The sequence below is a fragment of the Periplaneta americana genome, chromosome 7 (genome assembly GCF_040183065.1).
Source record: "Periplaneta americana isolate PAMFEO1 chromosome 7, P.americana_PAMFEO1_priV1, whole genome shotgun sequence".
Taxonomy (NCBI): Eukaryota; Metazoa; Arthropoda; class Insecta; order Blattodea; family Blattidae; genus Periplaneta; species Periplaneta americana.
The window spans coordinates 9,409,389-9,525,351 of NC_091123.1; the positions used below are offsets into that span (position 1 = coordinate 9,409,389).

General features: G+C 34.8%; 6 protein-coding genes and 1 long non-coding RNA gene across 15 annotated transcripts; 3 read left to right on the forward strand and 4 right to left on the reverse strand.

The window, feature by feature from the left end:
- Positions 1–5,093: 5,093 nt before the first annotated feature.
- Positions 5,094–18,444, reverse strand: LOC138702887 (ATP-dependent DNA helicase Q1-like). Its single transcript, XM_069830264.1, has 12 exons — positions 18,263–18,444; positions 17,973–18,146; positions 17,580–17,759; positions 17,163–17,293; positions 14,803–14,977; positions 12,592–12,758; positions 11,716–11,946; positions 11,527–11,628; positions 10,259–10,413; positions 6,613–6,791; positions 6,020–6,202; positions 5,094–5,870 (listed from the first exon to the last, which is right to left on the reverse strand). The coding sequence occupies exons 1-12, from the start codon at positions 18,297–18,299 to the stop codon at positions 5,281–5,283; spliced, it is 2,304 nt and encodes a 767-aa protein (XP_069686365.1). The 5' UTR covers positions 18,300–18,444; the 3' UTR covers positions 5,094–5,280.
- A 294-nt stretch (positions 18,445–18,738) lies between these two features.
- On the forward strand, positions 18,739–23,814 carry Zfrp8 (Zinc finger protein RP-8). The gene is made up of 4 exons (XM_069830272.1): positions 18,739–19,372; positions 19,679–19,870; positions 22,091–22,305; positions 23,063–23,814. Exons 1-4 carry the CDS (start codon positions 18,856–18,858, stop codon positions 23,213–23,215), a joined length of 1,077 nt encoding a protein of 358 aa, XP_069686373.1. The 5' UTR covers positions 18,739–18,855; the 3' UTR covers positions 23,216–23,814.
- Positions 23,686–48,208, reverse strand: LOC138702888 (uncharacterized). 4 transcript variants are annotated; one of them, XM_069830267.1, is made up of 8 exons: positions 48,116–48,208; positions 40,956–43,118; positions 37,550–37,661; positions 36,473–36,561; positions 35,855–36,109; positions 32,330–32,549; positions 29,779–29,990; positions 23,686–27,435 (listed from the first exon to the last, which is right to left on the reverse strand). In XM_069830267.1, exons 2-8 carry the CDS (start codon positions 42,952–42,954, stop codon positions 27,047–27,049), a joined length of 3,276 nt encoding a protein of 1,091 aa, XP_069686368.1. In that variant the 5' UTR covers positions 42,955–43,118; positions 48,116–48,208; the 3' UTR covers positions 23,686–27,046. The 4 variants fall into 4 exon arrangements, with proteins under 4 accessions (XP_069686368.1, XP_069686367.1, XP_069686366.1 ...); XM_069830266.1 differs by having other exon boundaries at positions 48,112–48,208; XM_069830265.1 differs by having other exon boundaries at positions 47,851–48,197.
- A 115-nt stretch (positions 48,209–48,323) lies between these two features.
- LOC138702889 (uncharacterized) lies at positions 48,324–71,605 on the forward strand. 2 transcript variants are annotated; one of them, XM_069830271.1, is made up of 7 exons: positions 48,324–48,438; positions 48,572–48,738; positions 51,373–52,017; positions 58,215–58,454; positions 60,834–60,925; positions 63,812–63,984; positions 65,532–71,605. In XM_069830271.1, the coding sequence occupies exons 2-7, from the start codon at positions 48,635–48,637 to the stop codon at positions 65,613–65,615; spliced, it is 1,338 nt and encodes a 445-aa protein (XP_069686372.1). In that variant the 5' UTR covers positions 48,324–48,438; positions 48,572–48,634; the 3' UTR covers positions 65,616–71,605. The 2 variants fall into 2 exon arrangements, with proteins under 2 accessions (XP_069686372.1, XP_069686371.1); XM_069830270.1 differs by lacking the exon at positions 48,324–48,438 and having other exon boundaries at positions 48,446–48,738.
- A 3,217-nt stretch (positions 71,606–74,822) lies between these two features.
- Positions 74,823–87,967, reverse strand: LOC138702894 (BTB/POZ domain-containing protein 6-like). Of its 2 annotated transcripts, none has more exons than XM_069830278.1 (5): positions 87,846–87,926; positions 84,453–84,589; positions 83,581–83,782; positions 80,055–80,220; positions 74,823–75,176 (listed from the first exon to the last, which is right to left on the reverse strand). In XM_069830278.1, exons 1-5 carry the CDS (start codon positions 87,924–87,926, stop codon positions 74,947–74,949), a joined length of 816 nt encoding a protein of 271 aa, XP_069686379.1. In that variant the 3' UTR covers positions 74,823–74,946. The 2 variants fall into 2 exon arrangements, with proteins under 2 accessions (XP_069686379.1, XP_069686380.1); XM_069830279.1 differs by having other exon boundaries at positions 75,043–75,181; positions 87,846–87,967.
- On the forward strand, positions 75,057–90,783 carry LOC138702895 (uncharacterized). The gene is made up of 4 exons (XR_011332917.1): positions 75,057–75,193; positions 79,592–79,684; positions 81,349–81,436; positions 90,583–90,783. It is a non-coding gene; the product is annotated as an uncharacterized lncRNA (long non-coding RNA).
- Positions 90,784–97,832: 7,049 nt separating this feature from the next.
- LOC138702892 (PI-PLC X domain-containing protein 1-like) lies at positions 97,833–115,756 on the reverse strand. Of its 4 annotated transcripts, none has more exons than XM_069830274.1 (6): positions 115,660–115,756; positions 109,102–109,264; positions 103,854–104,341; positions 103,336–103,540; positions 101,039–101,300; positions 97,833–99,735 (listed from the first exon to the last, which is right to left on the reverse strand). In XM_069830274.1, exons 2-6 carry the CDS (start codon positions 109,181–109,183, stop codon positions 99,486–99,488), a joined length of 1,287 nt encoding a protein of 428 aa, XP_069686375.1. In that variant the 5' UTR covers positions 109,184–109,264; positions 115,660–115,756; the 3' UTR covers positions 97,833–99,485. The 4 variants fall into 4 exon arrangements, with proteins under 4 accessions (XP_069686375.1, XP_069686376.1, XP_069686378.1 ...); XM_069830275.1 differs by having other exon boundaries at positions 109,102–109,257; positions 115,660–115,738; XM_069830277.1 differs by lacking the exon at positions 115,660–115,756 and adding an exon at positions 104,588–104,829 and having other exon boundaries at positions 109,102–109,240.
- Positions 115,757–115,963: the final 207 nt, after the last annotated feature.

Sequence of the window (115,963 nt, forward strand, 5' to 3'; positions counted from 1 at the left end):
TCCATCAGATGTCATTGCAGTGATTTCAATAAAGGCCATGTTAATAACAAAATGTCATTTCAAAAATGTCTTGCATGGACTTCTATAGTTTCCTGAAGCAAAGGTCACAGGTTCTAATCCCAGCAAGTCCACGTGGAATTGTGGTGCTAATTGTTGGCTTTTGCTGGGTACTCCCATTTCCCCTACTATAATTCCACCATTGCTCCATTCAACCATCAACATGTGGTGTTATAAGTTCACTTCTCAGGGTGCACTGAGGGCAATACCTATGCCAGCAAAAGGAACTAGAGATTTGCGGCATGGCTCATAGATGGGGATACTTGGGTGAACGAAAAATTAAGTAGCAACCCGCAATTGAATAAAAAGAAATATTATAATTATCATATTAGAATTATCAATAGTTCAAATTTTATGTGCACCAACAATTTTATACCATGATAATAATGACACACACACACACACACACACACACACACACACACACACACACACACACACACACACACACACACACACACACACACACACACACACACACACACACACACACACACACACACACACACACACACACACACACACACACACACACACACACACACACACACACACACACACACACACACACACACACACACACACACACACACACACACACACACACACACACACACACACACACACACACACACACACACACACACACACACACACACACACACACACACACACACACACACACACACACACACACACACACACACACACACACACACACACACACACACACACACACACACACACACACACACACACACACACACACACACACACACACACACACACACACACACACACACACACACACACACACACACACACACACACACACACACACACACACACACACACACACACACACACACACACACACACACACACACACACACACACACACACACACACACACACACACACACACACACACACACACACACACACACACACACACACACACACACACACACACACACACACACACACACACACACACACACACACACACACACACACACACACACACACACACACACACACACACACACACACACACACACACACACACACACACACACACACACACACACACACACACACACACACACACACACACACACACACACACACACACACACACACACACACACACACACACACACACACACACACACACACACACACACACACACACACACACACACACACACACACACACACACACACACACACACACACACACACACACACACACACACACACACACACACACACACACACACACACACACACACACACACACACACACACACACACACACACACACACACACACACACACACACACACACACACACACACACACACACACACACACACACACACACACACACACACACACACACACACACACACACACACACACACACACACACACACACACACACACACACACACACACACACACACACACACACACACACACACACACACACACACACACACACACACACACACACACACACACACACACACACACACACACACACACACACACACACACACACACACACACACACACACACACACACACACACACACACACACACACACACACACACACACACACACACACACACACACACACACACACACACACACACACACACACACACACACACACACACACACACACACACACACACACACACACACACACACACACACACACACACACACACACACACACACACACACACACACACACACACACACACACACACACACACACACACACACACACACACACACACACACACACACACACACACACACACACACACACACACACACACACACACACACACACACCCCCCCCCACACACACACACACACACAGTGAGTCTCTGTGAATGTTCCAAGTGTTGTGGTCAGCTGACCAAAGCCAGGTCCTGCCTACTACCACCACTGTTTACATCTACAAACTCACGGGACTTTGCTGAATTAAAACTTACATATACGATGTTACATTAATGACTACATAATTTTTAGCAGGTTGTTATGGCCTGCTCATTCTAACATCATGTGACTTTTATGTCTGGAGAACGCTGAAAAATAAACTGATGTGTGTGAATAACAGTTTCTTACGATGATGTGAATTATGTTTACACAAGATAGGTAACACTTTCAGCAGTTACTGTGAGGAGGGTGAGTACCGAATGCTATAAAAAAAAAAAAAAACATCACCAATGGCAAAACATATATTTCAGGTGCAGCAAAATACTACAAAATTTCGCTACTTGCAACTTGTGACAACTTTTAATGCATGTGAAAAGGAAAAAATTTATAATAGAGAACTGAATTCATTTGGTAATAAGTGCTTTAGAATTAGACTATATTAAATTACCTATTTCTGTCTTTATATTCCCCGCATTTATTAATCACCCCCATTTATGTACGGATAGTAATATTTCATTATATTAAAATTAAGTTAAATATTTCGTTTGACCTATGCTTTTACATTTACGTTGAAAATTAATTCATTATATCACATTCATTTGTTTTCCCTTTATGTTTTATAATGGCTGGCTGGATTCGAAACAATAATTGTATTTTAAACATATCATAATTTTATTCATCCAAGACTTAATGTAATTAATGACGTCATTGTATTAACAGAAAGTATGATGAGATTTATTGAATGTCAAGTACATAAACACTTTATGTTAAAAAATAAAATGCTCTTGGTGTACTGCAAAATGGCCAGAAACAGAGTAGAATTGTTATTTCTTAAAAGATGCTCTAATAACACGAAGCTATAACCTAACAATATCAATGTCAGAAACAATGGCACTGTGACGCGACATAAAAGATACAAAACAATTATACACAAATATATAAAAGAGGTGGAGAAGAGTTTGAATTATTTTGGGATCGTAGCTAACGAAAAAGACATGCTACGGCACGAATCAGAGTCACATGATTATCTCAGTCTAGTCATGGCCATCATGGAAATCGCTTAATATAAATACATGTTCAATGTTCTAAAAAACAAAGCAATTGCTATATTAAACTGATGTTATATGTTATATATAAATAAACTTGTTCAATGTTGGCCATGTTATGACTAAGTATGTGACGTAGCACCGTAGCATCTCTTTCTCATTAGTCACGTTTGGGATGCATGATAGCATGTGTGGGAAATCCTAATACGGAATATAAATTAAAATAATTCCAACAAAAAAATATGTGGAATTATAAGAAAACGCTTGAAGAAGTCAGAGTCGGAGTAGGCACACAATTAAAATTCTATAAAAACGATTGGCTGTTCCAGTTTAGAGCACAGCTCTGAATCATGAACATTAATACAAATAAATAAGAGGAAAAGAGAATCTCCAAGAATTCGATTCCTGAGGACAATGAAAGAGAAGTGAAGATAATAGGAAATGACTCGGATCCTTGATAGACGTAATTATTAAAGATAGTAATTAAGATGTTTTATTATGAACCAAATGGAAAAAGAAATACCGTCGAACTTGGTTATAGCGTCATCAAAGGGACTAATAAAGTGATGTCGCAATAAACAAGTGTCACTATAACAAAAAATAAATAAATAAAGTAAATAAAATTCAAAGGCGAAATACATTAACAATGTTACATATTTTGTCTGCCTGTACACAGATATTATTTAATTTATAATTTTTATAGGCCTACAGCAGTACAACTTTTTAAATACCTCAATACCATTCTTCTTTTTATTACTTTTAAAATAATAAAATACTGTACTGGACTGTAGAAAAAAATTAAATATGGAGTGAAATACTAGTATATGTACAGTTCATTAAAATACTACAGTGGGTACTCAGAATTAAGAATGTACAGTCACCCAAAAAAGGAATGAGATGACTCTTTGTCGTCGAAAGTTAAAGTTCTACAGCACGGTTCACGTGATATCGACGTAGCAGGAAGACATCTGGCTGTGCATGCGTAGGCCTATTTTCATCCTACTCCAAAGTACACACCAGTAAAAAATGTTATCAGTTGTCTATTTCTGGTATAGGTCTCTTTTTACGTCCTTGATCGTTTACTTTTTATGAAAGTTTGAAATATACCATGTAACACGAAAGTCATTCGCCAAAGTGGAAGAACAATATGAATTTTGAAATGACAAATGTAGACTCAGGACTCTGTAAAACTCTATTTCAACATTATTGAGACAAAAAAAATTTGTTGATATAGACTAAAAATTAAACCCACTCTCTTCTGCACAATACAGAAAAGACTTAGCGGCTGAGCTATTGAGAACAACACGGAAACTTTTATTTCTGTATGGAGTGTCGATCTCGTCATGAAGGTTCAAATATCAATTTAACTACACAATTTATGTATACATTTATATATTATCTAAGTCATATTACTATATTTTTTACAGGTTTTGAAGTGAATTTCGAAACGATCCTAGCAACAAACCAAATAGCTTGAATTTAAGTAACTCAATATTCGTTATCTTGTGTATCAGTGCTCTGGTCTCCGATCATGCGCAGTGTCTTACATCTGAGACTTAGGAATATTCCATCGTCTCATTCCTTTTTTGGGGAACTATGTATTGAAGAAATCAGTTATTTTTTTCTGTTTCTGTTTTGCAAAATACTGCATCTATAAGTTACTCTCAATTTTTCATTATCCAAACCAAATTCAAGGCACACATCAGCATTCCTTTTACCAATTTGGTTTCATAACATCAACTTTATCTTCCACACTTAAAACTTTTCCTTCCTTTCCTCCTTGCTCCATGATACTGTCACACCTGTTTGGAAACTGAACGTCTTTCTCTCGTGGAAATAGTTAATTTAATTCACAAAATTGAAAACAAATCCAAATGTGAAGATATCCGAAATAGCAAAAAGAAGACTTGATTGGCACCCAGCTTCCCATTAAAGCTTTCCAGTTTTTTGTACAGTATCATTAATAATTTAATTATTGTAACTTTTTTGAAAGTAAGTTGAATTTTTCCGAAAGTATTCAAAATTGTTAAACAAAAATAGCAAACCCCTATTTAGTGTAAACCCCCATTTAAGGTTAATTATTCTTTGTCCCCAGAAAAACGTTAACTAGGGATTCTACTGTATATTTGAATCTTCATTTGTCTGCAGAAAGAACATAATTTCTGACAAATTAAGAACTAGAACAATCTTTAAATTGTCTTCACTGCACACGCAAAAGTTCAGTCTGAATCACTATCAAGTACAATGGCTTTCCTTTTTTGTGAGGCACTATTCCTTGCATCACCACTAACTTGGAAGTCATCATCGGATCCTGAACTCAGATCTACTACCGCAGGCTTCTTTTCTTCACCTACACACATTTTAGAGTCCTTTCTCTTATCACTGTCTCTGCTAGGTACACAATTGGAACTGAAATGTTTGTGAACAGCACCTTTGGAATTACTACTTCTATCAGTCTTTTTGTCTATTGATCCCTTTGCATTTTCACCTTTTGAAATTAATTTTCCAGAATCAGATACCTTCTTTACTTTCTCAGTATTTGAATTTTTAGTAACTTCAACTTTTGAAGTTGAATTCTTGTCACTATGTGTTGTCATTTCGGACTTCGAAGATGGGGTTGAACTCTTGTTCTTATGCGTTGATGAAGTCCCATCAACTTTTAAAGATGGAGTAGATTCTTTGTTGCTATGTCCTGATGAAGGTTTCTCTGTTGTTTTGTTGTTCTGTACAGATGAAGGAGTCAAACTTTTCCCACTAAAATACATTATAATTTTATGATTATCAGACATGGCTGCAGATGCTTTGGGACCTGAAATGAACGTAAAGTTATAATATTTAATTATTTTGTGTTTAATTGATAACTAATTACCATTCAGAAATATTTTTTTTTTATCCAATGCCACCAGGTTGTCTTTTCGACACCATTCAGAAATATAAATAATATCTTTTAATGCTTACCTCTCTTTAAGTAACTGATTGTGCTATATGGAGTGAAGTGAAAGTCCTCTTGCAAGTATCCCTTTATCAGCAGATAACCAACAATGGATTCTCCAGTCTCTCGAGAAAATTTCGGCACTGGGATAGACTGGACACGTAAATTTGATGCGCCTTTACTATACCAAGCATCAAGCAATTTCTGTGCTGTAATCACAAAACACCACCAAAATCAATGAAAATCATTTCACATTTCAATCAATGTTTTGTTTCTTTGTTTTTTCCAGGACCTGTCTGCTATTCAGTTCCAGGGACATTGCCGTCTATTGGCTTACTGAGTATGTTCTCATATTTTTTTATTTTTTGCACCTGCTTTGTCCACCAGAGGCTAGTGCCATGCATTTCAAGCGCTACGTTCAGTTCAAATATGTTATAACTGGAACTTGGAAAATTCAAGTGGCCGAAATTTTGTTTCTGGATCTGCACAAGTTATTAGAAATATTATAAATTGAAAAACACAAGAATAAAAAAAAAACACGTTATGTCTTGTTTTAGTTTCATAAACCAGTCAAAAACATTCAGAATTTATGACAAAGTTCATAAAGTAATAAACTGACCTGTAAGTTTGGTATCACTTCCAGCAGCATTTGAAATCAATCTATACATTGCTCGACAATATGAGGTTATGTCCACTTCTTTTCTTTCCTTTGGTTTCCGACAATGGTCACACATTGCACTGCAATCTTTGTTATCCCATGCTTCGTCAAAATGTGATGCTATGATGTCACGTCTGCACCTGCACAAATAAAGATATATTATGCATATAACAAGATACCAAGATTAGTTAAAGTTACATAATATTTTATAACTATACTGTGCAACATACAAAATTAGCTTTTTTTTTTTTTTTTTGCTGCTAAAATCGAAGGAAAATATTTTATGAATGTATTTTTGTAAATTATATGATTATATCTTCTGATCAGAACATAGTACGAAATGGAAATGTAACAATTGAAAATTTATCCTTTGAAGAGGTGGAAAAATTCAAATATCTTGGAACAACAGTAACAAAAATATAAATGACACTCGAGAGGAAATTAAATGCAGAATAAATATGGGAAATGTCTGCTATTATTCGGTAAGAAGCTTTTGTCATCTAGTCTGCTTTCAAAAAAACTGAAAGTTAGAATTTATAAAACAGTTACATTACCAGTTGTTCTATATGGTTGTGAAACTTGGACTCTCACTTTGAGAGAGGAACATAGGTTAAATGTATTCGAGAATAAGGTGCTTAGGAAAATATTTGAGGCTAAGAGGGATGAAGTTACAGGAGAATGAAGAAAGTTACACAACACAGAACTGCAAGCTTGTATTTTTCACCTGACACAATTAGGAACATTAAATCCAGATGTTTGAGATGGGCAGGGCATGTAGCATGTATGGATGAATGCACAAATACGTATAGTGTTAGTTGGGAGACCTGAGGGAAAAAGACCTTTGGGAAGGCCGAGACGTAGATATGTATGTATTTATTTACACTGCAAGTGGGCAAGCACCCAGTGGCAGTGGTATATACAATATTAACAATACACAATAAAATGATAACCAATACATAATAAAATTTACAATATACAATACAATTTTACACACAATACAATAATAATACATAATACAATTTAACACAATAATAATAAAACATAAAATAAAATACCTCATTTTACAATACAACCTACATAATTATCTATAGGTCCTACATAAGTTTCAATAGTCTTTCACTTTACTCTCATCTCATTCCCTGTAGTGGCACTATGACGCATTTCACTGACACTTTAGCACACATTTCACTGACACTATAGAACACATTTCATTGACGCTATAAATTATCACTGATCGGAACTGTTCACTGCACTGTAAAACCATAACTTCACTGACTCACCTCGCTTCACTGATACAACAGTTCAAATAAGTCAAATAATTACACCCTTATGCATACTTATAAACAGAACTACATTTAAACTAAACATTTCTAGTCTAAGGCCCTCTTACACGCTAGTTTTAAATAATTTACAATTCAAACCAAGGAAGTAAACTCGTCAGCCTAGATAAATACATGTCACCTTAAAAAAATTAAATGTTGAATGTCACCTTAATTTTAATTTTCACTTTATATACAACTTTTTAAATTATTCTTGAATCTCCTTAAGGAAGGACAGCCCTCAAAGACCGCTGCAGGTAGGTCATTCCAATCATTTATAGTTCTATTTAAAAATGAGAATTTACCTACATCCGTTTTCTGTTTCCTACATTTGATTTTAAAATCATGATCGTTCCTACCATAGTACGTTGGCTTTTCTAACCGAGCCGTTATGTCTACCCATGCTTTCTGACCTAGATGTGCTCTATACAATGATGTTATTCTAGTTTTCCTACGTCTGTTTTCCAAAGTTTCCCATTTAAGTTCTTTTATCGTATCGTTTCCATCTTCTCTTTTACCTTTAACAAATTTAGCTGCCCTATACTGGATTCTTTCTAAGGAATTTATCTGGTATATTCTATAGGGATCCCAACATGTAGTTCCGTATTCCATTAACGGTCGCACTAATGTTAGATATGCTATTTCCCTCGATTTGGGGCTAGCCTTTCTCAAGATTCTCATAATAAAGTGAAGTGCCCTCCACGCTTTACCCGTAACATTATCAACATGCTCTCCCCAAGAAAGTTTGGAGTTTAAATACACTCCTAGGTATTTACAACATTGTTCTTGCGGAATTACAACACCACTGAATTCGTAATTAAGACTAGTTTCCTCTCGGGTTTTACAAAATGTTATAGATTTACTTTTAGAACCATTTATTTTCATCCTTTGCATTAACGCCCAGTTATAAATTTTATTCAAGTCTGTTTGAATAGCATCTACATCTGAATTATTTCTAATCTTTCTATAGATAATGCAGTCGTCTGCAAATAGCCTCATATTTGATGTAATATTCTGGCATAGGTCATTTACGTATATTATAAAGAGTAATGGACCCAGAACGCTGCCCTGTGGCACCCCTGAACTTATATTTCCAATTTCCGATATTTCATGACCTACTCTAACTCTCTGGGTTCTACCGTTTAAGAATTCTTGGATCCATAGCACCACTCTTTTATCTATTCCTAGCCTACTTAACTTATCTATTAATATGTCATGTAGTACCAAATCAAATGCTTTCGAAAAATCAATCACAACTGCATCAATTCTTCCGCCTCTATCTACCTCTTCAGCTAGATCCTGAACCAGCGACGTAATTTGACTATCACATGAGAAGCCTTCCCTAAAACCATGCTGGCGGTTGTAAAACCAGTCTTTCGCATTTAGAACATGACGAATATAATCCGATATCAAATGCTCCATGACTTTACATACGACAGATGTAAGGCTAATCGGTCTGTAGTTTCCGACATCTAATTTATTTCCACCTTTATGTATGGGTACCACTATAGCTGATTTCCAGTCACATGGAATAGCTGCATTGTTTATGGAAACATGAAATATACGCATTAAGTATGGAATTATGGCCTCGGAACCTAATTTAAGAGGATAACATTACAATGGATATGAGGGAGTTGGGATATGATGGTAGGGACTGAATTAATCTTGCTCAGACAGTGCTGACGGGCTTAAGTGAGGGTGGCAATGAACCTTTGGGTTCTCTAAAAGCCATTTGTAAGTATTTTTGTAAACAAATAAACTAATTCATCACACATGATGCATTTTTAGTCATATTATTAGGGATTTATAAGTGTAGCTTTCTTTGAAGTCTATTGCATGACATTTTTTAACTCTGTTTACTGTTTTGTCTATCATAAGGTCTTTTTGTTCTCATAAAACAATGCTCTACTCCTGTTCCCCTGTGGGAATGCTGCACCATAGGCTTTAGTACGACCATATGGAAATGCCTTTTTTATTTTGCATCCCTTACTACACTGTACCATAGGAGTAACTCAGGCACGTTTGCCTGCTGATCTGAAGTTGCACTCAGACATGTGTTTGGGCTGATTATCTGATTTGTATTTTCCGAGGTTTTCTCGATTGTAAAGCGAATTTCAGGTAATCTCATAGCGAATCCTCGGCCTCAGCTCGTCAAATACCATCGCACTATCACCCATTCCATTGATGCTAAATAACCTAGTAGTTGATACAGCATCATTAAATAACAGACTAAAAAAAAAGTACTACACCCTTGCATCTTACTACAAATGCCATAAATATCAACGAACCTGTTTGTATCCAAGCAATAGTCAACCATACTGTATAAATTCTGAAGACCAGTTTGCTGTGTGAATACCATGGAGCTTAGCTTGAAAACATCTGCCAATCGATACAACAAGATGCATTCAGCACGTTTGTTATCTCGACCTGCACGTCCACTTTCCTGCAAATGAAAATAATGATAAAATAACAGAATAATCTAGATGTATCAGATTGGGTTGTATTATTGTTAACCCAGTTCGCAAAGCAGGCAACATATTTGCAACAAAGACCTCTTCAAGTGATATCTCTATCCAGTGCCTTTGCTTTAGGAAACTCTCATTTTACAAACCTATGGATCAACAGTTGGCTCTCTTCTGACAAAGGAAAAATTTTACAGTCTGATCAAAAGAAACCAAATGACCTGGAAATGTACAAAAACTTGCCCAGACATGTTCAAACATTTTTAACAAGAGCCAGAACAGTCACATTGTCACAGAAGTGTATCTACACCGATTTCACATTTCTGATAATCCTACTTGTCTGTGGTGTAATAATCATGATGAAGATCTGGAACACATTCTTCTATACTGTCCATCCATAAACCACAAAAGAAGTAAATTAAAATCATCAGTACCAGTTGCAGAAGACACAGCCCTGCAGTATATATTGACTACACCCCAACTCTGGCTACTAGCAACAGGCATCTATGATGAACACCGATCAAAATACCCCTCATTTCTCATGAAAAACAAAAACTGAATAGACTACAGTGGACTATAGTGGACCTTATGTTGTCAGCAAACAGCTGCTTATATTAAGAAGTTTGATTGATGACACTAATCCCCAAAGAGGGCTTTATAAGAGCAGGTATAATTTAAAGAACATTTTATTCACCATATTTCTGCATATTTTGACATTTTCTACATAACTTTATATTTGAACATTTTTATTTAATATAGTTTCCACAATTCGTGGTTATCAAATTCTTGTCATATAATAATTTCATTTGCTGTATCTTGAGCTCTTCAATCAGCCTTCAGCAATTGAAGTCTTGTAACATTATTAGCCAGTGGCTTCCATAGCTTTGTTACCAGTTTTCATTTCCCATGTCGAATGATAGGACGAGAGAGTGAGTGCACTTTTTTTTAATTGTAAGGTTGGCACCTTGTATATCTACTTAGAGTGGTATGAATGGTATGAAGTACTGACCAAGACAAACTATGGTTCAGTAATCCATTCACATAGGCTACCTGTCACTGGAGGCAAAGAAATATTCATTAAACTTTAGCATTACCTGATAGAAATTCTCCATTGATTTGGACAAGGAATGATGAATCACAAATCGGACATCTGGTTTATCAATGCCCAAACCGAATGCAATTGTTGCAACCACAGCCTACAGAAGAATAAAATGTAATATCAATGGCAGAACATCTCATACTCGCTAAACACATTCATGTCTCAACAGTCATGAGAGCCTCACTTGATATTCCCCACTCATCCACTTCGAGTGCACCTTGCTCCGAAGTTCAGCTTCCAGGTTTGCATGGTAGCATCCCACTCTTAAATTCTTTTTCCTTAAATCGTACATAAGCTGTTCACAGTCTTTGATGGAAGTGGTGTAAATAATTCCAGATTGTCCCTGATATCGGGTCTTCAAGAGATCTGCTAGTTCCTGCAGACACTCTTCTTGGTTTGAAGCTTTGACTCGTACCTATAAAATAAAAATATACACATTATTAGAGATGATAGAGGGTAGGAACTTAAAATAAAAAAATAGCACTTCAAAAATCAAATTTAGCAATTTATAGCACTTATATTACTTGATTTAGCATTTTATAGAAAGTTCGATGTCATCAATCTGTCAACAGGTGAATTTTTTAGATCTTCCAGTTAAAATTCTTGAATATACTAAAGTAAAGGAAAATATTTGTTTTCTATTGCCAGGCGTTTAACAATAAAGTCATTTGACCTCTTGCACTCCGATATTTTTCAAAGAGTGCTGACATAGCCCATTTTGAAGACCATTAGAAAATAAGCTAGTAAAATTCATGTTCTAGGAATAATAAGTTAATTAAGTAGTAAAATATCGCTGCAATCGAAAAGTATTGGGAATGAATTTGAATAAGGAACAAAAAAAAAAAGTTTCCTTCCCAGGCACGATTCGAACCACGAAAGTCTTAGTTACCAGTCTATAGTTGCTCTGGAGTGAACAAGGCTCTGAAATCAGCTCCAAGGGTCGGTCCAGTTTTTTTTTTTTTCCACTACTGTACATTCGTGAAGTTTATAACTACAAAATACGAAAGAAAAAAATATATATTTTAACAACCACAATATTATTTCAATAAGTGCCACGTACCTCATAATAAAGATTAGGTCTGTTGAAAGAGGCTTTAAGCACTAGGCAACCCTGGATGCACAGCATCTTCTGGACATCTACTGTGATTTTGGATGTAGATGTAGCAGTGAGTCCAATAAGAGGAACGTCAGGAAACATTCCCTTTAGGACACCAAGGAACTTGTAATCTATAACAGGACAATGATGACAATCAATCATGGACCAATATGACTGTTTCCTCTAGCAATTACAATGTACATTGCTATTGCACACATTCAACTCTAATAACAAATTTGCCAACAAATGTCATAAAATGGATAATTAAAGAAGGCCGTCATGAATCATAATCATCATCAAAGAACTATAAACTTTCAAACTTAAGAATCTTAACTATTTTAAAAGAAACTCTGAAACTCATAACCATAACACAAGAACAAGATACCCGGGGATATTAAACATTTAAATTATGAAGGTTTCAAAACCAGGGTAAAAACTATTCTGCTCCAGTCCATGCCGTTCAAAATCACTGATTTCTTACATTAAAGCTATAAAGCAAAATACCTACCTTCATTACTGTTGCACATAATTTTTTCTCCAAACAATATTGATAATAATGTAGGACTATCTTGTTCTTACCTAATCTATGTTAATTTATTTATTTAATGTCTTGCAAACGGAAAATATATTATATATCTTGTTATTTATTGTGTCTTTTGGCAGTTTTACTATTCTTTGGAAAACTTAAGAGTGTTAAAATTAAATTCATACTAGAAATCTTATTTTGTGTGTGTGTGTGTGTTTTTTGAGTTTGTATTTTGTGTTTGTATCTAATGACGAACCTATAATCTGTAATAGATTGTACAGGGAATGAATAAATACAATACAATACAAACTACAGATAATTGAAGAGGTAAACGAAAAATGAGGCATCTCTCAGAACCATCTTTCTCAGATATGTGCAAATACATAAGGTATTTTTCATCATCAGCATTGTTATTGTTATCAACTTATTATAATTATTGTCATTGTCATCATAATCATTATTGTCATTATTATCACATGTCCACCGCTGTGGAGCAACGATTAACATATCTGACCATAAAACGAGCAGGTCCAGGTTCAAATCCTGGTTGGAATAAGCTACCTGGATGAGGTTTTTCTGGGTCTTCCCTCATCCCATTTAGAACAAATGCTGGGTAACTTTCGGTGCTGGACCCTGGACTCATTTCACTGACATTATCACCTTCATCTCACTCACATGCTAGATAACCATCACAGTTGATAGAGTGTCATAAAATAAACCGATTAGAAAATAATTATCAAAATCTTCATCATCATTATCATTACTAATAATATTTTAATTGATTTATTTTATGACGCTCTATCAACTGCGATGGTTATCTAGTGTAAGTGAAATGAAGGTGAGGGAAAACCCTGAAAAAACCTCAGCCAGGTAACTTGTCCCAACCAGTATTTGAACCCAGACCCGCTAATTTCACAGTCAGACATGCTAACAGTTACTCCATAGCAGTGGACTATTATTATTATTATTATTACAACTACTACTACTAATACTGTCCCGTGTCGTTGCATCATGGTCTAAGGCATCCTACCTAGGACTCGCATTATATAATGTGTGCTGGTTGGAGTCCTCATAAGGGAAGAAATTTTCTCATGAAATTTTGGCCAGTGTATAGGACCAGTGCCCACCCAGCATCGTAATGCACTTGGGGAGCTACGATAGGTAGCGAAATCCGGTTACAAAAGCCAGCTATAACAGCTGGGGGGATCATCGTGCTAACCACACCGATATCTTCATTCTGGTTGGATGATCGTCCACCTCTGCTTCAGCATGTGACGTGAGGCCAGCAGCCGGCTCGTCAGTCTTGGTCCTTCATGGGCTGTCGTGCCTCGGATTATTATTATTATTATTATTATTATTATTATTATTATTATTATTATTATTATTATTTCGCTTTTGGAAGTCCGATATGAAAATAATTTTAGTTATTATTAAGGCTAGTGAAAAAGGAAGAAACGTTTTATGGTTGTCCACAGTTCCAACCTAAGGGCGTAAATTTCCTATACAATCCCAAATTTAAGTTGATTATTATGGTGTAAATTAAAAAAAAAAATGATAAAAATAATAATAATAATAATAACAACAACAACAACAACTAAATTTAAATTAAAAATGCAGTAACTCAATAATCACTCGATCAAACTACCAACCTGGGCGAAAATCATGACCCCATTGGGAACAACAATGAACTTCATCAATTGCAATAAGGGACAAACGACCCAATCCATACATTTTCTGCAGCTTTGTCATGAAACGTTTGCTCTTCGCCAGCTTTTCAGGTGTTACATATAGCAACTTAAGCTTTCCATTTTTGTTTAACATTGCCTGTAAAGACAAACTTTAATTAATTTTTCACTTATTACATAAAGTAAAAAATAATATGGTAATCCTTCCTTACAGAAAGAGTTATTTTACAGAATTTTTAGCAAAATTTATAATTTTACTATAAACCAGCTTAAATACATAAAATAATATTTTAAATTATGTACCAATCAACTGTCAACAAAATGCTGTCACTAATACAATACCGTACCTTTCATATGAAAGAGTGATTTCATAATAAATGCAAACTTAAATGGAGGTTGTTTAAATTCAAAATCTCCTTTCTGTTAACTAATAATTTGAATTACTCGAATATTAATAATCACTTTTCTTACATAAAAAAGAATAAAAATTAACAAGCTTCACTGTTATAAAATCAGAAGATAAGTCTATTATAATAACTGACGAACAAGAATTTAAATTTAATTTCCTGAAATAAATGATCATGTTCATGTTACTGAAAACCTAGTTACATGAGAATTAAATTAAGAAATTACTATCTCAACATGGTTTTTGTTCTACTACAATTATAAGCATAAATTTTTACATTCTCAAGTAGGCTACAAATAGATGCAGAAAAAGTGCCTGTTAAACGCTTTGGAATGATATGAGGGATCAAAATAAGCATATTTTATTATGTAAGTATGGGTAAGAAGTGCTTCGTCACAAAGTTACATGCTTCCAGCTACACCGTCGACTTAATCTCTGAACTGAAGCCACTGATTCTGATACTGTTGGATTTCTGTTCATGGGGATACAAGAAAAACATAATTTATGATACTTCAGTTCAGGGGCGGACGCAGGATTTTTTTTCGGGGAGGGATTTGAGGAGATAGTAAAAATGGAGTAATGAGAAATAAGTTTATATACTCACAATTTGTTTCCGAGTCACAAACATTTACAAGTTGGCCTGAGTAGCGTAGTCGGTATAGCCTTCTTTGCTCGAAGTTGCGGGTTCTACCCCAACCCAGCTCGATGGCATTCAAGTGTGTTTAAATGCGACAGGCCTCATATCAATCGATTTACTGGCATGTAAAAGAAGTCCTGAGGGAAAAAATTCTGGCACACCGGCGACGCTGATATAACCTCGGCAATTGCGAGAGTTGTTAAATAAACCATAATTTTTTAATTTTAACATTTACAATGACTGCAATACAAAAACAATGACAGAATGACATTTACAGAAAAAAGCGACGAGGCTTCTTAGACATTTCATCCAGTACTTCATGAGCTTTTACTTCTACATTTTGATGTATATACATCAAGGCCAGTCCACTTAATCTATCTCCTCCCATCGTGCTCCTCAAGTAAGTCTTCAAATACCGAAATGTTGAGAACGACCGTTCTAGTGTTGCTGTAGTTACAGGCAACGTGCAGAAAAGTTTCAGTGCCTTGCGAGTGCATTGCATCTGTTCAAAATGATATAAAATCAGTAGGTATTAGGTGAAGATTTTTCTGATCAAGAAGATTTCTTCTCCATATCTTCAATTCATTGAAGAAAGACTCTGGTGACGCATCAACATCATTGGGCCACTGATTTACTATAGCCTAAACAGCAGTTTCTAAATCTTCATCTGATGCTCGCACTATGTTTTTAGGCAGAAAAGTTTGTATGGACTTTAGGATTCCCTTATGATTTAAAAACCTGTCCTTGAGCTGACTAATGAAATAGTCTAAGAAGAGAAGGAAAATTAAAAGCCTTAAAATACTCTTCATGACTCTCTGTCTTGAAGTAAGAACGCTGTGTTCGTCTTCCTGCAGTTCTTGGAATTTAACACTTTAGCAAAGAGAATTTACGTGGAAAACTTTCTAATTCCTATGTACATTCACGAATTAAAATTAATATTATTTTTGTTTCTTGTTTCGTATTGTTCTCAAAATTTCGGGAGGGGCTATATCCCCTTAATCCTCCCCCCTTGCATCCGCCCCTGCTTCAGTTATAAGATGACAGAATCGTAAAAGCAGCAGCAGTCGTCAGGTAATGAACTCTTTGTTGTACTCTTCTGCATGTAACATCAACTTACGACATTATGACTTGACTAATAAATCAAAGAAACTTCTAACAATTTTTTTTGTCCAATAGTAGGCCCTTAACTTGTCATTATTCGCCCTGACTGTATGAACTGCACATACTAGTGTCACTGGTTTCAACCAGTCTTTGGACTGCTCACTAAACATATATACATACATCTTGAATAGAGTTTACTTCTTCCTTTGTACTGGTGGCACTAAACATAGCAGCTGGTACATTAAGTCCCCTGAGACCCATCAGTTGGTCCTCCATCAGGGAAACTAATGGGGATATAACCAGAGTGATACCTGTGCACAAAGAAATAACATCTTATGTTTGTAACATTCAATAAGTATAGACTGAAAAACATTATAAAATGTACCTTTGCTTTTTGACTCAAAACATACTGAAATTTCATGGTACTGTTCTTCGTTTCATTCCATTTAATTTCACAATAAGTAGGCCTCTATACTTGAAAATTGTTCTTGATTAGAAAGAAAGCATAAAACAACTTGGCCTATCAATAATAAAAGCATCAAGATCCTAGTGGAAGAGAAAAACAGTAGTTTACTTGTAAATGTCTTTTCATATTACCACTCTTAACAAGCGCTGGAAGCTGATAGCAGAGACTCTTTCCTCCTCCTGTGGGCATAATGAGAATAACATCCTCATTGGACAAAACTGCATTAATCGTTTCCTGTTGCAGTGGACGAAATCCACTCAACTTAAAGACGGACTTCAGTATTTCTTTCACTTTATTCGACCATGGAAAATCTGAAACAGCATAATAACTTATTAACTTATCGTTACCTTAAGCATGCACAAGTAGCCTATAACTTAAACTTTTTTTTATTATGATCAATTGAACTCGTCGTCCCAAAGCTATTCATGCAAACGTATCTATTCATGTATTGCTACTCCTTGTCAATTAGTAGGCATACTAAAAAAACAGCAGCCTAGTATAACAATAAAACTATACGATCATACCAGTACTGGCCCAGTTCCGGCTAGTGAGAAGGTGGTTCTTTTTCAATAAAATTGTATCCTTTATCTTTTCGATTCGTTGTAACAATAATTGTTTCCTATCGCTAAGGTTTAGCAATTGAGCTTCAACTTCACTCAATTCATATTCAGCTGCAGCCAGTTCTTCCTCTTCTGTCACTATAAGCAAATCAATGTTTTCTCGTTATGACTACAAACAATTTCAATATAGATGATTTATGAGATGTTAATAACATACTTCAATCGTAACCTAAAACTTTGACGATTCAGGCTACCTTTAGAATTATCTGTTTCCCATTCCATTTCCTCCATTTTGTATTTTTATACTATTCATTTACCACAGGGAGATAATTTGGAATAGTGGAAAGCGAATGCTATTAAATTAAAACCTAAAAAATCACAATTATATTAATACAACTACTTTCAAACGTCCTCCACAAAAGAGCCTTTTCCGGCTGCCTAGGGTTGGCAGGTCGGAAGATCTTCCCTCAAATTGGGTAAATTTCTACTGTTTGGAGAAGTTTTGGATGTTGGAGAAATTTGGTGAAGCATTCTGGAAATTCGAGAAGAAAGATAAAAATCGCTTTATAGTTAAAATAATGTATGCGATTTTACTTCATATTCTTTCGCACTGACTGACCTATCTAACGTTATTTTCTAGGAAAACTAACAAGCTTTGCTGAAATTTTTCAAAATCATGATAGCGGTGGGAGAATTTCGGTAATCCTTCGGGTCACTTCCATATTCTAAACGTGGCAACCCTGTTTCACGAAATATAGTGGTAAATGTATAAGCTTGCTCGTATAGGTTATATTATAAGTGATTGTGAAGAACACATTATATACACATTAGTTATTGTACTATAATTATGGCAGAAGAGCAAAGTAGAGTAATTGACCTGGGATACATAGAGGATTGTGCTTCATGGAAATTAGAAAGTCGATTTTTCCCTAGTAAAGCAGGTGGTACACCAGCATGGTTGGATCCCTTTAATCTTCCAGATGTTATACTTTGTGATAAATGCAAGAAACCATGCATTTTCTTATGTCAGGTATATGCTCCAATTGAAGAACTAGTTTCATGTTTTCACAGAACAATATTTGTATTCTTATGCAAAGACACACAATGCTGCGAATATAACAACAGTGCTAACTTCAAAGTGTTTAGATGCCAGCTACCCAGGAAAAACAACTTCTATTCATTTGATCCTCCTATTGAAGAAGAGGACTGGAAACCAAATGTGACCCCAGAACTATGTCGACTATGTTGTGTTTGTGGAGCAAGGGGTGGAAGCCGCTGCAGTAAATGTAAAACAGCTTCGTATTGCAGCAAAGAACATCAAATTATTGACTGGAAAGCTGGTCATAAACAAAGATGTTCGGCAGGTTAGTTGAGGACTCTGAAATTCTTATAAAAATTATTACATTTTTCCCATATTAAAAATCACTACTAATTGCATTCAAAACAGACTCTTTATATATAATGGAGAAGTAATTTTTTTGTGGTATCATAATTGCATTTAATTTGTATCCCCGAAGCTGTATTGTGAGTACGGTACAGAAAAAGTAATGCTATGTTCTATCGAATTCGTCACGTTTCAGTATAAATGTATGTAGGGGTGGGCTGCTTAATTTATGATAGGTAATAGAAAGTGTAGAATGATAACCATATTGTATATGTTGCAACAACAGGAGTTGTACTCGAAGAAAATGAAGCCAGAAAAGAAATGGGATTTCTTCTACCCCAGTTCGAGATAGTAACAGAATCTGAGGATTGCGTACTTGTGGATGAGACTGAGACAAATAGCGACTTGAAAACAGAAGAAGAAAGGTTACGAGAGTTTCAGAAAATGGTTCAGCAAGGGAAAGCTGGAACATTACAAGGTTTGTTTATAATTTTACTTTCTCATCTAGCTAATTTTTAATATCTTAATTCTTTAATAAAAAAAACCGCCCTAAATAAGGGTTCGAATAGATCGGCCTACTAATCAATTCATAAAGAATAATCATGAAAACCAATTGTGTGACAATTTGAAAGGAAAAAGAAAACATTAAGATAAATAATATGAAGACATAGGAACATTTACAATAGCCTAAAAGTTTGTTGGGTACATTGTTAAATTATTTGCAAAGAATAAGCATTTGAAAATAGTTATTTACGGTACAAGTGTTAAAAATAATTTTATTTTGTTCACTCTGCCTACAGCCTCGTTTCGTAAACATTGCTTAAAATATGCCGAGTTGTTGGCAGAGAAAGTTGTAGTCTGTTTTCTTTTACTGGATATTCTAAACTACCTAAACTACAAATAATGCCCATGGCTTGTCAGTATATCTTTTCATTAATAGTCTTCCTCGTACGTAATCGTGAAAACTTTGTAACTAATTCAACAGTTCATAGCATAAATACACGTCAAAAAATGACTTTCATACTCCATCGGCAAGTCTATCGTGCTATCAAAAAGGAGTGCGTTATATGGCAGTAAAAATTTTTAATAGCCTCCCTATCGATATAAAAAATGAAACTCAAAACATAAAATTATTTAGGGCCAAATTAAAGAAGTACCTAATTTCTCACGCCTTCTATTCTGTAGGTGAATTCATGACATTCAATAACACTTCATGAAATTGATACTAAAACTATGTGTTGTACTAGTAGACTATATTGTAAATCTCGTCTGTATATATTTCATCTAGACTGTGACTATAAATTAAGATTTTATAATAGTATTAAGTTTTTTGACTTGTTCCATATTCTAGCTGTAAGCATGTATGAATACCATGGAATGTTAATAAATACAATACAATACCTTCCAGATTCATTTGATAGGATAATGCATAGACATGAGATTGGTAATGAAAGGGTGCCCAATTCCGTTTAATTTAACATTTTATTCTTCTTTATTCCTTTGTATAATATTATTCTACATGTCATCACTATGCGATCAAAATCCACTATGTGTTTTTAAAGGATTTTGCAGGAGAAAGAAAAAACACTGTCACTTTTAATTCCCTTGATTTTCAAAGTTACTTTCGTTATATTTTTAATAATTACAAGAAAAATAATGAAATTATACGGAAAGCAGCTTTGAAAATCAAGGGAATTAAAAGCACTGAAAGAGTAATATTTTATAAATATCATGCTACTAAAACCTCATGCCTTTTAGGCAAATTTTTCGTCCAAAAGCATCATGTGCCCATCTTGTACATAATCCCTCATGTCCATGGAATACAACATGTAACAAAAAGGTGGGGGGGGGGGGAGAAGGGAAAGAAAAATAATTACTCGGATCTTGAATTCAGAGCGACCAGTATCACATGTAGACAGTGAGCTACTACCTACCACACCTACTTGATCTGACAGAAGGGAAGGTAGATACTAACCTAAAACAGCAGCAGATCATGACTTTTGCTGTTTGTGACTCGACAGATTTTGTTTATTGTATGAACTGTCTTCTAACCACCATCATGACTTACTGCTAGAGTCCTGGGCTTATAAACTTGGGGGGGGGGGGCATTCAAATCCCACTGTATCCTGAATTTATAACTTGTGCCTGACAAGCCCATAAGTTAGTCCAGACAACATAGTTATTTTTTCGATTACTCTAATTCCTCTGCGACATCCCAGCAATTCTCCATTACGAATGATAATGTGGATCCACGACTGTGATGCACTCTGGATAGTCTCTGATGAACTAAGTAGTCTATGCTTCTAGGCACCAGTGACATTTATTAGCCCCTTATAGAGTTGGGGTGAATAAGACAAGTTATTGGATAAAAATAATTATTTATTTATTTATTTACTTATATTTAATGTGCTGTACAACAGCCAGAGGCCAATTACAGTTCAGCACAAACAATATAACAAAAACATAATAATAATAATAATAATAATAATAATAATAATCATCTGATGTTGCTATAGTTAATTTTACTAGACTTCGATTTGAAACATATCAAAATCAGTAGTTCCAATGAAGTATTCCCTCCTTCTTAGCATATAATACGAAATCATGAATATGTTTCCTTCTATCATGTTTAAATATCTACTAAGAAAATAGACTCTAACCTAACTTCAAGTTTAATTTTAAGTAATTGATTTTGTAGGAGATGACTCAGTTGATGATGAATTGCAGAAGATAACATCCTGTGAAGACAAACAGTTTCTCAAGTTCAGTGAGAGAATAAAGAAAAGTCCTGAGCAAATCTTGCGGTATGAAAGAAGTGGTGAGCCCATGTGGATATCTTCAAACAATATACCGAAGGAGGGTGACATTCCTTGCTGCGAATACTGTGGTGGACAGCGCCAGTTTGAATTTCAAGTTAGTATAGAATTTCTTCTCAGAAAAAAATGCTCTGTCGGATACTGTGTCACTTTTAAAGGCATATTCTCAGTGATCAAGTGGGTGGTTTACAGTTTGGAATCTGAATGAGACTGATGGATTTTTAAGGGTGGTAAAAATGACTTGCATGGCTTTTTTCAGAACAAAAGTAAGGTCAGGAAGCCCTCCAGGCAAAATTTACTTACAGTTTATCCTCAATGATAAAATGTAACTTTATTATGGTGAAGGGAGAAAAAGGAGAAAGAAAGACTATACGGGGGGGGGATTAGGTATTACTCTTCGTATTACCCCTATTCACACTTTATCTCTCAATTGCTTCTATAAATAATCGATTAAATCCCACAACAATAGTAAATACGGTAATATAATACCAAACATTACCATTTTTAATTTTGTTTACTATTTTCTGCGAAAAGGGGCCATGTCAGCAGTTTTCAAACTTATTTTTCTATATGTTCTGTTTTTCTAAAAAAAATTAACCCCATGTGGGACAAGTAGATATGGCGAAGTGGAAGATGATAATGCCAAAAACAAGGGGTCGAAGCAAGTATAATGCAGTTTGTGAAGTTTTTTTGTTTTTCTAAGCTCAATTATTTATTTATGTTTATATGAAAAACTGAATCATTGGAAACAACAAGAAGGGTACCATACTTCACAATCCAGTATTCACAGCCATCTAGAATGATTGGCACTGCCAGTACTTTATAACATTTTTTGTGTTTTACAATGATTTCAGATACTGCCACAAATGTTAAACTACTTGGATCTGGACAACACTGAAAAGAGTGTGGATTGGGGAATATTAGCAGTGTATACATGTTCAAAGAGCTGTGATGGCATTCCAGCATACAAGCAAGAGTTTCTGTGGAAACAGGATGTTTCAAGTTGAAGTTATACAAGCTGGAAGAGTCTGCTGATATCTAAACCAGTGATCGACATTTTTGTACCTTCAGCCATTTTACAGTGATTGCAGCAAACCTGCTAGCTCATTCATCTCATATGCTAGATATTTAACCAACCCTGCCAGCAGAGGTGAACTAGATGATGGAGGTTGAAAAGTCGCGTTCTACAAGTACTAAATGTACTACATTTGCCAACCGCTGATCTAGACCATAAAAGCTGAAGTATGGCGCTCAAAGTATTGTTTTTACTAAACTTCATCTGCTTCTTTTTGCATACTATATTTATGTGTGGATTACAGGAATATTTTTACATATTTTAGTCCAATAAAATAAAAGTCTCCATGAGAAATGCAGTAAAAATAGTAAATTTTTTATCAATTGAAAATATTTTAAGAAATAAAATACAGAATTGACAATGGAATGAAAAGTGTGTTTCAGAAATAGCTTAAAAAATAAATAACTTAAAGATGAATGTTTATTTAAATAAAGTTATCTACAAAGAAACATTTTTATGTCTAAAAATAATACATTTGTAAGACATTGGTGTGTCTACCACAGATACTTGATTACACTTAACTTAAAAGAATAGTGATATACCGGTACAAAATGTTACTGAAAAATTGTTTTAAGTTTTGGCACATGTGGACTAGTTGTAAATGTTGGTTTCATATATAACTTGGAACTTTTGCATCTCCCTCAGTTGAGAAGAAATTTGTCATTACACATAACTGTATTTGTTATATTTTACATATGGAATACACATGCTGTAATCACAAGGGCAACTAAAATAATGGAATTTCACGTATATGGTTAATATCCTAACTTTTTGAGACATCTCCAAGATCATATCCAGTTTTTAGTATGTGTATATGTAGAATGTGATAAAATGGATTGAAAGTAATAAAACTCCAAGAAACAAATTACACAACTTTTTGTTTCTGCATGCTTTATTAATTTTATCTTTGTGCACAATTATTTATAAAATTGCACAAGCATTTCGCAATCTGCACAAATATAATTTTTCATTTGACAATTTGACACAACTGAAGAGATCCAGGGAAATACAGGAGAGTGTTTTTAACACCCTAAAGAATAATTTCTAGAAATGTTTGCAGAAGTGGAAACACCGTTGGATTTGGTGTGTTCAGTCAGGAGATCCATCACAATAACCTGTACATACTGTCATTTGGATATTACAAATGCAGTCTTAAGAAATTTTCAGTTACACCTCGTATGTTCGTAAATCTAGGACATGGGACCGAAAACTTTACTTCTCTCCCAGAGGAAGCCATGTTAAGGTTTTTTTTTTCTTTAAAATCCAAGCTGGGTTTGAATACATGAAACTTGGGTCCATCGTTCAGTAAGGACAAAAGAGAAAACTAAAGAAGGAAAGGAAGAAAGACAAAAAATAAATAAAGAATGATCACCAAACTGAATGAACATTAGATGCTTTGGTATACACAAAATAAGATTGTCCATAGTAAAACCCAGAGTAGCTAAAATAATAGCTTTAATCACAGACATTTCTGTTATGAACAGAATGTGAATAATGTAAAACTTTCCAATTAAAAGAAACACAGCTATCTACTTTTTCATATTTGGAACAATAATCAGAATTCAAAAATACGTTTCTTGCTATGCACATGATACATTTGGAGACGTACTATGGTCATAAATACTATACAGTATCAAATACATAACCTTTACAGTAAATAACCATGTTATTGGAAATGTCTTCAAATCAGTCATCACTATTTATGCAGAGTGATCCAGTAAAAGCGCGCAAAAATTAAACAGGATATAGGGAGTGCTCCACAGAACATTTCGAGATTGGGAACTTTGGCTCTGGAAAGTCAGATTAAGGAGATGTGAGCTTAAACATGTCTATCGCTGTCGCTTACTGCTTTTCATATATTATCTACATTTATTACTATGGAATAGCAACATTTTGGCTAATACAAAGAAAATAATCTATTAAACAATAGTGGAGAGTATAATGCTCTATGGAGAAGACACTTGGACAGTAAATAGGGTACAAGAAGGTAAATTAAGAGTCACTGAAATGGAATTCTGGAGAAGATCAGCTAGGAGGTCAGGAAGAGAAAAGATAATACAACAATGAGGCAGATAATGAATGTAGAGAAAGATATGTTATAATTAAATGAAAAAAAGATTACAATGGTATGGGCATGTTAAAAGGATGTAAGATGGAAGAATACTGGAAGAAATCATGCGATGTATAGTTTGACAACTTCAAGTGAAACCCCGTAAAACACGCCAACTTCTGGAATCTCTCTCTTTCTTTCTTCTCTCTCCCTCGCTCCTCGTCATTCAGTCACCAATCACCACGTAAATATCTGAGAGGGTGTGTGTGGGCATCGCAACCAATAGAAGAACCACTCTCCAGTATTACCACAATAACGGATTCTTCATTTTTGCCTCAACTGTCGGCTAGGAAGGTTCCATTATGCTAGCATTGCAGGCAACTAGATAACCTTTTAATGCTTTTGTTAGCAGGTGTGACAAACTGTGAGTGGACTTGCAAGTGCATAATGCTAGTGCTCTCTCCCTTCCCTCCGTGCTTTCTCACTTGCTCCTCCCCAAGGCAGCCAGCGCTCACGTAGTAACTCGGTCAGAATTTCAGTTCGATTTGTCAATCTATAAACCAGAAGAAAGAATTAGTAAAGGAAGACCTAATGAAAATTATATGGACGGAGTATGAAGAAAAATTAGAGGACTGCAAGATCCAGATATATTAAATAGGGAGCAATGGAGGAAAAAAACTTAAATGAACAACATGATACTTTGTTTGGTTGAGGAAAAACTACAGCACTGCAGAAAGCCCTATAATAGAGAGAGAGAGAGATCTAAATTTGATATTATATTTATTTACACATAATTTACATGTATTTACAATTACTATTTACATTTTAAAATTATATAATTTATAATCTTGAGTTTAGCAATGTACTGCACTCATATCCTGTTTTGTAATGTTGTTATTTTCTAATGCCGGGTGTTTGACAATAAAGTCATTTGACCTCTTGCACTCCAATATTTTTCAAAGATATTATCATGGTCATAGTTTTTTTTTTAATGTGACAATGTAAATAAAATAGAATGATAGGTCAACAAACAACACAATAGATTGTGTACATGTAAACATTAAATGTGAATACTAAATGTTGGTCACCATCATTTCGAGCACCTGTTATGAGGTACAAAAAGTAATTACGATTTGTAAATGATACGAAATAATTTAAAAATGTAAGTAACAATTATAAATAAATGTAGATAATATGGAAAATAGTAAGCAATAACAATAGACATGTTCAGTGCTTTTCTTCTGGAGAAATAGGTGGTTGAACTCTCTGTAGAATATGTTATAATAGACAGGGAGATGATTACGGGAATTTTGTCGTTTTTAACCTCCTTTTCGTCCAACTTTAAGACTTTCAAGTTCTGAGCTGAGTTCAAAGAAAAATTATGTTAAAAACATGTTTAAGTTCATATCTCCTTAATTTGAATTCGCTGTTCCCAAGTTCCTTATCTCAAACTGTTCTGTAAAGCATCCCCTATCTGTTTAATTTTGCACACTTTTACTGGGTCACTCTGTATGTGTATTTAAACATGTAAATTAAGAGTATTTTATATACAGCGAAATTTAATAAATATCAATTATCACTGTGTGCAAGAAAAAGAATACACTGAAATCTTAATAGCTACTCTAATACTGCCAAAAATTAAGGTAACATTCCACTATCTCTTACCACTAGTTATGTACATTGTTAATACAATGCTGAAAGCTTTCTAGTAAATCAGTTCAACATTTTATGACAAATATCTGCTGAAAGTCCACAGAGAATTTTAAACTTCTTTAGAATGGCAGATGGGGTGCCTTTAGTGAGGTTATGACTCAAGTCAAACGGATCCTGAACACACATGGAACACTGTGTGCGAAATCGTTCAGCATGCTTGTTTCTTGACACCCTGTACACGTAGGAATCCATGGACCGTGGAAGACTGTGTATATCTCCTACAAAAAAGCTCTTACTTATGGGAATTCCAATTAACGGACATACAACATTTTTTGAAAAGTCGAAGTCTTGATAGTGTCTGAAGAAGCCACGAAGAAGTTGAAATACAGTCTGTTGACTCCTAATGGGTGGTAGAAGTGATTTATTTGTACAAAAGCTGCGATCCCAACCTGTAAAAAAAAAACATAGCCATTAAAATACGATTACAAATGAGTATGTTGGAAACTACAACTGCTAATCAAAAATTGCAGCTACAAGGCAAACCATATCAAGATATAAAGGACCTAGCAGATCTCCTACAGCAATAGCATTCTTCTGTATGATCATACAGCATGATTACCTCCTGAAACACCTCTTCAGGTTCAACATTACCAGAATGTAGCATATGCCAAGGACCAGGATCAATACTCGGTCATCATCACCACCATCGTGTGGCACAACAGTGCTCTTTGGGCCATAACCTTCCTTCGAAGTTCCTAACTCTATTCTGTGCTAATGCTCACCAATTCATATCTCAAACGAGTCTAGTACTGGTATCCTTAATCATCCCATCTTTCCATCTGAATTTGGGAGTCTGTTGGCCCTTTACCTTCAGCTGTTGAGGTAAGTATTCTTTTGCTGTGTGACTGGTCACTGAATCCTATAACATGACCAGCCCATTTTAGTCTTTATACAAGTTATGTCCATATCTTTATATAGGTCATACAATTCGCTTTTGTACCATATTCACCACTCCCCATTTATATTTACTGGCCTAAATATGATTCAGTATTTTCCTTTCACAGATACTGATTTGTTATGTTTCTGATCCATATGTATGGATAGGTCTAACTAATGTTTTGTATAATTTAATTTAATTTTAATTGTTAACAAATATAATTTTAGTTGCTTTCAGGAGTCTGTTGACCTGAAACATATGAAGAGTACAGGGAAAAATCAATCAAAATCGCAGTTCTCTTAAGGGTGATATCTACTTCAGTATATTACTGAAAAATTTATGTTTTTCCTACCAAAACTGGTAAAGGAGAATTATCACCTCAGATAGAGTGTCATCTTTCCCTACTTTTTCATTAGGAACAGCAATAAATTTTGCAGTAATATACTGAATTAGAAGGTGACACCACCCTTAAGATAATTGTGACTTTGACTGTTTTTCTCCTGTACTTTTCATATCTTTCTTAATTTCTTCTGAGCAGTCATTATTATGTTTACTTGTGAGCCTAAATAAATAAAACTGTCTACAGCTTTAAATTTATAATCTCCTATAAAGATAAAATAATAATAATAATCTTCTACTTCACTATCAGGGATTAGGCTTGAAGCATGTTCTGTCTTCACTCCAGCCATCATTTTCTGGGTCTTCCCACTTCTCATCTTCCATCTAGTTTATATTTTAGTATTAAATTAGTTTCATTATTGTAATTTTTCACTATTTTAATATGTTATATCCATTCTTGCTTGTTTTCTTCTATATGATCGCTAATGGAAAATATGTTCAGTTCTGTTCTTATATCTTCATTTCGTATTTCATCCAGTAATGTGCAAACTTTTACCTTTCTTAAAAAACAGAGGTAGTCCTACTAACAGAGTTAAGCAGCCCTTCCCTCTCGAGCTCCAGGTTACACTGCCCCATTGTATAGTAATTGGACAGAGGGTACCGATAATGTGTTAAGTCCCAACAGCAAACCAGCAGAGAAGAATGATTTCAGAATGGCATATTTGATGGAAAACGCAACCCTATTATTGGGGATAATACAATAGAGCATACAGGGTACATCAGGTTCTAAGCTGAAAAGCTGAAGAGGAAGCAACTGATCTAGGGGAGCTTATCCTAAACAAAAGCATGCAAGCTGGGAGGCTGTAAGGTTGCAGCTCCACCACCCAAATATATCGCACAGCCCTCGTAAGGCAGACAGACGAAATTTTCAATAATAATAATAAAAATGTAAAGGTATCCCCGTAATAATAATAATAATAATAATAATAATAATAATAAAAATGTAAAGGTATCCCTGTAACATGCCATGAGGGCACTTGGGGGGCATGGAGGTAGAGCCCCATGCTTTCCATGACCTCGGCACTAGAATGAGGTGGTGTGGTTGGCACCACGCTCTGACCGCCTTTCACCCCCCCGGGAAAGACCCGGTACTCAATTTTATAGGAGGCTGAGTGAACCTCGGGGCCGTTCTGAAAGTTTCGCAACGAGAAAAAATCCTGTCACCACCTGGGATCGAACCCCGGATTTTCCAGTCCGTAGCCAGCTGCTCTACCAACTGAGCTATCTGGCCACCCCAATAATAATAATAATAATAATAATATTATTATTATTATTATTATTATTATTATGCATTTCTTTGTATGTAAGCAATAACAATGACGAGCTTCTTAAATTGAACAAATCTACAGTGAAAAAGTCACTAGAAAAATACGAAATCCTGGAGTTTCCTTTTTGCCATTTTGTGTATGTCACTGAAACAACCACCATTAATTCTATTCAGACAGTCCTCATGTACCTGCAATTGTTTTCATTGTTCCATTATGAAGCTTCATCAGATATTCAACTGGAGGAAGACCAAAGCCTGAAGCTTGCTGTAGGTAGAAAATGACAAGCCACGTGAGAGCGTAGTTTGTAATGTTGCATGGCCCAATCAACCCATGAACGTTCGCCCACTGCTTCAGGAATATTATCAGCGACTTCACACGAGGGTCAAGTGATAAGTAAAACCTACAAGCACAAAAATTAATATTTAACAACTACTGTAATTATTTTATAAAACAAAAATTCACAAACACTCCTCTTCTTCATCCTCCTGTGCAATGCATCATAAAAAATAATAATTTTCAATAAATACAAAAATACTCAAATATGCTTAGCTGAGTACCAATTTCAATTTCCACATATGATAATCTAGGAACTTCCTTTAACTCCACTAATCTGGCATGGATGAATCCTATTTAAGTGCAGATATCATTAAGGCAGAATTCGCAACCCTGATTACATGACAGGCAAAGATGATGACCAGAAAAGGAATTTACACATCATTATCGCTTCTAGATATCAGAACCACGAGGCACAAAGTTGTGTTTCTATGGTACCACAAGTGACGTCAAGAGTAAACTTTTCATGTCACAATGTTACAATTTTCATTTCTTGTATCTCGAATATAAATGTTTCATGTAAATAAAAAAAAAGTGAAAACAAAGTACAGTAGAGCTTTAATTATCGTCTATAATTCGTTCCACAAAACTGCGAAAAAAAAAAACGGAACAATCATAATCATACAACGACAAGAAACAGCATTCCTTTACATTATCACATTGACTTAACTTAGTGGTTCATCCATTAAGGCCAGGGCACACCGGATCTTATACTATATAGTGCTATGCTGTTGTGTGATATTATAGCTAGCGATAAGATATGAACATGCGCACACTAGATGCTATAATAATGCTTTATCAGAGACATTTTCTGCAAGATGGCCAAGAGGATAGATCCAGAAGGATTGTTATTATTTACATTGGCTTTAAAACAGAAGCGGAAGAAATGAAATTAATAATCATAATTCATAGGGAGGAATTTGAGGAATTCCATAATTTACATCACGACTTAGAAAATGATGAGGAAAAGCTTCAACAACACTTTCTTTTAACAAAATCATTTCCTCATTTCTTGAAAACGTGGGTTCAGAACGATCTGAGTCTCAAGTTCTATATACCTAAAAAGTGAGGTTGAATCGTATTCAATACAGATTGAGTTGCATGAAAACTGGTATCGTATTCAAAACGATTTCCAACAGTAATTTCAATTACAGATTCAAAGGAAGAAATTGATGGAATGTAGGTAATAAGTTTTGTACAGCAGTTCATATTGCTCTTGCTTGTATTAGTATATCAGCACTGTAAACCTATTATTTATCTATAATAATGCCTATTTATCCATCCTTATTTCACTATGGTAACAATATTCATTACCACACTGAGTGCAGTACAGCTGGCGCCAGCGTTTTCGGCGTGTGTCCTAGATATATAGTGCCTAGTTTGTGAACATGTTGCTAGTGCAGTAAGAGAATGGTACCACTTCCTATACACGGCACATCAGCCATTTGCCAAACACAGTTATCAGACTGACTGCGGCAAATGTAAAACACTAGCACTTAACATTCCCATTACTTATTTCACATGCCAAAAACGGTGACGCAGACTGTAACAACTATTAGTTTTCTGAAAAAAAAAATCACATATTAGTACATAACCAATTTCAGATTTTTTCCTCTATATTCATCATCTTTTAATTTTAGGAAAGCAATTAAATTAGCGTGTTTACTGATACTAACATTTGTTTACTCCGCAACATAGAATAATATGCCCACAGAAATCAGAGTTTATAAGATTTAAATAAATATGAACTGTGTGCTCATTTTCCACAGACAAGGAAGCTGTTTCACCTCCTGTATTAAATTTTCGATTCTGACAGCAATGCAAATATGACGCTAGAATGTTGCCTAAACCTATATTCTGGACTTCGTAGTTGCATTCACATTCTGTGTATGTGCCAACCTTCGCTATGTTTTGTAAAAACAGCCAGGAGTCAAATGCGCGCTGTACAGCAGTTTTATAGCTTATAGCAGGCTATAGTTTTCTTTTGGTGTGCGGGTTAACATATAATCGCATGCTGCACAAATTTTAGCTATATATCTTTATAGTATAATGTCCAGTGTGCAGTGGCCTTTATACAACTTACTGAACTGTAACAGAAAAGCTTAGTAAATACTGAACAATGAATCACGTATTTTGATGACACATCGTTGAAATAAACGGCTGAAACAATCTAAGATGCATGTGTCACAAGAATAGTGGGTCTTTATAACGAAAATACTTGCGTGCATGACCAGTTGCTTAAGACTGTGCAAATGTTAGTCATCCAGGAGATCTGGTAAAAATAACAATTAGTATAATTCCAACGATAATGCAATCAATGGTATTAAATAGCTAACTACAGTTAGTAGAAATGACAGTAACTAATAGTGCTGATAATGAAAGCTCCACTGTATCAGATTTAGTTACCTGATGAGCTTTGTGTTTTCACATCCCAATCCATGTCGAAAAGCCAAATCACACTGCATCCTACTGGGCTTGTGATAAAACCGTACTATGGGAGTGCGAGCCTTAGGAACTGCTTCAATATTTTCACAATCTGGAAGGTCTTTCAATGCATTTTCTATTACTTGAACAATCAGTTCTTGTACAACCGCTTCTTGTCTCTGTCTTCCATCATACATTCCCCCTGAAATGATGAACTACGTTGTAATGCAACGTGTTTATTACTCAACTTATCCCAATCAAAACTATTAATTTGATCAATGATAATAAATAAATCACTGCACTATTATTACAAATATATATATATATATATATTTTCTGCTTTCTGTTGTGACTCTGGTGATAGCATTTCAGACACTCCAGAGGACGTCTGTTCGATTACTAGTGGAGAAAAAAAATTCTGATTTCTCCCTATGGCATCAGTGGTGGTATTTCTGACTACGAATTCAGAGGACCTCTGTTCAATTACTGGTGGAGAAAAAAAAAATTAATATCTTTGTTTCGCCCTATGACACCAGTGGTGGAATTTCTGACGACTAATTCAGAAGACCTATGTTTGATTACTGGTGGAGAAAAAACTAATAATATCTGGTAACTAGTAACTGGTGAACTACTAAACTAGTATTTTTGAGAAACAACCCCCTGATGGAGAAAAAACTAGTAAGTACTGTTGCTCGCATCCAGCATTATACACATATAAAGAATTGGTATTCCTTGGAAGTATCATAAGATTTCAGGAAGAAATGTAAAATTCCCATGCCACTGATGAGGAATTCCATGATGAATGAAGAGACAACCAACAGAAGTTAACTGACCAGTAGATGCATTTATATTAAATTATGTAACTCAAAAATGAACAGTTATGAACATTAGTAAATAATTCGAGATTAATTTCTACATAATGCTGTATAAAATTAAACTAAGTTTAGTACTAACTGATATCTGCGGTTGATTTTCAACTGTTTAATCAATGAGAGAGAAAGCACAATCATCATGTTCTCCTGGATATGTGTTTTAATACTTGATATGTGTGAGGAGGATCATGAACATTGGATTCAGAGCACGATTTCATTTTGTTTGTGGTTGTAACTGAGGATGTAACTTCGTTCAAGCTCTTCCACTACAAATTTGGTAACCGAAATCTAATTTTAAATTGTCATCAAACTCAATGAACAGATTTCCTCGCTTGAGGAAAACACGAGGAGCATGGCAAAATTCAGTATCATCATCACATGAGATATCAGAATGATCAAAAACCTGGAAATAAATGTATTACTGTAATTTGATAATTTAACTTAACCCAGAAAAAAATTGAAAGTGTGTGTAACATCATTTCACCATATTCAGAACTTAAAAATTAACAAAAGTCTGTCGAAATCCAATGAAAAAAAACTTCACTCACCATTTTACTTACAAGGAGAAATTTTTCTCTTTTTTTCTTTTGGCAATATTTTTTTGTGAACTTCAATTGATATGATTAGCACGACAAGATTCAAATAATTTAAAGGGAAAACTTGTTCTGAGGCTGGGTATCGAACCCAGGATCTTTGGCTGAGCATGCCAACACTCTACCGACTGAGCTACTCAGGAACTCTACCAGACCCAGGTCCAATTTTCAGCCAAATTTGTATAATATACATCACTATTAGTTAACAGGAAATCACAAATTTAAGTCACACAGAGCTTGGTGTGCACTCAATGCTGGGTTTCTGACATCTTGTCAACCCATTTGAGGTATGTGGATATAAAGGGAATAATTGGACCTCGGTCTGGTAGAGTTCCTGGGTAGCTCAGTCGGTAGAGAGTTGGCCCGCTCAGCCGAAGGTCCCAGATTTGATACCTGGCCCTGGAACAATTTTTTCCCTGAAATTATTTAAGTCAGCTTCACAGGGAGCTATACCTGAAAGCCAGATTTGAATAAGATGATTTGTCAGAACTTTATATTTAACTTGAAGATGAAATAACCTAAAGCTAGTATTTATAAAGCCAAAAATTCGCAGTTAAGTATAACTGAAAATTAATTTGATATATGAACTTGAGGTTAATTGTTTATTTTTTTTTAATCCAATGCCACCAGGTTGTCTTTTCGACATTTCTGGTCTTCTCTTCTGGCCGTGGCTTAATTGTAACCCACTTCTGAGGTTGGGGTGCCTGGAAGGCGGAGTTACATTACCCCGACGATGTGATAGGATGAGGTTAATTGTTTATACAACTGTCCTTAAAGACAAAATAACCGACAGTATTTATATAACCAAAAATTCGAAGTTAAGTGTAACTAAAAACTAAGTTAACTGAGGTTAATTGTTTATACAACTGGTCCTAAATGTAGCCTATTTATATTGGAGTACTAAACCGTTAAATTTAAACAATGCAATTTTTGGGTCACATTTACCCATTCAAAATTATTTCTATAACAATAGAATTGGGTATTATGTTATGTTATCTCATGAACATAAAAAAATTATACATACACCTGTTAAAAGAAATAAAATTTTAAAATAGCCTCAATTTCATACCTAATAAGTGGCCCCTTTTCACATGCATACACATAATTTTTAGTGGTGGGATGTGATTTGAAGACCTGTGATTTTGTAGATATGACAGGTTTGTCACTGGTTCCAAATGTGACTGTAGTTCCAAAATTACAGCTCCAAGAAATTGCCATCTCTGACCAATAAGTGATTCATAGCATTGGCGACTGATGTAAGTATATGTCACAGCCCCAGAGTCCAAACAACTACAAATCAGAAGATTAACTTGAAGGACAACATATCTGGGATCTATGTCTCACTCTAGAGTTTAACATTGCCAACTCTTTCATACTCAAGCTACAATGCACTTGCTATATTCTTCTACATATGAGTCACCTAAGTAATTGAAAACATTCTTGAACAAATATATTTTAATTTATTGGGTTATTTTACGACGCTGTATCAACATCTAGGTTATTTAGCGTCTGAATTATGCGAAGGTGATAATGCCGGTGAAATGAGTCCGGGGTCCAGCACCGAAAGTTACCCAGCATTTGCTGGTATTGGGTTGAGGGAAAACCCCGGAAAAAACCTCAACCAGGTAACTTGCCCCGACCAGGATCCGAACCCGGGCCACCTGGTTTCGCAGCCAGACGCGCTGACCGTTACTCCACAGGTGTGGACGAACAAATATATGCGCTCACACATTACAGTGTTTTTTTTTTTGCTTCTAGTACACTTGCAGCGCTAATCGCTATTGTTGATATAAGACATGGCACTAGTATATCAATTCAATTTGCAGAAAAGTGATAAACATTATCATCTGTAGGCTCGTCATGAGAAACATTCACAATTGCCACGAATCATCCGGACACAAAAGTCACACTGTCACAGCGATTTTTCAGGAGTTGTCACAGCTCCCAACTGTGACGGCAAAACATTGTCACACCCCACCTCTAATAATTGTTAAAATGTCACCTTCACACATGTTCTAGAATGATATAATGCACATGCATACCTGTATCAAGAAAAATGTCCATATCACTGTCAGGAAAAGCCAGGCCTGACACACGGGATCCAAAAGGAAGAGCCTTACAGCCTGGGAAGAGTGACGCAAATGTTGCTTCTAGGAACTGACACACCTTCCTACTCTGAGCGGGGTTTGATACAGAACTTGTCATCTTGTTCAAAGCATTTAGCTCCTTATCAAAGTTTTCCATTGAAGCAAAGACTGAAGTTATGCTCTCATGTAGAACAATTGATGGCTCAGGCACTACAAAAATAAAGAAATATAATAATAATAATAATAATAATAATAATAATAATAATAATAATAATAATAATAATAATATACTAGATATTAGGTTTGGAACATATAAAATACAAACATAATAAAAAAAATTATCAAAATTGTATGACAATAAGCTTAGTTAAGATCAAAATGGTTTCAGAAAAGACAGAGATCTTGCTGCTATAGTTATTTTACAATAAACTTTCTAATTGAATTTCATATTGGAGGTCATTTAGTATTTACAAATTTTAAAACGCATTTGATAAATTAAACACAAGATATTACAGATTGTAGTCCACAATAAGTTGTCCAACACAATAAGTTTAAGATTGTTAATGACATTACCCATGTGATCAAAATGTGTTAATGGCTTCACAGTCAGTGTAGTTGATCCAAGAACTAATGGGTTTTCCTGCGTCTTTCTCACAGCATCTCTGTGAAAATAAAACCAATTTCTGAGATATTAGTAATTCAAAGAGTCTGATAATTGCCATGAGAATATCACAATACAGGTAAATATGAGTATAACGATATCCTAGGCACCTCTGAAATTACTTCGTTATAGTGAAATTTTGTTACCTATATCGAAATACAGTACGTTATTTTTCTAAAGGAAAAGGCAAGCTTGCTCATTTACCTTTATTTATGCCGTAAATACCGTATTTGCATGTAGGTATGAAAAATATCCTTAAATAAAGTAAAAGCTAATCTTGCATTGCATTTAAAAAGAAAAAGTTTACACAAAGACATAGTAAAAGTATAATGTTCATGTTTTATAAAGGACTTTGTTGGACAAGAGGTTTGGGAAGCCATTTTGTGAGATTAGTGAGGTGTGATTGGAGGCACAATGTTGCGACATTAGTGGGCTGTGATTTGTAGAAGGAGATAATGCGGAGAACAAGGGAATAATCGCATAAAAAACTAACACAAAATTCAGAGACATCTGCATCATAGTAAACATACCACATAGCTAGATATTTAATGACCACATAGTCACTATGCAATTATAATATTATTATAATATAAAATATTTCCCTAACTGCTAACGAGCCACACCCTATATTTTAATATTTTTAATTAAAAAAGTAAATGTTTTTATTTCATAACAGTATTGATTTTTTGCAAAAAACGAAATTCAATTGAAATATTTTAACAATAAATTAATTATATGGGAAAAAGGAGGGGACAGAAAATAACTTCGTAATACTGAATATTTCGTTATACTAGCGTTTGTTATAAAGACATTTTAGTGTACAAATTTAACATAATTATAATTTGCGACTTAGGTAGGCGAAAACCTGTAATATTCAGGAGCCAGCACATTTCCCTCTCTCTCACACAAACATGCAGGATGAAAATTTATGAATGTGATAACAACTGGACACTTTGGGTTTTTCTACCCCTACATTATAAAGCACATACCTTTCAATAAATTCTATCACAGCAGAGTCCCCAGTCACAGCAATAAATGACACCGTACCAAACTCTTTAAAAAAACTATACAATGGTTCCATTCCAACTCCTTTTGCAAAACCTGCGGAGCATAAACATACAAATATATTGTAAATGCTTCACAAGGATTACAGATATGGTGAACTTTCTTGATACTGTAAACAATTCCACATACAAGGCTGAACCCTTGTGATATGATGAAAACAGTAGAGTTAAATTTTGATGTGGATGAAAAATGTTCATTCAATTTTGCTTAAACAATGGATTAAACGAGCGTTGAGCGACTTCCGCCGATTTTGGAATAGACACCGACGCACTTAGGTTAGGTTAGTTTAGGCTTTTATTATCCCATCAAGATGAAGGTGAAAGCGATTGAGTGTGATTTTTTGTTTTCTATGTTGGCAGTTCAAGTGCGTCGGTGTCTATTCCAAAATCGGCGGAAGTCGCTCAACGCTCGTTTCACCAAACAATGTTTCATGTGGGAAACTACTTGATCTTGATGAACTTCTGCGGACAGTGCCATACCACAATCATGCTGTAAATAAGTGTTATTGTGAAGATGAGATAATATAAATGTAAATAGTGCCGGACAGGACTTTATTTTATATGAATTAGCTGATAAGGAAAAATAGTAATATCCTGAACATGTACTTTCAAACCACATTTTCTAGCTTCCATAATTTCATTATATAGACCAGCCTTATTTAACATGCAACTAACTACAGTGAGTCCCAGCGAACACTCCTGGTGTTTCTGTCGGCAGCCATGTGGCAGATCTACCCTGCTACCAACACTGCTTGCACCTGTGAACTCACAGTGTTTCACCAGATTAAAACTTACGTACTATGTTATATTAATAACATTCAGGGATGCTAACCGTTTCTCCACAGGAATGGACCACAGCATGCCTTTATAGCTGCTTGTCTAGAGACAAACTTACACAGCTAATTTCGGGGGACAGGGATTCACCAACCATGCAGCTTTCACTCTATCTCTATTCCCCTCATTTCCTCTCTCTTGGCACAGACACAAAAAAGCTGAGATCCGAAGGATAATACAAGTACCAGTCAGGGGTGATGAAAGAAGCTAAGCATTTAGATAAGGGGAGATGTACTCATGAGAATAGTCGAATTGGTATCTTTTGTGGTTAGTCATGAAACATGGATGTCCAATTTTGGAAACTTGTTAAATTTATTAATATGTTGTTGTTGTTTTCTAATGCCAGGCGTTTGACAATAAAGTCATTTGACCTCTTGCACTCCAATATTTTTCAAAGCTATTATGGAGTGAAAAGGCAAGTTGTAGCCGATTTAAGTGAACACCATATTTTAACGTTTTGGTGGCTACTTCATTCACACACGACCCCCAGAATGTCTGGAGGACCACACCTGCTGTTAGTCGACGGGAGATCTTGTTGATCACCAGCTTTCCCTCCTTAAGCCACTGGAGGACGATTTTAGTGCCATAGCAGGTCAGCACTAGGAATAGAAAAGTAGAAAGAGGAGGAAGGAAAGTGAAATGAACCCCTAGGCCTCGAATGCTCTAATGCCGTCGGGGTCGAAGAAAGTAAAAGTTCAGTCAGAAGACTGGATAGGAAAAGGTAAAGAGGGAATTAGGTATTGAATAGAGGAAAATTATACCAAATTCAGTCATTAACTCATCAAGCTGACCAGTGCTAATGGATGAGTAGCCCCTCCCTTTAGTTCAGCTCGTAAAATTATGCTTACTAACAGCTGCACCATGGGAAGGTAGGGATGGGACATTGGGTATTTGTCCAGGTTGGTTCCTTAAGGCCTTCAATGGGAAGGATTAATGGCTCTCCCCCTGTAACCGACAGATACCCTTTTGCAGCCAATTTATTAATATAACATAGTACATAAGTTTTAATCTGGCGAACTGTGACTTCGTGGATGCAAGCAGCAGTGATAGCAGGGAAGGGGGATGATCTGTTGCTGTTGCTCAACAGAGACACCAGGAACGTTTGTTGGGACTCACTGTAGTACTGTATATTCATATCATAATGAATCAGGCAACACTGTTCGGCCTTCAACTACATAATTATTTGTATAAATCATACTTCAGTTTATCAATGGACTGACTCAATGCGACTCAACACAACAAAGTAATAAAGAAGTGGTCTGCCAGCACATATTTCAACAATGAGAAACAAATGGAAAGAACTAATGACTACAGAATGTGACATAAGCTTTAATTATGATAAAAAAGATTAAGATCAAGGTAAACGAATTTCAAATAAAATGTGAATCACTTTCAAGAACACAAAAAAAGAACAAGACTATATATGAAGTAATAACAATACAGTATAACCAGTACTGTCATAGGGGCCATAGGGTGTATGGGAACCAACTGAAGGCCTAAGAATGAAATAAATACAGAACAGATAAAGAATATTACAACACCAAAAAATCTCAATCACTATCATATATAAGAAGAAGTACTGAATTACTGGTTGAAGGAAGAAGAGAAAGTGGAAGACTAGAAAACAATGGAGGGATCTGTGCAGATAGAAAGAGTGAAGGCCCACTCCCACTTAGTAGAATCAAATCAAAACGAAGTGTCTGCTGGCACTCACATCTAGTGGAATCGAACCGAAGCGTGTACAGATTAAAATGGATTGCATAATGGCTTTAGCACAGTTATGTGAAGAGGGAGAAAGAGAAGAAATAAATATTTAAAACAAGAAATGGAAATACTGGATACATGGAGAATTTTCATATTATTTGACTGTATTCTCAGAGGTAAGCAAAATTCCGTTCTTTAGCGCTGTTTTGGATTTTAACTTTTACTTAATGTTTCCATTACCGGTAATTTACTTATTTCGCCTCAAGCATTATCACGGGAATAATTATTATGGTAGTATTTCTATGTTTTGTCATACAATAGTGGATAATTCTGAATAAGATTTATTTTTTTCTTTGTTCATATTATTTAATTGTAATTTTATGTAGACATATACTATTTCAACAATAACTTTCAATAAAGAAATTGCACTAACAAAAATGGATATGACTCATTTGTTTTTCCATGAAGGCTTCACAAGAACATACGATCATAACCGAAACAAGAAATTCTGTTCCGTCAGTGGAATAAATATTCTAGCTCATGAATTCTATTAGATTCGATTTGACACGCCACTTTCTGCTATCTTCCATTTAAATACATTGTGAAGATAAATTCTGTTCGATTCAATTCCGCTAAGTGGGAGAGGGCCTCAAGCATGCCTAGTCTCTGGACTGGAGAAAAAGAGAAACAGAAAGGAAAGAAAAAAAGTCGAAAAAAAAAGAAAGGGAAGCTCAAAAGGAAACGAAAAAGAACATTTAAATGTAGAAAGTTAATAAAAATTAACTCTACTTACCAGTCACTGTAATTCTTGGCACAGAATCCATTTGTTCCTCCTGCTGAGGATTCTCACTCGGTGTCTGCAGAGTATTTTTAGAAACATGTTCAGATTTTCTTGTAATTTGTTTCTTTGGACAGTTATGCTTTTCTTTATCCGATGCAATGCAAAATAACGCAGTGTTACAGAATGGGCATTTATATGAAATCAATCTTTTTCCTTGTGGTAGTTTGGCAACATTTGTATAGTGATTACTACTACTTGTGTGTTCATACCAAACATCCTCTGACTCGACTTCAAAGTCACAAATTAAACAATGGAAAACATATTCCTCCTCTTCTGGAGTTTCTCTCTCCTTTGGAATCAAAGCTTTCACAAGAGCTTCCTGTGCATTTCCTGAATGCATATTTGATTGCATAGATTCCGATCTCATTGTCTCACAATCATCCTTGTTCTGACTTGGAGATGACATCATAATTTTGACGGAGGTATTCATGTGGGCTTTCCCACGAATATGATCCAGGACATTTTGAGCTACGAAGGCCAATACAACTCCACAACAAGTACAATATAGAGTTTTACTAGTGTCAAGCTTGAAGAATACCTCGTGTGTACGAGCAGAAGCATGCAAATTCTGCCATATATCATTTGCAACTCTCATTAATGATTCATTCATTTCTTTGGTTTCTGTTGCCATTATTGCTGTCTGATGGGATTCCCCTATAACATGGCTCAACACATCACTTTCTGCCATCTGCGTACCGCAAGGACGACAGTGAAATATTTTCCCACTGGAGAGATAAATATTAGACAATCTGCCCCCTTCAGCTTTGAATATTTCTTCCCATATGCTTTGAATGTTGGGTGGTGTTTGTGCCTGTTTCCTATTGGCATTCTTCTTTTGGTTTGTCAGTCCTAATTTCATCTGATGGATACTTCCCTGTACATGAGACACCACACTTGCTACATCAATCTTTTTAAGGCAGAGTGTACATCTGAAATTGTTCAAAGAAATCATGTGTATATTGTTCTTCTTTCCACCTTCTAGTTCTCTGACTTTCTTCCATAAAAGTTCAATATTGACTGCTGTTATCGATAAATTTTTTATGTGCTTCTTTCCTATAACATGTCGTTCAACAGATACACTACCAATCAATAATGCCTGGCACACAGTACAGCGAAATTTATTGTTTCCAAGGCTTACTATGTTTTGGAATTCCGTATTTTGCTCATCTGAATCTTGCCCTCCTTCTTTTATTTCATCCAAATCGTATGATTCTTCCAGTTCTTGCATGTCATTTCCACAAGCTACGTCATATCCTTCATCACAAATGTTATCAACAGACCCAACAGAATTGGTGTCTTGAAGACAATCAGAATTTTCCTGACTCCTTTCCTTTTCAGTCTGTGCCTCTCCATTGTTTTGTACTAATGATGAAATCTCTTTGGAAAACGAGGGATTAGCCTTTTTTATTTTGCCTGTATGCAAAGCTCTCTGTAAAGCTGCCAGTGCTTTCTGATGTCTACTTCCCTTTATATGCTCGTCTATATTTTTAACATTAGGCAAGTCTTTGTTGCAAAGATGACATTTGGCTTTAGAGTTCTTTATAACTACATGGTCTACATGGTTATATTTCTTATATTGCTTAGTTAACTCATAACTTTTATCATTTTTATTTTCTGTATGTTCCTCTTCTTCAGATTCTGAACTTTCTTGCAATATATTATCATTCTGCCCATTTCTATGACAATAAGAAGACATTTCCCAGTCACAATTTAATGTAGATGTGGGATTGTGAGACACTGGATGTAAAGAAGAAACATCTTCTGAAGCTTTATGTCTGAAGAATTTATCGTCTGTACAAAAAGAATTATTGGTTTTCGAGTCATTAGTTACCATGTTAAGCGTCTGGCTAGAATCAGAACTTGAAACATTTGATTTTACTTCAGTGTCTTCACATGCATCTTCCACTCTCGATATCATCAGATTTTGCAACTCTGTTTGAATTACATCCATCTTCCCTTGTTTAGATATACAGTAGCATCAATTTGCACTCTATTGCCGTTATTTGAAGGAACTATAGATATCCAATGCATAACAACATTTTATATACATCACTGACTGCTTATGTTTACAGTAAAAGGCATTCTTGTGCTTCAAACCAAGTTAAATGTTACACCCTATAACAAAAAAGTCTATGATAATATAAATGTTTTAAATTATTTTCAATATCAGAAAGTAGAACTCATAAATATTTTAAAAAGTTATTTCTTATATTGAAATTTATAATATATAGACCTACCAGGAACAATTAACTGAAGTTTAAGACAAAATATCATGCACTTAAATCTTTTTATCTTGATCTGACTACAGATATAAGGCCTAGTCACTGCTCTATTGCATCAATATCACGAGAATTATTAAATTATATATCAGTAATAAGCTATTATATCAAAGGATATTCATTTTTGATATGTACAAACTTATACGACATGTAACACTATTTACTACTGACACACAACTGCAACAAAATCAGTTTTCAATTTATGTACCAGTATGTTCTTATATAGACAACTTTCGAGCACAGTTTAACATAATTCCAAATTATTACGCAAAGTGTCCAAATTCTTCACGTACATGAAACAATCTATTAGTGAGCATTAATTTATATTATCAAATACCGATATTTCAGTTTGTGTTATATATATTTTTACAAAAATCTAGAATATAATTTTACAAACTAAGAAGGTAATACAGTAACTATATCTCACCCAGTTAATGCTTAAAAGTTTCTACTTTGATAGAAAAATTATTACTCTGTAACCCAGTTCACATATAACAGATTGCTCAGTCTTATACAGTAGATTGCAAATTAATCCAAACACGACATATTTTTACATTTTCTGTCATTGTTGGCCTCACAGCTGCTCATACTGCTTTAATTGACATCTGTAGTAAGTGTAATTCCATTGTTGAATGTCTGTCATTATTTTTTTTATTATATGTGACATTTTGCCTGTCGTTTTGTAGGCCTACTTATAAACATTTCAGTTGTGTTGAAGACTTAATACTGCAATCCTGTGTACATTCTGTCATCTTCACAAATGGATACAACTCCACGAAAATGGTCTAAAATTATAACATTAGCAGAGCATTCTTCTATGATACAGAGGCAAATTGCTGCAGAATGTCACATCGGTTTGGATACTGTTAATTCGATCATAAAACGATACGGGGAGACTGGATCCATCACACCCCAGAAAAAAGGAAACTGTGGCCAGAAAAGGAAGACTTCACCTGCAGATGATCGTTTAATTGTCAGGAAAAGTAAATTAAATCCTAGACTAACTGCTGTCGACTTAACCCGCGAGTTATTGGCTGCCACTGGGGCGAATATTCACGTCACAACAGTGTGGCGTAGGCTTTTGGAAGCTGGACGAAGGGCTCATAAGCCTATTAAGAAGCAACTGCTAACCCCTGTTATGTGCAAAAAACGCTTAATGTGGGCAAAATTACATCAACACTGGACAGTGAATGACTGGAAGAATGTACTTTTTTCCGATGAGTCTCATTTCGAGGTCCATGGCCACCGTGTTTCTAGTAACAGCAGCTCATCTCCAACAAGTACCCAAATACCCCCCTAAAGTAATGTTTTGGGGTTGTTTTACACATGAAGGGCCTGGAGCATTAATACCTATGAAGGGAATGATGAATTCTGACAAATATATTCACTTATTGGAAACCAGAATCGTACCCCAGCTGCAAAAATCATTTCCGGATGGCAGAGGTGTGTTCCAACAAGACCTGGCACCATGCCATACGTCTCGAAAAACTACAGAATTCTTCAACAAGAAGAATATTCAGGTACTCCCCTGGCCAGGCAACTCACCCGACATCAACCCCATTGAGAACTTGTGGTCAATTTGCAAAAGAAGAATGCAAAAAATGGATTGTTCTACAAAGGAGAAGATGATTTCTGCCCTCATTGGTGTATGGTTTCGCAATGAAGAAATGAAGAATATTTGTGGGAAATTAGTGGAATCCATGCCAAATCGTCTCACAGCTGTTATTAGGAACAAGGGAGGCCACATAGATTACTGAGGTATGTCTTAGATCCTTTTTTTTTATCCCGTTCGAGTGTTTTTGCATAAGTAATTACATTGTTCGGATTAATTTGCACGCTATTGTAGGCTTTGACGGCAACAACTTTTATCAATTTCACTATGCTGCCATCTAGCTATGCATAAGAAGTCACGTTATAACTCTCATTTGAATTGCGTGAAGCAACTGTACTTTCATCTAGCAGTTGTTCCCAATCGACGGTGGCGATCCTGGTGGTTGTTCTCTTCCACATATTACCGTTTTTAACATGGGGATGGCTATCTGTTATATATGTGATTAGGGTCTATAGAAACGAAATAAGAAATAGTTACTGGTATGCGGTATATCAATTAGATAACATTATCACACTGGTATATCTTTTGAAAGGAAAATAATCATTATGGTACAACAGAATAGACATAAGTTACTTCTTAAGAGCTAAGAAAATTGATATTGTCAGGAAATTCCATTTCTTTTCTTTTTCTTTTTTTTTTTTTTTGCGCTATGCAAATTTCAAATGTTAAATTTTTGTAATATTGCATTCCTGACAGATTTTAATGCTCCTTTAAGTATAGCCCCACAAAGATCTTTAACATATTAAGTATCCTAACCTTTCATTGTACCCATCTTGATCTATCTAATTTTTAATACGATATAATTAAATGTACTATCTTTACTGGCAGCACTAGTGAAACAAGTAATTTTAATACTAGCCTGTAGTCTCAATAAGATACAGTTGACCTATTAAAAACACATACAATTCTGAAACGGTAATTTTATAAAATTTGTTGTTTAACTTTCGATTTTTTTTGTACTTATGTAGCCTTACATCGTATCTTCACAATAGCCTGCATTAGGCCTGCAATCTACAGAACATCCTTTTGGGTAATTTCATAGAAGTGGTATACTGCATACAAAGGCAAACCACGAAGTACATTTCAATGGCATCATGCTTAAGATGCTACGGTCTATGCTGAAGAATACAAAAAACCACTTTAAATTAGTTTTCAAAATGTTGTTCATAATTTATGTAGTTGGTAGTTTCCAAATGTTGTTAATAATTTAGGTAGTTGGGTAGAAAAGGCCTACTATTATTATTAAGTGCCAGTGGTGATTTGGGAGCGACCGGTACAAGTGGGAGGGGGTGGTAACCTCCCCCCCCCCCCAACAAACACAAAATTACATTCCGAATTAGATTGAGATATGGTTAATACAAACATTACTTTGCTAGATAGAACACAGAACTGAAGTTGGTTCGAATCTCGGCTAAGTCAAAGATAAATGTGAAGTGTAAATTGAAATAAGTGTGTGTCTAATGCCTACTCACTTCACTTGCGTGATTCGAGTTCCGCATACTGCAGATAGATGGCAGGACTGTGACCCTTTTCAAGTTTCACACCACTTCGGCAGGCCAAGTTATGTATGATGTGTATCTGTGAAGAATTATGTCGTGTACTAGGGTGAGTGTATGTGTAAGTAGTGTCGGGAATGGGTGATGATGATGATGAAGGCGAGGAAGGAAGAAGGGGAAACATGGTAACAGCATGTAGCCTACTCCTGTTGAATAGCACCAAGGGGGCCGCCAGACTTGATGTCCCCATCCGAAGGACGAATCACTATCAACGTTAACATATAAAAGTTATACTTAAGAGAAACTAGCGTACGGGAATCTCAAATGATTTTACATAACTTGTATTGTATTTCTGGTTCGGAGAAAATAGCTACTCGTCTTTTATGAATATAGTACTATGGCTCTCTTAAGTATTACCGCCTTACTGCCAGGTTAAATAAATCATTATTATTATTATTATTATTATTATTATTATTATTATTAAATATTAAAGTTCATCTCCACAAAAAAAAAAAGATCCCCCCCTACAAATTCCACTGTTTTCACCTTCAAAATCACCTCAACTTCCCGTGCGCTAGTTTCGCCTATTCTTAGCCCAAGATATGAAAAAAAAAAAAAAAAAAGAAAAAAAAATATATATATATATATATTTGTATTTCTATTAGCTATACATTATTTTGACCGACATTACTAAAGACATATCGTCCCACACAAAACAATTCGTTTATATGCACATCCACAGCAATTGGAATTTAGTAGTCTACACCATTTCTATGAAATTACCAATTGTTCAAATATATCCTGTACACGTATTTTTTAAGTTCGAATATGACACAGTTTCGTAATTTGCCGCTGTATTGGTAAATCCAGCATCAAAGTGTTCACACTGACAATATGCCTCAGCCTACATTCAGATTTGGTTAGGTTGGTTAGATTAGGTTAGGAATGACAAAAGTCGCATTATAAAATGAATAATTATTTCTTTCCTTGATTAGTAGCTTCTAATTTCCATGTGCATTAGCAACAACACTGATTTACAAAGGTTTGCACTCTATTTATAAATCGACGTTGTATGTCAATTTGTTCAGCAACAAATATACTCAAGATGCATAAAATACTTGTAATGGGTGACTGGACGAAAGAAAAATCACTAAATGATCGAAGTTCTCCGCACACATTAATTCTATCAAATTTACTGAAAATCATCAATACAACCGATATAACACATCTTGATCATGTACGGGGAATTACCGAGATAATTTCTTAGTCTCTTGAAAACTGTAATATACGAATATAATAATTTATTTTTTAAATGTATCATTGTTGAAATTAACAACTTGCATTCAAATCGCGTTTTGTTCACTTTGTGTTGACATTTGGAAGTGTTTTGATAAATGCAAACAAGAAACGAAACAAAAGATCCGAAATGGTTTGTCATCAGTATAGAGGTTATTATTCACCTGAATATTAAAGTTGAACCATCTTTCGAAATATAAAATAATTTCATCACCAGTAATGGAAAAAATTTCATCCTAGTAATGGGAAAAGTCCAAATTACACATCTTCCAAATAATCCACCATTGCTCTCTCATTTATAGAACGATACAAAGTGTACTGCGTAAAATGTCTTTTATGACATTAAGTCTGAATTCCACTATTAAATAATAACTAGGAATTTATGTATTATTCAAATAAACACTTCGAAATCAAGTATCTAGTACCTACTAACAATGGGATTCTGTCACATAAACTTTTTAATAGTTTGCATTCAATACATCGATATGTTGGCAATGCTTGTCATTCTGCCAAGAAGCACCTGAATAAAAACAATGTTGGTACTACCACAGTCTAGTATATACAGTCACGAAGCTTGAGTTGTTGAGGGTACTAGGAACAATATACTGTGCCGGTAATATTTGGAATTGTCTGTGATGAGGCGATAGTAGCGACCCTAGTGGTTAGTAACTATCTATGGATGCATATTCTCTACGTATTGAGCTTCGTGATTGTATGTAAGCCAATAAGTGCTGTGATGTTGGTATACAAGAGTATGTCTATTAATGCTAATTTTGTTTTGTTATTAAGCAGTGGATAGGACGTTTGTAAATAAATAAGCAACAATTGTGATTAAATTCTTGCTTCTGTATATAATTTGTGGATGTAAACATGTTTGATTTCTAGACAGACCTGCACAGGTGAACAAATTGGGAAGCTGAGCCCAGATCAATTTAACAAAATTCGTGTATGAGAGTACAAGTACTTTGGTTTAAGTTTTCACAGATTTGTATGAAAGAAATGCCGTATTATGCTGTAGCCAAGGGCAAAAATCCTGGAATTTACAAAACATGGTATGTAATCAGAATTTGAATAAAGTATAGTTCTCAATTAATTACTTTTCATTTCGATATCTAGTGTTAGGTTTCCAATAAATTATTGTAATTAACACAATTAATTATAGTATTATGTGTACGAGACTTTTGAAATTGTGTGTTTATATTCTTAATAATTATAGGGTACAGTAATGCTAAATCTGAAAGAACAGATCACCAGTAGGATAAACTATTTCCACCCTCGCTCAAGGCAGCCACAATTTCTTAAAAAAAAAAAAAAAAAAAAAAAAAAAAAAAAAAAAAAAAAAACTTAATTATCCAAAGCCAGAAAATCAAAGCTTATGGCTCAGATAACTGTTCAAGAAATCAATAATCTACTTTCTGATCGAATACTTGCACCAGATAGCTGGGCAAAGTCTATAATAAAAATGATATATGAGGGAAAGGGAGTGCTGAACACTTTTAAAGACCGTGACAACGCTAGTGTGCAAGAGACTCACAAAATTCATAGAGGACAAACTTCCGATTCCCAATTTGGTTTCAGGAGAGGAAGATCCACTGACGCTTTTAGATTTGACATCAAGATTCAGTATGGTGTGTCAAACTAAGTTCTTCCATGAACCATGTCCTGATTGCAGGTGCAAGAGATGTGGCTACCTCTGTGAGAGATACCACATACTAAAGTGCAACTTGCAGATTGAATCACTAAAGAAATCTTGTACTGACGAATGACAGAAATCACCTTTCTCTACCCACATTGTGCATAGTTGAGCTACCATAAGAGCTGAGGATGTACTCTACTGTGGTTCAAGTGGAAGTTTTCCTAATTTTAAGTTCAAGCCGCATCTGTGACTAGGTTGCTGGTCTTCATGCGGCCTGGGTACGATCCTCAGACAGGTCGTGATGGAATTTGTGATGGACAAGGCAGGCGTTGCAGAGAGTTTTTCTTAGGGTATTCCCTTTTCCTCTGTATCATTCCACCAACACTCTCCATCTTCCTCTCATTTCATCTATTATCTATAATAGTAAAAATAGGCGGGGTGAAGTCTTGGGAGTAGTACAGGTTTCCGATGCTGAGGCAGGATGGTACAGCTGTCAGCATTGGCCGATCAGAAAGGTCTCAGGGCATATCAGGCTACTCGTCCACGGTATTAACAGCTGATGGACCACCTGTTAGCATGAGATTCATGACACACGCAGACCACCTGCCAGATTGGACAATCATCGCGTATATAGGACGCACAATGAACCAAAGCATGTCAAAGTGTACGGATTTGTCCTAGGTCCAGTTCTCAAAAGAAAAATAAAACCAAGCAAGCCAAAAGCCAAACTGTGAATTCAACAGATTGGGAACTGATTGTGGCACCCTCGTCTTGTGTTCTAAGACCATTGATAATGTGCTATGCTGACCACTTGACCAATGAGTCTGATATACTTTATATATACTAGGTGCTAGTTACTGCAGACAAACTCTTGAGGGTGGAGGCATGAGTGTATTTCTCAAATCTGACCTTAATTAAAAAAATATTGATCTTTCACATTTTTGCAAAGACAGGGATTTAGAAATTTGTGCTGTTGAATTATAAAATGGAACATGTTGTTGTTGTTTGTTGTTTTCTAATGCCAGGCATTTGACAATAAAGTCTTTGGCCTCTTGCACTCCAATATTTTTCAAAGATATTATGGAGTGAAAATGGCAAATTGTAGCCGATTTAAGTGAACACCATATTTTAATGTTTTGGTGGCTACTTCATTCACACACGACCCCCAGAATGTCTGGAGGACCACACCAGCTGTTGGTCGATGGGTCCACTGGACCTAGTTGGGAGATCTTGTTGATCACCAACTTTCCCTCCTTAAGCCACTGGAGGACGATTTTAGTGTCATAGCAGGTCAGCACTAGGAACAGAAAAGTAGTAAGGGTAGGAAGGAAAGTGAAATGAACCCCTAGGCCTCGAATGCTCTGATACTGTCGGGGTCGAAGAAAGTAAGAGTTCAGTCAGAGGACTGGATAGGAAAGGGTAAAGAGAGAATTAGGTATTGAATAGAGGAAAATTATACCAAATTCGGTCATTAACTCATCAAGCTGACCAGTGCTAATTGATGAGTAGCCCCTCCTTTTGGTTCAGCTTGTAAAATTATGCTTACTAACAGCTGCACCACAGGAAGGTAGGGATGTGACATTGGGTATTTGTCCAGGTTGGTTCCTTAAAGCCTTCAATGGGAAGGATTAATGGCTCTCCCCTCTGTATTCGACAAATACCGTTTTGCAGCCGGAAAATGAAACATATAATTTCATTATAATATGTCTATATAGAGCACCATCTGGAGACTACGAAAATTTTATTCATTTATTGGAAAAAACACTAGAATACAGGATGAAAGGGAACCTATAACATTAATTCACAGAAGTAATGTATGAAGTCAATGCAAACAGGTTTTGTCAAAAGATTTTTTTGATACGTCCAATAGTTTTGATAATACGAAATGTTTGATATGAGAGCTATTACTTTACAGAATAGTCCATTATCACCTCCTGAAATATTTATTATTCCACTGAATGACCCTGTATTTATGGGTCCAGAGGACGTGAAGTTTTCATAGTTGTCTAATTACATCTTAACTTTTACAAAATGTCTTATTTTTTTGCAGGCCAGAATGCCAGGCACAAGTCAATAGCTACAGTGGCGCCAAGTATCGGAAGTTCGACACAGAAGAAGCAGCCATCGAATTTATTAGGAATCACCAGAACAAGGCGCTTGCAAAAGAGTCACTACAGAAGCACGTGAAACAATATGAAGACAAAGTGTTCATTCCATTGGGGGCATCGCCAAAGGCCAGAATAGATTTAACTTCAACACAAATCACAAAAACAATGAATCCCTCATCGCCAATACTGAAAATAGGGTCACTGAAACAGAGGTTGGAACTACTAGAAAAAAAGTTTGATTTATCTATGACAGAAATACGTTTAGAGATAGACACATTGAAAGATAAAATTGGGATATTTAGTGATAAGGCTACCTCTTCGGACAGTAGTGAAACAAAAGTGACTGAAGATTTTAAATCATTACGTGAAGATCTTTCAAATCTTGCAAAACTTTACACAAATTCTGTATCGGTACTTACATGTGAAATAAATAACTTGAAAGAAGCAGTTAAGTCACTTGGAAATGAAAGGGAGCAAAACAAGGTTGAAGTTCCAGCAGAGGCACGAACCACTAATAATGCTTTGTCTTTCAAAAGGAATCTGACATCACTGTTAGAGGCAGTTCCAGTGTCTACCACCACTGAAAGGTGAGAGGGTAATAATTGTCTATTGCAATTTTTTGCAATACTAAGATTTAAAATCTGGAGTGTTTTGGAGAAATGATAAGAGGGAAACGGGAGTACCTCGAGAGAAGCCCTCTGCAACATCTGCTTTGTCCATCACGACCTGGCTGGGGATCGAACCTGGGCTGCCTGGATGGAAGGTCAGTGTGCTATCATTTGAGACACAGAAGTAGCCAGGATGTGTAAATATTCTGGTTTTCAGTCAACAAGTAAAAAATAAAATAAGTGTTTCCTTTATTTTACATAGTTTCATTCTTTTCAATTTATGGGCATGGCAACTTGGCAAATATATGTACAACACCAGGTTCATATTGAATGAAACATGTTTTATTGGTATGTCAGGGACAAAGCATTTTACTGAAGTCTGGGTATTGTTATTGTTGTCAGTATTACTCTTTGTTTTCATCTGCATCTTGCTTTCAGAGTTTGATATCTGAAGTTCGTTTTATGTAATAATATTGCCTTCCTTTGAATTCCTTGGCAGTTACAACTGTCCCCAACAATGGCGAGAAGAAAGTTATAATTCTTGTTGACAAGCCTTCTAATTGGTTGCCATTTAATCAGATATGCAACAACGGCAAATATTTAAGAATATTGAAGAACTCGAAAATTATAAGATGGAAATGTTTTTCGATTTATCTTGGGTATAGTTTTACCAGTCCTGGACATAGGGACCAGGATCCCTAGGCAGTTAACAGAATTGGGTCTTCTTTTTGGTAATTTCCAGAGTTTTTCAAGACTTTCGAGAACATTCTGTTTGCACACAATGTCAAAATATCTAGATAGAATCTTCGAGAATGTTCCTGTAACTGCTGTACTATCATTCACTAAACATTTCAGGAATATTCTATTTTACGGAATTATTCTATAGAATTTTAAGACACTATATACTAGAAAATGTTATAGAACAAACTCAGGTGCGATGCGAAACAATCAAAGAAATAAAGAACATGAACACAATGTTTTGTCAAAAAATTAACTGTGTTTAATTATTTTCTAATTCATTTGAAAAAACTGACATTATGTTTCGTGTCCTCTGTCCTCAATGTGTACTATTTCGTTCGCGCGCACACACACACACAAACACACACGACTGAAATAACCTTGTACATTGAAAGGAACGATAGAGTATGCTTAAACACTTAAATGAATAGACAACCTATGTAACATTTTGTGATTAAATGCATGGTTAATTAGAAAATTAAGTTTCAAGTTTCAGCAGTCCAGCAACATCGCCGCTAACACGCACTCTCGTGATACAGATGTAAGAGGTCAATTAACTCGGTGTTTTTTTTCTCAATTGTTTAACTACCTCTTATGTTATATACAACATGAGTTATTCATTCTGAAAATCTGCAAGGCTATTTCACTTCCACCATAAATACCACTATTATTATTATTATTATTATTATTATTATTATTATTATTATTATTATTATTATTATTATTATTCTAGTCGTCATGAAGAGCAGTCGACTTTTTGTGTAGCTCTGCTGTTTTCACAGTGTTCAGTTATTACTACATTCGTCTGTGTCCTCATTTAAGGCGCTTAGCTAACTCCGTAAAATGCCGGCTAGCAAAGATACGTGTTCAAAATGTAACGCTGCTTTCTTCGGCAGACAAAAATTCCTGAAGTGTGCTGGGCCTTGTGGCCTAAGATTTCATCTGGACTGTTTAAATTTGAGTGAAGTTGAATACGATTTTTTCATGAAGGGAGGCATTTCTTCCTTTAAATGTGCTAAGTGTATCAGTGCTGCGAAGGCAATTCATGGTGATAACACTCCTGTGAAACCCACCAATAAGGCTGAAAAGAAGATCATCTCGCCTACTAGAGAACTGGATCTACCTAATCTACAAAGTGCGGAATCTCTTTCTGTTCAAGTTGAGACGGTGAGGCTCAACAGTGTGTCTATTCTAGATACTTTAACAGTTATTCTTGAACATGTGAAAAATCTGGAAAAAGAAATGGGTGAGTTAAAGAGTGAGAATACTGCCCTCAAATTACAAATGGCTGAGATTATGGTAAAAAATTCCTGTCCTTGTAAGCCTGATCAGATTGTCTCTAAATTGGGTCAACAGTCGACTGTTAACCCTGTTACGAAATCCTTCAGCAGTGTAAAATCTCGCAATCGTGCGAAGTCAGCACCAAGTACTTCATTTCCTCTTACTCAACATAACAGTAATGAGGTAACCTCTGCTGTCGTACGCTCAGATGATAGCACTGTTGTGTTATCAAATAACGTTGACTCTGATGGTTTTCAAACGGTAACCTGTAAAAAATTTAAGAAACGAGATCCTAAAGTTGGCACTCTAACTAATAGCAACTTAGAAATGACTCCAGAGAGAATCAGAACCAAATCCCTTTTTGTTTCTAGATTTAGTCCTAATGTGAACGAGAATAATATTAAGGATTCACTCTTTAATCAACTTAAATTAAGGTCCCTCTTAATAACCAAATTGAAAACTAAATACCAATCGTATTCCTCTTTTCACATCTCAGTTGATGAGAGGGATTTCGAGTTAATTAATAATTCTGATATTTGGCCTGCTGGATGCCTCATTGCATCCTTTTTTGATAAACTTAAACCTGAGCAGCATTTTGCTCCACCAGGTACTTCTGTTCATTCTAGGGTTAATGCCTCTTAATATTATTCTCTAATTCTCAATGCACAGTTCTAATAATCATCTTGAGATATTTTACCAAAATGTTCGTGGTCTTAATACAAAAATTGATGAAATTTTTCAAAATGTAGTAAGTAATAATGATATCATTATCTGTCTTACTGAAACATGGTTATCTGAATCAGTATTAAATACAAATTTATTCCCTAACAATTATACTGTGTTTCGTGCAGACAGAACCTACGAGGACACCAATAAAAAAAGAGGTGGGGGTGTCCTAACAGCGATTAACAACCAGTTACCTTTTACGTGTCGGCAATATGATTTAGAAATTATTAATGAATGTGTTTGGATTGAAATTAAAATGGCTGACGGTATTAATTTATTAATTGGAAATCATTACTTCCCACCTGATTTCGGTTATAATCACTTAAAATCTTACCTCAATTTTCTTGAAAAAAACCTTGATACTCATAATTTTAGAATAGTAATTATTGGTGATTTCAATTGTCCTGGCATGGATTGGTCAACTGGTTTTAATCGTAATGATACTCATTACTACTCTAAAATTAAATCCGGTGATTTATATTCCTCGTCTTGCCTTCTGGGATTAAACCAAATTAATTTTACTGTTTCAAGTAAAAATCTACTTGATCTTGTCTTTACTAATATCATTAACAGTACAGTTGAACTAGCCAATCATTCTCTAGTTTTGGAGGACTTTTATCATCCATCTATCTCCATTAATCTTGAAGTGTATTTGCCGCTACCTGATCACTGCCCATCTAGTACCTTCATGAATTATTCTCAAGGTGATTACTTGAAACTCTACTCCACTCTATACAATCATGATTGGAATTCCATATAATAGACTACTGATGTTAACGTTGCTACTAACTCGTTATCTCAAATTATGAACAATGCTATATCTCTAGCTGTTCCTGTCACCTTCGTAAAAAAATCGCACTATCCTAAATGGTTTTCAAATAGCTTGCGTATACTTACAGTATTAAGAAAAAGAACAAAGCACATAGAAATTTTAAGAAATTCAAAACTGATCATCATTATCAAATTTTTTCCAATTACAGAAAACAAGTTAAAGCTATGATTAAATATGATAAATTTAAATGGTTACAATCCATTGATGAAAATTTGAAGAATGAACCCAAGAAATTTTGGAAATATGTAGAATCTTTTCGAAAATCCAATAATTACCCCACCGAATTATTAATAAATGGGGTTCACATTACTGATCAGAAAGAAATTGCTAATGCATTTGCTAACCAATTTAAATCGATTCAAAAATAGCCTAATTCTAATCTCTGTTTGTTGGATTATAATTCTACTGACTTCTTATCCTTACCTAAAATTACAGTTGATGACGTTTCATTAGCCATAAAAAAGCTTAAACCTAATAAATCCAAGGGCACTGATGTCATTCCTGATTTTATTATTAAGGGATGTTCTAATATTCTAATACCTGTTTTAACTTTTATATTTAATTTAAGTTTATTAACCGGTACATACCCTATGCTTTGGAAAGAAGCATCCATTATTCCTATCTTTAAGAATGGTAAAAAAAATGTTGTTTCCAATTTCAATATTTCAATATTAAACAATTTCTCAAAAATTTTTGAAAAAATAATCCACAAACATGTTTCATTTTATGTTAAGAATAAAATTAATTCAGCCCAACATGGTTTTACTAAAGGTAAATCAACAACTACAAACTTAGTATCCTACCTTAATCTTGTTATGCCTGTTGTTGAAACGCAAGGTCAAATTGATTCAATTTATATCGATTTTAGCAAAGCGTTTGATGTTGTACCTCATAATATTTTGATAAATAAATTAGAAAACTTTGGTCTCTCTTCTAACTACATGAGCTGGTTTGAAAACTATTTAACTAATAGACAATGTTGCGTTCGTCTAGGTGATTCTCTCTCGTACCCATTTCATTGTTTATGTGGAGTTCCACAAGGATCTACATTGGGCCCTCTATTATTTTTATTATTTATAGATGACATATGTAAAAGAATAAGTTCAAACTACCTGTTATTTGCTGATGATCTCAAAATCTTTCGCTCAATAAATAGTCCTGCCGATTGCCAAACTCTTCAAAATGATATTAACTCTATTGAACTTTGGTCTGACAATAATGGAATGAAAATTAATGAAACAAAAACTTTTGTCATTTCGTACTCACGAAAAGCTACTTCCATAAAATTTAACTATTCTCTTAACAACGTCTGTATTATTAGGAAAAATTCTATTAAAGATCTTGGTGTATTACTCGATTCTAAATTATTCTTTCACGATCATGTTCAATATATTTATAATCATTCAATAAGGATGCTTGGTTTAATAAGGTCTATAACTTATTCTTTTTCTACTCCAGAGTCACTATTAATTCTATACTTTACTTTGGTTCGATCTAAACTTGAATATGCATCTGTAGCCTGGAATTCCATTACTTCAACTGATTCGGTTAAATTGGAAAATATTCAAAGAAAATTTATTTCCTTATGTGCTTTTCGATTTATACCCAATTCCTCTGACTTTAACTATGAGATTACCTGTAAATATTTTAACTGCTGTAGCCTTTATTCTAGACGTCACAACCTTGATTATCAATTTCTTTGCAAAGTTATCAAGGGTGATATTGATTGTGAGTCTATCATAAACAACATCAGCCTTCGTATTCCTACAAAAGGTTTAAGATTTAAAAAAATTTTTATAACAGAAATCCAAAATCACTTTCTCCAGTCTGTAGATGCACAAAATATGCCAATTTGCATGGGCACAATTTAGATCCTTTTAAGGTATAGTTTCGTTTTGATTATTAGTATTTACTGTTCTTGTTATCAATTTTATTTATGTATGTTTTTGTTTATTAAAGATATTATTTATTTGTTTTTACACCTTTGTATCTTCTGTTTGTGTATTGTGCTGAACTATAATTGGCCTCTGGCTGTTGTTCAGCACACAAATATTAATAATAAATAAATAAATTATTATTATTATTATTATTATTATTATTATTATTATTATTATTATTATTATTATATTCCCTGTCCGAGACCCCCTCCAAGGTTGGGACCCTAGGCAGCAGTTCGCCATTGCATAAGACAAAAAAATTACTTCACAAATCCATGATTGGAGGCAGTACTACTTCTCAGAGTGGATCCAGGCGATGAAAATGTAGCAAGGACATCTCAATAATGTCAGTTTTTGTTTATTTATAACAATATAACCTATGTGAAACCTCTTTTATTTTGGTACTTTGTTTTAGAGTGTTAAATTATTTTATATTTACTACACCATCTAAAGCAAGCAAGTTAATATATTTTTGCGTCTTTTTAATCTTGCATAGTGTAAAGATGAAATTAAAGTGTCGCAGATTTTTACTTTTTAAATGTGGTAACCCTAGACTAATCTCTTGTTTAGAATTATGTATGTATACTTTTGCTGCCATAAATAAGAATCCCTCTGCTTGCTGTGTAAGACATAATTTAATTAAATAACTTTCTGCTCATTAGATCATACAGCACCAGCTCAAATGAGAACAGAGCTAAGAAGAGGAAACTGAATGATGCCAAAGGAACAGACTCACAGAATCTTGTGAATGTAACAAATTCATATGAAGAGAAATTTTCTCCAGGCTTTACAGTCGATAAAGATGGATATGTTGAGGTGTACACTGATGGAGCCTGTGAACAAAATGGCCGAGTTGGAGCAAAGGCAGGCATTGGAGTTTGGTTTGGAGATAATCATCCTTTGTGAGTAACATAATTTCTATATCCCTGTAGTCAAGCCTATGCAGTAACGATTAGTGAAACCAGGTGGCCCGAGTTCGAATCCCAGTCGGGGCAAGTTACCTAATTGAGATTTTTTCCGGGGTTTTCCCTCAGCCCAATATGAGCAAAAGCTGGGTAACTATCGGCATTATCACCTTCATTTTATTCAGATTCTAAATAACCTGAGATATTGATACAGCATCCGGAAATAACTCACTAAGCATAGCCCTTTAATGTGTCCTCCAAAATGTGGCATGTATGTAAAAATTCTATTTTACAAGGATTGACAAGGAGAAAAAAATTGTACTGTATCAGGGATACACCGACACATAAAATACATCATCCAGTTTCGAGAATGAAACTACAATTGAAGACTGTGATCCCAAAACGTGTTAAGTCCATTTTTATGAAAGGACTGGGCTAGTTTTTGTATCCACTGTTTACGGACTCAGCGAGTTTTCAAGTGACGTACACAATAACACAAACTTTTATATAAGGATTGACGTTGTTTTGGAAGAAAACAAGCTTAAAATATAATGATAGAAGTCTCGTACATAACCATGTATGGCATATGTATCAATCATGAAAATGGCCAAATGAACTGCACGACTTTTAGGATCACACTCTTCAGTTGTGTTGGTTTGAATGTTTTATTTTTGTTTCGGTTTACAAATGAAGAGTGTGGGTCTATATAGATAAGGGAAGTAATTAATGAAGCTCCTGCAATATATTTTCTCTTCGCATGAAATGACATTCCGAAATTAAAACTCGCAATTACAAATCAAACAAGGGGTAGACAACAAATCTGCATCTGCTCACAATACTGAGAGATAAAAAGGGGCCATACAGCACAGCTAATTTTATATTTTGTATTTTTTTTATATAGCAGGCCATGAAGTGTGCAATAAAGTAACTTTATTTCACGTTGTTCAGAGAAGACCTGCTTTTCATATATGCAGAACTAATCAGAATGTCCCTATTTTTTGTATTGGTAGTAAATAAAATACGTTATTTCATTACTTTCATATGATGAATTTAACATAAAAAAAGACGAAGGACATACTGTATTTCACACAGTTTTATTTATGATGTTAATGTAGCATTTCTGTTACTGAAAATCACTAGAACCAATAAGTTCATGCATTTGCATATATTTTTCCATTGGTTGTAATTAATTGCTGATACATTTAAGCTTATCAAACCAAATTTTATGTTCCATATATTTACATATTTTGACGTTTTTTATAAATGCATAATAGTTAATGATATTAATATTATTGTGGCATATTTTCGCGTTTAAGCTCATTAAAGCTGTTTTTTTTTTGTTGCATAAAAATGCATAGTTTGGGTTTTTAAAATAACATTATATTCCATTTTTGAAAAGTGAAATCTTTGTAATTGTTTTTACCAAAAAGGTATTGAAAGTTTTGCAAACACTGAACGAGTGTGCCGCTCTCAACAATAAATGTAAGTTTAATCTCATCTAGTTTGACCCATAATGTTATTTCACTTATTGATATATTGCTTATTATTATTACTATTATTATTATTATTATTATTATTATCATCATCATCATCATCATCATCATCATCATCATCAAGAAATATAGAATTCTATTAATGCATATTTATTGCCATATTTTAAGCTTTTTAAAGGCATACTTGCATACATATTTATTATGTTTTTAGGGCATGAACTCCTGGCCCTAGTAATCACATTAACAATATTAAAATGTTAAAGGCATAACATCAGAACAACCTGACCATTCATTGTTTTATTTTATTGCCATCTTCACATTATGCATGCTTGTTTACCTGCGTGTATTTCTGATTTCTGTTGTCTTCAGTGATACAAGTGGTTTCTGTCGTTAGCATCAGTTCCAAAAATCCACAGGTTAAAAATCCTGTCGCTAACAATGGATTTTCGAAAGTGATATAGGAAGACCTGAGTTGTACATTTACAGTATGTCAAAAAACCTCTTATCTTCGAATGAGAGGTTTCCAATAAAATTTTACTGCTTATTTCTCATCTTTCATCTTGATCTGTCTTCCTGTGACAGAGGATTACAAATTCCGTATCACTGCCTCCGGAATTTAACATTTTTAACTTCAAACCAGCAGAGTCCAGGAAGGTCTTAATTGACCATATCTGGAAGCATTAAAAATTTGCCAACTTCCAAATTGCTTAATCTATTTCCTTCACTTCCATGAAAATGTTTCTAATATTATGAATATTAATAATAAGAACAAGTTATCATGTAAATATGTTTATGACAGACAGTACCATATTATGCAATATTTCAGTCTCTCTGTGATCAGTTTTTCCTATTTTTAGTGTGATAATTTGTTTTCTTTAAATAGGAATTATTCTGAACGTGTACGTGGACGCCTGACTAACAATACTGCAGAAATTCAAGCTGCAACCTGTGCTGTTGATTTGGCAAAAAGAGCAGGTAATATCTAACATATCAGTTTGGTATAATAATCAGTTACAGTGGTGGCCAGAAAGTTTGAGAACTGATCACATAGCATTCTTGTATTGCTTGCTGTATTATGAGTTTTAGAAAACGTTTCTGATATAACAATAATACCTTATTGTATGTCAGTACTGAGGCACTTATGCATCAGCGTGCCTGACTTCCAAATTTTTGGGGAGACACACTTCAGGCAGAGTAAAAAAAAAAAAAATAAATAATAATAATAATAATAATAATAATAATAATAATAATAATAAAACCTGTAGCTGAAATATTTTGCAGGTGAACATGGATACTTTACTAAAACAGGTTTTCCAGTGGTGGGAGGAGGAGGGGAAACACTGTTGCTATGCAGATTTATTTGAAGTTTATAAAAGGAGGACTGTTTTGTTTGTAAATTTTTGTTTATTAAATTCTGATGCCTAGGAGCCTATACACACTACTATATTTTTTGTATATACATTATTGTTTTCTTTCATAAAATTATGTATTTTGTTTATTTGGCAAACCCGGTAAGTCTCTTGGATGCAGGTGACTCTTCAAGGTTGCTAATTTCCAGAGTAACGTGTTACAAGTAACGCCATTATTAGTAACAGTTACGTTTTTCAAAATAATGTTCGGTAACAGTATTATTACTTAAATGAAGTAACTATAACTGTAATGAAGTGACGAAAATATCATTACTAATTTTGTTAATTTTAATGTATTTTGTTGTAAGAATCTCAGACAGTATAATACCGTCCTTATTTGTAACAATATCAAGTTATTTTTATCATTTCAACAATATATATATACTTTGTTAACATTTTCTCTTGCTTGGTCTAGGCTCACTCATATCCATTCGGTTCGTTGTGAGCACTAACTATATTTCCATCTTCCCTGCTAGATGTGCATCTAATAATAATCCATGGCGCTACAGCCCACGAAGGGCCAAGACCGACCAGCTGGCTGTTGGCCTCACGGCCAATGCCGAAGCAGAGGTGGACGATTATCCAACCAGAATGGAGGTATCGTGTGGTTAGCATGATCAGCCCCCCAGCCATTATAGCTGGTTTGCGTAACCGGATTTCGCTACCTATCGTAACTTTCCAAGTGCATAATGATGCTGGGTGGGCACCGGTCCCATACACTGGCCGAATTTTCATGAGAAAATTTCTTCCCCCATGAGGACTCGAACCAGCGCGCATTCCGTAACGCGAGTCCTAGGCAGGATACCTTAGACCATGACGCCACGGCATGGGACTAGTCACCTGCATCCCCATGTTAACTGTCTAGAATACTCCTTCCCAATCGCTATCAGTAAATATTGCAACAGTATCGTCAGCAAAACAATACACTTTGCCTTTTGTGACATTTTCTTCTAAAAGTAGTAGATTAACAAAAGAGGACCTAATACAGTTCCTTGCAGAATGCCAATTTCCACGGTAACATCTTCACTCATCGCATGTTTCTTCATTTTATATTTTTCCTTCCATATTGATGAAGTTGGTAGTTGGTAGGTATTCTTCAAAGTTGTACACAATTGCTTCTAGTTTTTGCATGAAATTTAATTTGACAGCAAAATGGGAAATTGAATTTCCCATCCAGTCTAGGTATTTCAGAGATATGTTTTGTATTATTTTTTTATTATTCAATCTTATTAATGTATCCAACAAGATGTTGATAATATGAAATCCACTATAGTCTTCCATTAGAATTTCTTCTAACACATGAGGGGTACTTTGATTGGTCTTCATTATAGATGCCTACCATCAGTAGTCAGAGCTGAAGTGTGGCCAATATGTGTTGCAAAGTTGATTCTTGTGTGACTGATATTGATTTCTTTAATTTGCTTCATTTAGGATTTATGGATGAGCATTATTAAGTATTCATATCTTCATGATTATTACACCATAAACATATTTAAGGGAGTCTGTACACTAAATTTGGGGGGGAAAAAAAATTAAATTTTGGTTTTTATCGCTTTTCAGTGGTTTAATATGTGAAAATGGTAATATGATTTTATTTCTTCTAATTGTCAGTTTTTAGCCCTATCTTCAGCAAAATGCAAAAAAATGTTATCAATGAAAAATTGTTTTCTTGCCAACTGCTCAGTGGAATTTTAAATTTAGTTAGACAGTTGTATATATAAAAGTATGTTACATATGCCCTATTTTTTCTACATTTGTATCTTTTATCACTCTGAGAAAAGTTCACCCCCCAAACTTGAGGAATTTAACATTGCAAGATATGGAAACTTTGATACCATTTTTCTGCACATTCTTATTTTTTGTGATATTGGTACACTTTTCTCAGAAAGTATTGTACCCAGAAGACTGAAATTAATATGCAGTATCAATGTGATGGCATTTTACACAGTAGTTTAAAAAAAAAAAAAATTCAGTTTATTTCTATCTTCAGCAAAAATAAATAAATTTGCAGTTATTCTTAATGCAAAAAATGTTATCAATGAAGTTTTTTTTTTTTCCGACTGCTCAGTGGAATTTTAAATTTATTTAACCAGTTGTATACTTAAAGGTATGTTACATATGCCCTGTTTTTTCTACATTTGTATCTTTTATAACTTCTGAGGAAAGTGTACCCAAAATTGAGAAATTTAACATTGTAAGATACGGAAGTACAGACTCCCCTTAATGGGACTGTCAGAAAAGTGAAGTCAGTGTAGATGTAACTGTCTTATAATGAGACTTTTCTGGCTTTTGTTAAAAGCACTTGAACATATCTTGGCAAATTTTGTACATTTTTACGTCATTTTGTTTCTGTAAAATTTTGCTTTTGTCAGAAGAGAGCCAGTTGTTGATGCATATGTTTGTAAAATGAAAGTCAGTTTCTGCCTCTTATAACAAGTTTTTCTCATTACAGGAATCGCAAAATTACTAATCCACACTGATTCTCAATTTCTAATATCATGCATAACTGTTTGGATTCACAAATGGAAGACAAATGATTGGAAATTGAAAGATGGTGGTCCAGTCAAGAATAAGGAAGATCTAATAGCATTAGACCAAGCCCTGGAAGGAATAAGTGTACGATGGGTATGTAGAATTATTGTCAGAATTATCTCTCTCTGCCCACACACCTATCTGTTCGTTTATCCAGCTCTTGGTCCATTAATCTGTGCACAGATACAATGTTTAAAAACTAATATTTTAAAATAAATACAGGCCTTTCTTAAGTGATTGTCGAGGTTAGCAAAAATCATTATGACTTGCACTTATAAGATAGAAATAGAATTTTTATTTTTATTTGTCATTACACTCACTAAATTTCCTTCAGTGTGTTACAAATTTTCCATATATTATGCTCCCCTCTTGTCACTTGCAGATATTCAGATTCCTGCCACACAAGCGAGACTATGTAATTGGTGATGGTTTGGGTGGCTTCATTAATGCATCATTTCAGTGCGACAATGAACTCTTGGTTTATTATTATTATCATTATTATTATTAATTCAATAAGTGGAAATCCTATTTCAACCAAAGGCACATTATGGTTTAACTGGACTGGGATGGAGGAGAAATATGAACAGCATCCTGTATATAACTCCACAGAAAACATTAAATGCAGATTCGTTTATACAAGACATACAAAACATATCCTAACTTAACTTAACCTGTCACAGATTCCCACACCTGGGAACTTAGAAAATTCAAGTTGAAGTTTCGGCATTGCATGCTGTAGGAAAGTAAAAAACTCATTTTATAGAAATATTTTCGAAACATATTTAACTAAAACTAAAATATTGCAGTGTTGGTGCACCAATCAGTACAATAGTGTACAGATATCTTTTTGCTCATTCCCGTCTCTAGAAAACAAATCAGGAACTATAAAGATTTCTAAATACATATCGTCTACGTAAAGATTTCTAAATACATATCGTCTAAGATAAAGATTTCTAAATACATATCGTCTATATGAAAGTAATCATCTGATCAACAGTCCCTGATCCCTGTAATCTTGGACAATTCTCTCCAATATATACTGAATACACCTCATCTTTGGAATATGGCTGCTGAAATATACAACCAACATCGTGCTTTTTACCCATCATTTGTAAGAAGAGGAAATTCATAGTGAAACATAGTGGAGCATGTGTTGTCAGCAAATAGCTGGATACACTACGAAGATAGATCTGATCAACAATACTGTAGAGAGTGACTCAGCTAATCGTAAAATCTTTGAAAACTGAGTTGTTTTTTTTTTTTTTTTCAAGGAACATGTAATCCATTAAGGACAGAACATAGAAAGAGGTCATCCAATTTATCTAACAACTGTTGCATAGTTACGTAAAAAAGAAAATCATGTATCCAGCGCTTTTAAGTCTTCATGCTCTGTGTTCAAAAACAGAACATTTGGCATACGATTAAAGATTTGCACTGTACATGGAACAAAACAGAAAATGTCTGCACTGTTCCAGGTAAAACTGTACATTTGGCAACCCTAAAGAAACGTTAGTTTATTGAATAATACAGTATAGAAGAAATAAATTCGTCAGACCCCAAATGTCATTTAGGAAAGCCCTGTATTTAATATAGTACTTTAAATTAAATTTCACCAACTTTCATTTTTTTTTTCTTCCCAGAACCATGTTCGTGGACATCGTGGAAATCACGGGAATGAAATGGCAGATGCACTAGCAAGAGCTGGAGCAAAGAAACGATATTGAATAGTGCTTACATTGCATGACAGTCGAAGGGCCCAGTCAGAGAAGGGGAAGAACTTTAAGTTGAAAAATAAATGATTTTGCAAATGTCAGCTTACAACAAATCGTTGTCTATACACCAATCTTTATACAGATAAAAATTATTGTAACATAAAATTAACTATATAGTAATTAAATAATACTCCGTCATGATATTCTGGAATCATTTATGTGATTACGAGTGTATATAGAACAAGTTATTTTTCATTTAAATCAAACATATGATCCCCCCTGGTTACTTGTAAAATTCATTGTGAAGCATTCTGTGTCAGTTGGCAAACCCTGTATGTGGGGTCAAACTTGAAATCTAATCTTACGCAATTATTTGTTGCAAGTTGACTTTTGCAAATTATTTATTTCTCCATCTAAAGGGAGGTGATGGTTGAAACTTCTATTTTCAACAGTGTTTAAGGTACAGACTTCATATTTTGTATACCTCATCCCATTCCTGTAAGTATTGTCGCATATAAGTTTCATTATGGTCAGATGAATGGTTCTTGAGTTATTCAAATTTTTTTAAAATACAAATTTGCATATTTTCATAATCTATTTCTCACAAAATTTAAGTTTCCTGCATGACTTTTATTTTACAAAATCTCCTATATGTTTGTAAGATAACTGAATACCTTGAATTTTAAATTTAAACATACAAATTGAGAGGAATTAAAAAAATATATATTCAAATTCGAAATTTACATTCTTAGTGTCCACTCAGTGTGTTTTATTGTTTAATTTCTAGTTTATAAAAAAAATGCTATTGTGGTTTGTTAACCACAGTTTATAGAACATGCAGTACAAATTTCAAATTTATAAGATCGAATTGTGAGAGCCTTTACACTTTGAACATGAGGAAATGTGCTGAAAAAAAAAAGTGTGAAAAAAAAAACAGTTTTCAAAGTTTGCATGGAATTCAAATTCAAGAGTGAAGCCATTGTGTAGATATGACGTAATTTGTATGCTTCCAAGTGCCACAGAGTACTGGAATCTGGTCAACATATAAATAAGACATTACTGATTCACTTCACCCCCTCCCCTAAAAAAAGATTGATTAAAAATTTCACCTGTATCCCCCATAAATTTCTTATGACTTATCCTCTTCTCTGACCAGACCCCTCAACTCTAAGTTACCATTTGAAACCTGTAATAGAGGACATGTTTCGTAAATTGTGATAAAAATACCTTGAAGATTTGAAAGTGCGAGCTTTAATTAGAAAAGAAAAAAGACAAATGACACTATCAAAATATTGTACCATTGTCTTTCATGATATTATATTGTTGTAGACGTCTATATTTCTGGCTGGTTAATATTTCTGGTTGTGGTCAACTAAGACCTTAATGGATTCTTTTCGTTTTCTAGAACCAACCACAGTAATGAAGGTGTAAATCCATGCATGGTAGAAGGGTTGGGGGGACAGTTACTGTCTTGTAGTTGCCAGACACAAGTTACACTGTAAACTCGGCTAACTTTCTGATATTACTGCTGTTAATATTAGCCACTGACGTCTTGCGTTGTCCCTTGTCTGCCAGAGAAGTACTGCTTGAGTTAATCCTATCCTAAGTGCTTATTATTCTCTGTACATTTTTACGTCTGACTTGGAAGAGCTTGATTTTTCCAATAACAGTCTTCGATTCTGTGTTTTTGACAGAAAGGACTGGATAACATTCCTCTTTCTTCTCAAAGTACACAATAGTTTCCAACTTGCATGATAAAAATTAGAGCTGTCGATCGATTAAAAATTCTGGTTGGTTAACCCAATGTCTTTAATTGATTAATCGATTGGTTAGTCAATTTGAAAAAAGTGTTTGTAAGTTTCATCAAAAACACCTAATATTATTTTACAATAATTCTGTAGTATAAAGAACATGCATTATTATAGATATTTTAAATTTTGTTTATGTATATCAAAAATAATTATTAAGAAGCAATTGACACTGATGACGTATACAAAAAGTTTGGGAAAACAAAAAAATATATATATATATTTCAGTTTACACTTAGTGACATCTCTTTGCTTCAGGACTTCAAACAGGTCAGTACTTTGACATATTCCGAATTAAGGGTTACTCTTCCCTTACTAATATATCCAGACTCACTGAAGACTCGCTCACAGGGAATTGAAGTAGCTGGAATGTAAAGCAATTTTTTATGCTATGCCTGGTCAGAATGCGTTTTCCATCACTTCAGAGGATCTGTGAGGTCATTCTCTAGTTCCAGCAATGACTTATAGACTGCGATCTCCATCTCAAGTGGTGTCGAAGTCGAAACCGAAAGGGCATGACAGGAATCTTGTTCACCTTTGTCACTCAAAATTCATCTTCCTGCACGATTTTACAGGAATGTGTGCACTGTTCACATATCTGTCCGAAATTCTTTTCCACACAGATTCCCTATTATTTTTTCAATGCATGTAAGATAGTTAAATCTAGGATGGAGGGTTGTAGCTTCCTGCTATGTTTCTAAATTAGTCCAATCATTTACCCTCTCATTAAATCTGGATACATACCCAGGACCAGCATCAGAAGAACTTGAAGACAATCTTAAGTGTATTACTGCTAGTAATATAACACTACCTGTCCCATATTTACTATCACCAAAAAAGTCTATTTCTAAACATGGCTTGAGACAGGGACTAATTTTTTTCTATCATCTTCCATTCAGTTGTTATTAGGTCTGATATTACGTGAGTGGATCGTTATTATGTCTATAACACCCTTTTAGCTTTCACAAGGCTCTCGAACATGACATACAGCAGACTCTTGCTAATTCAGCCATTCCTTTCACAGAGGGATGCCAGATTATTGAGAGTGCTTTTCATTAAATTTAATGTTATAAGCTGCTCCAATCACTCCACTTGCACTTCTAAATCGAAACTGGATATTGAAAGTAAATTTTCCATAGAAGCATCTTTAATATCTCTATTTAAATTTAATTGTAGAATGTGGGCAACACACCAAAAATTGTCGTACTTTGTTCTTCACCTTCACCACACGATAATTTTTAATCAGTTCAATTAATTGATTAAAACACATTTGGTCTGTTAATTGGATTTTTAAATTAATTGGCTAATCAATTTGATTAATTGATTAAATCGACAGTTCTAATAAAAATCCAGCAGGACATGTAATCAACACCAGTACAAAAATAAATAAAAATCGACTGAAAAGTAACTTACAACACAAACACAAAGAGAGTATCCATATACAAGTAGTAGTGTCTGCTGTATGAAGCTGTCGTAACTCACTTGATAACAAACCTTGTTAACGTGCATCCTGAAGTTTCTTCATTCCTGTGGTGACTCGAACTTAAAAGAATTCTATTTCTTACAGTGAGACATTTTTAAGCTGGAATTCATTACTCCCGATGATAGAATGATAGGCAAAGATGATGTTCCTAACTGCAAAGAATTACATTTCTGCGGTGAAGATTTTTAAGGTGAAATTCATTACTCCCAATGATAGAATGATAGGCGAAGATGATGATGACCATCAGAGTTGGATTTTAATGTGAGCAAGAAGTGGCTGATAAATTTTGCTTTGAACCTTCTGATTAAAAAACAGAGTTATTTTGTGTGCTGTAAAAATGTAGTATGGGATGTCTAATTTTATTATGTTTTATTTTTATTTCGTGCTAAGCTACAAGAAAGATTTCTATTGCTCTCTACAGGATTTGAAAACACGAAACTTGTATTTGATGGTAAGCATAGTTGAACACTTGTCCAGTGAGAATGACTATTTTCCACCATATTTTTTTTAATTTTCTGGACCTACAAATGCCATAATAAAATAATACTGGGGAAACTTTCAAATTTTATGAAGGGAACTAGTGAAAGGATTACTACATACAAAGAATTTAGAACAGTGAATATCAGACCAGGAACAACAACTTACAAATCAAAAATAGTCATGCATTCAATGTGGTTAGGCTGTTGTCAGCTAGAAAATGCCAATTGTCGTTCTCTTCCTGGAAAGTATTAGTTCTTAAGAGAACTGTTACAGTCTAAACAAAAGATTTCAATTTTTACAAAATATATTATTCTGAGCCCATTTTTATTACAGATCTGTTCACTAAATACACCTACAAATTTATCTACTTTGGAATTAGGAACTCTTGTATTAAAATTGTCCAATTACATTAAATAATCGTTCTTATTGATTTTGTCATAAGTTATGTTGTAATTTATTGTAAAATCTGTCACTTTCTTCTTCACTACCTACTGGAAGATAGAGACATAATTACAATTAGATAACCTGTAGAAATTTTCAAGTGCAGTCGCACAATTCTTTAATTTCAAAAAGTGTAATCAGTAATAGCAGATTAAAATTGTTTGTGTATTACAAGCATAATAATTGCAGCGTTTGTCCAAAATTCAGATTTAACACCTGAGTGTAATTGCCCCTACTCTTCTATAGTACTGTCAAACTGATAATTTTTAAATATCACATAAAGGAAATTTCTTCTTAGGTATAGAAATAATTTTACACAAAATACTCTTACAGGAAAGAAGTGGCAGACTGGTGCTCAATGCCCTGCACTTTGGTATATGAAAAATTGTTCAGATAATGCCAAGAGCCTGTAAGATGGTATCTCTTCACAATGTATGCCATTTTGGCATATTTTCTTAATTATTTCACTCAGTAAAATGCTTTAGTGTGTTTCTAAGTTGGAAATACTGTATGTTGACCAAATCCGTAATTGTGACAGAAAAAATTGAGTCAGCGCACACAAATTATTCAAGACTGGAATCAACGTACAAATGTAAATCCTAAAAGTTTCATACAAATCGTAAAAGAACCATGCCAAAATTGGGTTATTTTTATTTAACACTGGTGTTAACATAAAAATGTGAAATTTAATGAGGGAGGGGGGGAGTTTTACGCTGGTAAACATTGTTATGTACCACCACAGTTATGAGTAAATCGTAAGAAAATGGCGAAAAAATTGAGCCGACATACCCTGGAATTAACATACAAATGTAAATCTCAATGGAAAGAAAAAATTTACTGATATGTTTACCATTAGGCTTAATTGTAACAATAGTAAAAATATATGAATTATGTAAAATTAATATATAACAAACTAAGTAAATGAACATAATTAAAACATTATTAACAGCTCAAGAACTGATCGTCTTTGATAATTGTTTACCGTGCTTTCCATTAGATCCTAGTGTAACAGATTAAAATCCTGTTAAGAAAAAAAGAATTAAGAGGAACAGTCCCTAACATAGTTTCGGAAGGGAAGTAAAATCATGAGATGAAGGAAAACATATACATTTTATACCACATAAAATAACTTTTTCTGAATGGAGGCTTCAAGCAAAACTTACCACCCTTTCTATCCCATGTCACATTTAAACTCTGCCGTCATTCTATAAATTATCATTGGAGGATGCTGTCTTGCATATGCTGCATTGGATTACATTTATTGCTTGAAGATTTGAAATCATAATTATATGAGAAGCAGCACAATAATGTTATTCTTGATACTGTTGAGGGTTATAATTGAGCACCTGAGTATTGTTTATTTTCTTGGTATATTTATAGCATTTTATATGCATATTCATTGCAAGCATCATCATAATTTTAATTGAATAGGAAATTTCGAACTCTTACAAGTTTATGATCATTTGTACAATGTTTATGAAGTACCAGTATGCACTTTATTAAATGAAAATTATTTTCAGTACACTACTTAATAACGTACTTCCATTTTTTAAATTTATATATAATTTAAAGTAAGATTGTATGCTTTTTCTTACAGCTGATTTGTTAATATAAAGAAGTTTACTATTTTTTGTACTGTTATGTGTGTAATTAGTTAGGAAAGGTGTAAAATGGTGTAAAATACACGTATTATTCATATAATGTTTGAATGTTCATGGTTGCTGCTCTCAAGGAATTGTAAGTTTCCTTCTACAGTTATTTTTTCTATTAAAAATATAATTAATTTTTAACCATAACTTATTTTACTCTCCCCCCCCCCCCCACTTCTTTTAAAGATGTAGTACATCGTAATTTCCAGTTATTTGAATAAAACGAGAAGCAAGGCTGACCAATATGCTGTTATTTAGTTTGTGCCACATCAATTCAAATCTTAGTTATCATGTATTCTGTACAATTGCCTTCATAGTAAAATTTATTTTGTTAACTGTGCCAGACTATTTGCATAATGAATCCATTTAACTTCATTCTCAAACCATTATCTTTTATCTAGTCTACAGCTTTGCTCATACGAATATATTAATAGAAATTATTGCAGTAGCATATCAATCAATCAATCAATCAATCAATCAATCAATCAGTCGATCAAAGGACATTATGGAGCATGTCAACTCCATGTCGATTTCACAAAATGCTTCCACTCTGTTCTGTCTTTTGCTAGTTCCTCCCAGTTGGTAATTCCCATTTCCATGCATTCCTTCTGAATTTCATCTTTCCATCTACTTCGAAGTCTTCCTAGTGGTCTTCTGTTGTTAAAGATGTTTATATATATTGTTTTGCGCTGCTGCAGTCATCCATATGTATAACATGTCCTGCCCAATTTAATCTCCTGGTCCATATTAGATCTAAAATTGACGGTTGATTATAAAGTTTGTGAATATCATTATTATGTCGAATTTTCCACTTGTTTTCAACTAGGTCAAAAATTGGACCAACAATTTTCCTGAACACTTTGTTTTCAAAAACCATTAATTTGTGCAGTAGGATATAGTTCACAAAATTATTCCGTGAAATGAGTATTGGTGAGTAAAATTTTTACAAAGAAGTGACAATACTGTACCATATAATGTGACATAAAATGTTTTCAAACATACATATGCCACTTCTTGGTATACAACCCTTATCACTATGGTTACATTATTTTTTAAGTAAGATGTCTCTAAGCCTAAAATTTTTGTCTTAAGTTTTCAGTTTGAAGAATAAATTCTTTGCAAATATGTTGTTGTTGTTTTCTAATGCCAGGCGTTTGACAATAAAGTCATTTGACCTCTTGGACTCCAATATTTTTCAAAGATATTATCATGGCCAGCCACTGAAGCACAGATTTTGAGGTTTTGCAAATATGTTGTTGTTGTTGTTTTCTAATGCCAGGCGTTTGATAATAAAGTCATTTGACCTCTTGCACTCCAATATTTTTCAAAGATATTATCATGGCCAGCCATTGAAGCACAGATTTTGAGGTGTTCCGAATCCATTTCTTGGTTTGAGTTGCACAATGGGCAGTTAGGGGACTGATATATTCGAATTCTATGCAGGTGTTTGGCCAAACAATCATGGCCTGTTGCCAATCTAAATGCAGCTGCAGACGATTTTCGTGGTAAATCGGGAATTAACTGTGGATTTTGATGCAGAGAGTTCCATTTTTTCCCTTGGGATTGTGTTATCAAATTTTGTTTGTTGAAGTCTAAGTATGTAGATTTAATAAATCTTTTCACAGAGTAATACGTAGATTTAGTAACAGGTCTGTAAGTAGCAGTGCTGCCCTTCTTTGCTAAAGCATCCGCATTCTCGTTTCCCAGGATTCCACAGTGGGATGGTATCCATTGGAATACAATTCTTTTATTGAGTGATATTAATTGAGACAGCATTTTAGTTATTTCTGCTGTTTGAGATGAAGGTGTGTGTTTAGAGACTATTGATAGAATAGCTGCTTTGGAGTCTGACAATATAACTGCATTTTTAAATTTATTGATGTGGCATAGAAGATTCCTGAGCCTTTCACTTATTGCAATGATTTCTCCATCAAAACTTGTTGTCCCATACCCAAGAGATCTATAAAGTGAGAAGAGACAGCACGTAACACCTGCACCGGCACCTTGTTCTCTGGAGATCAAGGACCCATCAGTGTATAAATGAAGCCAGTTTTGTGGAGGGTACCTAATATTAATTATATATATATATATATATATATATATATATATATATATATATACCTGTGTATAGGCACACAGGGTGATTCAGAAGATTGTGCCATACTCTAGGATCTGATTTCTGATATCATTGTGATGAAAAAAGTTCATTTAGACGTATGTGAATCACCCTGTATATATAAAGCATTCTTTTTTACTATTTTCGCAATTCATAGGGTGGCAGTGTTGCAGCACAATTCGTTCTAAATCTCTTAACCTTAAGTTTTCGATTGGAAGTGTAATTACTAAAACTTAAACTAAGAGCTACGAATGGCACCAAGTAGGCTACTGGTAGATGTGTTGTTAGTTAGGAGGGTTTCTAGGATGAATCACAAGTCTCCAAAATCTGACACTAAGTTAATGAGTTACATGGACTGCAGCACGAATCTTATAAACTGCATACTGACATGTGTGAGATGATGAAGACTGTTAACAACATATTGTCTGTATTTTCTTTTTTCGTAAGTTACATGTTAGGGTGCGGTTTATAAGATTCATGTTGCAGTCAGTGTGACTCACGTATCTATAGTTAGAACTCAGAGACTTGTGAATCATGCCTAGAAAAAACTCCTAACAGACACCACATTCACTCTAATACACTCAATAGCATTCTTAGTTTTTAGTGCCTATAAATCCGATGTCTAGACGTAAATATAATTTCTTTGACGTGAAATAATTTGGCGACAAGTTGCTTATAAATTTTAACTGCTGCATTTATCAGAGTATAAGACACACTTTTGAACTTTATAATTGAGGGGTTTGGGGGAAAAACCAGGCAGTTTCAATTCAGTACTTTTCGAGATAATGAAGAAAAACTTACCGCCAAACAATAAGCATGTACAGAAGAGGCGGGTCCAAAATGCATTATAACTGTGAATGTAATTCTTGGAACTACTTGGTTCTTTGACCAAACGATAGAGCGTATTTTTTTGTCCTCTGTGCATAAATAACTCAAAAATGAAAAACATTGGAGCTGCCTGGTTTTCCCCCCAAACCCCTTAATTAAGCCTAGAAAGCTATATACATCTTATACAACGAAGTCCCTCATGATAGTATGAATTGAGATTCATTTTCACATCGGTTACTAGCCTTGTTGTTGTTTAAAATAAAAGCCATGATTTGTTTTACAACCATCTGCTCAGGAAACGTCTGGCTGATTTCACTTTAAACAAGGACAATCTTTGGAAGCATGCTAGGACAATGTCCTAAAATATTATTTCACTGGTTCCACAACACTGGAAATAAGTAACAAGAAGCTACGTTATTTTTAAATATGTAAATTTATTTTTTCTTATATAAATTATAATTATTTTACAAATCTGAACATGTCTATAACAAAGCAACATTATTATACACTTTCGATTAGATATTTTACTTAAATTATTTTACATCATTGCTTCCTTGCGTGGATTCCAGTTTGGACATATATTACTTGGTGGTGGTATATTTCCATTTGTGACAATTGTCTTCAGAATTGCTAATTTTTCTTCTGTAGTGAGTAAATCAGATTCACCTGGTCCTTCAGCAAACTCAGCTGAACTCATTGAAAGAAAGCGAATATACTTTATTAGATCTTCAACTTCATTTCGTAGATGACGTTCATTGGCAATCAGACCTGTACTGAACAGGAAGGTGAGTACACTGTAATAACTATAAAAATCAATTCACAAGTAGAGATATTTGAAGATTGGAAGTAAATAAAGATCTAGATGCCATTTTCGAGCTTCCTAAGAATGTTAGTCATAATCAGGGAACGGATTTATATGGACTAAAAATATATGAAATATGTAAATATATATGTAGTTATTTTTACCAAAATATGGAATTAAATATGGATTTTTACCAAAATATGGAATTAAATATGGACTTAAAATTATAAAAAAATGACTATGTACGTTAAATATTGGTACATTTTAATCAAACTAAACAAAAAATATAATGGACGTACCTTATCATCCAATGTAGTTTCAACAAAACACAATTTTTATTGTCTGTTACCATAACAATAGGTTACAAACATTTCTTTCAAGTGCTGAAAAGTGAATCTTCTTCTATTGTCTCTGAGGATAGATTTATACTGACTAAAAGAGCGTTCGACGTCACAAGAAGTAACTGGTACATAATTCAATTTCACAATGTCTGCTGGGGATAAGTCCAAGTTAATCTTCACTGTTGATTCACCACTCATCACAGCAACAACCTTTTGTAGTTCTTCATATCCAGGGTTTTTTGAAAGTACAGTGTCCACCTTAGCTCTTACTGCATCTGCAACTTTACCTCTACCACGATTCAGTTGTTCCACAGTACTATTTATAATTTCAAAACTTTCAGATAGTGAAAGGTGCCTATTTTGGAGACTTTTGAGCGTTTTTATGATGCATGAAAATGTATGCTGAATGTGAGCTAAGTCATTCTTCACACTTATGTCACAGGTAACTGTTTTCGCAGTATCAATTGAGACTGCATCTTCAGAGTCCAATGCAAGGAGAACATTGTTAATAGAGTCTATATGTTCGGCATAATATTCAACTGCTTCTAGCCATGTACCCCATCTAGTTAAAATTGGCTTTGGTGGCAATGGAATTTCAGGGTACATTTCTTTCAACACGTTAACTCTACTGGGAGCTTTGAGAAATACTTTTTTCACTGATGAAATCAACAAATCTACTTTAGGGAAATTGTCTCTGACCACTTCTGCCACACGATGAAATGCATGCGCCACACAAGTAAAATGAGTCAATTTAGGATATACAACAGATAATGCTTGTCCAGCTTTGACCATATAAGGGGCAGCATCGCTAATAAAGAATAACACATTATCGTACATAATACCCTTTGGCCACAGGATACCCATAGCTTCGTTGAACAGTTTAACTATAGTTTTGTTATTGCACTTTTCTAGAACATCACAATGTAAAAGAATTCGTTCAGAATATTGTTCACTTAACAAACCGATAACTACATTACCAACAAGTCTACCTTCTTTGTCGGGAGTCTCATCAATGGAAACCCAAATTGAACTATCTTTAATTTCATCTCTTATCTTCTGTATTGTCTCATCGTAGATGGATGGAGCATACGTCTTCCTAAGTGTTGACTCATCCGGGATTGTATGTTGAGTATATTTTTCAAGGAATTCCCTGAAGACCTTATTCTTTAGTTTGTAGAGAGGAATATCAGCAGAGATGAGAGAACGGCACAGGTCGATGTTAAACTCAGATCTTACATTCGATGTTGTTGGTTGTGTTAAAAACAATTGTCTCTGCTTGGAATTTAGTTGTTTGTTGGCCTGATGTTTACTAGTTGTAATGTGTTGTTGCACCAGGAACTTTTGTGTAGATGATACTGCACACTGACACAAATTACAAAATAATATTTTATTGTCAGTTGATAAACCATCTTCTTTAAATTCTGAAATGTAACTTGTTAGTTTTGATTTTAAATTGACTGAATGACGTACTTTTGGCATATTTACCGTCTTTATAGTATGATTTACAAAACTGAACCTATGTGTACTCTGACTGGCATTTAACTGTTGAGCTGCACAACTGAAGTCTGTTAAAAATTTTAAATTAAATTAATACAGTTTTGTAACTTACTTTCCCATTGTTGATAGGACTGCTAATTTTCAAATAACTCTGATGTTAAAGGGATTACTGAACATGTGTTTAAATCTCTATTGTTGAAATGTATTTTTAAAAGTTAATGGAATTTTGTTTTGTTTTATTGTTAAACCTAATATAATATGGACTGTTTTATATGAAATATGGAAAATATATGGAAATTAACGAAAATATATACTAAACTCTAAAATATGGAAAAATATGGAAAATAAAAGTAGGATTTTTCAACCCTACACATTGTGAAACATAAAGATAATGCAAAATATAAATTATATTAGCTTTATAAGTAAATATGTATTTACATATAAATCCTTTCCCTGGTCATAATATTCATTGAAGCTATTTGCATATACACGTCCTGCCATGTATGAATACTTGTTACAATGATAAAGGAACAAATCTGGACTTTAATTCTTATTTATGTTAAAGGTTACTACATACATTGTTATTCCAATAAAAACACAATTTTAATAAATATGATACTTAGATGACTTAGATCTTTATTTACTACAAGTCTTTAATGTTTTAAATTAACATAGTTACAGAATCACACTTTATCAATATTAGTTCTGATAAACTGTATAGGTGTTAGGTATTTATTTCTGCACTGTAACAGCATGATATTCCGGTTCTATATTGACCATTACTAATATTTCCAGGGTTTTATACAAACATATACTTTTTCTAAGGAGTGCCTATATTGTCAGCAAGCAATAGAATTATATAAGGAAATAACATAAGTTGATATCAGTTTTACTCATTTTCTTAATATTGCAGACGTCTGGAAAAAAAAAAAGTAAGGAAGAGACTAGTGAAGTGCTTTGTGTGCAGTATGGCATTGTATGGAGCAGAAAAATGGACATGAATAGAATACTCATTTTCTTAATATTGCGGACGTCTGGAAAAAAAAAGTAAGAGACTAGTGAAGTGCTTTGTGTGGAATGTGGCATTGTATGGGGCAGAAAAATGAACATGAATAGAAGCATTTTAAATGCGAATATGGAGAAGAATGGAGCATGTGAAATGGACATACAAAATAAGGAATGAAGTTGTGCTAGAAAGAGTGGATGAAGAAAAAATAATGCTGAAACTGTTCAGGAAGAAAAAAAGAAATTCACTGGCTGAGAAGAAACTGTCTGCTGAAGGATGCATTGGAAGGTATGGTGAATGAGAAAGAAGTTCGGGGCAGAAAAAGATATCAAATGATACACGACATTAAGATACATGGATCATAATGCGGAGATAAAGAGGAAGACAGTAAATAGGAAAGATTGGAGAATGCTGGGTTTGCAGTGAAAGACCTGCCCTTGAGCCGAAAAACCATGAATGAATGACACTTAAGTCACTAGTTAAGATTTAAATTAAGTTTTTAAATTATGTTTTATTTAAAGACACAACTGCCGAGATTATATCAGCATCACCAGTATGCCAGAATTTTGTACCGCAGGAGTTCTTTTACGTGTCAGTAAAAAAAAAAAAAAAAAAAAAAAAAAAAATGGAACTCTCTGCATCAAAATCCACAGTTAATTCCCGATTTACCACGAAAATCGTCTATAGCTGCATTTAGATTGGCAACAGGCCATGATTGTTTGGCCAAACACCTGCATAGAATTCGAATATATCAGTCCCCTAACTGCCTATTGTGCAACTCAAACCAAGAAATGGATTCAGAACACCTCAAACTCTGTGCTTCAGTGGCTGGTCAGGATAATATCTTTGAAAAATATTGGAGTACAAGAGGTCAGATGACTTTATTGTCAAACGCCTGGCATTAGAAAACAACAACATGTCAGTAAATCTACTGACATGAGCCTGTCGCATTTAAGCACACTTGGCCGGGATCGAACCTGCGACCAGCACTCTGCAGTTATGAATTACCACTGCTTGAATTAAACTGAAATGAAACAGAATGTCATTATGATTGGTGAAAGAAATGACCAGTTCCATTCCATTTCGTGAAAAAGATAACATTGAATTATTGTTAAGTAATAAAAATACATTAAGAATAACACGAAACAACAAATTTGTTGCCACTTGGGAAAAAAATGCAATGCTTAACTGCACATACAAGTAAAAACTAAGAAAAAGAGAAGAGAAACACTACTTCAATGCCACTTTGTTTTACTGGAAACCACTGTTGGATGCCTCTATAAGTTGAGACGAAAATTAAATTCTTTGTTTCTTTCATTCTTTTGTCAATTTATTTTTCCCATCAATAGTATAAAAAAGATTATTTAAACTTTCCTTTTATAATCAGTTTGTGACAAACAAAAGGTTCGTTAAGACTTGATCGAGACATATCTTTTTACAATGTCCTATATTATTCTGACAGTGTTTCTGGTTTAGTAGTTGAAATATAAGCTTAAAGAGTTGATAAATTAAGACATAATCTTTTATTTCTGTACAGAGAGTGAACGATTATTAATCAGGAGAGAGACTGGAGAAAATCACAAGAAAGGAAAGTCACAGATGAAGCCTTGTCTGGATACTACAAGTCTATGTAAGAAAGGCAATATCTGCGATATATCTTCGGGGAAAAGAGAGAGAGAGAGAGAGAGTGTGAGTCTGTGTGTGTGTTTTTTTTTTCTCCTGGTCTTGTCAGACATAAAAATCTTACTAGAACTAGTACTGAAAGAAAAAAAATGTATGGTCTTTTACATGATAACACCAGAAGAATTAACTTTGAATTGAAATGCTATATCAGATGATCTAGAAGGATGGGCAAATTTATTGAAAATTCTGCAAAGGAGCTGATCATTTATAATAACCATTCTTTTTTAGAATTATTTTTTATCCTGCAGTTTGGTTTTCAGTATTACTCGGCAAGATTCCATCCATAAAGAATGTAACACATGTGCAATTTCTCCTACCTTTCTCTGTGCACTGTGCTATGGCCCATTGGTTTACAGATTCAAATATTTCTATCTCTGAAGTAACATTCATGTAGTCCAACTGTAGAATATCAATTAAAGATGATTTTCCAAGGTGCTCGAAGTTCCTGCTTGCGAAAAATTCGTGTGAATTTACCTGCACAATCTGCGAAAAATAAACTTATGGTGAGCAGTCAACAAAGGAGTCAAAAGAAACACAAACAAATATTATATGGTAATATTATTACATAGAAAGTAAGCTAAGGCTATGATGGATTTTTAGATGCTAAAAATATAGAAATTATTTACTTTTATGCATTGAAAATCTTTTAAGGTGCTTGTACACGATGAAAGTTTCGTTAAATTCAAAGCTTTTTGACTTTGCCTTTCCAATATTTCTGACAAGATTACCGTTCCACGACTCCTTCGTCGTGCTGATGAGAACCGAATAGTTCGAAACTGGAGATTCGCAAACTGGGTAAAAGAATATCGTCCCATTTTGTGTATTACAGGCCAAAAGCCTTTGGAAAATCCAAAGATTGCAAAAGATAATAACAAATGCAATCACAGGATTAAACCTTTGGCAATGATCTGCAAAAACACAAACTTATATTAAAGAGTGCAAACTCTATTTGTTTTGCGTTTTCTCTGTTTCAGCTTCAGTTCGTCTCTTCAACTAGAGAAGTGTGATGACAAAAATTCTGTCGATCACTACTCTAGGACAGAGTAGAGAAGGAAAGATCTCTAATGAGAAATTCCAAATTGTAGAATTTGATACATCTCCACAAATGCTATTGCTTTGTCTTTTGACTTTGCTTTGGAAATAAATATTTTGCTTTAAAATAATATGCAATTGTAATATTTTTTGTTCTAGGGTACCATACAGTTAAGTAATACAAATATTGTTTTGTATAGCCTAAAGGATTTATATAATTATATAGTAATATTTGATAAGGTGGGTTTACATAAATTAGAATGAACTTGAAATACATGTTTTAAAATCTTGTCAAATCTTTAGCAATATGAATCAGTCTTTGACAAATCCTTTTCATTATCAATCAATTTTTGACAAGTTCGCTTATAAACTAACGAATTGGAAGAAAAATTTGATCGTGTACAAACAGCTTTAAATATCCATAAAGCATTAAACATACTTCGTTACTTTTTGATATGAACGTGAAAAAATTGAGAAGTGGAAAAATATTTGTTTTTAATATGATCATAAATTACTTCATCTGTCCTTCCTTATCACTACTGACTGTGATCATGACTTGCATTCCTGGTATGGTTTCAGAGCTGGAAGGTGAACCTAATGTGCCAGATAAAAGAAAGAGTGGTTAGACGAGCATGATTTAGTGCAGATGTGTAACCCAAGCTGCTATGTAAGTACAATATTGCAGTAATTCTAATAATTCACATGTCAAAACAAAAAATGAGAACATTTGGAAAAGACATGAAGCATTACTGGTATTTAATTTCAAATTTACACGATTTTTGAAAGAATAATGCGTCATAATTGTGACACAGTGATATAAAAAATGATGAAATGTGTTTTTTTACCACGAAATATTCTAAATTATGCACTTAAAATTTAAAAAATAGAATACAAGTTCTTTTATATGAAATAAATCTAGATTTTAAATGATCGAGGATGTACTTCAGTACATCGCAATAATAGATTTTAAATGTTTAGAAGACATGTCACACTACTTCGGGGGCACCTATGTATGTATATGCACAAAAGAAAAATGTATAATTAATTCGTTTAATAATAATTATATTAATAACAGTAATAATATCCTTCACCTCAGATTCCCCTAAGTGGTCCAAACTCAAACCCTTTCACAAATAGATATTAATAAACACAATTTTAAAATGGAAAATCTCTGCTATGGGATGCCACTTGTGTTGACACTTTAGCACCATCCCATTTGCCTGTCACCTCCAAAGTTGCTGGTTCTGCAGCAACATCCGCAGTGAGCATCAAAAGGAATAAGTATCGGGATCTCCAGGACAGATATTGGTTCTCTGTTTTTGCTGTTGAGATGTTGGGACCTTGGTGCTCAGAGGCTAAAATGCTAGTTTCAGACATCGGGAAAAAGTTGCAAGCACTCAATGGAGATTCCAGGTCGACTGAATTCTTGAGACAAAGAATCGCTATTGCTATCCAGCTTGGGAATGCTGCCAGTGTTATGGGGACATTTCCTCAAACACTGGCTTTGGAGGAAATATTTTATTTTTAAAATTCAAAATATTGGCCTAATACCAGGATCAACTGCGTTTGTTGACGCAACAAGACTTGAAGAGTCTTGAAGGAATTCTGTTGGAAGACGTTCAGGGATCTTTGCCACATTGTATTAAAACCCTCAAGGCTTTGCAGAATGAGATCATTATACATCTGCGACCGATTGACAAGAAGAAGATTGTGTTCTTCACAAACAAGACAGCAGCTCTGCCTGTGGACGATGAGTTCCAGAAACTCTGGCGTTCTGTGGTAGTTGAGAGCACGGATAACCTGAAGATAGAGGAATATCTGGAGAAACAGGGAATCTGCTCCATGGAAGATCATAGACCCAAGAAGGCGACACTCCACAAGCGTAAGAAACTGAACCAGCGCAAGAAGCAGCTCAAGAAGCCGCGAGACAACGAGCACTTGGCTGGCACCCTGGAAACGTACAATGACAAGTGAAGATAGGAGAAGTGAGAGTGGGATTGATTATTTCTTGTGACACTGGTAGAGGAGACTGATGCTGTTGACTGAACACGAAGACCGGTAGACAATGCGTGTGCATTGTGTGCGACTGAAATGATGACGAAAAAAAAGTGACTGACGTACTTCTGAAAGGAATTCAACTACCACATTATTGTGCTGAGCTGATGGTGAAATCGTGATTGGCTATTTTGCATTTACAGTGTAACTGTCATGGAACATTGATTAATTACATGTTTATGTAAAACTTAAAAAAAAAATGATAAATTTTGATTGTTGAATATAAATGAACATCTCAGTTCACAAAAGGTATCCAATGACATGTGATGTGGACAGGACTTGTTCATATTTTAAATTTATGTTAAATGACAACAGATTGAGACTCTCAGAAAAGAATATGGAGGGGAAAAAATTGTATCACAATGTTATTCCTAGTAAATGTTGTACAAAAAAAAATTAAAGGAAAATAAACACTTTTACGTAAATTAATTCGTTAAAATATGTAATTACAACAGAATAATAAGAAACAAATAAACTCGTTGTCATGGCGATGCAAAAAAGAAAATTGTGTAATAAACCAGTAGGCCTACCAGAATTTTTAAGATTGTGTAGAAAATTAAGAAAAAATGGCAGTTAAAGTTTTTTTTTTTTTTTTCTACTTTTCAAAATCACTATATTTTTAATGACAATACATTCACCAGTATGTAGGTTACTAAAGGAAGATTATTAATGTAGGGTTAAGTCTGAATGTATTACAATCAACTGTAAGCCAAGTAACAGCAGTTACATGCAAGCTTATTATTAAAGCAGCTATACCTGCAGAGATGCTTTCTTGAGGTCATTCAAGTAATAGAGTGACGCACACTGCAATGCTATCCATACATCATCCACACAGCATGGCCACAAATATTCCACACAGCGGTCCAGCAGTTCTTTGAGCATGTATTTGTGTGCCCCATAGCACACACTCACTGCCTGTTCATTGGATTCAAATGTCCATTTACAACCATACATGTACCTGCCAGATAAAAGTATTGCAATAAAATAACATTATGTGTAAAATATTTCTCTATCCACTATAGCCTACTGTGAAGTTATTGAACAGTCATAAAATTATATCTGTTTAAAATGTGACATATTTTCATATATTATACATGAGTAATGAGAAAAATAAATAAAGCTAGTTATGGAAATTACGCATTCAGTTACAGTGTGGGTAACTAAATGAGTAAGATATTTAATTTAATTTGAATTGCGTACATGTTCCTGGATTAATTTTGTAGTACACTTACACTAAATGAAAAACTTTCCTGATCCCTTGCGATTCTGTTAAGGGCAGGTTTTGCTGTATTTTCTATTGATGACATAATTTTTTATATTATAATCAAGCTGATACTCTTGTCTTGAATTTCCCTTATGTTTAAACGTGTTTCGATGGCGAAGTTGATGCAATTTGACTTTTCCAGAATTATAAATATGTTACTTTCTTTCTCTGTCAAATTTTATAGCTTAAATTGATACTCTGTTCTCATGTTTATATCTGTTTTAGTACAGATATAAATAAAATAATATAATTTATCACTGCATTTTACTAGGTTCCTGTTCTCTGATAATTAATCAAAGAAAAATACTTTTATCTATATTTTCACTTGTAGTACTTGACAAGAACTTTATTAATTTCATCTTACTTGAGCATAAGATGAAATACTTCTGGTTCAATATCAGGAACCTCTATTGGATATGATGGTTGTAGACCACCATACAACATCCGTTCAAATACAGGGCTGGCTTTCGTAAGGAATATTTTATTTGCTTTAAACAAAACCTGTTGAATAAACATAAATTAACAGTAAGAATTTATTCTTCTCTTGATGCAGTGAAGTTAAATAATAATTGAAAGAGATAATACATATAGAATGATGATAGGAAGAAATTACTTAATTAATAATACTTTCTGATTAAAAAATTGAATTGATTAAAGTCCCATGCTGTAGTGCGTGATCTAAGATATCATGCCTGGACTTGCATAACGGAATGAGTGCTGATTCGAATCCTCATGGTGAAGGAATTTTCCCATGAAATTTTGGCCAATGTATGAGACTGATGTCCACCCAGTAGGGGATAGTGATGAATTTTGAGAGTTACAATAGATAGCTAAATCTAGTTTCGAAAGCCAGCTGTAACTGCTGGAAGAGCCATTGTGCTAACCACACATTATTCCTGTATTGATTGGATGATCGTTCACCTTTGCTGAGACATGTGGATATGAGGTTAGCAGTAGACTGGTCGGCCTTGGCCCTTCATGGTCTGCCAAGCCATGAATCAGGATCTCCAACAGTGAAAAATAAAATGTACCAAGCCTGCACAAGATCTGAAGGAAAAGTACTAGCTTCATTTTACTAATACTTTTTTTCTCTTATTTGTTTATTATGTAATAGAGCTATAAATAATGTTATTTGCAATGATATACCTGGTACTAATACGAGGCGCACCCAGAAAGCAAGTTTCCCTATTTAAAAAAAAAAAAAAGAACACACACTTTCAGGAAAACATTTGTTAGCAACAGGTACAGCAATGTTTCAGCTATTTTTCAACATAGCCACCATCAGAATTGAGACACTTGTCGTATCGTGGGACCAACTTTTGTATCCCTCTGTCGTAGAACTCTGCCGCCTGTGAATGGAACCAGCGTGTGACAGACGTCTTCAGCTCTTCGTCATTGCCAAAACACTCACCGGAGGACAGGAATTTCTTGAGGTGCAAGAAAACGTGAAAATCGCTGGGAGCAAGATCAGGACTGTAGGGTGGATGATCAAACAACTCCCAGCCAAATTCCGTCAAAACAGCTGCTGTGCACCGAGCCGTATGTGGACGAGCATTGTCATGGAGGAGCACAACACCTGCAGTAAGCATTCTACGCCTCTTGTTTTGAATGGCACTTCGCAATTTTCGCAGTGTTTCACAGTAACGGTCAGTGTTCACTGTTTCACCTCTTGGAAGGAAGTCAATGAGCAGAATGCCCTTCCTGTCCCAGAACACCGTGCACATCACTTTCCATACCAACAGCGTCTGTTTGAATTTCGTCCTGACTGGAGATCCACTATGCCGCCAATGCATTGACTGCTGCTTGGTTTCCAGGGTGAAGTGCGAAATCCAAGTCTCATCGCCCGTGACGATCCTGTCGAGGAACTCATTACCGTCATCGTGATACCGTTGCAGAAATGTTAGTGCTGCTCCTAAACATTGCATTTTGTGTTCGGGTGTCAGGTTTTTCAGCACCCACCTGGCACACTTTTTTGAACAGCAAGTGTTTAGTGACGATCTCATGCAACAAGGATCGCGATATCTGCGGAAAATGGCTGCTCAACTCCATAATCGTGAAGCGACAGTTCTCCATGATGCACTGCCGCACCAGCTCAACACGATCATCATTGATGAGGGACGGTCGCAAACTGCGCTCTTCATCATAGACACTTTGACGACCTTTGAAAAACTGCACCATCTGCTTACTCATGATGTTCGGCCCATAGACCTGACAGAGCTGCCGATGAATTTCAATTGGTGCAATGCTTTGTGCATTAAAGAACTTTATCACCGACCGAACCTCGCAGGCGGCGGGAGAAGGAATAAGAGCTTCCATTTTGGACCACTGCTGCCATGCTACTGGCACCAGGCGGGACCTGTCCAGCTGGCATATGATTGATACGTCATAGATCTGTTACGCATGCACAATTGACATGGCTAATTACATTTACTTTCAAGGGGAAAAAATCGGGAAACTTACTTTCTGAATGCGCCTCGTACTACTAACTACCTACTACTACTAGGCCTACTAACTACTACTAGCTTTAACAAAATATCCTAATTTTGTTAATATTTTTTCTAGTACTGAATTTTTCATTTTGAAAACTCTATTCCAAAAATCTATGAACTCCAATATTTCTTTCAGTGATTCTGTAGCCTTAACTAATACAGGATTTAACATAGTGGAATTCATTAATACAGATTCACACTCTCTTCAACTTGGTTGCAAAATTCTATATACCGGTACAGTAAAAGCACAAAGATTTCAATTTAAAATGTGTAATCTGAGTTTTTGTTATCTCTTTGTTACCATCTGAACTTTACAGGAATACTTGAACTCTTGCCCCAAAATAGACATCTTTTATCTTCAAAAAGTGCCTGTTTTCTTTTAATTGAGTAGGTATTCACATATTAAAGGTTCATGTAATATACATTTCATTATCATTTTCATCTTGTACCACACAGATGAAAGTATGAGGCTTAATATTCTACATTGAGGTTTGCAACAGTGGGCAATATGAAAGCTAAAAGCAAAAAATATTCCATTTATTAGAGGGTTTTTAGTGCTTTCATATTATTTCGTGCTTATGCATTTCTACTCTCTATTACACTTAAATCTAAGTACAGGAATTTGGCACTTCATTTCTCCACAAATCTAAGAACAATTTCATTAAATGAAAGCCAGCCAGTTTCGCCTAATTTTAATAATTTATGAAATCTTATATTCAGTAGTTACTGTATTGAATATCGTTAAATTCTGACAATCTCTCAGGCTTTGTTTTAATGAAGTTTTAAATATCAATGCATAACTCTTCAATTGAATCAGGCAGTTTTTACATGCTTCTGCTGCACATAAGTTGAAACTGTGGCATATACCTACATACAAGTGCTTATTTAGTTCTTTCAGTCATGCTCGAAGTCCGATGTTAGGTCCCAACATGACTGATGTACAAGAGTATCTGAAGGTGGAATGTTTGACAGGGTGTGTCCATCTAAGATACCACAGGGCATTACATTGACAATGACAAATATCCATGAACACTTAGGAAGTGTTCAAATCCATGGCTTTGGATTTCACGTAACATTAATGCTGCTTTCTAAGCTACTATCCAGTTACAAGTAAAGTATATTTTGTTACAATTTACGAAATCAATTATGTTAGGCCTTATTTAGTGAAGAAATGTTATACACTATGTAGGCTTATATTCACTTACATGATTTGAATCATACAAGCAGTATAACAAAAACATTTTAAAGGGTATTAAATTAAACTATACCTTATTTTCTTCACTTCCAACCAAGAAATCGCAGTCACTGCCAATATTTGTTTCCAACAAACTCTGCGCTCTTTCTTCCATGGTGGATCCTTTTAGAACACTTTCCATCAGAAGAGACACTTTGTTTCCTAAGTATCATATGCATTTAATATTCACAAAGTTAGTTTTTCATATGTAAACACACAGATTCCAATCTTTGTAAGATCGAAACTGATTTTATCTACAGTTGTATCTTAAAAAAACTCAATCATAGCTTATTGTTACGTATAATGTTACTAAGGAAACACATTTATTTTTATTTACAAGTTATTTTATCATGTAATCTTTTTGATATTAAAGTTTGTTATTTAAAGATATTACAGAGACAAATGTCAGAGTTTTGAAGATGAAATGTATGATATGATACCAGCATATGCTTAATTTATTTCATGCATTTAAATTACTGTAATAAAGAAATTGTTTTTATGTGCATTGTAATTATATAATAATGTATTTCATTACCTGTATTTCCTACAGTTTCATATCCTGCTGTGTTCTCAATGATGTGTTGTAATCACTAAAACAACATAACATGATAGAATAGTTTCTATGAATTCATGTGATCAACAAAGGTCATAAGCCTAAATACAGCTGCATTTGCACAGATTTGCAATACCAACAGAATCTACACAGTATATTTCACGATTTATAAACTAATGAATAGGCTATGTAATCTTTGCTAATAGAATGTCTTCACTGTCCAAGAAGTGTCAAACGAAAAGCAAAACTGAACAGTTAACATTAACTAAATGCTGGCTTCTGGCCAATTTATGTACTATTTTTATCATTCACTGCTAATGCGTCAAGTAGTTTATAAATAACTATTCACTTTCAGGTTGTTTCTTTTGTACTCTACTGGAAATCATGTAAAACTTTTTTTTTTTCTAGTATTAGGCCCTGAGATTTGTTACGAATTCACCAACAATTTGTATTAATTTCTTCAATGAAAGATCCATAGACCTCTCTTTCAGAAGTCTGCTGGAGCTCATTCTTTGAAGATAATCCTTCATACCGGTATTTAATTAGTAATTAGAAATAAAAATCAAACTTCATTAACATAGAGTTGTTCTGCGACATTTTAATTTTATTTCATTTAATTTCACATATTGTTCATCTATTTCAGTACCTTATTCTAACTGTAGCCTCTTGTGAAACACAGATTCTTGTGCTTTGAATGTTCATTGCAGGTGCATTGAAATATTTTAAGTTATTTCTTTAATCATATGGTAATATTAACAATTATAAAGATAAACTGAACAAATTATACCATGCAAATCATGTTGCCCATGTATATGTCCCTGAACACAAGTAATTTCACTATAACAGTAAAAAAATAAAATTTGATTAACATTATCTCTATATTAGGCCTATATTATTACTGTTGCTATTTGTGAGAGCTATGGGTTGAAGTTCTTGAACCATTGCAATTTTATAAGACTTCAGTTTCAATAACTTTGTAGCGTTTCTCACAGAACCATAAGACATTCCGGTTTCCTGAGAAAGGCGACGAAGCGACGTTTTAGGTGAATTTTCCAGGCGATATGCAATGTCATCCAAATTTTCATCAGTGAGGACCCTACGTTGCTGTTGTTTGCGTTTCTTATCTTGAACACTTCCTGTCGCTCGAACTTTTTTCACCAAATCATGGACAGTTTTGCGACTTGGAATATTGATACCAGGGAACCTTTCCTGAAATTGCCTTTGAACTTCACGTGCCGACACTGTTAGCACATATGAATCATACATAAACACTCTTTGTCCTACAGAATACCTAAACTGAGGCGATTGGGGCACTTTCGGAGTATTTAAACGTGAACCATCCGTGTTATTTGTACTCTCCGAACACACTACTTCCATGACCTTGGTTGTAGTGTTAATAAATTTGATGAGGGGAACTGTGCACGTACATGCAGAGGTTAAGTACGTTTAATTTTTCTGTACTTTGCTAACTATTTTTTCTTCGATTTCTGCACACAGGTATGCAGTATCTTTTGCATGAATTATTACGCAAAGCACATATACAGTCACTGTTAATGGTGTGCAGAGTGTGGTATTTTAGGCTATATGTTTTACGGGAACATGTACTACACATTTCCATTGTTTTCTTTGGTCCATCTTCTGTCCGAGTATGACGTCGATGCTACAATGTTATAGAAGTTCTACCATATGTGGTTTTTTTTTCTTCAGTCAGGCCCATTGTTGAATTACTGATTCAGTAGATGGCAGAACTATAATTGAGCATGTAGTTCATAGGAGTGATTTGGAATCAGTCTTCGGCACACAGGGACAGCATTTTGGGAGTGTTAGGATGACCATCTTGATTTAATGACAACTTTCCGTCACCAATGACATATGATTCTCATACAATTCTGTAGGGGCGCTGGTAGCGTCTCAGCCACCGAAAGCGGGAGAAATACTACATGTATTAGACATTAACCGCTAGATGGAAGCACAGCTGGAATCTCCATGAATTATCTATGCCAATTTTACGAATTCCTTTCTCACTGTATTCTGAGAAACGATACAATCTGAGCGCGCGAACCACAGACGGCGGTGGCGCGAACATTAAATTGCCTTATTCAAATTACATAAAGAAGTTTTGGTATTAATATTGTCTCAAACAGATGTATCCACAGGTATCTGTGTAACAGATTATTTACTAAGAATGCCAAACATAATGTGATTGTGTTAATTGCAGAGGAAGAAATAATGAAGTTGTTCAGATCTCCAGTTACGGATAAGGAGAGGCTACAAAAAATGGAATTTGATTTCAGGTAAGTAGTGAATGAACTGCAGTAACTAAATTATAATTAATGAATATATTTTTGTAGAATCATTTCATAGATTAAAATCTAGTCTCTTTTCCAACTTTAAAAGTAGCGTACTATGCCCATGTACATTCCATTCTTTCATATGGTGTAATGGTCTGGGACATGTCTTCTGAAGCTATAAAAATGTTTAAACTTCAAAAGAGAGTAATAAAACAAGTCCCTATGTGCACTCCAAGCAAAGACATTTTTCAAGAATTAAATATTTTACCACTCCCCTGCATCTACATTCTAGAAACAGTTTGCTTCATTTATAAAAATCTTAACTATTTTAAAAGGAACTCTGAAATTCATGACCATAACACAAGAGCTGCCAACATGCATGTAAATTATCATACTATTATCAAAAGTCTTAGCAGTACTTCTCATACAGGTATCTTATTATATAACAAGATACCTGGAGTTATTAAACATTTAAATTATGAATGTTTCAAAACCAGAGTAAAAACTATTTTGCTCCAGTCCATGCCATTCACAATTACTGATTTTTTACATAAAGTAGAATACCTACCTTCATTACTGTTGCACATAATTTTCCCCCTAACAATATTAATAATAATAACTAAGATGAAATCTCTTGGTTCTTAAAGGTTCAATTGCTGTCGTAATAAATCACCTCAGATGATAAATTTGTTTAATGTAATCTTGTTTTTATTTAATCTATGTTAGTCTATTTATTTTAATGTCTTGTAAACTGAAAGTATATAATGTATCTTGTTATTTATTGTGTCTTTTGGTAGTTTTACTATTTCTTTGAAAAAAACTTAAGAGTGTTAAAATTAAATTCATATTAGAAATCTTATTTTGTGTGTGTGTTTGTGTGAGTATCTAATCATGAACCTATAATCTGTAATAGATTGTACAGAGAATAAATAAATACAATACAATTGTTCAGTGATAATATATTACTTATTGGCAGAAGTGGCAGGAGATAAGGTCCTATTAGGTGATGTTGAACAGACCGTCATGTGTAGGGTTCCCAACTTTGGGTCGGTGCATTCTAGGACAACTTATACGAGGCACAGGAAAAACATGTTCTTGATCCTAAAACGACAATTTAAGAACAATTTGCACAGTTTTCGTGTTGAAATAATCTATTTGAATAAAGTACAGTCCATAACAATTAGTTGGTGCGACCATTTTAATTTAACATGTTGATTATCTCAGCCTACATGCTAATCATAATCACATTTCAAATTTTAAGTCAAATTAATATTATTTATCCACTTATTTGTCACAACAATTGGAGAACAGCATATTCACAGTTAATGTACTGACAGATATAAACGTCAATATTTTGTTTTGAAAATTAATTTTAGACAATAATGCACTAGTGCTGAAAGACATCGCAGTTAAATTTTTAAACATGTATTTTATATTGAGATTTGGCCCTCTTTACCAGATGACTGGTTTTTAATGAAGGTAATGTGGGATGTTCTGCACGCAGAAATGTTCTCAATGCAAATGTTGATATATCGGAGAATTCTATAGCAAGAAGACTTCTTTCTTTCTCATTATGATCTGGAGTTGTCAATATGTGCCATACTCGACCCTAAGACAGAAGCCAGAAAGAATGTTATTTTTGGAGAATGAGAAATTTAACAACTTTCCTGCAGATATCGTATTTCCGAAAGATAAATATTCGAGCCTTCAGAGAATATTGTGACAGCTACGTGAGATTCGATCTCACGACCGGCAGAAGAAGGGGCAAGGTCGGCCGTAGTTCGGCGCGGAAGTTGCGCGCGCATCTGCTTCCTGTGGCATGTGCTGTGGCGAAGAGAGGAGAGAGAGCGACCGCTGCAGAGAGGGGAGATATCCAGAGAATTCGAGAGTGCCATCTCTGGACATCTGTGGAAATTTCTAGCATCGTACATTCTCGAAGCTATGGTTTGGTTATAAATTACGACACGCGAGTGAACTTGAGCAGTTGTTGTTGTTATAGACGGTGGACAGCAAGCCAGCCAGTCTTGTGTAGCAGTGAAGCCAGCTTCGAGACCGGAGTTCGACTTGAGTGTATCCGCACCTGTGTGAGCGTCCGAAGTCCTGAGTTTGAGTGCAGTGGACCACAGTTGGGGGACCTGAGTTCGAAGTTCAGTGGACTGTCTCTGAAGGTCTGGGGTTCGAGATACTGTTGTCACGCCAGGAGAAGGCGGCTGAAGTACTTAGACGGGGCGGAGGGGAAACAGTCGCGCATGCGCACCGCGCTGTTCACTGCAATATTCCTGTTTCACAAACATCTACTGCACGTGTCTATGAGTCTTCGCGACTTTGTGAAAATAATAGTGAAGTTTTTGTTGTAGTGTTTTATTAGTTTCAACAAGACAATTGTTTTCAGTATACCACAAATCTTTGTATTGCTTCAGTTATCCTTTGCTTTTCGTGTTAATTGTGTTGATAATAATATAGTTAATAGAATTTATGTTATTGTATACTGTTATTTAGGTTTATAGCAGTTTTTTGTTTATTGTAAATATGTCGACAAAGAGGAAACAAGGATTGACAATCTATAGCGAAGAAAGGGATATTATTAGAAGTGCAAAATAATTCTGCGATGAAGAAAAAGAACAATAGTGCCTTTGCATTCCTCTTACGAAACCTACAGCAAAGGTAGAAAAGTACTCTAATCTATCCACAAGAACAATACAGCGTATAAGGAATGAAATGAAAGACTGCACAGAAGAAAGTGCGTTGTCGACACCTGAGGGAGAAAAAAAAAAAAACGGAAACGTCCAGACTAGCGAAACGCAAATGGAGATGACTTCGACGGGAGATTGACAAAAAAGATATAATTGAGAATTTTTATTTGAAAAAGAAAGAGGGCCACCGGCGTAGCTCAGGAGGTAGCGCGTATGCCTGCTGATCTGCAGTTGCGCTCGGGAGTGAGTTCGATTCCCGCTTGCGCTGACTACCTGGTTGGGTTTTTTCCGAGGTTTTCTAAAGCGAATGTCAGATAATGTATGGCGAACCCTTGGTTTCATTTCGCCAAATACCATCTCGCCATCATCAATTCAATCGACACTGAAGAAGCTAGTAATTATTACAGCGTCGTTAAATAATAAGTAAAAAAAAATAGTACCAAGCTGCAACAAAATTCTACCCTTTTACAAGAGAAAATTGATTTGAAATGAAAGACAACATTAAGACGAATATTGAAGAAAAAGGATTTCAGGTGGAAGAAGTGTGCAGAAAAAAAATTGAGGAAAACACTGTAAATTAGAATACGTGAAGATGTCTACAGCAAATAAGAAAGCTTAGGAAAGTGGAAAAACCGATTTTGTATCTGGACGAAATGCGGATAGATAGGCCTACCAATTTAACGTTTCCCAAGTGCTGGCACGATAAAAATGTTACAGGGGTTTTGACTACCATAAATGTATCCAGAACCCTCATTGTTGTCCATCAGGATGGGGGCGGTGGGGCTAATGGCTTTGTTGAGAGATTCGAATTAATATACACGGCTGGAACATAAACAGACGATTGTCATGGACAGATCATACTCCAGCAATTTTGAAAAATGTGATAATGATAGTCATAGCGACAACACCGAAGATGCGGAATCTTTTATGTCTGACTCCGTTCCCTTGTAGCTAAGTAAGTGGACTGAAGTTTTCAGGTCAGAGTGTAGAGTAAAGTTCCCCCGTCCCGCCTATCTACTCTCCGCGCCAACTCGTAGCGCGAAGACAGTACTGTGAACTCGAGTGACTGAGCTAGAAGAACTAGCCAGGGCAAACGAACTGTAAACTGAGAACTGACAGTTCTGATTTGTAAATAGTGTTCTGTGAACATTAGTTAAGATTAACAGTTCATTGTTGTTCTCAATAATCCAAGTAAATTGTCATTGTCGTCTGTGGAGTGCAATAACGAATACGGTGTTGCTGTGTGGAGTGCAAATCCCATTGTTGACGGGAGTAGAATTAAATTGTAGAAAGTGATTATTATTGGTGTGAGAATAAAATTACATTATTGTTTTACAATATATTATGAACTCACCAAAAAATTTCCCGAGAAAGTTTTGAAATTAGAAGCATTCTCAATACGACTGTGACTGTGAAAAAGGCTTTTCCCAAATGAACTTGATGACACGAGAGAGGGCGGCTTTACTTGTCAACACTGTTAACAATCTGCTCTTCATTAGGATTGTTAGTCCTCCACTAATATCTTTCACCATACAAAATATGTTATGTCATGGCTTCTTCAAGGATATCATTCTCTTGTAGAGATCAGAAATAAAATGGGTAACAGGGAAGAAAAACAAGAGACATATCAGAAGTGTAGAAGATTTTTTAAAGATGTTAGTCTAGGCCTAGTTTAAATTTATTGCCAAGAACTCGGCATTAGTTGAAGACAACAATTTTTCAAGGCTCTCTGTTGTCATATTTTGTCTCTTATCTACAAGGATATTTTTGAATGCTGAAAATGATCGTTCAATATCACATGAGGTTACAAGACAAATAGTGTACAAGTTGTGAGTTTGTAAGATCCAGGTTCAAGCAAGCCACACGTTCTTGGCACAAGACAGTCTATACTTTGATCACAGTGCTGTAACCAGAGTTTTTTGATATCTAGTTTTGTCTTGATAGCCTCACCAGTGGGATATGTGTTATTAGGAATTCTACTACTACTTTCAATAATTTTGCAGGAGAAATCAGGAACGCACTCAGGCAAACTGCACACAAAATATTATACTTGACACTCGGACTGCTGGCTCGTCAACTGAGAATAAGTGAAACAGAAAAAAGATGTGTAGGGGTGTTAAAAGTCAGACAGATATGAGTCTTTGGAAATGCTTCTTGTTGTGCAGAAGTTCAATGTCCTACATTCAGGATTCAAGGGCAAGTGGAACAAAAGCAGGGAGTGGTTGTTTTAGTTTCTCCACAGCTAACCTTCCTATGCAAGAAATTTCCAGTCATCAAATACAGTTAACAAAAAAATTGTATGCTGAGCACCAAATAATCCAGAACCTTTTTTTTATTACAAAATATGCAAATTTTGAGGTTTATGCAACAAACGCTTGAAAATATGCTACAATATATTAGGCACAATAGTCTATCGTATGCAGGAATGACTGAAGTATGTAAAAATATGCACGATTAACTTTGAATATTTATCACAGACGTTTAAAACATGTATAAAAATGTTTTTGTATGACTTTTAACTGGCCAGTATACATATGTATTTCCATCCGAACTCTGGCCCTAATCATGAATTCATCATCATCATCGGTGCTACAGCCCAATTTGAGCCTCGGCCTCTCTTAGAACTCTCTTCCATGTATCTCTGTCCCTGGCAACCAACCACCATGCTTTAATTCCCACTTTCTTTAAATCCTCCAACACTCCATCCATCCATCACAGTCTTGGTCGTCCTACACTCCTTTTTCCTTCAAATTTATTCCCCATAACTTTCTTGGGTATCTCATGATCTGCCATCCTTTGCACATGTCCTGCCCATCGCAATCTTGCTATTTTAATAACTGTAACCACATCAGGGGACTTATATAGTTGGTAAAGTTCAAAATCATGAATTATTTATTTAATTTTTTATTTCCCTGACTTTCTAAGATCTTCCCTGGCTTTTTTCAAAACTTATTTTTTTCCCTGATTTTCCATGACATTTCAGAATATAGGAACCCTTCATTCTCAAATTATAAATTTATCTCTTTGTGTCTGCCTCCAGACTATCCGGCCCGGGTACGATTCCTGGTGGGGTCAGAAATTTTCATGTAAAATTTCTACCTCTGGACTAGAAGAGATGACGGTGCACAATTTCTAAGCACTAGATTGTGCACCAATATACCTGAGTTAAATCCCAAATCTCTCCACAGTGCATAAGAAGAGAAGGCACATGTCACTGTTGATAGTGATTCGTCCGTCGGATGGGGATGTTAAGCCTGGCGGCCCCTTGGTGCTATTCGACAGAAGTAGGCTATGTGCCAACACTAGGTTTCCCCTTCTCCCTTCCTCACCCATTCCCTACACTAGACTTACAAGAACACTTACACATATACTCACCCTAGTACACGACATAACTCTTCACAGGTGCACATAATGCATAACGTGACCCACCGAAGTGGTGTGCAACTTGAAAATGGGTGACAGTTCTGCCATCTATCCGCAATTTGCGGAACCCGAATCACGCAAGTGAAGTGGGTAGGCATTAGACACACACATATTACATACAAACACACATCATTCATTGATATCTTTACATTTCGTCTTTACCTGAAATATACACTGATATGTTGGAATTGACAGTCTTGTCTATCAATGCATATTTATAGTCTCTTCAGTATCATCAGTCTTACTTGCAGCAACATCAGTTAGTGATCTTGTTGCTGGCCCATTCCATCCAATCCACTGTTCTGGCATTGAGGTGGTTTCTCATATGACAGATCGAATAAGGTGGCTCTCCGTTGTATTGTTACCATGTAGTGTAAAATGTATACAATGGCACATCATCATCCTGGTGTCAGCATCAGAAAGAAGACGTACCAATCCCCAGTGGTCATAAAAGAAAGGCCCCATCAGGTAGTCACAGAGTATGCCTGTTATTATTCGGTTGAGAAGCTTTTGTCATCCAGTCTGCTCTCAAAAAAGCTAAAAGTTAGAATTTGTAAAACAATTATATTACAGTACCAGTTGTTCTGTATGGCTGTGAAACTTGGACTCTCACTTTGAAAGAGGAACAGAAGCTAAGGATGTTTGAGAATAAGGTGCTTAGAAAAATATTTGAGGCTAAGAGGGATGAAGTTACAGGAGAATGAAAAAGTTACACAACACAGAACTGCATGCATTGTATTCTTCACCTGACATAATTAGGAATATTAAATCCGGACGTTTGAGATGGGCAGGGCATGTAGCATATATGGGCAAATCCAGAACTGTATATACTGTAGAATATTAGTTGGGAGGCAGGAGGGAAAAGGACCTTTGGAGAGGCTGAGACATAGATGCGAGGATATTAAAATGGATTTGAGGGAGGTGGGATATGATGGTAGGGACTGGATTAATCTTGCTCAGGATAGGGACCGATGGCGGGCTTATGTGAGGGCGGCAATGAACCTCTGGATCCTCTAAAAGCCATTTGTAAGTAAGTAAGTGACATTAAATAATCAACAACATGAATATCGTAATGTGTATTTAAGCAAGGAACTACAACTCAAGATATTCTTAACATATTTTCAATGTTCAAGGGAGTACTAACCAATTAAATGTCCTGTCAGTGGCGGCTCGTGAACTAAAATTTATGTAGAAGATTACTGGAAATATAATTAGGAAATTAGCGTGTAATTTTGGGAATTTTTCATATTTTTGAATGCTGCATAAGACATAAAATGTAACACATATCAGTATAATTTAAGTATCTTCTCCTGATATGTTTCAAATACAACATTTCACTCATTCACTGTCACAGCAATCTCATGGAATGAGCTAGTATTTACTAGTTACTATCAGGCTGGGAAGACAGTAATAAGCATGGGGTCACTTTATTTAGTTACTGATATGTTACCAGGTGCGCCATGACTGCCATTAAGTTTGGTTTGAGTGAATAATAACGGAAGCAGTAGCAACTATCCCACCAGATATACTACAGAGAATCTGGACTGAAATTGAGTATCAGTTGGATATTGTTCATACTTCCGACGGGGCTCACACAGAAACATACAACTAATACTTCCTAATAAAAGTGATAAAAATAAAAACATCCTCTCATTTTCCTTTTTCTTTTGAGAGGTAGCTGAAATCACGGAATTTTGAGAGGGCCACCTGGTCGACATATATTTTACTTGAATATTTAACGATGCTGTATCACCTACTAGGTTATTTAATGTCGATGGAATTGGTGACATTCATTCATTCGTAGTGTTCTGTCCAAGGGCAGGTCTTTCACTGCAAACTCAGCATTTTCCAGTCGTTCCTATTTTCTGCGTTCTCTTTGTCTCATATGATCCATATATCTTAATGTAGTCTATCATCTGATATCTTCTTCTCCCATGGTTCGATTTCCGGACTGACCAACCTGTGGTCTTTTCGTGATTTTTCACATTTACTTAGGCAAATGCCGGGTTGGAATTTTCATTGCCAAGTCCATTTTCTCTTCCCCTCCCATGTAGAAAAAGAATTTAGATTTCATATCATTTATCTTACTCATCTCATTCAATAGACATATTCAGGTCAAGACGCATGTCTTCATTCGCTTAAGGGAGGGGGCATCCTCTCCGCAACTGTTCCTGGGTTCCCAGCCTTCTGCAATATCTCTGCCAGGATTCAGTCCTTAAGAGCACTTCCTAGGATGCTTCGATACCTTGGAAGGGCTGTTGGAATAGATCCTGTGCTGCTTGGTCATCTTGGCGGTGTGAACTTTGAGTGGGAGAAGGTAGGAGGCCCGATTGGGTGAGTGTGTGAGGGGTCACATGCGGCCGGTGGGCTAGTACACCCTCATCCTCATTTATCCCATAACATTTGGGATGCACAATAATTCTCAGTATGGCCGCTCATAGCCACTGTGACCTAACCTAACCTAATCTAACCATGGAGATAAATCATGTTCTTGATATGAGTCCTTCAAAATATACAGAGCAAACCTATTTTATAAAACAACGGGACGAAGGACTGTGGGACCTCGCATACTTGGCGTGATCAATTCTAGCCTCAGAACATGTCTTGAGTCTAATCGTTGTAAAGAGAAAGAAAAATATGAAATATAGAAATGTCAAAATAAGAGACACTTCACTGACTTCATCCAACGAGCCACCACTGTATGAGAGTACTGTTCATTTGCATGCAAGTTGCTGAGAGCGGAAGTGATTCCAGCTGATGGCTGCCTCCACAAGTCCAGTATCTCGGAAGAAGTCAGCAGACACAATGTTTACTGTTTTTCCCCAAGTTCCACGGTACCAAGCTGTCACATTCTGGTTCACCATAGCAGCCATTCGACGCAGTCCACCTAGTTCATCTGTAATTACTTGCATAGTGGTGGGGGTGAGCTCCACCATTGCTGACCACGCCTTGCTGCCAGGTGGGCTGTGGATAAAGAATGAGAAGACTATCAAATATTTCAAATTATCAAATTAAAATATACAGAGCGATCTGTTTGGGAAGACATAAAATAAAAACGTGATAAAATGAAAACTGTTGCTATTTATTGTTAAATGATTTGTACATGCATTCTACTGGGTGTTCAGTTCAAAATGTGTCATGGCTCGCTGTATGCTGTCATGTGGCTAGCCGATGAGCCTAGAGAATTCAATCTTCCTACACTTCCGCAGAGGCGTATTACCTGTGTGCCAGAGAAGTTGCCTAGCAAGTACGGCGTTCATTCTGAAGATTACTTACCGATACATATGGTAACGCCAGTAGTGGCAGGAATGTGAACTGTTTGGAAACACGTACTGAGGTGAGTTTTTTCTTACTGTCGGGATATGAAGAGAGGGTTAAGACGATTACTTACGTATTTGTTGACACGACGGTCAACATGGACACGGAGTATTTGATTTGTATTGTGGAATGTTGCCGTACGCAATTGATCATAACAAATACCCTGGGTACGACTTGTCCACGCAAAACACAGTTCCAAAGAGGTTATGGTAGCACACAGACCGTACAGACCGCCATCTGTTGCTACGACGTTCAAGTTATACCTTACACGTTCTCAAGTTCAGCTTGAACGCCTTGATTAATAAAAGCTGAAACTCACTTCAAATCGCTGACTCAAAACAGTGACGTCATGACACACTTTGAAATGAATACCCAGTAGAAGTAAATTTATAGATTTACTTTATGTCTGGACCTCTTCTGATAATGCGAATCACTTCCTGTCATTACAATTTTGTATAATTCTACATTTTTTCTAAAGTAACAAAACATGCATAGTATATTTACTACCACCCCAGAATAATACCACACCTCATTATAGATTCGAAAAATGTAAAACAAAAACTGTTTAGATAAACCAATGGGATACAATCTCATTAAATTTCTATTAAGCAAACGACTCTAGACAATCCGGATTTCATTTCTTCGATATGAGTCCTCCAAGAGAGCTGATTATCATCATGAATACTTGGAAATTTTACAGATAGTGACATACAAGAAGAAGGAAATTAACAAAAAGATGAGGAAGGTGTCCTCTCAGGGCTCGAAACAGACCAGTATTCCAGCTCATAAATTCTTAGGAACATTTCGTTTCGTCTCGTAAACAGTAAGTCTGTACAATTCCAATTCGTTTTATTGTTACCAATTTTTTAAACTTTGAGAGCTTCTCTATACTTCATCAGCAACTGAAGTAGTCCAAGAAATAAATCTTCTGAACATTAAAATTGCTTACCTTGCCATGACCTGAGAGAGATAAGAATACAGGTCCTCCAGGGTCTGCACATTTCCCCACTGCTGAGAGACTGCAGGCCACAGCATGTCACTTTGCGCCACTGCATCATTGTTGTTATATGAGACGATAAGCCGCTTCCCTGAGGACCAAATGTCACCTGTGCGTGCGTTCCATGTGAGTGACGGAGATGCCGCAAACTCTCCAATCTCTTCCTTCAGGTATTCCACTAGCTTTGTGTGAATGTCGAGACCTGAGCCGAAACCTGGTGCAAATATTCGAACAATACAGCGATACTCATAGTACCAAAATGTTTGTCGAGAGGCAGAGCACAGACTTGCCATGCCAGAGATCTGCTTTCAATTCTGGTGAGTCTAAGTTAAATTTATGGTGGAAAAAAACGATGTTGGTGCACATTTCTGAGTGACACCTCTGTTTCTGCTGCCTACATCCTGCATATTCTCTATTACATCATTATGATCAAGTGGTCAACCTTGCGAGCCATTATTTTAAGGTGAGAACAGGTCAAATTTTGAGGGGGAAAAATAAAATAAAAATTTGGCTTTATGTCCCAAATAACTATATGGAACTTTCTGGGCGATTTAATACATCAAAGTGAAAGAATATCTGAACAAATGAGAAGTGGAAGAGAGAGAAATATTGGAAGTGTAATTAAGTGAATTAGCTATTTCATGTGATTCAATGTTATGGGTTGGGAGAAGTATCAGAGGTACTATAACTGTAGGAGTATTATAGAAGTTGTTGTTTTCTAATGCCAGGCGTTTGACAATAAAGTCATTTGACCCCTTGCACTCCAATATTTTTCAAAGATATTATCATGGCCAGCCACTGAAGCACAGATTTTGAGGTAAAAATGGCAAGTTGTAGCCGATTTAAGTGAACACCATATTTTGACGTTTTGGTGGCTACTTCATTCACACACAACCCCCAGAATGTCTGGAGGACCACACCTGCTGTTGGTCGACGGGTCCATTGGACCTAGCTGGGAGATCTTGTTGATCATCAGCTTTCCCTCCTTAAGCCACTGGAGGACGATTTTAGTGCCATAGCAGGTCAGCACTAGGAACAGAAAAGTAGAAAGAGGAGGAAGGAAAGTGAAATGAACCCCTAGGCCTCGAATGCTCTAATACCGTCGGGGTCGAAGAAAGTAAGAGTTCAGTCAGAGGACTGGATAGGAAAGGGTAAAGAGGGAATTAGGTATTGAATAGAGGAAAATTATACCAAATTCAGTCATTAACTCATCAAGCTGACCAGTGCTAATTGATGAGTAGCCCCTCCCTTTAGTTCAGCTTGTAAAATTATGCTTACTAACAGCTGCACCACGGGAAGGTAGGGATGGGACATTGGGTATTTGTCCAGGTTGGTTCCTTAAAGCCTTCAATGGGAAGGATTAATGGCTCTCCCCCCTGTATCCGACAGATAGTATTATAGAAGTAAATTTATGGAAAGAGGCAATAAAAGGAGAAATTTAGGAGTGAAGTGAAGAGAAAGCAATAAGTACGTAAATAAATAGAGAATAGAGTAATAGGGAAATAATAAGTGTTGTAAAATAGAGAAAATGAAAATGTAGACACATAGGCTGCGTTCAGCAGGGACAGCACTGAGGTAGCGCTGAAATAGCGACAGCACTGAACGCCTTGCTGGCCGACAGCGCTGAAATAGCGGGCGCCATTTTTCGTAGCAAAATTTTTTTCGCTGCAAGCCAGCGAAAGTGGAGGGGGTAGGCAACAACCAATGGTATCATATATTCCAGAGTAGATGGAACAATAGCAGTGTATTTCTTTGTAAACACACCGGACATTTTGCAATGGTCGTTCAGGAACTCACAGCTACTGTGACTCAGCAAAAATGAATAGCTGAATTAGCGCTGTCCTGGCTGAACGCAGCCATAATTTAGGAGAAAATAGATTGAAAATAATGTGCAAATTATTAAAGAAAGGAATATGCAATATTAAATAGAAAAGCAAGAAATGGAAGGGAGACAGTCTAGGTATGAGAGAGAATAGAAGAGGACAGACATTAATTCAGTTAAAACAGAAGATTAGGAAGTAATCAGGAAATAGGCTACTTGGCAAATAAATATGTTAACATAAAAGGGTGGTATATATTAAAAGGATGGTGGATCGAAAAACAGAAATGTAGATCCACCATACCTATGAATTGTAAAGTTGTCTGACAAATAAATATCAATATGTTACTTGGTTTAGGTTTTGTACTGAACAAGATTAATAAAAGAAACAACGTAGTAGTTAGGAATAAAAGCATGTAACATAACTTACCTGCTGGAAATTCGTGAAAATCAAGGATCACGATTTCATTTGTGTTTTCTAAAAATGTCTTCACATCATCTAAAATAAGTTTCATTGGATGGATTTTCATTACTCCATGGTTAACCCACCAGGTTTCATTTGTTGATGGATAGTAGGCTGCTCGAATATCGAGATATCTCACTCCATAAATCAGCTGGCTCAAAATATCGTCCTCCTGCAAATATACCCAACCTGTATCTAAGTGTTCATGCATTCAGAAACTCTTAAAAGAACATTTGGCATTCATTTCAGTGCAAAACTCACACATATTCGGTTTTGGTCAAATTAAGAAAAAAGTTCTGGGAATAAATGGGTAATGAATTGCAAGACGTTTCTAAATATCGCCAAAGGTGATTATGTTCATGTGATTAACTGGTATAATAGAAGTCAATACAAAAAAAAAGACAAAGAACACATTTAATTTGTAAAGATGATGATGATGATGTCATGTTTTTCGCGTATGGTAGTAAAATTATGAATGCAAATACCTGTGTAATTGTGTACTTGGTCACCAGATTCTCAGATGTAGAAGGATTATACTCTTCGTAAGATCCTGAATCATGTGATCCGACAAGGAAGATTTGTCTTAACATCAAAGGAGATAATGCTGTCTGCATATCAGCCATCCACGTGGGCTCCGTTTGCAAGCAAGAGGAAGCAATCACTGTACTGTTGTCTGCACTTATATATGCTGCCCAGAAATTAAGACATTTCTTTGTAAATCCCAATTCATTTGATGCTACAGCTTTCTCGTAGAACCCTGTTGTTTCCCAGCCCGACGAGATTTGTGGTTGTACCTTAAACAGTGCTAAAGATACAGAATTGGCTGAAGGTTCCTTGTCAAAGAGACCAACCCAGCCTCCGTTCGATGGAGACACATTATCCCATGACAATATGAGATGCCGAGAAATGTTATCTATGGCAACAGGAGAAACGATAATAGAGACTTGCAGTTCCTGTGTTGGTTCTTCTAAGCCTGTAAACAGGAAAGAGTTAATTTTTATTAACGACATTATAGAAAATCTAGGCAGCATCTTAATAGGTTTTCAGAGTTTTTATATCAGTTGTAGGCCAATCTATTTAATAATTATTTTAAACACTTTCTACGATATTTAATTAGAGGTGAAAAATACATGATTTAAATCAGAACATCTGTGTATTATAATAGCAATTATTTTAATTCTCCTTTCGGTTTGGTATTTGAAAATTGATGTGATCTCACAGTAGATATTCAGCTTTGTGGATTTTCTTCAGATTCTAGTTGGCTGTGGTTAGAACTATGCTTGCTGTCTGGCTATTGTTGACTGCTTTCGAATGTTCAGTATTCTTGTATCCAGATATAAAGTGATGGTTGATGAAGGATTCAGGAAGTTGCAGTCTGATAATAATCTATCATGGCTAGATTCATTTATGGCAGCTACCTTCGTAAAAGAAGAATGCTTTGGGTTGACTAAAATTCTGCTTCTGTAAGAATTTGATCCTGGTATTAACATTTAAATTTTAGTTTAGAAATAACAAAGATAAATAAATAAATAAGTAAATAAATAAATATACAGGGTGTAAACTATATAAACTGCCGAAAAAATACTGGTGATAAAGCATAAATTACTGAACAAAATACTGGTGGTAAAGCATAAATTACTGAACAAAATACTGGTGGTAAAGCATAAATTACTGAACAAAATACTGGTGATAAAGCATAAATTACTGAACAAAATACTGGTGGTAAAGCATAAATTACTGAACAAAATACTGGTGATAAATTTTTATGTAACTTTTGTGGTTCCCTAGAAAAAAATGATATCTGTGAGTTTAATGTTTTTGGAAATGGTAGTAGACTGCCACGTACAGTCTTAGAAAATAGTTTTATTGCACAGATACTTTATAAGTCCCAGAAAGGAGGCAGTGCACATGATCAGAGGATGAGCAACCTGGTTTACAAGAGAATGACTAGTTGAGGTAATAAAATTAGTTTTATATATTATTTTAATGTAACGAAGTACATATGATATTTCCATGCAGATATTCTGCGTCATCATACGATGAAAGAGTAATGGAACGGAGAAAAATTCTCACCGGCGCCAGGATTTGAACCCGGGTTTTCAGCTCTATAAAACGTGCTGATGCTTTATCCACTAAGCCACACCGGATACCCACCCTGGCGTCGGACAGAATCGTCTCAGTTTAAGTTCCAACTCTTGGGTTCCCTCTAGTGGCCGCCCTCTGCACTACGTCATAGATGTCTATGAACGTAGGACAAAGTCCACACATGTGCTGAGGTGCACTCGTTATGAGTGACTAGTTGGCCGGGATCCGACGGAATAAGCACCGTCTAAAATCACGAAGTGATTTACGTATATCATATATATTATTTTTAATGTACCGAAGTACATATGATATTTCCATGCAGATATTCTGCGTCATCATACGATGAAAGAGTAATGGAACAAAGAAAAATTCTCTCCGGCACCAGGATTTTTCTCCGTTCCATTACTCTTTCATTGTAAAATTAGTTTTGTTTCATTGTATGTCTGATCATGTGAACTGCCTCCTTTCTGGGACTTATAAAGTATCTGTGCAACAAAACATTTTTCTAAGACTGTAGATTGCAACTGTGTGTTTACAAATCAGGGTACTCTGTTATCTCTCTATTGTGGTGGTGTTAGTGTGTGTTGGACGGAAAGTCATAAGCAATGACGTTCACATGTACTCGAACAGTAAATATTAACCTACCTACTATCGATCCTAAAAACATTATATTTTAGGAATTAAAAACAAAACAGAAGAAAAAAAACAAAATTTCATTATACATCATGTTTAGTACACCGAGATGTAGTCTATATAATTTTGGCAGTTTACATTCGTTTACAACCTGTATAAATGAATAAGTAAGTAAATAAATAAATTAATTTCAATATGGGAAGATACTGGTAACTTACATTTAATCTCCTGAGATTGGTACAATCAACAAAGCTTAAACCTTGATAAAGAACACTTGAAGCACCAATCATGTTCAAACACAGACAAGTAGAAACTACAGTGCATCCAGTTCATGTCCAGTTATCAATAACCACATACATATTCATTGCATCACTGAAACAGCTCATTAAATGGGGGGGGGGGGAATGTATGTGACCTAGAATATTCAATTATTTTTACAACAGAATTATTGCATTAAAATCAATCATTTTTCAACAGATAAATGCTAGTAACAAATTACAACAGCATTATTCCCGAAGTTGTCTTATGAAAGCACATGGAGAGAGTTAACACGTTTAAGGATTAGCATTATACTACAAGACAGGATAGATCCTAAATCTATTAAGACGGATGGTAACTGTTGCACTGATTAGTTATATTAGAAAATTGCTCACGACCAGAATGACAATGACACAATTATTCTTGAACTCATGGCTGGGTTAAGGTCACACACAGTTTCTCCAGTCAACACAGAAACTATTTATTCTGTAAGAGAAATAAGTAAGCACATTTTGTAATCAGTGTAATCAATGTTATTTCTTGTAATTTTATTCTGTCTTTTAAGTTAAAAACGCGAATATGTTATTTTTGGTTGGTTTGTTCATACGTTTCTGAATAACTACAAGTTAATTTCCTTACAGGCAAGGCGTTTTTTAAATTGGCAAAACATTGTTATATTAAGGAATAAGTTACATGAAAATTAAAACATCATTTTATTTGTAAAAAAAAAATAGTGGTTTTTAATTGTTTCATTTCAATTCCTTTCACAAATTTATATAATATACAGGATGGAAGCGAAATAGCCTTGCAGATTTTCAGAGCGAATACCTCATGTTGTATGTAACAAAAAACTATAATCTCATATTGGTGGAAAGTTAACAGTTTTTCAGAAAAAAATTTTTTTTTTCTCAAATGTTTAACACCCTCTTATTCGGTAACTATTGCGAGTAGGATCGTGATTTTTGTCCAGTCGATAGGAAAACTAATACAAAATAATTTATCCCTCTGGCGTATTTCAATAGTGTGGACAGTTTTCGTGTAAATTTAATTTAAAAAAACCTCTAATTTGAAGCCACTGCACGATGTGATTTGGTTGCAACACAGCGCCAGAGAACAGCTCATCTAGCAAGACACACCGTACTTTGCCCTCTTACATCTGTATCATGAGTAGAGTGTGTTAGTGACGATGTTGCCAGACTGTTGAAACTTCCAACTTAATTTTCTAATTAACGTGCATTTAATCACAAAAGTACCATAATATAGGTTTTCTATTCATTTCAGTGTACTGTATCGTCCCTATCAATCTGCAAGGTTATTTCACTACCACCCTATATATAACAAATCAAAACTATTTACGTTATTCTTGAACCGTTATTGAGTTTTTCTCTTATAATTATTATTTATAACATTTATTTCTCTTGAAAAAAATGGTGGTCATGCTTCAATTTTATATTAATAATTTTTATATAAATAAACGCCATTATTTTGAATGAAATAGTGCTTTTATGTAACATATATGTAATTTTTTTAAAGAAAGCTTCAGCAATATTTCAAAAGCATCCTAATTTTGAATAACCTCGTACATCAGAATATTTTTCAAAGATATAGACAGGTAAGTATTAGGTTTCTGAAGTTCTAAGTCCTATTTCTTAAAGAAAAATATGAAAAATAATGTATATAATATAATTAATACATTTTCTAAAATATGTTACATCTCATGGTCCATAATGAAAACATGAAATAAGGAAATAAAAATGTAGAAGGAACAATAATGAATAAAGCAAATACAAACGACAAAATTATATGTATCATAAATAAAGCCAGAAATATGTTTATCTTTATTTATTTATAGTTGCTTTAACTCCTAGGTCATATCGCAACTGTCTGTAGTTTACTGTTGAGGAATGCTTGTTGCTGTTTTATTGTGTATAGGATTTCGTGGAAATTGGCATTTGCTTTTATTTAACTGAAAATTAATTATATGCAGTCGAGGAAAACCACGGAAAAACCTCCATCAAATTGATTCCAACGAGGATTGAACCCAGGACCTCCCGAATGCGAGTCCAGTGCGTTACCACTGAGCCATCTCACTAGAGCCAGAAATAATATCAGTTCTGTAGACTCCATTCTTTGAAATAAGAATGTAATGAAAAACACAAAACTGAAAATTTAGTTATAGAATCAAATAAACTTATCTATGGCTTTGCAGTGTGGGCAAATTTTAGACTTGAAAGGAAAATAAACGACCAAGAAATCGGCTTCTTCATAACGTTGGTGAGAGTGTCTAAATTAGTTGAGAACCCAGAATGACAGAATCTGGAAAATTGCAGATACAACAAATAATTTCAATATTGTGAACAGTTAGTTTGGTACAGAGACTGAAGGAAAAAATGGCCAAACTAATGAAGTAATAAATTTCTCCAGAAAAACGAAAAGGGGATGTAATCAGAATCAGTTTCCCAGTCAAAATGAGTGAGGAAGTGGAAAATTGCGGACTTGTAATGGACAGGGCTGAATTAATAATGCATTTGGCATTTAGGTGTTGGAATACCTAAGAATTCGTCACGAAATGTATTTATTGATTGAATTACATTTAACTACTAAAATATTTTAAAAATATAGCTGGGTAGGTAAAGTCTAAAGTGTCACTACAATAAATATTTTAAAATTGAAATAAAGTGAATGCAACAGTATTATTTATATATTTAGCTACACTACTTTATATTGTGATTATATAATATAAAATGAGAAACTCACCATTTGTTGAACATCTCTTGACAGTCCTACAGGTGACACATTGCAGGACTGACAAAATAACCACAAGGTAGCATTTCCACATACTACTCAAGGCAGGACACTCTTAGGTCTTGAATACCAAACCATTACCAAAGATACACAGGAAGGAAGCAGCAACTGGAAACTTGCCAAGAATGCAAATCAGCTCCATATTTGTTTTATTCGGTGGGATGAAATCAGACTTAAGTAGCAATAAAATTGTTTAAGGTCAATGAATAGCTAATTGTCGTGCTAATTTGACTTGCTGAAGGTCAATCGAACTCCAGCAACATTACCGTATCCACAGAAAATCTTGTCAGTTGTGACATAAAGTTCGAATAGAATCTGATGTTAATCCTTTGCAGTACTACTCTCTGAGGCGAAAAGCATGCATGACGGAAATATGTACGAACCATATGCTTTTCAAACAATTAAATATTATTTATTGTTTTATACAATTACTCCTTCAGCAGCAAATTTATTCAACACGCTATTCTATGGACAGTCCATTCAGAAAAAAATTACCACAAGCATTTGCTTACGTAATTACTATTAAATACTATTTTTAATTTAAATAATGTTACATTATTGTTATTGTTAATGTTATTTATTACTGTTGCTTATTGTTACCCATTTTATTATATTATTATTATTATTATTATTATTATTATATTATTCCAACCACAAGAAGTAGATCTAGAAAAGAAAAGACATTATGAACCCTGCTTTCCTTATCTGGAAGAGAAATACCGCATACCCGTTTGTCGCTGGGAAGTAATTGGCTTGCTCTTTGGTGCAAGGGGCACTATATCTAGATTTTGTATCAATTTCTTTCATCATTTCCATATCGATCTTTCGAAATTTCAAGATATAGCCATTAATGTTTTAAGACATTCCTTGTTAATTGTAAATAACCATCTATACAGCTCTATATATGAAAAATAAATTATTCATGTCGAGGATAGCTGCCCCCCAAAAATTAATTAAATTAAAATAAAATAAAAATAAAATTTAAATTTAAAATAGAATATTGTTGATCTACAATTAATTTAGGTGCTGTTACCGCTCGGTACCCCTTTTTCAAGGGCAGCTATCCTTTTTGGATTCTTCTCTCTCTTAATGCATTATAATTATTATTAAAACATAATGTACAGGATAAGATATGTCGATTATGTTTCTTGTGTAAGACTGAAATTCTGCCACTGTCAATACTTTTCTGTTCCTGGTCTTATGATGTAAACATGTATTGTAATGGTGGGGAGGAGAAATGTATGAACTAAATGATATTATAAATTAAATATTTTATGTTTTTGCGTAATATTATACTGAATTTTATGTATGCTCCATACGTTACATTACAAACAGTCCATTCTTGAATAAAAATATCATATTTTCTTCACATAACACAACTGAAACAAAAATTATATTCAGCCTACAGTGAAATTATACGTACTCTTATGTACTTCAATAATTATTTCCTGCTATAATTTTTATTGTTAATTTGCTGGTACTGTTTATTATTGTTAATATTCCTGGTGACATTATTAATATTATTTGTATTATAATTACATTTTTTCATTAAATCCATTTTTACTTGGTTATTTAGTGATGCTGTATCAACTATTATGTTATATAGCATCGATGGGATTGGTGATAGCGAGATGAGGCCCAGGATTCGCCATAGATTATCTAACATTCGTTTTATGTTTGCGGAAAACCTCTAAAAAAACTCAATCAGTTAATCAGCCCAAGCAGGAATCGAACCCACACTCGACCACAACTTCTGATCAGCAGGCAAGTGCCTTAGCCGACTGAGCTATGCCGATAAATCCATTTGTTACAATGAGCCAAAGGTAAAATATATATTTAATATAACATTCATGTTACAATTTTGTTACATTCTGGATTTCGTACATAAAAAATAACAACAGAAATTATTACAACACCTATACATATAGCTACGTATTCTACTTAAGTAATAAAGGTGTAAATTAAGTCAAATGTTTTCATCCTTTCTATATCTGTTACACAATTTATTATTATAATTTACATTGTAAGGTCAGCCTAGGTAGCATACATGGTATAGCGATGGCCTTCTATGCTCGAGGTTGCGGGTTCGATCCCGGCTAAGGGTGATGGCATTAAGTGTGTTTAAATGCGACAGGCTCATGTCAGTAGATTTACTGGCATGTAAAAGAACTCCTGAGGGACAAAATTCTGGCACACCAGCGATGCTGATATAACCTCTGCAGTTACGAGTGTCGTTAAATAAACCAAAATTTAATCTTTTACATAGTAAGATGTGCTGTTCATTTTGTATACAGAGTGTTCAAAAAGAATGGAATATACTCACAACTTCTTAAATTTTAATATAAAAACAAAAGTTTTATACAAAAGCTGTTGAAGATAAACCATCCAATATGATACCAATATTCGAAAAAAGTTATTCAGGAATACAGGTGTGACAGTAAACTTCATTTTTTGTAAATGGCACCCTATATTAAAATTTACATATTCCGAATCTTCATTAAATTTTACGTATGAATGTATAGAAATTTTACCCTTTGATCGGTTTCATGTCTTTTAACTATTTATTAAACTTGTTTCGTTGACTTCAAACTTAAGACAAATAAGTATGTAAAATCAATCAATACTAATCAAACTTGACAACAGATGCTCAAAATGAGGACCATTCACAGCCAAACAATGTCCCAGTTTATTACAGAAACAGTTCATTGTAGATATGAGATGGAACAGATCAGTCATGTAACTGTGAGAAAGACAATGGACTGTTTTCGTGACAGACTGGAATATTGTTTGGTTGTGAATGATTCTCATTTAGAGCATCTGTTGTCAAGTTTGGTTAGTAATAGTGTTTTGTTTAGTTTTATGGCTTACTCAACATGATTTTACATACTTATTTGTCTCAAGTTTTAAGTCCACAAAACAGTTACCAGCACAAAACATGAAACGGATGAATGGGTAAAATTTCTACACATTCATATGTAAAATTTAATGGAGATTCGGAATATGTAAATTTTAACATAGGGTGCCATGAAAAAAATAATGTTTATTGTCACACTCTGTATGCCTGGATAAGTAACTTTTTTTTTTTTTTGCGAATACTGGTATCATATTGTATGGTTTATCTCCAACAGCTTTTGTGTAAAACTTTTTTTTTGTAAAATTAAAATTTAAGAAGTTATGAGTAATATTGAACACTCTCTATAATTTCTTACTATGTAGTATTTGACTTATATTTCATTAATAACAAATGGAATAAAGGCCAATAGGATATAATATTGTAAAGAGAAATGTCGATTGATTTAAATAAAAAACTTTAAAAACAAAATGAGTCCTACATGTTGTTCTATTTGTATTGAAATTACGAGTAAATACCTTCTTGTCATCCAGTGAAATACATCCAATTCTGTTGTGTTACATGCTGAAGTCTGAATACTACGTACTGTATAATTGCACAAAATATAACATTATCTACATCACAATTCAGTCAACCAGTTAAAGCAATGCTGCCTCACAGTATCATTCAGCATTATCTCCCCTCTCTTCCATCATTATGCAATCACTTCCTTTACAATTCATTCTCTTTTTCCACTTTTTAATACTATGTAGAATCACAATGAGATGACATTTTTTATGTATTTTTTTAAGGATTGCCATCAATGTGACTCTAGAGCACAAGTTAGAACGTTTTGCAATTCATGCAAATAATGATATGCATTGAGTTACTAATAATTCCCTTTAATTTACGTTATTTGTAAAGACTTATTCTTATAAAAATGGAAACAATAACACGGATTTATTGCAAACCATTGATATGATGTGTTTCACATGAACAAAGGTAGGGTAAGTCTCCTGTGAATTTTACTATTTTACCTTCATTTGTTTGTGAATAAACTGGGTTCGGATCTATAAGAATCACTCTGCATATATAAGTCATCATGTGTAAGTTACTAGACAGTTTACGAAGCATAAAGGACCAATACCAAGAACTAAAATTAACAAGAGTGCAATAAATTATTACCATTCTCATTTACACTAGAAATGAGATCTGAAACAAAAAAGTACAAATATTTTAGGACTACAGAATTAAGAAAATCAAGAAACCTGTGGTTGTGACAATACTCAACTGGATAAGAATGGAGAATAATGTGGTATACTGGTACAAGACAGATGAGTGAGTTACAATGCATAGAAATAAATGAAATATGCAGCATATTTCAAATTGTGTAAATTGCAAAATACTGTTATCTCACAGGGGGTCCTATAAGCAGGATGACAATGTACGGTACCCTCTTTTTCCTGGGTATATCTTCTTCCTAAAGATATCTTTTAATGCCTGATCTGTTTTATTGTGCTAAAATATTAAAATGTACTCAATGTAAATTTCGATGGTATTTTGGGTAAAGGGATATGTCATAAAAATGAGTTTTGAGATAAATTAAAATTAAACTTCGGACCCTTATTGCAAATAATTTTCTACACCAATAAAACACATTGAATGCTAGTATTTTTGTTTTTTGCGCATCCACTTGTAGAATTTAAGTTGTATATTCACTTGGGAAACAAAATTCCATTAGTACAAAAAATGATTTAACCCCCTTTACCCAAACACTATCAATTTCACGTAAAGATTAATTTTTGGACCTACAGAATATATCTGTTATGGTAACAAAAATTAATCTTTACGTAGATTCTTCGCTCAACAGTGCATATTACTGTGGAATCCCGGCCACCAAGTCACTCAATGAGTGCGCTCCTTGTATAATGACAGTTAACTTAATATAATATATCAACATATATGTCGAACTTGGAGTCAGACCACAAAGGGAAAAATACTAGAGGAGAGGGATCCGATCCGGTGCTGTGGATTTAATTTCGTCGTAGCTCAGTGGTTAGAGCACTTGGTACGTAGAACCAAGGATCCAGGTTCGATCCCCGGCGCCGGAGCGAATTTTTCTCCTCCAATAATCAACTATCAGTTTTAATTTAAACAGTCTTAAAATGCCGAATATGTCTTGAAATCAAAATATTTGCAACATTATAGCTTAGCTATGTGTCTGCATTTGATACAATGCTAGAATGAAGTGTCATGTTATCATCATAAACTAATTTCCGTATTTAAAATTTCTTCCTTGCATTTTATGACACACAGTTGTCATACAATTTTAACTTACAATTAATTGCCTGTATTTCACTCTGGCTGAGTCATATAATTTTATTACTGGAGTGAGGTTTATAGTTTCCTGCAATTTACAGCTTTTCAGTATGTAGATTTCGATAGTTCGTGTTTGTCTTCAATGAATAACTTGCCATAAAAAAAACAAAGTCCGAATCAAATTTGAATTGCTGAAATCTGCATTTGAGTTGCATTTTGTTAGTGCTGGACCACATGTGATTGTTACTGTTCTCTGTAAAACACTTTTCGCAGATGTGTGTACATCATGTTTCTACAATAGCTAGAAATAATTATATGAGAATGCGAAAGTTACGGTATATACTATTACTTAAAGGTCATGATCCAATAAGAACCAAAATAGTAATTGAATACCGAACAGCGAACAAATTCAAGATTTTAATCATCTCGGTTCTCAAATAAGTTGAACTAGATAAAAATTAAATAAGTTCCAAAATGCTAATTTTCGGAGAATATAAAGAAAAAAAAAACACTACTGAATACAAGCAATAGGCTAATCCTGATATTAATGGTTGTTATTTGCCCTATACAAGCAAAATGGTGCTAAATAATCAACATAAATAAAAAAATGACAGGGAATTTATAGAATTCCTGTAATTTCATGAAACGTCTATGCTCTCTGTTAGCTCTTATTGTGGTATTTACATTTTTAAGGAACTGATCCTTATTTATAAGGACTGTGTACAAGGACTGAGAATGACATAAATATTAATGCAATTTATCTGTTATAATATTCATTATTATCTCCCCAATTATTTCGTTATTGAACATACAACTTACATCTGTACAAGTATTTACAATGGAATTACTATGTTTCATCTGAATTGGTTTGTCGGAGAACAATTAGTTTGGGTCTATGATTAAGTCCAAAGATGAATAAGTTTATAAGTTTACAAGTGTTTAAAAAAAAAAACACGCGCGCACGCACGCACGCACGCACGCACATACACACACGTGTAGGGTGGCCAGTTCCTTTCCCCCTAATATAAAATATGTTACAGTAATTGCAACAAATCAATTTTGATAATATTGAACTTGAATATCATGTCTGATTCCGTAATAGACGGGTTTTTGCTAAGCCAGCTTAAAGTCTAAACTATTAAACGAGCTTTCCTTCATTAGCTAAGACTTAATATTATAAGTAAGATAATTATGTGCATACATTTCACGGATTTTGCTCATACAAAAACATTATTGGCTCTATACTATTAAACGAGCTTTCCTTCATTATCTAAGACTTAATATTATGAGTAAGATAATTATGTGCATACATTCAAAAACATTATCGGCACTTCCTATTAGTACAACCATGAGAAACATACCTGCACACTGAAAACGATATTAATACACACAAAACTGTTCTACTGCGCACTATGGTACATTATATACCTTTTGTCTGTCCCCGAACTTGTTATTATGGTTTACCTGACAGTCATACATAACCGGAATTTATAAGTTATAGTTAATTTAGAAAACAGATGCTGTAATTGTTAAGCAAACGTTACCATCTGGAGAAACGCACTTCTAGTCATAACTCATGTTTTCAATGTCCTGAATTATTTGTTATACAAGTAACACCGCAATATGCTTTAGATTAATGTTTCAGTGGAAATAAAGTGTGTGTGA

Bases quoted from the DNA above. Each gene is read 5' to 3' on its own strand.
- LOC138702892 (XM_069830274.1), bottom strand. From the start codon at position 109,183: ATGTGGAAATGCTACCTTGTGGTTATTTTGTCAGTCCTGCAATGTGTC. The intron at 104,342-109,101 runs GTGAGTTTCTCA...TCCTGTTTACAG, and splicing joins CAAGAGATGTTCAACAAATG to GCTTAGAAGAACCAACACAG. The intron at 99,736-101,038 runs GTAAGCAATTTT...CTTTATCCACAG, and splicing joins CTCTCTCAGGTCATGGCAAG to CCCACCTGGCAGCAAGGCGT.
- LOC138702888 (XM_069830267.1), bottom strand. From the start codon at position 42,954: ATGGATGTAATTCAAACAGAGTTGCAAAATCTGATGATATCGAGAGTG. The intron at 37,662-40,955 runs GTAAGTAGAGTT...TATGCTCCGCAG, and splicing joins GCCAAGAATTACAGTGACTG to GTTTTGCAAAAGGAGTTGGA. The intron at 36,110-36,472 runs GTAATGTCATTA...TTATTTTTGTAG, and splicing joins AACACATTTTGATCACATGG to TGCCTGAGCCATCAATTGTT.
- Zfrp8 (XM_069830272.1), top strand. From the start codon at position 18,856: ATGGCAGAAGAGCAAAGTAGAGTAATTGACCTGGGATACATAGAGGAT. The intron at 19,373-19,678 runs GTTAGTTGAGGA...TTGCAACAACAG, and splicing joins TAAACAAAGATGTTCGGCAG to GAGTTGTACTCGAAGAAAAT. The intron at 19,871-22,090 runs GTTTGTTTATAA...TTGATTTTGTAG, and splicing joins GAAAGCTGGAACATTACAAG to GAGATGACTCAGTTGATGAT.
- LOC138702894 (XM_069830278.1), bottom strand. From the start codon at position 87,926: ATGGAAGAAAGAGCGCAGAGTTTGTTGGAAACAAATATTGGCAGTGAC. The intron at 83,783-84,452 runs GTAAGATGAAAT...TTTATCTGGCAG, and splicing joins GTATTTCATCTTATGCTCAA to GTACATGTATGGTTGTAAAT. The intron at 80,221-83,580 runs GTATAGCTGCTT...TATTTTTCGCAG, and splicing joins TCAAGAAAGCATCTCTGCAG to ATTGTGCAGGTAAATTCACA.
- LOC138702889 (XM_069830271.1), top strand. From the start codon at position 48,635: ATGAGAGTACAAGTACTTTGGTTTAAGTTTTCACAGATTTGTATGAAA. The intron at 52,018-58,214 runs GTGAGAGGGTAA...TCTGCTCATTAG, and splicing joins GTGTCTACCACCACTGAAAG to ATCATACAGCACCAGCTCAA. The intron at 58,455-60,833 runs GTGAGTAACATA...TTCTTTAAATAG, and splicing joins TTTGGAGATAATCATCCTTT to GAATTATTCTGAACGTGTAC.
- LOC138702887 (XM_069830264.1), bottom strand. From the start codon at position 18,299: ATGGAGGAAATGGAATGGGAAACAGATAATTCTAAAG. The intron at 12,759-14,802 runs GTTGGTAGTTTG...GTCCTGTTATAG, and splicing joins GGGTCATGATTTTCGCCCAG to ATTACAAGTTCCTTGGTGTC. The intron at 11,947-12,591 runs GTACGTGGCACT...TTTATTTTATAG, and splicing joins GACCTAATCTTTATTATGAG to GTACGAGTCAAAGCTTCAAA.